Source organism: Mytilus galloprovincialis, chromosome 13, assembly GCF_965363235.1.
Source record: "Mytilus galloprovincialis chromosome 13, xbMytGall1.hap1.1, whole genome shotgun sequence".
Taxonomy (NCBI): Eukaryota; Metazoa; Mollusca; class Bivalvia; order Mytilida; family Mytilidae; genus Mytilus; species Mytilus galloprovincialis.
This window is the reverse complement of record NC_134850.1, coordinates 69638023-69782201: the sequence shown is the minus strand read 5'-3', so window position 1 is coordinate 69782201 and position 144179 is coordinate 69638023. Positions and strand designations below refer to the sequence as shown.

General features: G+C 33.1%; 3 protein-coding genes and 2 long non-coding RNA genes across 5 annotated transcripts; 4 read left to right on the top strand and 1 right to left on the bottom strand.

The window, feature by feature from the left end:
* The first annotated feature begins 3077 nt into the window (after positions 1-3077).
* Positions 3078-13521, top strand: LOC143057727 (uncharacterized). The gene is made up of 4 exons (XR_012972803.1): positions 3078-3157; positions 6486-6825; positions 12178-12477; positions 13207-13521. It is a non-coding gene; the product is annotated as an uncharacterized LOC143057727 (long non-coding RNA).
* Positions 4427-5813, bottom strand: LOC143057726 (uncharacterized). The gene is made up of 3 exons (XR_012972802.1): positions 5444-5813; positions 4873-4951; positions 4427-4616 (listed from the first exon to the last, which is right to left on the bottom strand). It is a non-coding gene; the product is annotated as an uncharacterized LOC143057726 (long non-coding RNA).
* A 5762-nt stretch (positions 13522-19283) lies between the features above and the next one.
* Positions 19284-56248, top strand: LOC143056193 (sushi, von Willebrand factor type A, EGF and pentraxin domain-containing protein 1-like). The gene is made up of 25 exons (XM_076229273.1): positions 19284-19410; positions 19742-19855; positions 20413-20589; positions 21108-21281; positions 21846-22247; positions 22619-22786; positions 23112-23285; positions 24523-24696; positions 25276-25446; positions 39037-39150; positions 39627-39740; positions 41243-41419; positions 42984-43166; positions 43877-43990; positions 44392-44562; positions 45083-45103; positions 45530-45748; positions 47620-48063; positions 49509-49682; positions 50504-50728; positions 53694-53807; positions 54044-54220; positions 54904-55086; positions 55603-55716; positions 56040-56248. Exons 1-25 carry the CDS (start codon positions 19284-19286, stop codon positions 56246-56248), a joined length of 4434 nt encoding a protein of 1477 aa, XP_076085388.1.
* Positions 56249-61774: 5526 nt separating this feature from the next.
* Positions 61775-122672, top strand: LOC143056192 (sushi, von Willebrand factor type A, EGF and pentraxin domain-containing protein 1-like). The gene is made up of 45 exons (XM_076229272.1): positions 61775-61808; positions 64100-64282; positions 67893-68075; positions 68846-69028; positions 69792-69974; positions 70779-70961; positions 72102-72284; positions 73212-73394; positions 81043-81225; positions 83579-83761; positions 84684-84866; positions 85625-85807; positions 89808-89990; positions 90404-90586; positions 91159-91341; positions 92424-92606; positions 93178-93360; positions 93843-94025; positions 94439-94621; positions 95104-95286; positions 95700-95882; positions 96455-96637; positions 97120-97302; positions 97716-97898; positions 98303-98485; positions 98898-99080; positions 99489-99671; positions 103877-104059; positions 104477-104590; positions 105483-105596; positions 106529-106702; positions 106958-107170; positions 108993-109106; positions 109940-110053; positions 110149-110262; positions 111325-111444; positions 112031-112201; positions 112492-112512; positions 112948-113136; positions 114599-114766; positions 115403-115624; positions 116010-116123; positions 118639-118761; positions 119922-119939; positions 121488-122672. Exons 1-45 carry the CDS (start codon positions 61775-61777, stop codon positions 121565-121567), a joined length of 7158 nt encoding a protein of 2385 aa, XP_076085387.1. The 3' UTR covers positions 121568-122672.
* A 3255-nt stretch (positions 122673-125927) lies between these two features.
* On the top strand, positions 125928-136351 carry LOC143057723 (uncharacterized). The gene is made up of 5 exons (XM_076231095.1): positions 125928-126454; positions 129318-129467; positions 131573-131711; positions 133266-133568; positions 135890-136351. The coding sequence occupies exons 1-5, from the start codon at positions 126021-126023 to the stop codon at positions 136106-136108; spliced, it is 1245 nt and encodes a 414-aa protein (XP_076087210.1). The 5' UTR covers positions 125928-126020; the 3' UTR covers positions 136109-136351.
* Positions 136352-144179: the final 7828 nt, after the last annotated feature.

Sequence of the window (144179 nt, the reverse complement as noted above, 5' to 3'; positions counted from 1 at the left end):
TGATGCGACTGCCATACAATTGAGATGTTACGCTAGCTATAAAACCAGGTTCATTCCGCCATTTTCTACATAAGAAAATGACGGTACCTAGTCAGAAATATGACATGCAGTTGTTGTCTATTCGTTTGGTGTGTTTCGGCTTTTGAATTTGCCACTTATTTGGGGACTTTTACCTTTTGAATTTTTCCTCGGAGTTCGGTGTTTTTGTAATTTTACTTTCTAGTGTGTGATGCATTGATTTAGGTTAACAAATAAGAAAGAAAAAACAGTTTTGAAAATGTATTTTAAATCTTAGTTTGACACGTCAATTTTACGAACAATTAGTATTTTTAATAAACAAGATATATATCTATATTTATTACTTGTCTTTAACCCTAACTTTAAAAAAAGGTTTGACAGACTAATTATAAGTATTGAGACATATGCAAAAAATCTTTTTTTTTTAAGTATCTTTAACTTGACTAGTCTTTCAACCAGGATTTCCTTCATACAAACATGTATATATCTTCTCTTCAACCGCGTCCCGTCTCTCGGTACAAAACGAAACATGCAAAGTTATTTCTTCTGGTTTACCTACATGTAATGGACGGCCGTGTCATCAACTCAAGACCCCCTTAACATACAATTGTCAATATTGTGGGTTAGATTTGATGAAGTTTTCTATAATTTTGATATAGCTTGTTCCAAAACTTGTACACCACACTGTGAATGCACATTGAATGCTCTTCACGGACCAGGGAATATTTTCTTACATAGTCACAGAAAGGGTGCTCTTAGCATAGCCTCACATAATGCTCTTCGCAGGGTCAAGGATTGCTCTTCATATAGACAATGAATGTTCTTCGCTTAACTAAGGTTTTCCCTTCACTTGACCAATGAATGCCCTTCGTATAGTCAATGAATGCCCTTCGCATAGTCAATGAATGCTTTTCACGGGGCCAAAGAATACTTTTCTCATAGTCAATAAATGCTTTTCACGAGGCCAAGGAATCCTCTTCATATATAGTTAAAAAAAACATGCTCCTCACGGGGACAAGAAATGCTCCTCATTGGCCAATGAATGCTATCACCATAGTCAACGAGTGTTTTTCACAGGTCAATGTATGTTCTTAGCGGGGTCAAAGAATCCCCATCACATAGTTGACCAATACCCTTCGCAGGGGGTCAAGGAATTCTGTTCACATATACACCGAATGTTCTTCACATAATCAATGAATGCTGTTCACGGGGTCATAGAATGTTTTTCACGGGATAAAAGAATGTTCTTCGCATAGCCAATGAATGCTCTTCACGGGACCAAGAAATGCTCTTCATATAGTCAAGGAATGCTCTTAACAAAGTCAGTCATAGCTCTTCACAGTGAAAATACATGCTCTCTTTTTAGTAAAGTAATGCTCTTCACAGATTCAATGTATGCTGTTTCCAAAAGGAGATACATTGTTATGTGATGTTCCTATCATCTACAACATATATCCTTTCGAGCGGCAATCATTGTGAAAAATCTGAGGAATTTGGACTATAATTTATAACGGTAGTTATTCTATATGTTCGTTTTCTCTTATTAAGTATTGAGATATTTTTTGTCTTCAATATACGCAATAACATTTTGTGTAATACAATTTTGACAAAATGTTCAATAATGTATAATAACACTTTGACATGTCAATCTGACAAGAAATAACAATCACTGTTTTTTAAATTATAAATACACGACATCTTTTATTTACTGGTTATTTTTTAAACCTTTTTAAAAGCTGATTATATATCAGTTGTTAACAATGAAAGTGCAATTTAACCGGGGTGTATAGGTTTCGAGCGAAATTCCGAATGAATTGAGGGTATTTTTTTTAATTTTTTTTTTTATCTTACCTGAATATTTTTTTCTTTCATTTTTATACCTGATATATTTAACCAGTTTTCGATTAGAAACGCAGTAAAAAAACTAGTTTCTCAAATCATATCTCAAAAGCTACAACAGTTGAAAGCAGGACTGTTAGGGTAAAAATAATAAGAAGGTCAAGGGTTATCTTCTATGAATTTCAGGGGGTGGGGTGGGGGTCGAAAGGACAGTCCATGTTTAGTTCCTTAAATGTCGCAATTTTTGTTTTATTATTAAAATATATTATAGATAGTGAGAAACTGTAAGGTAAAAATTACCATATAAGTCTTCATATAAGTCAAAAGACTGAAATCTGTAATTGACCCTTTATAAGAGTAATTGCTTTTGAATGATGAATTCCTAAATTTTGCATTTTTTGCAGAAACAAATCAGTAGATATAGATCGAGAGAACATCATTTCAACAAGAAAGGCCTGCAAATAAGTCAAATGACAAAATTGACAATTAACCACTTACATGAGTTATTGGACCTTGAAGGAGAGTTTTACACATTTTCTAAAATGTAAATTATTGCGGACAGAGATGATCGTTTAGCAGTATAACAAATCAAAACCTACAAAATCTACAAATAAGTCAAATGGCATAAATCGTCAATTGACTTCTTAATATTATCTAAATGCCTTACGTCTAATATCTAAAAAAAACTATAGTTGTAGTAGATAGAAACTGTAAACAACAAACCTTATCAGCAACACAAGATCTATAGTTGTAAAAATATAAGAATGTGCTATTTATACGGTTATTTTTCTCAAATTATGATTATTTTTTTTACTTATTTCATTTTTTGCCAACTATATAGAGAGATAAAATTTATAAATTAGAACGGGTTCAAGCCCTATGGCTTTTATAGTTGGAAAAAAAATACTTATGTTCCTATATATACTTTTTTTGTCATTGGTTTTATTTTTGTTATGTACAGTTACTGTAATTTAGATATGTAATGACCTTCGATATCAGTACTTAATTATATATAATTAAAAAAACAAATTTCAAAACACGTACAACTGTACCAGAGTAATATTAGTTTTAAACAACTAGAAACTGTGCCAAATTAGATTTTTAATTATTTTTGTGGTGTTTTTTTTCTTTTGTTATTTTTGTAATCAGATGAGTTGCCTCTTATTTGAAAAATGTAATTATTTTAATAAAGAAAAAACAAAAAGTTTAAACTATATATTGCTACAGGTACCGGCCGCGCGTTTAGAGTGGGTAATGTTCTAGATTGATAGAAGTCAGAGGCTTTTTTCAGCTAAACATGGTAGGTTAGATTCTTAAAAAAATATACATATTGCTGTCTAGTTTTAGTGTTCAAAGGAACTCTGATAATATGTTTTGCTTGATTTTCAATTATAATGTCAACTGTTTTCTATTTGTAAAATACGAAAGAAATACACAAAATAAAAATATGTATAAGAAAAAAGATGGGTCTTTTGAATGATACATAATTACTTTCAATGCTTTCATGTATATATATACTAGTCAACAAAAGAAACGATACAAGACTTTTTTTCAAATTAAAGATAAAGTTTTCCGTTCATTGGAACAATATTGAAGGTACATGTAGTAATACTTAATCATTATGGAAATATAAATCCGTTTAAAAAAAATATCTTTTTGCTTTCGTGACGTTTTTTCGCGATTTTTTTTTTTTTTTTTTAATTTACATAAAACGACAATTTTAAAAACAGAAGTTCCAATTAATGATGCCAACCTCTCATTTAAAAGTAAAGACAATGTTTGCCATCAATTTGTTTTTAAAAATCATACAGTTTCTTTGTTTATTTGTTAAGTAAAGTTCGGCCCCACGAGAAATCGTTAAAATGTATACATTATCAACTGATTTACCACACTCTAAAAATTGTGTTTAGAGCCTAAACACTTTCCTAAACACATTTGTGAAACCGATTTTTGACATGTTTTAAATCTAAACATGTTTAATATTTAATGTGCTAACAGCCTAAACGTGTCAAGCTATAAAGTGCTTAGACTGTAAACATGTTTAGATGTAAAGTGTTTAGACTAGAAACATGTTTTGCTAAAATGTGCTTAGACTGTAAACATGTTTAGTTGTAAAGTGTTGTATCTGGAAACATGTTAAGTTCTGAAGTGTTTTGTCAGGAAACATGTTTAGCTGTGAAGTGTTTTGAATGTAAACATGTTTAGACCATAAAGGGTCGTGAAGAAACATGTTTATCGTTTTAGTTACTTCATTAGACCCCAAATAAACTAATATTCCGGAAGACTAGACTGTAAAACGTATGATAGCTTTCAATACTACATGTGTTCATACCATCACAAAAGGAGCCAAACGCATCAAACTAAGAAACTTGAATTTCCAATTCAAATTGATTGTGACTAATACCTTTTCAATCTGAATGAGTATTTTCTTTAATTCAATTGTCAACATTCGACTATTGCATTTTTTCTTCATTTAAAATATTCATTAAACAGTCTAGAACTTTTGAAATGAAATTATTATTATACTAATTCTAGGATTAAAAACAAAATTACAAGATATGAAACAAAGGAATTTATGTAATTGTTTATTTCCAGTTAATCATTGAACACAATCAAATATAAACTCATAAAATCATAAATTCATAGCAACGTACATATACATAATATTGACAATCAAAACAATTTGAAAATGTCCTGTTTTCATTTTACAAGTCAATAAGAGCTTCTCCTTTCTTAGTACCCAACTGCTGGTCACTGGCCTATAAAAATAGAAAAATATTGATAAGCAACTAAGTAGAATTAATCTAAAAATATAAGTATACGAACTACAACACCAAATAGTAAATGCATGATTTAAGATCAAGATAACAACATTAGAACCGTGGTATAAAAGCATAAATGTACTGATGAGTAAATTGATATTTTTAATATAAAACTTCTTTTCATGCTTAATATCATTCATTTCATCAAATATATATTGACATTTTGAAAATCAAATACACTTCGGATTCTTACCTAGCAATATAGTTGCTACTGTGCATTATCTCCTCTTTTAGCATGTCAAGACAAATGATTTCCTCTGCACTTCTCTCATCTAGAATAAAACAATACATATCAATAAAAATATAAGAAAGCACAACGGCTTATAACTATTGAAGAAAAACAAGCATCTTTTTATTTATTTTGAGCAAATGTTGATTGTGCATTTAGGAAGTGTTTACTAAAACAATGAACTCGATATGACACTGGTTTTGCGAATGATGCACTCGGCAGATTCCGCTTCCCTTCATGTTCCATTATAATCTGTCGAGGAGTACCAAATGAAAATTGTCCTCACGAACACATATATATATATATATATAAAGTGCTAGCTTGCATGATAGAACATTAAACAACTCTTATCTTTACACAAGATAGTTTGAACACTAAAATCTCTTACAAGCACTTGTTTCGTGGGATGGTTCCCCCTTTTTCTTCTCCTGCATTGACTATACGGTAGTGTACTTGTACATAATACTTATAACTGTCAATAATCATTTAAAATTGGCAGTACAAAATAAAAATCAGTATAATTATAACTCCTTACCTTTCTGAAACAGTTAAGTTACGGTCAGTTATGGTCAGAAGTAAACAGCGTGGCCTTTGACTTCGGGTTCTTTGTTTCTTCTTCCCGCTCAAAAATTAGCACGTGGTATGCATGCCGTCTTCTGCCTAAATGTGTTGTAATTCTAAACGTGTTTAGGAAAGTGTCTAAATATTGAAAGTGTTTAGAATTTAAACACGTTTAGCTTCATATACTTGACGATGTAGCTAAACATGTTTAGCACAACAACATGTTTATTGCAAAGTGCTGAGAGCCAAAACATGTTTAGTGCGAAGTGCTGAGAGCCAAAACATGTTTAGTTTTTAATGCTTAGAAATTAAACACTTTCCTAAGCACATAAGTCTTGCAACATGTTTAAATTCTAAGCACTATTTTTACAGTGCATAGACAGTATGTGTAAAGTGATATTCAAAAAGCGGTAAAAATCTTAAAACTCATCCGAAAGGTTCCAAATTTACTGGGTGTTGTTTTCATATCTAAAACATTGATTTGAGATTTCAAAAAACACTTTTTTCCCAAAAATTTGAAAAAAAAACAATATTTCAACCCATTAATTACAACATGAACATAACTTGATTAGCATATTGAACATTTTTAAACAAACTAGAAATTTTATTTAGTACTTAGAAAAATTATCTGTCGATTTTTTATTCAACTTTCCGCAAAACTAATTTGCACCCTATGCTCGTTTACACGGAATTTAGATACTTTCCGACAAGTTTTGATTTTCATTATCACATGTGCATACATTGCAAATGAAAGCTTTTTAAAATAGTATATCTCATTTTGTTTTATATTTAATACTTTTTGATAAATTTTATTTCAAAGTCGTGTATCGTTTCTTTTCTTGACTAGTATACTAAGGAAGTTTTAAGCTCGTTTTCCTTTCAAATTATATCGATAATATCATACTGAGATTTGAGTCGAAATTGTTACAAGTCCAACTATGTGGTAAGAATCGAATTATAACAACATTTGAAAATATTGGATTAAAACTTTATAATTTTCTCGATTTTCTTTCTAGATCCTTCAAATAATATGTGGACTTTTGATGTTCCAAGTGGTGTGGTGCGGGGAGTGCACACTCAACAGCTTAAACTGGTACAAATGTAACTGCGAATTCGGGGACTGGTCGGCTTTTAGTCCATGTACAAAGCAGTGTAACGGCTACACATATCGAACACGTTCTATGTGGCTCTATGAGAACTATGCTCCCTGTCCTTTCGAGTTTACTACATGTGCCACGGAAGAATGTGGCTATGAAGTGTACTATTGTAATACTAACAAATGTCAAAATGGAGGCACATCTGATAACAAAAATTGTTTCTGTCCGACAGGATACTATGGCAGTTGTTGTGAACAAGGTAATTATTATTTTAGCTATTTCTCAACAAAAACGCATTGGGGGGACTTTTTTTTTATCAATGTGTGAATTAATGACTAATACAATAAGTTTTTGACTTGAAAAACAAACTGGCTTTGAAATCAATTTCTATTTGATGTCATGATTGCACTCCCTTTTCTCTCTCTTTTATTCTCGATTTTGCACTCCTTTTATTTTAATATTGAAATACTTCATCTGATGAATTTTAATCGTGAACTTTTTTCTCTAAATTGTAGGATCAATTTTAAGTCAATTTGTTTAACTAATAGTTGTTAGATTAACTGAACTTCGAGTTTTAGAGAGTAATTATAATACTTCCATCATTTTAAACAATTCAAACCTTTCCCTATAATTTATCAAATTTGTTCTCGAAGTCTTCAGTAAACGGGGGGCTATCATTGAAGAAACAGTTACAACTTAGTCACTGATAGTATTAGTAGAAATAAGAAATAATGTTGTTATTACTTCGAAGTACACAACTTAAGCTTTGATACTGTAATTTTAGTAAACTCAGAAAGCATTTTGAAAAATAGTCTTGCAGTACTGTCCTCATTTTAAAAATTATGTATTTGAACTACTTAGTACTTTTAAAGTTTATAAAAATCTGCACAATCATATGCTTTTAAAATATATTTTAATAATTTAGGAATTTGACTCATCTGCATTAAGTACAAGTAAGGACTTCCCCTTAAGCACCGACTCTTGGTGCTTTCTGCAGATAAGTCATATTAAATATCCTTTATCAAATATACTTGTTATTTGCAGTATACCTCATAGTCAAATGTGCGAGTGCTTAATTGCTTCTTTTTTTTTTTCTTTTTTTTTTTTTATATTTTTTGCATTTTTTATATTGAAATTTCTCCGCAAAAGCTACTAATGCCTCATGTTTGTCTTTTCAAAGTGAAAATACACTTACCGGGTGCACTTGAGTCAATGTCAACATAGTATTCATTGAATAATAATACATTGCTACTATTTTGTTGAGTGTATTTTCTGTGGGATTATTATTTTCTTTTATTATTTTTATAACACAATCTTACATATATTTTATTGTTTGTGTATTGCATATGTTATTGTTTATAACAATATTGTCTGTATGCTATATGCCCTCCTGGGGCCCTAATTTGGTGAATAAAAATATTCTATTCTATTCTATTCTATACTGCAAACGAAAACTTCGTGCATTATTTTAAGAGGCTGCCCAAAACAACACAGAAAATAAATAAAGATAATCCGCTCATGCACACGTGTAAAAATAAATAGGATTATTTTGTTGATATCAAGTCCGACGTTAAAATGGACTGCAGTTTAACCAATTATAACTTGTAGCTATGATGTCCTACGCGAATTATTACAAAAAAAACCTACATTTCCGTAAAAAAAACCCAGAATAAATGGAACCATTAAGATATTTGTATAGCCTGAATAATGTGCCGAAAAGCAAACAACTTCGGACGGACTGCATAACAATTTTCGTATTCAAAAAGGGGTGGAAAATAAAAGGTGAATTAGTAAATACATGCATGGGAGAGACATATCTTGAAGAATTAATACACTATAATTACACGAGTATGCAAACCTCATGCTCGGATAAACTTTTTAATCAACCTCACAGCACGAGAGATCAACTATGTTAATGCATAATTAATATGCTCATGAAACAAATATCCGGCAGTATACTTGACACTATAAAAGCCCCCCCCCCCCCAAAAAAAAAAAAAAAAAAAAAAATTAAATTAAATAGCCCCCCCCCCCAAAAAAAAAACAACAACAAAAAAAAACGCGAAGCGAATTGCAAACGCTTTTTCATTACGGTTCCTTATATAATTTATATTCATATACCTTTATACAAGCCCATAGCACTGGTTTGCCCGGAATCTTATTCTTCATGTGCCTATTCATGATACATTTGCGCATAAAGGAACACAAAGAAAAATAAGCAGGTACAATGTATATTCAAGTTGCACAAAAAAGACAAAAAGAATGCCGGTGACAAGATCATATTCTAACTTAATACTTATGATGTAATCTCTTACCAAAACGCGGATGATTGCTGATTTTTTTTTACTTTACTTACTTCTAAAATTACGGTTATTAAATTGTATTCCTTTTAACAGAGTCATAATTTGTTATATATATGTCTTTGCCTTCGCGCACACCCCAAAACTGGTCAAACTTATGATAAAAAATTAAACCCGCAGCCAAAAAAACCCAACCCCAAACCCAACAAATAAACAAAAACAACTGCTAACAAACAAGCAAATATCCCGATGAAAGAAAATAAGAAATAATATTAATGTGACTTTGTTTTGATACTAGAAAATCATTGATAACTAACTTTGATAAATATTAAAAGGTCTATATACAATAAATAAAAAGCTGTATAGATTGATGTTTTCTACGAGGATATAAACCGCCTTAAGACTACATGATTGTTGTCTGCTAGTCAGAATAATTGGACCTTAATTAAACATATATATATATACATACAGAAATACAAAAACCAAAAACTCATAGTAAAACTGATACGAAATAAACTAACTCTTTTTAGGCCGATTGATATTTGTCATACTTTTGCTTTTGGTTAAATCAATCTAAGATTACTATTGTATGTTATGTCTCTGGTTACACCTGGGACTATCAATAAGTCAACACCTATGCTTTATTAGCTAATATAGATAAGCAAGGCAGTAGAAAATCTAACTTCTAATTGCTTAATAGTGTAGTTTAGAAAGATTGGCCTTGCACTGAAGTACATATCGGGCACACATGGTCCCAGAATGAGTTGTTTTTGTATTCAAAGAACATTTTAGTTTTATTTCTATCAAAGTTTTTTCTAATGTTTTATTTTGTGTATGTAACATAAATTCTTGAGGTGGCGGAAAATTTTAATATATGAAGTGATGCGCGTTGTATTGTGTTATATTGCGTATTGACATTTTCCTCTGTGTGAATGGAGGTGTGCCTAGATTGGCAGAATTACGATTACAGATTACAGAGATTGCCCTGACCAGGTTACAGTACTATCAGTATCAACATTGTCACTGTGAGTGACATGGGCAGACTTAGCTTATTGTAGCCTGCCCTCCCCCTTTTTATTTTTAATAATCAATCTTAAATATCTCACAGCTTATGACTGGAGGTTGGTGCCAAAACAAATCAGATACAACTGACAATAGAAAAAGAGTAGATTAAATAATTTTCTAAGCCCAAATTTAATATGTGATTTTAGGTGTCATACCACCAATTACTCCCTCAAATTTAGAACGTGAAAGTAGGCCTACTCGGACAAAAAATAGTGCATTTGATGTCATTGTTCACCTAAACTAAACAACAAATTTGCAGAAATGAAAGTTTTGTTGAAAGAGAAATATATTAAGACCATTTTGAGCCAAAATTTATCTGTCTATGAGTTTGCATTAAAAATTGAGGATTAATGCGCTCCATAGTATACTAATTTAAGATTTCCAGAAAACCAGGGGTTATTTTTAGTGGTACCTCCTTTCGGAAGCTCTCTGCTTTCTTATATGATTTTGAATGTATGTTGAAAATTGGCATGCAGAAAGGTGACACCTGCACAATTCAGGATATACCTAGTTTCTATGAAGTTAAACTTAAGGTAAAATATTTAGAAAGCTGTGAAAATTGCAAAATTTGGTTGAACAGATAGGGACTTTTAATTGGTGGTATGACACCTAAAGAAAATTTCGCAGGTGTTGTAAGGGAGGCAACTGATACAAATTGGCGGGAGATGCAGATTATTTGATACAAAACGGCAGCAGCGTTTCTGGAATGAGTTTATGTAAATCAGACTCTAAGCTAAGCTTTCTTTCCCTTTACACATACACAATATCTTCTCCACAGAACACAACCGACAACTATAAACAGAAGTTCATATTTTAGGTACCTTTGTCTTTGACAGCCTTTGTTGGTTCACCGAAAAAAAGGGGGGACTGGTATCGGGTTCGTTCGCCCACTTGGTTTGTTCAAATACCGGTTGAATTATTAGATACTTTTTTAGATTTAAATATGAAAATATGTATATTTTTATTAATCAATATTCCTAAATCAATAATTTTTAATTCAATATATTTTTTTGGGGTAATTAGAAACTAAGAAGATTTTAAATTATTAATTTTGTGATATTTAAAAAGATTAAGCAATGGCAATTTTGACAGCATGCTTTTTTTTCTGTTTCTGATTAAAATGCCTTAATTCAAGCCGGCAAAATTGCTTACTTTTATATATATATATATATATTTTGTGGGCAGTAATATATTATCAAGGATTTGTATAGTAATCCTTGATATTATATAGTCAATTTTTTATTTTGAAGATTCTTTTTAAAGTGAAATTTCATCTCCTTCTCTTCTTCATTGAAAATTTTAGTTGGATTCTGTTGGCTTGTAGACTGTATTTTACAAGCCCAAGAGGGGGTTTCATTGGGGAGTTCCGAACCCAGATCCCGCTTATTGTTTTGTCAGATTCCCGTATCCCGCTTATACTATGTACGTAAGCAATTCTCATTTTTTTATCATTTCCCAGGTCCTGCTAGACCTCATTTCCCATTTTCATGACACAATAATTTGACTTTCACGTGTCACACTTACAAAAAATCGGCAGTCCCGCGTCACGCTTAGACCCCAATGAGACCCACCAAGAGCAATTTCACAAGCCAATGCCATAGAACTTGTGGTTAGGCATGAATACCAGTCATCCAGTTACTGAGTTAAATAAGAAAACAGATAATAATATTTGAGACACATATATATAATCGTTTAAAAACATTTATTTATCAGTCGAAGTGTGAATGTATTAAAAGAATTTATAACATGTATGCATAAGAATAAAACTCAGATTTTTAACTAAGTTAATTTTTGGAATAAATGAAATTAAAAAATCCTGTTGCATCATAAATTTGATAAAACATTATACAATAACAAAGTAAATCAGAATTGGGATGGAACCAGAAACATTTGTATTTGTAGTCCAATGCCCAGACCACTATACCACAGCATCTTGATATTCATTTTGTCAAATTTAATACAATTCACATAAGAAAATCTGTTTACCTGATTAAAATGTCACTTTATTTTAAAACAAGAAAAAAACCTTACATTTATTTTTATAGCAATACACTTTCTTAATCGTGATTAAAAACATATTCAAAACAAAACTTTTATAAAAGGGTGCGAATGTGTGTGGTGGGAACATGAAATGGAGTGAAAGAGAATGAGAACAAATATGATTTGGGCTAAGCAATTATCCATTGAATGATACAAGTTTGCGGTACGAGATTATTTTACTACTTTTTCACTTTTTGTTTCTGTAGTACCTCCTGGAAAGCCAGTCATCACTGTAACAAATACAATAGTTTTGGGAAACGCTGTAACTTTAACATGTACCTCCAATGGTGGTAATCCTGAACCAACAGTCAAATGGTTCAAAGATGGGGCGGAAATTAACACTGGTGTTTCATATAAGACAGTTTCACCCAGTACAAACAGTTATACTGTAACATCGACCTTGAACTTTGTTGCTAGCCTAGAACATCATTTGAAGGTCATCACCTGTCAGGCAGATAATGGTTTAACTAGTCCACTAAGTACCACAGAACAGCTCATAGTCAATTGTAAGTTACTCAAAAACTTTTTATATCAATGTTTTTCCATGTCTTTTTACAATTTTTTTTTTTAATTCAAGGTTACAATTTTGTCGAATAAAATTTTAGTTCCATCAATTATGTCCATAAGATCAAACAAATTTGAAATGTAGCATTGATTTTTAGATGAATGAAAATTGAAGAAAATTAGCTTCTACTAATAAGGGTTACATATCTATAGAAGTTATCATTTAAAAAAAGTTTTGATATTTAAAAGTTTGAAGAATGCAAACAAAAATGTATTTTTATTTCAATTGTTTTTATTTAATTGTCAAGTTTACTTTATTTTAGTGTGTACCAATTTTTGTGGGTTTAAGAATAATTATGCTTATGTTTTAAACAATTTTTACTATAGATGGGTTGAAAGGTTCTGTATTCAGCATACCTGCCAACTGTCACTATTTGTGGGGGATTTCCCCCATGGTGGCTCCCAAATGGAAATTTTGTATAAGCAATTTTGTCCTCAATTTTAAACAAAACAATTAATTTTGCAATGGCTATAGGCTTGTCAAATTATGATGAAGCCAAAAAAACAACATTAAAAGATACTTTAAGGCCCCTATGAAAGTTTTGTAGAACTACAAGAGCCATCTTGCATGTAAAACCCCCATGGACATTTTGAAAAGTTGGCAGGTATGATTCAGGTTTTATGACAAAGTAATCTTAGATGATGTAGATGAGATATTTTTGATTTTGTAGTTGCACCAGAGGCACCGACATTGGATGGCCCGACTGTTGTAACATCAGGAGTGTCTAGGGTATGGACCTGTCACTCAGCCAATGGCTACCCAGCAGGTGTAATGACCATGAGAAATCAAAACACCAATACACAATTTGGGACAGACAAGTTTTCAACAAGTACTGTTGACAATGAAGGTGGGAAATCTTATACTGTTACTGGTAGGTTAAACTGGGCACCAGTAGAAGCAAACAATGGACATTCCATTTGCTGTGATGTCCTCCATACGACCACACTAGGCAATACACCAAAGACTAAATGCTTACAATTATCAGTGAAGCGTAAGTATCTATTGGATAAATTTATGTTTTCACTAATGATGTAGAGTTAAATCAGTAAAATCATTTGACAATAGCTAAAATATAATTGTCATTTCTTTAGACATTATTTGGTTCAGTCACAGTTCAAAAATAATAAAGCTTTCCAGTCTAATTGCCTTGACAGTTGTAACGGAATATAAGTTCCTTTATAATATAAGTTCCAAAAGGAAAAAATATTCTGGAATATTATTTCCACAGGAATAAATATTACAGTATATGTTCCTAACGGAATAAATGGTATAGAATATTTGTTCCAACAGGTACAGGTATTATGACATTGTTTATAACAAAGTTTCCAGTGGAACGTCTGTTACATGTAGGTGGAACAAATATACGTTGACATGCTCATCCCCTCAGTCATACTTTTTCGACTTTTAAGAATATCCCATAGAATACTTTTTTTACCTGTTTTTATGCTGTACTATCATTTGATTTATTAAAATGTATTTTGGATGATTATTTGTTGTACTTTTCAGATTGATTCTTTATTTCGATCTTATTCTTTTTTTTAGCTCCTCTTATACTCAATGCTCCTACAACCCAGTACAAAGTTCATTTAAATGCAAAAGTTACTCTCTCTTGTGAAGTAACATCAGGAAAACCCTCTCAGGTCACATGGTTAAAAGATGGCAGTAAATTAGATATAGATAGTAATCCCAGATTGTCTGGTGGCACAGTGACGACTCCGTCTCTTGTTATTGCCGATGTGGAACAAGCAGATGAAGCTGGGTATGTCTGTCAGGGGACTGATTCAACAGATAAGGTTACTATAGCAACAACAGATAGTATTAAAGTCGGTATGTATTGTGTTTTTTATGTTTGAAGTATACTCTTTTTCTGATCTCAGTTTCAACATATTTTCTCTTAAGATATGTGATTATGTTTAATACTTTGTCAAAATATATAAATTATTAAGTCTTTAAAAACATGAATATTTTGTGAAGGATTTTTTTCTATCATAAATATAAAAAAGGATATAATCAGCAAAACTATTAGACTTAACTTTCTTAAACAAACCACAAAAAAGTTTTTGCAGAAAATTCTAATATTCAATTAAGATTAACCACTGTGCCTTAATATGGCCCAGAATTAGACCAGTAAAATATTTTGGAGTCAAAAAAAATAATTTTGAAAATAAGGCCTCATAACCCATATAAATTTTAAGATGTTTTATGAAAGAGTGATTTTCCAGCTAGTAGGTCTATTGCATTTAAGAAAAGGATAATTAACAGTAACTACTACAACTTCTGTATTTTTTCTGAATTTTGTAATTGCAGCTTTAATTTGTATTGAGCCTGCACCTGTTCCAAATGCAGAACTAAAAGTATCTGGTTTTGACCCCAGTAACACAGCTACCTATAGATGCAATGATTGCTATGAGAAAACAAGTGGTGACCTTGTATTGAATTGTATGCGTGGAGGAATATGGTCGGGTGTTATTCCTGTTTGTACTGGTAGGTTGTACAATTACAATAAGTGTCAACATTACCATAGTTCAATGTTAGTACTTAGCGTAGTTCTGACATTCAATCAGAAACATGACAAATGTACAGTTATGAACAAAGGAGGATAACTCCAATTCAGAATTAGAATTTACCAAAATGTGTTCAATTTCTAAACACAAATCATCAACAATTCCAATATTTTTAAAAATTCACATTGAAAATAGAAAGCAATATGTACCATTCAAAGCTCAACTGGCATTTTGAATAAAATAATCTTTTCTTAAAACAAGATTGCATGCAAATTCTGTTGATTGTAGAAGGTCATTCAAAAACTTTTTACATAAGTGAATAGAAAGTTTAAACATTTTAAAATAGAAATGCTGAATATTATTAAGGTTCATTTATTATGTTTTTTCTTCTTTCAGAAATAAACCATTGTTTGAGCCAGCCATGTATTTTTGGTACATGTACATCTGAACTATGTGGATATAAATGTGCTTGTTTAACTGGCTATAAAGGAACCAATTGTGACCAAGGTAGGTATGAGTGTTATGGGAAAAACTTTTAATATGTGTATTTATTTATCTTATATTTATCACCACACCTCCTCTTATTACAGCACTCTATAGTATTTGGAATGCCATTATGACTTTTTTGGTTTCCAAACCTTCAATTGGAGTAAAAAAAGGGAAATTCATTATTATAACAGATACATTAGAAAAAGAGGGTGGTAAAGGGGTAGCTTGCACGGAAAAAGGGTGAAATGAGACATAATTTCACTTTGAACATGAAATAATTTCTGTCATGAGCATTGCATGAAAAATAAAGACTCTGATGTGAACCTTTTGTGACTGAGTCACTGTCCTCTTGTATATAAATAAACTCTCAGTTTTACATGATATTCTTGATTTAGTAAACACATTTATGATAATGGTTTAAGGCTTTTAAAAATGTATATTACGATCTTCTTAACTTTAAAATGCAAATAAAGGAACATCATAGACCTTTCTGCCTTATCAAAAAACAAAATTCAATCAATTTTTTTCTTGACAATCTCTACCTAGTATTTGAAATTTATTTGAAAAATATTGAGCACGCAGATGAAGCATTTGAAAATCATGATGCAGGTAAAATTAGATCAGCAGAACACATTGAACGAGCCACCTGCCTTGCACGACTGAACGTCAAATAAAAAAGTAAAAACATGTTGAAACGTGAAATGAAAAACGGCGATCACCTTGCGCGAAAATAAACCTATACCACCCTCAAAATAGATAGATTATCATATATTGTTTATGTTAGCCTTTGATTGATATTAGTAAATTGCATAACTACTTCCATAAATGTACAAAATTAAAGTCATATTTTTAGCTCACCTAGCCGAAAGGCCAAGTGAGCTTTTCTCATCACTTGGCGTCCGGCGTCCACTGTTGTCGTCGTCCTGCGTTAACTTTTACAAAAATCTTCTCCTCTGAAACTACTAGGCCAAATTTAACCAAACTTGGCCATAATTATCATTAGGGTATCTAGTTTAAAAAATGTGTCCAGTGACCCGGCCAACCAACCAAGATGGCCGCCATGGCTAAAAATAGAACATAGGGGTAAAATGCAGTTTTTGGCTTAGTACTCAAAAACCAAAGCATTTAGAGCAAATCTGACATGGGGGTAAAATTGTTCATCAGGTCAAGATCTATCTGCCCTGAAATTTTCAGATGAATCGGACATTCTGTTGTTGGGTTGCTGCCCCTGAAATGGTAATTTTAAGGAATTTTTGCTGTTTTTGGTTATTATCTTGAGTATTATTATAGATAGAGATAAACTGTAAAAAGCAATAATGTTCAGCAAAGTAAGATCTACAAATAAGTCAACATGACCAAAATGGTCAGTTGACCACTTAAGGAGTTGTTGCCCTTTATAGTCAATTTTTAACCATTTTTCGTAAATCTATGTAATCTTTTAGAAAAATCTTCTCCTCTGAAACTACTTGGCCAAATTTAACCAAACTTAGCCATAATCATCATTGGGGTATCTAGTTAAAAAAATGTGTCCGGTAACTCAGCCAACAAACCAAGATGGCCGCCATGGCTAAAAATAGAACATAGGGGTAAAATGCAGTTTTTGGCTTATAACTCAAAAACCGCATTAAGAGCAAATCTGACAGGAAGTAAAATTGTTGATCAGGTCACGATCTATCTGCCCTGGAATTTTCAGATGAATCAGATAATTGTTTGTTAGGTTGCTGCCCCTGAATTGGTAATTTTGAGGAAATTTTGCTGTTTTTTTGTTATTATCTTGAATATTATTATAGATAGAGATAAACTGTAAACAGCAATAATGTACAACAAAGTAAGAACTAAATATACAGTCCGTGGACTTACTTAAACAAGTGATTTTCTAAATCACTGATTCGAGTAACATTATTTCCATAAAGGTTGGAAGTTAAGAGTTGTCTTTCTTTAATAATCACCTATTTAAGTAGTACAAATTAATCACTAGAAGAATTCAGTCACGTCTCAGTCATTACAGCTGAACGGACGTGCTGGGCCAGCTCTCCTTTACCCGCTATCTTCGATGAGGGTTTACAGTTAGATATCAACGACTTACTACTTAAGATGACAGAAACCGATCCATGCCGTACAGATAGACGTAGTAGTTGGCGTACCCGCGTTAACATGCACTCCAAAACCATTGTATTATGGGGAGTGTTATGCCGATTAACGTCCGAGGGCTGTATCCTAGGCTGTTGGGTGATACGACCTTCATTTCACTGCCTCACGGCTTTGGTCCTGATAATGCTTCCTGTCATCTTTCGAACTACGTCCGAGATCATCTACCAGTACTCCATCATCGAGGCTAGCGGGCTGCCAAGCTGACCAAACTGGCCCTGAAAGCAGCCGTTAGTGAAGAATAAACAACAAAATAGTCAAAAACCAAAAACAACTCACCAAAACCAAGATGGCGGCCTCCATATTGCGACCTCCACTACTTGTTCCTGACCCATGGCTCCAGAATATTTAAAGCTCACCAAACGCCTTCGGGCACCGAGCCGACCGTGCGAGGACTGAAAGGCCAGTCAAGGTCGTTAAACACCACCACATATATACTAGAAGAAGTGATTTAATATTAGTGTAGCTTTAAATATAGAATACTAATGATCCAGGGACTAATTATGTTTCTAAACTTATCAGAACCAACATCTGTGTTGTCTAGGATGACCAGGTCATTTCAGGTGATGACCTTGTACTGAATCTAGGATAATGACATAAGTATCAGACCTCAATTTCCTTCCCAAAAATCACTTCTTTAAGTATCATTCTTTTAATAACCCCCACTAATTTCAAAAACCCCGAACAGTGAAATTTTTATCGCGAACAGTAGAATTTTATTACATAATCTGAAAGATGAAACCTTGAACTTCACAGGAAAAATACTCCCACTGCTGTGAAAAATCTTTTAAGAAAGTATCAGTTCATTATGTAAAGCCATTATTATAGCATTTTTTCAACTAAAATAGAATTTTCAGGTAAATGATAGCATCAAAGGCATAAACCTTGCTACTTTAAAGAAGCAAAAAATTCATATTTTTAAATTTTACTAATTAAAAGATGTTATTTAAACCTATGTGTTTAAAATTTTGAAAAAACTACAAAATCCCAATTTGTGACAAACCTCGAATTTGCTACTCAAATAAGTGATTTAAAAATCACTTATTTCAGTAAGTCCCCTGACTGATATTAGTCAGTATGACCAAAATAGTCAATTGACCCCCTAAGGAGTTATTGCCCTTCATAGTCAATTTTTAACAATTTTCTTAAAATTTGAAGATTTCCAATAACATTTTCCACAGAAAGTACTGTTATAGATAGAGATAATTGTAAGCAGCAAGAATGTTTAGTAAAGTAAGATCTACAAACACATCACCATCACCAAAACACAATTTTGTCATGAATCCATCTGTGTCCATTGTTTAATATTCACATAGACCAAGGTGAGCGACACAGGCTCTTTAGAGCCTCTAGTTAAGAAACTTTAAACCTACGATAAATGTTGGCAGAATATTCAAATACAATCTATTCATTCTCTAGATAAAAATAAAAAAATGAGCATACACTTTTGATACTTAGTCAATAAGAGAATAAATAGAGTTTTATAATCATATATGTAATAAATTTTGTAGAAGTGAGTTGTCCAGTGGTAGCCCTGCAGAATGGAGCAATAATGGGCGGAGATAAACTTGATACAGAGTTAACACAGGATCATGTGCTGTATAATATGGATATATCCTATGGCTGTGATGATGGCTATGTACTGGTTGACCAGAAAGGTGGATTCCTTACAGAACTGGTCAGACATTGTGGTGAGACTGGTCAACTGACCGGAGATGCACCCATTTGTGCAGGTAAGAGTTATAATGTATTACTTTAAGATATGAAACACAAAATATCTCAGGTAGAAAAATTGAATGAAAGATTTACTGAATACCAGTAAAAATCTATGTTAGCATCTAATCATGATATGCTGCAATATATGGGTTAAAGTGTCAAATTTTGTATTTACATGTATAACGTCACAATATTCATTTGGCAAAAAAAAATAAATATGAAGAAATTGATATCAAAATTTAGATTTTGAACCATCATGCTGTTAATCAATTACAATCAGCAGCTCACATGTAACAACTTTGTGCTTACCAATAAAATTACTCATTTTGCTTTTCTTTTTAATTTCAGTATATAACCTTTGTGCCACTACTACACCTTGTGTACATGGTACATGTAAAGACTTACCAGGGAATTACCATTGTACATGTTCTATTGGATATAAAGGACAAAACTGTGATCAAGGTATGGTCAAAAGAGGAAAGTAAGGACACAGGGTTGACCTACAGAGGTCCTGCTTGAAATATAAGTCTTATGATACATGTACTTAAAATTCAAAGAGGACAAATTAATATAAGAAAATATGGTATGAGTGCCATCGAGACAACTCTCCATTCAAGTCACAATTTGTAAAATAAACAATTAATGGTCAAAGTACGGTCTTCGACACGGAGCCTTTGCTTACACCAAACAGCAAGCTATAATAGGCATAAAAAAAGACTAGTGTAAAATCATTCAGTCGGGAAGACCAACAGTCTAATCTATATAAAAAAACAAAAAACAAAAAGAAGGACAAATTCTGAATTAGTAATTTTATTTTTATTTTTATTTTTTTTCAAATTCTTTTGCATGTACTAAGCCTAAACTTTATAAACATTGTGTGATGAATCAGATTTTTTAATAAAAAATTTCCATTAAGTATCAGGTTACTACTGCAAGTGAAAACTCATTTTGTTTCCTATCTTATAAAGCTGTGTGTTGAATAAGCAACATCTGATTCAATGATTATTTTGAATTTCAAGATATCACCTGTGCAGAACTCACCCTTCATAACGGAGCTGTTATGTACAAGCCAGATAGAAAGATTGGTAGTGTTGCCACCTACTCCTGTAACCAGGGCTATAACCTAGCTAATGGAGATCTGTCTTCTACCTGTAACTCTGAAGGGGAATGGAGTGGGCCACTGCCAACATGTAAAGGTACTTAAACATGCTGGATTTCTTGTCCCTCACTCCATAACACATTGTGGGAGACATGGAAATACCATGTGTCTGGTCTTGTTAGTGCTCTGACAGGTACAATTTTTGCAAGATTTTTATAAAACTTATACTAGAGGTTAGTTATATCAGCAATATCTCACACTAGTTTTATTATTGTGGCTGGTTGACTTTTTAAAGAGTTATGCTCCTTGGAAATATTAAATTTATAATAGAAATGGCCTCATTAGAGGTGTTACAGTTAAATAAGATATGTGCAATGTGGGGACATTGGAACTCCATTTTTTGATACAATTTCAAATACCAAATCTGTTCATAAAGTTTTATTGAAGCAAATTGAGTGACAATCAAACTATTAAGACAACAGGAGTAACACTCAAATCCATGTTTAAATATTTGGTGGATTTCAGCAAAGGTTAGACTGTACCTTATTAGAATGATTGATATTATATGATAATAAATAATTCACAACTTTGCATTTTTTTTATTTATTTGAATAGGAGTGTCTTGTCCAGATCACACTCTTGAGAATGGTAAGGTGACCACAACAGGTTTGACCTTTGGACACACAGCTACCTACACATGTAACAGTGGATATATGGTAGCGAATGGAGACGTCAGCAGAACATGTGCTTCTGATGAATATTGGCTTGGTAAAATGCCTGTATGTGCTGGTAAGTCATTTAACAACATTATTACACTTCAAAATTGTGTTTATTTTAATTAATTGATTAATGGACATGTCTTTTAAATGGTAAAATGATAGAATTGTGATAGAATCTAAGGGAAGATTTTACCAGCTCTATCTTCCTTCTCATGGTAGCTTAGAAAAAGCAGTTTGTTTGTTTATACCCCTGCCTCAAGAAATGTGCACAATTACCCAAAATTATTTTTAAGAATTAACTATAATGGATATAGACAATGATAGAGAAATTGTAAACTGAAATATCTGAAAGTCAAATGTGATTTACAAATAAAATCATTGATGTTTAATTATTGTGATGATTGCTTATTGGTGGTTTATTTAAAGGGGTAAAGGGTGAGGGGATGGGGATGTGGGGTAGGTTTTGAAGATTTGTGATGATTTTGAAATCCAGATTTTTATGTTAATAATTAAGGTAATCCTGATACCAAAGTTGTATATAATTTTTGTTTCTTATATTTCACTTGAACACATTTTTACCTTCTGGTATTTAAATTTAACAAAAATGATTTCTTGAAACTTTTAAATTTTTTAGATTTTGGTTTGTGTTCGTCAAGCCCATGTAAAAATGGAGGAACATGTACAGATCTTCCCGGTGGATATTCTTGTGCCTGTGCAGAAGGGTGGAAGGGTAAAACATGTGAGGAGATAAAGAGTTGTAAGACACATCTATGGGACTATTGTGGGTGTTCTTTGGGAGAGTGGAAAGAATGGGTTGATTGTAGCGAGTCCTGTAACGGTTACACGTACAGATTAAGATCCATCTGGCTTTACCAAAACAAAGCAGGATGTCCATTTGTATTTGAAACTTGTGCACCTACAGAATGCGGATATGAGCTTGACTTTTGTAACACAGACTCTTGTCAGAATGGTGGACTGACAACGTACCAGCAATGTTTGTGTACAGGGGGACACACAGGCCAATGTTGTGATGAAGGTTAGTACAAACACTAAAGGAAATAACAATAAAATACTCAGAAATATTAGAATTAGGATAAATGAAAATACAGATATGAACTTGAGAACAAAACAGACAAGTCAAAAAAAAAAAAAAACAAAAAAAAAAAAAATAAAAGTAACAAAAATGAGCAAAAAACTCAACAAATGTTAACATAACAGAAACTTCCCAATCCCTCTAAAAGCAGAAATATTTGTATTTGCTCTGAAAGGGTAGGCATGTCTTGCTGTGCTAGTGGCACATATATGTTCTTTCAATAATATTAACTTTTATTTTAACTTAGTTGATGTTTCTAACGAGCAATAAATTCAATATCTTCTGACCTTATTGTATATACTTTCATTCTGTAGCGGTGACCTGCCCTGATCCTACTCCAGCTAATGGATTTGTGTCGGACAGTCTGACAGATTATGGTTCCTGTGTAGATTTTAGGTGTGACGAAGGGTTCAAACTAGATGGGTCATCTCATAGCTGTTGTCATGCGGATGGTAAATGGTCTGGTGAAAGGCAGTGTGTTGGTAAGACCAAATATTATTTCTGTAAACTATGTTTGTAGGATACAGGTACTAGATTAATTCCTGAACCAAAAAAAAAGATTAAAAAAAAAGAGAATGCATGTTAATTGTACTGTCTTTCCTTACATAATTGTCATTTTTTTTAACGTCCAAAGTGTGATTTTTTTTAATAAATTGTCATATTTGTATATTGTAGTTATATCATGCCTAGGTATCCCCTATATGCATGGCCTAGCTTGTGGACGATGCTGATCTTAAAATATATGAAGGCAGCCAAAATATTTAAATAATTCCCATTATCTAAACTTGTTTATCTTTGACACCTCAGGAATTGTATGTCCAGCTTTTGATGTGGTCAATGGATTAGTATCGGTCACTGATGGAGTCAATTATGGAAGTACAGCTACTGTATCATGTAACACAGGATTCATTTTAAATGGAAATAGTACAGCTACTTGTGGGGGTGGAGGCGTATGGTCTGCACCTAAACCTGAGTGTGAAAGTAGGTGATAAGATTGTTGTATATTAAATGAGTGCTAAATAAGAAATAGGGTTTAAAAAAAACAAACACATTTTAATCATTTGTAATTACAATTTATATGTAGATTGTACTCCTATTACTCTTAGAGTACTAATATGTGTGAGCTCCAAGTTTATAGATGAACAGAGAGGTTCAATGATGATGGTAACAGATTTACATTTGTCTGTGAATTGGATTCATGGAAATTGTACAAATGATGGCTTATATTATTTGATGTATTTTACATTAACAGATAGATTAACCTGTTCTGTTCAGATTTGAAGACTAAAGTACCCTCTGACATTGTCAAGAAAACTTGACGGCAAACATTAACAAATATGTTGAAATCAATTTTCTGGTATAACTTGCTGTGTATTCCTTTTACCCTTACCAGCTGGCAGGTTATTTAAATTATGATCAAGGCAACAACTGAAAAGTACACATGTCTGAGTTCTGTATCTCAATGTAAAATATCTGTCAAAATTGGTAGCCTTGCTTTATGTTTTTATGCCCCACCTACGATAGAAGAGGGGCATTATGTTTTCTGAATGGGGCATATCAAAATCAATGCAACATTCCATGATGACATAACTGCAAGGTTATAGAACTGGCAATTTGCTGAATTTTGATTAATAAGTATTTTTTTTTATACATTACATATTAAGCTAAAACTTCCTAACTGGCAAGTAAAATTGAGAATGGAAATGGGGAATGTGTCAAACAGACAACAACTGGACCAAAAAGTAGAAAACCGTCGAAATCCATCAAAGGGTCTTTAACACAGCAAGAATAGCCTGCAAACAGAGGCATGCTTCAGCTGGACCCTAAACAAAAATGTGTACTAGTTCACTGATCATGGATGTCATACTAAACTCCGAAATATATATATATATGAACTAATGTTTTAAATTACAAACAAGACTAATAAAGGACAGAGGCTCCTGACTATGGACCGCCAGGGGAAAATGTGGCGGGGTTAACATGTTTTGTGAGATCTCAACCCTCCCCTTATACCTCTAGCAATTTTTGAAAAAACACACACACAGTAATACACACATTTTAACAGCTTAAACTTGTACATCTCTGACTTTTTCAGCTGTTGTCCTGCTGATGGTAAATGATTTGGTGAAAGACAATGGGTTGGTAAGACCATACAGTATTCCTGTAAACATTTTACCAAATGCCCTTAAGTAAACTGGTTTATCCTTGACTTTTTCAGGAATTGTATGTCCAGCTTTTGATGTGGTCAATGGAGCAATATCGGTCACCGATGGAGTCAATTATGGAAGTACAGCTACTATATCATGTAACACAGGATACAATTTAAATGGAGCTAGTACAGCGACTTGTGGGGACGGAGGTGTATGGTCTGCTACAAAACCTGTCTGTGAAAGTAGGTGACAAGTAAAATGTATATCATAGCTGTTTTATGTTAAGTCCATGAAAAAACAAAGAATGCAAATTTCCTACAGTATTGTAGAAGTTGTAATCAAAAGTTGTTCAAACCAGGAAATCAGATACAAACAAAAATACAGTTTTTCCTAGATCCTGAAAAAAACCTGTAAAAATCATTTTTTCAGCAATACTCCTCATTTGATATTGCATGAGTATACATTGTAGTTGCTTAATATAACATAGTGTGTTTATAATTGACACAGTTGTAACCTAATATGTTTATCATACCATATAAAGCAGTTTATTTTCTCAGGTGTAAAAATCATGATTTTCATTGAATAAGGAATAATAAATAATATGGCCGTTATTATTTTGGCGGATTCAAAACTTTTTTCAAAACCTTTGTATGTGCACTTTTAAATTGGTGGAATTCATTTTGGCGATTTTGTTCTATCCTTGAAAATAAGCTAAAATTTACACCACACGAAAATTACTTGCTAAACGGTATATACACGTAGTAATATAGAGAAACTAGGATTGATACAGTTGTAAAGTTATATGTTTATTATTAACACAGTTGTGACCTGTCCAAAGCATACTATTGACCATGGAACTGTTACTGGGACTGCTGCCACATATGGACATGACATTAGTTATAAATGTGATGAGGGTTTCCAGCTGGTGGGGGATCACATAAGGAAGTGTGGAGCTGATGGTCTGTGGACTGGAGTAGAAGCTACCTGTCAAGGTACTATTACATTGTCTTAAGTTTATATAAAGCAGCAATAGGAATTTCATAAATGTGGATTCTTTTAATTTTCGTGGATATTTGACTTCAAGGTTTCACAAATTTCCACATACAAAGCCAATAGAAAGGAGTAGGGGCAATAAGGCCCTTATTTGGCCCAAAAATTACTGCAAAAATTTTGTCAACAGTTATGATAAAGCATCTGTTAAATTATTTTGTTGTTTCTTGGCTGCGCACGATGTTTCCACAACCAAAATAAAGATAGAAAACTGCATAAATTCTGTATTTTTCATCAGATTTGTTCAAACAGTACATATTATGGCGTAATTGTGACGTCATCACATAAAAATCTTAATGTTTTTCATTGATATTTCTTGACCCTATGCATTTCTAAACATTATGTGCCAATTTGAAAAAGTAATCAAAACCAGGCCTTTATGCCCCTACTCCTTTGTAATTCATCGAACAAATAAATTTGTGGTTTACTTACGAATAATGAGGAATCTAGAGTATCCATAATGTACATAACTTAAGGTGGTACCCAACACTTTCACTAAAATTAAATTTGTCTAGTTTAATTTAAATAAAATTTTGACAAAGTATTTACTTTAATCCTTTAACAAAAATATAAAAATTTCAAAAATTTTGAACCAACCGTTTTGTCAAAAAAATTACACTGGTTATATAGCAGTTTGACAAACACCAATTTTGATCATTGATAAGCTTAATACTCCCTTTACAACACAACTTAATTAAAACGTTCAGCTGACTTTAAAGAGTTATCTCCCTGTAGTGTTACAGTCCCTGTAACGTAAAAGTTAACACTTTTTTCGTTCGGGAATCGTACGTACAGCGTTCGGTAATCGTTCGTATAGAGTTCGGTCATCGTTCGTACATCATTCGTATAGCGTCCGTACAACGTTCGGTCAGCGTTCGTTCATCGTTCGTTCATCGTATGGTAAATGTCACCGTTGAGGGTTTTGTATAACGTATGGTTCATGGTATCGTTAATCGTTTCATTTGTCGTATGGTTTATGGTATGGTTTAGCGTTTCGTTTATCGTATGATATGTGATATCGTTTAGCGTTTCATCAATCGTATGGTATATCGTTTTGTTAAGCGTCTTATATACACGTATGTTAGGGTTTTATTTCAGAAAGTTATTTCAATTATTATAGTTTTGAGTTAAAATGATTTAATACAAAAAGATGCGGGATAAAAAACAACAATTATTAGTTTGGATTGGATTAAATTTCTAACTAATATCATTATGGAATATATATAAAACGAAGGGGAAACGTTTCCTCCCATCACATTTTGACATTAATAACATTAGACCAAATACCGCGATATAAGTCTCTCTATGTCTCTCTCTCTCCTCCGCCAAATATTTCTCTGATCCAAATATTTCCTTGACACAATAAATTATATATAATGTTCTATAAACGAGGCTTTATATGTAGTTCACGTTTTATATCTACATTTTAAATGTATTAAAAAAAAAAGACAACACATCCATGGTATTTGTTTTCCTCAATGTCAGAGTCTTATATAAACCGAAAACTGACAGGGATATATACAAATTCGTTGAAGATATCTATGGAACCAGAGTCGCTTGTGATTCCTGCTGTCGGTGTTAAAACTGACTGTTTTTCTTTTACTGTAAAAAGTGTTTAAGTCCATGTATGAGTAAAATACAAATTTAAAAAATAACTCTACCTTTTTTATATTTCTTTATTTTAGAGGTAAGCTTCTGGCCAAGTTTCACTTATTCTGTCGCAAATCATTTACCTTAAATAACCAATCAATTGTATTCTAAAAGAAGTTGATTTGTTCTTTGTACGAATACATGAAATATTTGTCACTGGACGTTATGTTTGCAATCGATGATCAAATACAAATCTATAGTATTTATATGAAAGAGACTAAATAATATTTTATTTTTTATTATCTTACACATATTTGAAGGATCGAAATATTCAGTTCTACAAATGGATGTTATTTAAAGACTTGAAATTTTACTATTATCACATGCATCTATGAATTTTTTTATCGACGCACCAAACTTTTCCCTTTCATCGTTGCTCATTTTCCGATTCACTCAAGGTTTCTAACGACCTTCTTACTTGTTCGTTACATTCTAAAATTAAAATCCTACACAAATTGCAAAAACTTTTATTCTCCGGCTAGACTGCGTAAAAGATGAATACTGTTTGATTTGTGTACACACAATGTTTTGATGGCCGATATCCAGTTTCGCTAAAAAAGAATTAATTTGCGTCACAACTTATTTACGCCAATTCTTTTTTTTTGCATAACTTTATTGTAAAAACTGCAGCATTCATTTGCGCCAATAAAACAATCATTTAATTGCGCAAATATTATAGACTTGTTTTCAAATGTTTGTTCTTAGTGCACCGAGGAGGTCCTTTCCGGTATTACAGGTACAAGTAGAAATACCGCAAAGGGCCTCCTTAGTGCACTTAGAACAAAATAGTGCACTAAGGACCTGAAGGAATGATAGAATTGACACTAAAAACATGGCATACGGAAGGAGACTTTCTTAAAGTACATAATTTCAAATTTTATAAATTTTAGTAATTATAAAGTTATTTAACAGTTGAAGTCAGTATTCTAATGTTACATGTACAAAATGTACGTGTAAATAGGCTAATCGTTTCGAGGTAAGTATGACACAATTAATAAAATCGAGAATGGAAATGGGGAATGTGTCAAGTTCCATTTATTGGCGCAATTCATATTATAAAAAAAAGATGAGATGAGCGCGATTCAAACCTTTACAATATGACAAATTACACCTAACCGTTTTGACAAACCAGTAAATTCTTCGCCCGGGGATATACGCCTGACATTAATATTCCTTCAGTAACTTTACAATACCCAGCCGTGTCATTTCCGTATATTGTACATGTAGATAGCACGTGTGATATACACCAGTATACCCATTCAAGTGATTTTTATTTTTAGAAGAACTCCATATCGGGTAACATTGAATATACATAAACATAAAATTACAATTGAAAAAAATGGTAATAATAAGTTCAAATGTTGTTTTATAAAATGCACCTAGGTATGTATTTGTAAACTTATGTTATTACGTTATTTCTTGTATCTTTTTTTTTTGTTTGGCTTCAATTACTTTTTTTATCATATTGACTTATTCGTAAATCGAAAAACGCACAAATCTGAATAGAATCATATGGCATTGAATGATTTATCTAACTCAAAACTAGTTATACATGTACATATAGATGTTTCTTAAAAAAAAATTCTCGTTGGGTTGCTTGTCCATTACTTGACGTTTACGCTATATTCTTTTGTTCGGTATTTGTAAAAAAAACGCTCATCTATCAATTTCACAAGAAATATAATACTCGTAAGTCATGAACATTGAAGTTTAACTTGCTATTAATTTTTCGTATATGCACAAACATAAAATAAAATGAAACACTTTAAAGCTGTTTAAATTATGCAATGCATTTTAAAAATATAGTTTTTAAAAACCGGTTATTTTTGTTTAATACTTTTTCTGTCCCTATTCCCCTATTCGTTAAAAATTAGGACACGTGTCATTGGTTAATATAGAACTAGTCAACCATGAATAATCCCAAACAATAAATTTTTGATTGGTTTGTCTCACTTGCTTATATTATCAATATTACGTATTGTTTTCGGCTGAGACTACTACATGTATAACAGTAACTGTTATAGTAGTGTCAGTTTTCGGCAATATTGAAACAATATCCTTAAGAATTTTAATTGCTTCAGTCATTTAATATATTAATATATATTTATTTTTTCATGATTAATATTTTTAGATTGATAACATAATTGCATCATTTTTTAAGCATTTATTTATTTATATGACATTTTTAATATTTATTTCACGTGCATACCGATTTGATAACTATTTAAACACTTGACGCCATATTAATATTATATAAGAAAAATAAGGTGGATATTTAATCATCGGCTCTCAGGAAGTTTTCTTGAAGGTTAAAAGAAGGGGGACAATATACCTCTTAGTAGTAAAACTTTAAGATTGGTATTCTTTAAATTGTATAACTTTCTTATTCATGCTTTCTCCTCAATTTTTAAATTATATTGAGAATCACGTTTTTATGTCAGATCTTTTATCATTTGTTCTGTTAAATCAAAGACATGTAGTACATGCATTCTATTTTCCGGGATAAATTATTTACAATGATAAAGAAATAAGGGATGATTTAGAAATGAGCATGTTGTGTATACACCTATCTACTGATGAACACTATAAATGTTGCCCACTAGCTGTCCTTATGTGTTTTTGTTGTTTGATTGCTGTCTTGTTGTCGTTAAACCCACTATGATCTCCTACAGTTTCAATATATATTTCCCTTAAGACTTTGCTCAGAGGAAAGTGATAGAATAGGTTTGTATATACATTTATCGTTTCACTTTTCAATTTTTAACTCCCCAAAATTTTATTTTAAACTATTAATTTTGAAGACGTGTGTTATCTAAACGAAATCTAAATGGTCACCAACTTACTAGTACATGTATATTGTTTCCCTATTTGGCACAAATATGAAAAAAAAATATATATTTTTTTTCATTTGAAACAAGGAAATAATACTTTAAATTACATTGTGCAAAATATGTCATAAAATCTTCCTAGGAATCAGAAACTCTTTTCTTCATAAGAATGTTTGAAATAGTTTACACTGGACATTAAACAACTGACACTCAATCAACTAAAATATATCTAAGGGATTATTATTATGCATGTAAATGTATATAAATGCCGTATACCATATACATATATTGAATAATCAATAAAATATAGTGATGTCAAAAAGAAACATTATCATTAGGATATCAAAAATCAAAATAATTTAGTTTTTCTTTTAAAATGATTTGCAAACAGTCCTTTTTCCGGAGCATTTTTCTGTCTGTGCTATCGCTCTGTGTGGGTTAATTATTTTAAGCATAAAGTTTATAAATCGATCTCTGATTATATATAGATCTAAGTCAAAGTAAAGATTATATATATTGTTTAAGAATTTAGTGTTTTCTTATTCATTCTGACATCTGTGTCCATGGATCTGAACAAGAAATTGCGAAGACGTTATGCTTATCTGTTTACCTTTAATTTTAAAAATGATTTTTCAACAGAATATGATATATATAAAATTGTTTAATTTTGTTTTTCTTTGCGAAAACAAAATGGCCCTTAAGCTAAATGTCATCGTTAGCATGTATAATGGAAGGCGATATACACTTTAGAATATACACCACCTGCTGGATCTTTTTACCTGGGCACAGATCTTGTGACGTAACAAGTATGAATGTAAAATTCTCGATATGGTATATTCAGTCGAATATACACGGTATCTCTGGACTGGGGTATTTAAGATATTTTGATCTCATAATGTAACATGATGTAAATTTATTTGCGCTTTATGTAAAACAAAAAAAATGCATTTAGCTATTTTATTTTCAAAACTTATTTAAAATGAGTTGACTTTGAGCATATATTTATTTTCGAAACCGGGTACAAATCACTGATTTCCAATTTTAGACCAATCTTATTATTATCAGCAGTGGGCAAAGTATTTGAAAAAAACTTGTATTTAAAAATGTATTTACTCACTTAATTAGTTATATTTCAAATATACAAAAGGCGTTTCTGTTTCAAGTTCATATTTGCCTTTTGAGAATACTAATGCAGGAGTTCCACAAGGCTCTGTATTAGGTTCCCTACTATTCCTTATTCATGTATATGACATAGCTGGTAATTTGATAAGTCTAACTCGATTGTGTGCTGATGAAACATCCATTTCTTATTCAAGTACTAGTCCTAACACAATAGCGAATGTCTTAAATAGCGATTTAGAACAAATTTTAGCATGGTCTAAGGATTGGGTTATTGATTTTAATCGGAACAAGACAATTACTATGCTATTCTCCTGTAATTCTTCTCCAGATGATATTAAAATAGAACTTCAAAATCAAGTAGTAGAATTGTCTCCTGTCATAAACATTTGTATTACTTTTGATTCCAATGGTAAACTCTATACAATATAGAAAACGTTTCAAAGCACAAGATTAAATTTCTAAAAAAAAATGAAATATGTATTGACTAGGAATTATCTTATTCGCATAAACTTAACACTTATAAGACCAATTATGTAATATGCACGTGAGTTATGGGATGACTGTACTCAACAAGATTCCAACAATCTGGAACATGTCGTTTAGTTGGACGCAGGAAGATTAGTAACTGGGTTGCCTGTGTTTGCTAGTCTGGAAGTTATATATATTTTCAGTGGACAGAAGAAAATCCAAAAAAGCTCAATATGTTCTATTCTTCACATAAAGTGGGACTGCCTCTACGATTTAATGCCATTTTTTTCAGTTATAGATAGAATATCAGAAAATCCTTTTTTTTCATCTACTACTATCGAATGAAATAGGCTTAACCCTGACATATGTACGTCCAGAAATATGAATATATTTATCTAACTTGACATAGACACAATTGCACGTCAATCTTTACAGTTGATTGGATAAAAGTGATGGATTGCCACGCCTATATTAGAACTGATATCCTATGAACAGACTTCAGATAGCGCCCAGTATTCGAATTTGATAAAAAAAAAAAAATATATCTTGTATTGTTGCAATATTAAAAGTGTTGGGTAACGTAGTTGAATTTTAGATTAAATTTGGGAAGTCGTGTATACATGTATCCCCATTTGTTAGGACAGTATGACTGAGGTTATTCAACATGAAGAAATAAAAAAATATCAGCTGGTTTTAAGAGTTGCAAATATTACGTGACAAAATAAATTTATGATACAGAATTATTTTTTTATTTGTGTTCCTTAGCAGTGTTTGCTAAATATTTTTTTCCTCGAATCCCGAAAAGTAAAGAGTTTTTAATACGTGTAAATCCCGAATTCACACAAACGACGTTCATTAATGGTCTGTTCAAGAGTTTAAATTCACTTTTCAAAATATTTCAGACACGTAAATAATATAGGTTATTCGTGCTAGCTTCACAAAGAAAATATCCACTGACATGCATAATATCTAATGCCATGGGTCACGCATGGACTGTCTTATTTTATAGGGATGCCCATGTGGCACATAAAAGATAAGATTGATTTAACCATTGTACTTTAGAATTGCAACAAATCTTAAATTCACTTGAATACAATAACCTGTTATCTTGTCGACTTTACAGCTAATTTCCTAATGCTTGTAGAGTAAAACTTTGATAGGCTTGCTTGCTCTGTTTGTATAAACATGAATTCAAGCTTTGTAAATAACATTGACATCTTCAAACAATATAGAGGCATATTTTAATCTGTATATATTATTTTTAAATTTGATTGGAAATTATCCCAATTACAATTGTAAAATATACAAACTAAGCAAGCAAGCTAACCAAAGTCTCGCTTTACATGCATTAGAAAATTAGCTGTAAAGCCAACATACAGATAGCCGCTATGTCCTGAGAAGAGACCACCGGCCACCGGCCCAGATAACATCAGTGGCCGCTTACTGAAAGAAATGAAGACAGAATTTGCACCAATACTATGCTTAATCTTTAACAAATCATACAACACTGGTATTACACCTAACGACTGGAAACACGCTAGAGTCGCACCAGCATATAAAAAAGGGGATAAGCATAAACCGGTCAATTATAGACCTATTTCATTAACTTGTATTTGCTGCAAGTTAATGGAACACATAGTAACATCACACATTATGAAACATCTCGAATCAAATAACATCTTGTACGACCTTCAACATGGCTTTCGGCACTCTCCTTCTTGTGAGACACAACTTCTCTCCTTCATTCAAGAACTTCAATCCACAAACAATTCAAATACACAAACAGACCTTGTAATAATGGACTTTGCGAAAGCCTTTGATAAAGTTCCGCATCGTCACTTACTATACAAATTACACTATTTTGGCATTAATGGAAACACTTTAAATTGGATCTCTGCATTTCTCTCTGATCGAACCCAGACAGTTGTTCTGGATGGAAGATCATCAAGCACAGTCCCAGTCACCTCTGGGGTTCCTCAAGGTACTGTCTTAGGTCCTGTCTTATTCTTGGCGTATATCAACGACCTTCCAGACTACCTTACACATAGCAAACTAAGACTATTTGCTGATGACAGTATCTTATACATGCCAGTTAAATCCCAGAGTGACTGCCTAAAACTGCAAGCTGACCTTGACGCAGCTGCAAAATGGGAAGAGGACTGGCTGATGGCCTTCCACCCAGACAAGTGTAATGTTCTCTCTGTAACAACTAAACGTCAACCTTTAAAACATAATTACACTCTCCACAATCATATACTAGAATCTGTTACATCTGCTAAGTACTTAGGCATCACATTACAATCAAACCTTAAATGGGACAAACACATAGATGACAATATATCAAAGGCCAACAAAACTCTCGGCTTCCTTCGAAGAAATCTGAAAACATCAAATCAAAACATCAAGAGCCAGGCATACCAAGCACTTGTCCGTCCCAAACTCGAATACTCTTGCTCAGTTTGGGACCCCCACACTTCAGAATCTATTTCAAAGATAGAGATGGTCCAAAGGCGAGCTGCTCGGTATGCCTGCAACAGGTATCATAATACTAGTAGTGTATCAAACATGCTGAACACACTAAACTGGCCTATTTTGACACAACACAGACTGCGTGCACGACTGGTTATGATGTACAAGATCACACATCAACTTGTTGCTATACCATCTAGCACAATTCTCATTCCATCAGACTCAAGAACCAGAAAACATCATTCTCACACCTTCAGACATATTTATACATCAAAAGACTCGTACAGATTTTCATTCTTCCCATACACAATAACTCAATGGAATCTTTTACCAACCACAGTAGTAAATACACAGACAGTCGACTCTTTCAGAGATCAGCTAACATATGCTGTTCTCTCCACTATTATTTAAAAAACTTCATCTCATGTACATAGTTTTAATCACTACATCTGTTCCTTGCACTGTTTGTAAATATAACTTAATTTTAATAAATAGGCCACGTATGCACCAGTTATTAATCATCTTTAGTCAGATGGAAAACTGGAAAACTTAAAGAAGAAGAAGAAGACCACGATGAATTTGAAAGTTAAACAAATCGTAGTTTTCACGGGAACGAATATTTTGTTAAAAAGTTGTAGTGATCAGATCATCAATGACGTAATTTAAAAAAACAAGACGACAAGGTCGAAAATAGTTCTAGACGTCTTATAGCAGGAAAGTCTCCCCACTCAGCTTGTGGTTATGTGTTGGTGGTGAATAGAGTCACACCGACTTACAATTGACTATTTCTATGCGGTTACAATTAAAGCTCGTTGTCGAAATCAACACTAGGGAGATACCATTAATTTTCACAGGGTAGGGGTGGGGGAGTTGTGGCTAGGATGAAAAATGTTGTCCTGCATTTTTCTTTCAATGTAAACTCAATGTCAATGTAGTCCTGCTTTTTTTTTTATTTTACACTCTATTCTGTCCAGCCTTTCTTTCAGTTATTAATGTATCCTGACTTGTTTTTCATAAAGTCATCATGACTTTTCTTTTTGGCAAGATGGCCATACTGTCTTTTTTCTCTTAACTCCTGTCATGCCTTTTTTCAATTTTTATACGTCAGACAAACTTCTTCGTGCATGTGACTTCATATTTTAAAAGGGATAAGAAATGTCTTAATTGATAAGTTCTACATTGCATTTAAAACATTCATTGAAAGAATATTGTATAATTAGAAATCAATGTCCGCTGTTGGAAGTTCAGTTTCGCCATTTTTCGTGCTTGTCATAAGACGATATTTCAGGGGTTTCGATTGTTAAACTCGTTAAATCAAATAACGAACATATTCCATCTCAACCCGAGAAAGAGTGGCTCATTTACATTAATTTTATCAATGATTATCGTTTATAAGATGTTGTACTTGCAATGCTATTTATAAACGCCGAGTAAAATTTTAAATGTTTGGTATACAAATTTTAAATTATTCATCTTAAAAAATATTCAGAAGACAATGGGACATATCGAAGAATTTTTAAATTATTCATCTTAAAAAATATTCAGAAGACAATGGGACATATCGAAGAATCTTTGAGTTCTGACGAAAATTATATATCTTTCCACAAAGTATATAAAAGTACCAAGCGTGTTTCTCAACTTTGACAACCTTATTCTGTAACAGATCTTGGCAGAATTTTTCAACGGAAATTTTCAAAGCGCTTAGACAATTCCAGTGCACCGTTACGATTCAAATATGATGTAATGGTATAGGAAAACCTTGCAGCTGAGTAACTATTGACAAAAACATGCTACATTTGAGAAAAATGGCTGTACAGATTTAACATATAACTACCGTCGCCATATTGGGATAGTCGTAATTCCAGTTACGGTTATCAGTTTAATACCAGTACAGTTGAGAAATATGGTCACGTGCAGTTATTCAAATGCAGATTTAAACCTTATCAATATTAAACCCAATTCCGCAGCTGTGTCATTCTGTTGAGGATAGTATTCACTATTTTTTAAGTGCCCTTTTATCAACGAAGCAAGAGAAATATTGTTTTCAAAATTAGAAAGATCTACTATATCCGTTTTGCTTTTATTGGCTGGTGACAGTGACCTTTCATTTCAGCAAAACAAAGACATTTTTGAGTCTGTACAATCATATATCAGAAATACACTAAGATTTAGAACATTCAATTAAAATTCGGAATTCCTACTTCCCAACTCTTCACTCTAGTTCAGTTTTATATATTACTCTTATACGTTTTGTTTTTGAAACAAGGCTATATTTTGTCAAAAGACAAGCACAATAACCGCAAAGCGAATTGCGAGAAGTGGTTACGTATTTCGTTTTCGTTAAAGAAAAAAAATTCTAATAGTTTATGTAAAATAACGACTCTCGTACGGTGTCGCGTTTATATCTTGTTAATGCATTGGTGCAATTGGATGCAAACAATAATGACCATAAAATGTCAGGTTTGCGAGATCAGACAGTAACCTAACAACTAAACAATTGAAAACCTAGAGATCAATGTTTAACATTCGCCAGCAATGAGCAATTTTCATAAAAACATGATTTAGATGAATTCTTTGCGAGTAAAGAAAAAGAGACTACCATAGATTTGTTATTAACCCCAGATGCTTAATGGGTACAAATCAGTATTCAGGAATTACCACTTTGCATTACACCACATTACAACAGAAATTAGAAAATACATGTAGGGCCTCGAAGGATTTCTAAGACATTGTTATTTTCCTGTTCTATTTCTTTCTGGCAAACACGGTTTTATAAATGTTGACAGGCACTGACCATTGAAAAACAATCGATCTGTTTGAAATAAGAAATGAAAATAATTGTTTTTTTTTTGTGGCAAATAAGAAAAATGACTGTTTGATTTGAAATTGTTTAAAATTATTTAGAATAGATTAAAACAGATGAAAATAACGTACATGTATTTTAATGTGAAAAGGCTAGACTTTAATTTGTGCCGTAGGGATGTGATTGAGTAGTTTTGTTTAAAATTATTTCCCATTATTTCCCTAGTGAAAATCTGCAATAGTTATTGTATCATCATGTTGTTTGATTTTCACATTATAACAAAACTAAGAATATGACGAATGAATTTATAGTTAGCTAGCTGTTTAATGTCCAGTGGCAACTATTAGATGTATCATTAGGAGGACATTTACAATGTTATAATAACATTAGATGTATGTTTCATTATAATACGTCATTCTGATTGGCTACACTGCAATCTTGCGTTATTCCTTAATCAATTTCATTACACAATAAAATGTATCATTCATGATGACACGAGGTCCAACAATAGAGTGCACAGGTAAATTAAATAAAAACTTGATAAAAATCGTGTTTTCATAGTCCTAGCTAAAAAATGTATTTATATAAGTATTGAATGCTTCTTTTTGTATCTTCATAGGGTTGTAAAAGCGTTGACCGTGAGCACGTTTTAAGAATAAAGCGCATACGCTTCTTACAAAATGTACTTCGGTCAACGCTTGTACACCCCAATGAAGTTACAAAAAGAAGCATTATGAACAAGGACATCCTGTGTTATGCAAACATGTGTATTTTGGCACAAGCGATGACCTATATACCGTGTGTATCATATGTATATTTAGGGTGGGTTGCTCCGAATTAAGGAGGTATAAATACAGGAAAATACAGAAAAAAAAATTCAAAATTAGAAAAGAGTATAACGGGCAAAATAAAGAACAGAGAAAAATGGTATTAGAATATTCAAGAATAGAGGGAAATGGTCTAGTTTTTTGCCGGACAATTGTTGATGATTGTTAAAAGTCAAGTGCATTTATAGGTAAAATAATTCAGAATCGTTTGTACATTGGTAGGGATTTATGTTTTGGGTTGATGAGGCACATAATGAGTAATTCTTTTTATTTGAAATTTCTCGAATATTTGTTTTTTTTCGTCTGATTTTAAAATGAATAAAAAAATCTATATAAAAAAAAAATGGTTTAATTACGACATATAGATAAAACTGCTATTCAATCGATTTTAAAATACATGCTATAAAAGAGAATACATAAAAAATATTCAAAAAGTCAACCTTAAGACCCCGAATATATTTTTGTAAGAACATTATATTAATTCCATCTAAAATAACTTGAATTGTTCATTTGGAAAAAAATGTTGATTGATCCAAATTTTACGCATATTATCACCTATATAAAAAGATTTAACAGAACACAATTCATGTTTTATATATTTTATAACATATACGCTAAACGAAACTTTGCACGCCAAGAAACTATGTACGCTAAACGATAGGATATACGCTAAACGAAACGATGTACGCTAAACGATAGGGTATACGCTAAATATAACGATTTACGCAAAACCATACGATATACGATAAAAGGGCGCTTATGTTATCGTTTATGGTATGGTTTATGGTACATGGTTTCGTTCGTACATCATTCGTTCAGCGTCCGTACAACGTTCGGTCAGCGTTTCGTTTGCATTCGTACACCGTTCGGGAAACGTACGTTCAACGTTCGGGCATCGTCCGTACATGGTTCGGGCATCGTTCGTATTGTTAACTTTTACGTTACACGGACTGTAGGTACCACCTTAATGAAGATTGTATAGTAATAATAAGTAGCATGATGATATATTCTCTTTATTTACCTAATTGTGACAGAAGGTCATTGAGATTATCGGAAAAGGCAACATTCACTGAAAAGACAAACTTATGATAAAGTTGAAAGTTGTATAGAAAAAGAGACAGCAACCTCTACCATAATTCATACAATGTATCAATTTTCTTTTTAATTAAGTTTAATGATTAAGAGAAATACTTCTAAAGCAAGTTGTCTTACTAAAGTGGAATTATTACTCATATTTGAAGCATAGATTAAAATTACTGCTTGAAATGAAGTGAAGTTCAAATTGAAAAAAAAACACCTGCAAACATTTTGTTAACAATTATTTTAGTTTAGCTAAAGTTGATGTTAATATTTTTTGTGTTATAGACATTGATGAGTGTGCCACTAAGCCATGTCAGAATGGAGCCCAGTGTAATGACCAAATCAATGCATATACTTGTACATGTGTTGATGGATTTGCAGGCGTACACTGTGAAGAAAGTAAGTGCATGTGAAAGCTTCTTGCAATGAATAGTAGCTTATACAATGGTAGTGTATCGATATACATAAAGTATCTGGTATACTAAACTGAGAAATATTTGCAATATTGAGCACTTTTATTTTTTATGCAACTTTTGCAGTAATAATCTCTTAAAAAATAAGAACTGTTGACTGGGCATTCTTTGCTAATATTTTGAGATTTAGATTTTTTTTTATGCATATATACATGAACAGATTATTTTATAACCAATAACAATTGTTTGTAGGAATGTCTGCAGAATAAGTTTAAGAACCAAAAAGCTAATGTAACTGAAAAAAGAAAAGAAAAATTGAATCTGTGAAAAGAGTGCTCACGGAAGAAATTTATTCACTATTTGTAAAACTAAATGCAAAGGGAAAAAGAGTCTATAAACTTGGAAAGGTGCATGTCTGAAATCTTTTTTACACTTTATACAGATAATTTATCTTTTTGGCAGATATCAATGAATGTGCCCCTGCACCCTGTAAGAATGGAGCTACCTGTAACGACCAGGTGAATGGATACACATGTACATGTGTTGGTGGTTATACAGGGATACTGTGTGAGGCGGGTTAGTATACTTCTTCTAGAAGAAGATATCATAATGCCAACAATATAGTTATGTTATTTGTACCAAAAAGCATGTCAAAAATAGGCAAAAGTAGGCACGATATGTTCATGATAAATGTTTTTGCTGACTAATATGTATACGAGACAAATATGTATCCAATTTCCTTCAATTTAAAGCACAATTCTGTTCCAATTATGAGGGCTTCCATTTATTTCAATAGTTCACTGCCTAGCAAATATTCAATGCATTGGCTGTTGTTTTTTTGGTAACAATATTTTTCCTTTAAAAGTTTAAAAGATCATCAATCCATCTGTCTGATCAATATCACCAATACAAGATTTTTATACCCCACGCACCGAAGTTGCGGAGGGTATAATGTTTTTGACCCGTCCGTCTGTCAGTCCGTCAGTCCGTCCGTCCGTCAGTCCTTCAGTCCTGTTTCTTGTCATCGCAACTCCTCTCAAACCACACAACAGAATTTCACGAAACCTTTTCAGATAATAAGGACATACTATGTAGTTGTGCATATCGACGGGAAATTGCGATTCAATTTTTTTTCTAGGAGTTACGCCCCTTTGAACTTATTTACTTTAATTTATTACTGCAACAGTTTGTCATCGCAACTCCTCTCAAACCACACAACAGAATTTCATGAAACCTTTTCAGATAATAAGGACATACTATGTAGTTGTGCATATCGACGGGAAATTGCAATTCAATTTTTTTTCTAGGAGTTACGCCCCTTTGAACTTATTTACTTTAATGTATTACTGCAACAGTTTGTCATCGCAACTCCTCTCAAACCACACAACAGAATTTCATGAAACCTTTTCAGATAATAAGGACATACTATGTAGTTGTGCATATCGACGGGAAATTGAGATTCAATTTTTTTTCTAGGAGTTAAGCCCCTTTGAACTTATTTACTTTAATGTATTACTGCAACAGTTTGTCATCGCAACTCCTCTCAAACCACACAACAGAATTTCACGAAACCTTTTCAGATAATAAGGACATACTATGTAGTTGTGCATATCGATGGGAAATTGCGATTCAATTTTTTTTCTAGGAGTTACGCCCCTTTGAACTTATTTACTTTAATGTACTACTGCAACAGTTTGTCATCGCAACTCCTCTCAAACCACACAACAGAATTTCACGAAACCTTTTCAGATAATAAGGACATACTATGTAGTTGTGCATATCGACGGGAAATTGCGATTCAATTTTTTTTCTAGGAGTTATGCCCCTTTGAACTTATTTGCTTCAATGTTCTTCTGCAACAGTTTGTCATCTCAACTCCTCTGAAAACACACAACAGAATTTCATGAAATTTTGTAGATAATAAGGAAATACTATGTATATTGACAGGAAATTATTATTCAATATTTTTTCTTATACAATTTTTTTTTCTTATACTTATTTAATTTCTCCAATGACAATGTGGGGACGTGGGGTATGTGAGCGTGCTCACTAAGGTTCTTTAATTGTTTTTTAACCAGAGATACCATGTAACAAACTGGACGTAGTACCTCATGTCACAGTCCTCACAAGCGGTGTAGAGGTTGGAGAGTCAGTAACATATGCCTGTGACCATGGTTACCAGTTGACAGCTGGAAACCTGTTGAGGACCTGTCAGCTAGCACCCTCCTGGAGTGGAATACCTCCAGTATGTTCTAGTAAGTAAATGTATTTGTACTTGTGGGTTATATGACTAAGTTAGTAAGTCAATTTATTTGAAATTCTGTGTAACCAAAAACAGATGGATCAAAAGTAGAGTGCTTAATCTTTTAAACTCACTTGATATGTTGTAATTAAATGGGCTTTTCTCATCATTCTCAATAAAAACTTGGCATATTCCTTTATTGACCCCAGCCAGCATTTGAAACAAGTGTACCATTCCGTGGAAAGACCTATTGCTTTTCTTCTGATTATTTTTTTTTTTTTTTTTTTTTTCTTCCGCCTAAATTTTTTCCTTCGCTGTTTTTTTGTTTTGCAAGATGTCGCTTAGATATGTGGAATATGATATCGAACAGTTTATACACTTTTGAAACTGACACCGCTTAACTGAATACTCTCCCATATAAGAGTTATCTCCTTAAACACTGTTTTTCTTGTCATCTCTAAGGCTTCGCAACTGTATAAGAAACCGACAAATTAATTTTTCCAAATTGCTCCTTATATCCTCAGGATGTTCTGTTTTATTTTGACCAAAGCCGTATAGAGATTCCATATGAGAGTTATTTCCCCTTTTGTATTTGAAATTTTGAAATGTATTTAAAACAGGAAAACCATAAGTGATAGAGGCCTAGGGTCTTTTTATTTGAGGTTCTTGGTTCCAAAAAAATAAAATGAGGTCAAGGTCATGTTCAATTTTTTTATTTTTTTTGGCTCGTTTATTCTGATTTTCAGAAATCTTATAAGATATTGACAAAATATTTTCACACAATTGTTAGTTGCCACATGTCGTAACACTTAAATTTTAGTTGAAAGGGATGTAGAAGTTTGAGGGGAGTTTTCCCCCTTTTATATCTAATATTCGTTGTATGGTAATATGACTCCTAGAGGCCAGAGTCTTATAATTTGAGGTCCTTGGCTGATGACCTTGAAATTCAGCTCAAGGTCATAGGTAAATTTAACATTCTAGATTTTGACCTTTGCTTTTACCTCATATGTATACATGATAAAGCCATGGGGCTTTTTGCATTAGGTTGCAAGCAATGTGATCTAGAAAAAAACAACCAGAAGTGACCTTTTGTAAACTGGAAGTAGCTATATTTTGTACTAAATTAATGTTAAAGTATATAGAACCATATATTTTTGGAATCAGCGTCAATTAAACTATAAAAAAATACCGGAAGTAACATCTTGTAAACTGGAAGTAAAAGATGTCTCCCTTATTTATATCTTTTTGTATAGAAACCATATATTTTTGGAACCAGCGTTCAAAAAGCTGTCATTTGATGCTAAAATTGACATTTAAAACCAAATTTTTTAATATTTTCATATAAAAAAAGATCTTTACTGGTGGAAAGACCATCAATGGTTCTCTGAACAATTGGTTTTTAATTGTGATATGAAACCCCTGTAAAAGATGAGTTGTCCTGAATTATAACAGGAAGGGAATAAAAGGTAATAAGAACTCATGAACAATTGGATTTTAGTCTGATAACAGATATGATAAACATTTTAGAATCTGTTATATTTAGAAATCTAATTGTCATTGTTGAACCTTTCTTTCAGTGATACCCTGTGCTGAGCCCACCACCATTGTCAATGGACAATTTGACAAGTTAGCCTCTCCAATAATGCCAGGAAGTCAAGTGACTTATACATGTGACATTGGTTATCAGCTTGAGAATGGTCATTCGACTATGAATTGTGATGTGGGAGGTCTCTACTCTGGTGCTCTGCCTGTTTGTACTGGTAAGAAGATAGATATGTATTATTTAACATATTGTATAAACTACTTTATTGTTATATCATTATATCATTTCAACTATTTTATCATACTAAATCAGAGAGTCCAGATCTTAGCCAGGGACGGATCCACCCATTTTAAAAAGGAGAGGGTTCCAAACCCAGGATAAAAGTGGGGGGGTTTCCAGCTACATGCTCTCATTCAAATGCATTGATCGTCCAAAAAAAAGGGGGGGTTCCGCCAATGTTAGCCCCTTATGCTAGTCAAGGCCATACAGTGGGCCTATAGTTAACTAATAAGTCATTTGGTTCTGGTGCAGAGTTGCCTCTTTGGCAATGATATCTCATCTTCTTATTTTAAACTCTTATAAAGCTATTTTAAATTTTTTGTCTTGTTAAGATTTGAATTCATGGATTATCTTTACTCGCGAAATCCAGAAAAATTGACATCCTACAATAATAATGAATACACAATACCAAGGGAAGTAACCAAGTAGAATGAATACACAATACCAAGGGAAGTAACCAAGTAGAATGAATACACAATACCAAGGGAAGTAACCAAGTAGAATGAATACACAATACCAAGGGAAGTAACCAAGAAGAACATGCTTTTATGAATTGTGACTTGGATGCATGGAGAGTTGTCTCATTGCCACTCATACCTAATCTTCTTATATCTATTTTAAGGATTATTTATTTTCTTTTTTCTACAGATATTGACTATTGTATTGGTGTTAGTTGTAAGAATGGAGGCACATGTCATGATCAGCTGACAGACTTCATTTGTGATTGCACTGGAAATTACTATGGCAAACTTTGCCAGAACTGTATGTACTAATGTTTTTTAATTTCTATAAATGTTTCCACTGGGAACAGTATATTTAAAGGGAAATGAAACTAATCAGCATAGAATTGATAAAATCTGAACGTCTTTTTTCTATGCCTTTTTACTAAAATCTTAACATAAGATAGATTGGTAATCCATATCAGTAGCAGGTGTTTCGAATCCCAGCGAGGGAAGAACAAAAAAATTGCAAAAGCAAATTTACAGATCTAACATTGTTGGGTTGATGCATATATGTTTAGACGAGTTGTATATATATATTTATATATATACGAATATATGATATATGAATATTCAAAGTTTTAGTATGATTAGACTTACATATAACAGTACAAAAGTGTGAACCTTTTTACCTAAATTATAAACATTATCTTTTAACTATAGTGGATGGTGGATGGACCGACTCTTCTGATTGGTCTGTATGTTCCACAACATGTGGAGAGGGGATACAGATTGCCACACGTACCTGCACTAATCCACAGCCAGAGGATGGTGGATTGGATTGTATTGGAGATGAGAAGTCAACAAAAGAATGTAAACTAACGGAATGTACACGTAAGTAGTTTGAACTGCTGACTTTCTTCCAAAGCTAATTGATTTCTATTCATGAAATTAGGAAACAAATAAAATTTAGTTTTATGTCATTGTCCTCAGAAATTTTATCGTTTCTCATATTTTGTATTAAAATTGCAAAGATTTTAGTCAGATTTTAAAAGGAATCATTAAAAAGATTTTAGTTTCCCAAATTATAAGCCAATCTGATGAATATGTACCTGCATGGTGTAACTAGCCATCTAAGTTGACACTGCTAAATTCTATTTTTATCTGACAGTAATTGGTGTTAATCCAAGAGTGTGATTGTTGAATAAGCCAAGTCATCATGCATTGAAATTTGTTGAAAGATATCTAAAAAAAATACACAGGGAAAAGTAAAAGGTTAAGAATAAGAAAATAATTTCTCAATATTTGATTTTAAATGAAAATTGATCATTTATTTCATGAAAATCTGGTATGAAGATACATATTATCTAGCTTACTTTGTTAAATATAATGAATATTTTCAAATTTTTTTCAGTGCCACCAAAGACTGATGAAGGTAATCTTATGTTGATCTTCAATTTTTCAATTTAGGAAATAAATTATGTGAAATTGTCTCCTTAGTTTAAACATATTTATTTATAGTGGATTGGGAAACAAGTTATTGCAACTTATATTAATCCCTTTCCACTTTGCCAGTTCCTTCTCTTTGAAATGTAAGATAAAAACTAAAGTTTTATAATAGTAGTACAATCTTTCTTTTAATTTAGCCTGTTGGCATTTTCTCAATTTTTGTTTTTATATTGTTCAACTGTAGCATATTTTGCCTAATCTATAATCTATGTATTCGGCTACAAATGAATCCTTTTGTAATAAATATGAAATTAAGAATGGAAATGGGGAATATGTCAGAGACAAAAATCCTACCAAAGAGCAGATACCAGCTAATGATTTGTATTTGAGATTAATTTTGTTCCTTTTGTAGATTTCTGTATTGGCAAAGTGAGTGGATTCTATGCCCACCCAACAGATTGTGCAGCCTATTACGTGTGTCACGATGATACTGAACGGACAGCACTGGAATACTGTGGAGTGGGAACATATTGGAGTCAGAGCTTCAAGGTCTGTGCAGATCCTACAATAACGGAGATTGAATGCTTTGGTGGAGTCGGAACTTATGGCAGTGAAGATACAATAGAGTCGGGTAAATTTATTTTCATGTTCTTTACCCTTTAAGTGGGTTCATTGTTATGACTTGCTAAAGTTAGGATTTTCAGTGAAAACCAACTATCAGGAACCCAGTACTACAACTCATATTCTAATGCAACACTCACTTTAAAATAAAAAGATTGAAATATCTTGGAATCATCAAATACTCTTACGCAGTATAGCTGCCAATGACTCTGACCCTCAACCCTGGAATTGACAACAGACCTAATAAAAATGGCATTTCAATATTTCATATCTGCAGTAGATCTATCAGCATGCATAAGATACATTCATCTACTTTAGAAGCCAAATCTTTAATAGTTTCTTCCAAGCAAAGACAGATTTCAGATTTTATGGCCCCGCAACGAAGTTGTCGGTGCCATATAGTTTTACCCTTGTCCGTCATTCCGACATTCTGTCATTCCGTCATTCCGCAACAAACCATTATACAGATTTTTTTTCTAATTGCTTTCAGATATTGGAATGATTTTTGGTATGTGAGTTAACCATGATGAGTTACAGATCAAGTTTAAATTTTGTTCCTCTCCACAAAAATTTCACAGGCTATGGACTTTGATAAATTGTTGAAAATCACTGTTATAAGGACTTTTTAGCTCACCTGGCCTAAAAGGCCATGTGAGCTTTTCTCATCACTTGGCGTCCGTCGTCGTCGTCGTCTGTCGTCGTTAACAATTTTTCAAACATCTTCTCCTCTGAAACTACTGAATGGATTTGAATGAAACTTAACATGATTGTTCCTTAGTATATCCTGCACAATATGTGCGCTTCGATTTTTGATCCGTGAAAAAACATGGCCGCCGTTACTTGAAATAGAACATAGGGGTCAAATGCAGTTTTTGGCTTATATCTCAAAAACGAAAGCATTTAGAGCAAATCTGACAGGGGTAAAAATGTTCATTAGGTCAAGATCTATCAGCCCTGAAATTTTCAGATGAATCAAACAAACCATTGTTGGGTTGCTGCCACTTAATTGGTAATTTTAAGGAAATTTTGCAGTTTTTGGTCATTATCTTGAATATTATTATAGATAAAGATAAACTGTAAACAGCAAAAAAGATCAGCAAAGTAAGACTTTTTTCACAATTTGTTCATCATGTTGACTTACTTTAAAAAATCTTCTCCTTTGAAACTGCTGTATCAATTTCAGCCAAACTTAGGCTAAATGAGTTTTAGAGTTTCAGAATATCTAGTATAAATTTTATATTTCATTTCCTTGTATGTCAAGAAACATAGCTCCTATGGCTAAAATAGAACATAGGAGAAAATGATTTTTTTTTTGCTTTTGAAGAAAATAGGAAGATTCAAAGAACATTTAAATAAATTGAAAAGCCAAAATAATCATTGATATGAGATTAAACCAAAAAAATTCAGGTGAGCGATTCAGGCTCTTGAGAGCCTCTTGTTTCTAAATGCTTTCAGATATTGGGCTGAAGTTTGGTATGTGAGCTAACCATGATGAGTTACAGATCAAGTTTAATTTCATTCTGCTCCACTCATTTTTTCCAAAATTAAGGGTTTTCAATTTTGAAAATTGTTGAAAATCAGTTATACAGACTTTTTTTTCTATACCCCTCCAGATTTTGAGCTGATTTTTTATATGTGAGACTACCATCATGTTTTTGTCCACATGTGTTATTGAAATTGCACATTTTTCAACATTTTGAGACGGGCCAATCTAGTTAACATCATATATTTTCTACATTTGAAAATGCCTGTACCAAGGCAGGAATAGGACAGTCCATTCGTTTTTGATGTGTTTTGATATTTGATTTTGCCATGTGATTATAGACTTTCCGATTAGATTTTCCTCTAAGTTCAGTATTTTTGTGATTTTACTTTTTACAGAATGTTGGACAAACAGTATTCACACAGAAAATGTATATAAATATCAGCTTTTGTCTGATCATGGCATTACTGTTGCCATCCCCAACCTTATTAAGTTCAAAGTTAAAGCAAACAATGATGCACATTTGGCTTTATTGTCATCAGCCAATGAGAATGATCCTTTGTACGAGATCGTAATCGGTGGATGGGGAAACACCAAATCTGTTATCCGTGATAAGAAACAAGGAGATCCCAAGGCCACTCATCTCGGTGAAGTTTTAAATCCAAATGAATATCAAACATTTTATGTGACATGGAAAGATGGGAATATAAGGGTAGAAGATGAGAACAATGTGAAGTTAATGGAATGGACTGACACTACAGACCCACTGAGAATTACAAATGTTGGAATATCTACGGGCTTTGGAGCTAGCGGAGACTGGCAGTTCCCATACGCATGTCAAGGTATTTTGAATTTTCCCAACAAATACAGTGCAAAATTGTAGTTAGATAGTATACTAATGAGTCCTAGCCCCTCCAATAAAATTCTTAGTCCAATGACAAAGTGTTTAGGCATAGCAATGCATTTCATATTGAAATATATTTATCAGATTGTAGTACGATTCAGAATGGTTACCTTCCTGATCCTGATGATTGCTCCAGTTTTATACAGTGTGCTAATGGTGTTAGTTACCCACAGAAGTGTCCTACTGGGTTACAATGGAGAAATAGTCTCCTGGTTTGTGACTTACCACAAAATGTAGGATGTACCATTGAACCGGGTAAGAAAAATTCTGTGGTCCAATGTTGAATGTTGTCTTATTCTCCAGGAAACAATTCCTACCCTATATCTCCTTTTGTTTATAAGAATTTCCAGTTAGAGAATCATTAATTTAAAGATTTCTTTTTCAAATTAAAATGTACGATTTAGACTGGTAAGGCATTGTCCAGTTAATTTTCCTAAAAAAGGAGTTTAACCACTACAGTACACTATTCAAAACCAGCGGATTATCAATCTGGAATTTGTTGCATTCGAATAAATGATGTAATTTCCTGTGTTTTATTAGTCTCTCAAAGGAATTAAGTATCTAATGTCAAAGATGGACTGAAAGGGTTTGTTTTTCAAATGTCATAATGTTGATCCACTCAGTAACATATCAGTCAAGGTTAATTCTAAACCTGGAACTGTCTGATTCCAGAGTAGACATAAAAAAGAACAAAGATAGAATGGATAACAATAAGAAGATCATGGTATGATTGCCAATGAGACAATTCTCAAAATTTAGACCAAATGACAAAGAAATTAACAAATACAGGTTGTCAGGTACATGTAAATGAGACAGCAACCCACCAAGAAAAATCAACATATATACTCAATCAATAAGGTTTGTATGAAAATGTCAAGTTTTTATTTCCCTTGATTTTAGAAAAGTAGTCAATATAGTAATAGGGACTCAAGTGTATTATTTCATGAGACAAAACCATCCTTACTACCACTTAACCAAACTCAAAACAACAGAACAGCTATTTCACTGCTGTTTTTCACCCTAGCATCACAGATAGACCATCAAAAGGAGAACAAGCTCACCACTTCACTGCAAGTTAGAGACCTGTAACAATGTTTTGATTGGTATACTTAAACATCTTTACTAGATGCCATAATGCTAAAACTATTTCAAACTATTATTTAAATAAAATTAAGGACATGTAGTATAACTGTCAATGAGACAGCCAGAAACCGAAGGACAAGTATATAAGCAATTGTAGGTCACACAATTATAAAATTTAAATCTAGTGAAACAATGAAAAATGATCTGTATAACTCATGTAATCTTATTGATTTGTTTTCTTCAGTTTCTTCAGAAAAATATTTGATTTTGAAGGTAAAATTATTTGTTATAACATTTTAGTTGATGGAGGATGGACAGACTGGTCTGATTGGAGTGATTGTTCTGTTTCATGTGGTCAAGGAGGAACAAAGTCTAAGTCTAGAACATGTACCAACCCTGCTAAAAAGGGGGCTGGTGCTGATTGTATTGGAGAGAATATTGAGACTGTAGCATGTGAAGGGTATCTTTGTCAAGGTAAGTTAGGGTATTATTCCTCCATCCATAAGGAGGAAATATTCCTATTACATCACTATATCATTTTGTTTGGCAATTTGGAAATGAACTATTAATCATTGTTAATGCATACTAGGAATGGCCCAATTTGATCAGGTTACTTCTGTAAGAAGTTTGACTTATATTTAGATTAGTAAACACTTGGGTATAAGATTGAGTTGTAAATTGGATTGCTAAATATGATATCAGTTAGAAGCTTGAGGTACAAAAAAAAAGTTTAATTTTTATTATGCCCCATTTATGGGCATTATGTTTTTGGTCATTGTGCCCATTCATAGTCTGTCTATTCGTCTGTTCCTCCATCCATTCATAGTCTGTCTATTTGTCTGTTCGTCCATCCATTTGTTGTCTGTCTGTCCCGCTTCAGGTTAAAGTTTTTGTTGGAGGTTGTTTTTGATGAAGTCAAATCATCTTGAAACTTATTACACATGTTCCTTATAATATGATCTTTCTAAATTTAATGCCAAATTTGAGATTACACCCCATTTTCAAGGTCCACTGAACATAGAAAATGATAGTGCGGACGGGGCATCCCTGTGCTATGGGGACATTCTTATAATAACCTATTATGTAGCAGTATTTTCAAAAATAAAAAACATCTGACAAAAGTTTCTGAATTTATAGTTATTGAAAAACATTAAAGTTAATGAGCTTTAATGACTATTTAGCAACTTGCTGCATAATGTGCAAGAGAGAATTTTGAGCTCTATCAGTTTTACTGTTCCTCTGGTATCTTTCGCCCCTCTCTTGAAATCAAAATTCATCCATATTTATACTTTCAGCGGGTAAATGTGTGATACAAGCGTGTGCAAGTTGGCAGTATTCCAAGAAGGAATGTACAGTGACCGGTATGATTGCTGATAGTATGATTTACTCCATGGAACCAGATAATTTACCTGTCTGGATGAAGTATTTGTGTTCTGCTGAACATTATGGTTTCACCCCTCGTCAAGGAATCTGGGTAACTCAGGGCTGCAGAGCTGATTTCAGTGTCTGCTTTATTGAAGGTAAAATGGCTTGGTTATATGGATTGTAAATTATAACAATGAGTAAGGAGTTACCTTGTTTGTATTGGATACCAAAGCTTCATAAAATTCCGTACAAACAACAGTATATTGCTGGCTCATCTTCATGTTCCACTAAAGAATTGTCCATAAGATTGACTAAAATTCTATCCGCAGTGAAAGAGGGTCTTCAGAAATACTGTGAAACTGTTTACTCGCGTAGGGGTATTAACCATATGTGGATTCTTAAAAATTCTAAAGAACTTCTAGATAATTTTAAATCTTAGTCTTTTTCTGAAGTTAGTTCTATCAAAACTTTTGATTTTTCAACCCTGTATACCACCATTCCCCATGTGAAATTGAAAAATCGCCTAAAAGAAATAATTCACAATGCCTTTCAACATAAAAATGGTAGCATATGCTATAAATTTATTACTTTGGGATTTCATAAGGCATATTTCGTTAATAGTAACAAACAAAAAGGTAAAACATGCTACACAGAAGAACAAGTGGTCAGTATGCTGGAGTTTCTTATCAACAACATATTTGTTGAGTTTGGAGGTAGACTTTTTCAACAAATTGTCGGCATTCCTATGGTAACGAACTGCGCCTCTCTCCTTGCTGATCTCTTCTTATTTTCATATGAATCGGAGTTCCTTCAGACACTTGTCAAAAACAAGAAGATCAAAGAAGCCAGGTTATTTAATTTCACTTTTAGATATATTGATGATATTCTTTCCATTAACAATCCGAACTTTTCTGATTGGGTTCCATATATATATCCACCAGAACTAGAAATTAAAGAGACAACAGACACGGCTTCCTCCGCCTCATTTTTAGACTTACATGTATACCTCAAATTTGACATACACAGTCATCTCAGTACCAGAATCTATGACAAACGAGACGATTTTGATTTTAAAATTATCAATTTCCCCCACCTTAGTAGCAATATACCAACTTCACCTGCATATGGAATATACATTTCCCAATTTATTCAGGATTCAAGAGCTTGCAGCTCCTACTCAGACTTTGTAAAACGTCACCAGTGTCTGAGCAGAAAGTTGATGAACCAGGGGTATGTCAAAGAACGTCTCGTCCTTTTTCTAAAAAAGTTCATCGAAAGGTACCAAGAACTTGTTGATAAATATTCCGTATCAACTTCACAAATAATACACGATGGTCTTGAAGTATAGATTTTGCGTACTGACGTTGTTTATCATCTTAATAACGTGTTATATTATTCTTTTATTTGTCTTTATTAATAATACTTTTACTGTTAAGTCTGTTTTTTTAGATATCCTTTTGACGTAACTCTGTGCTTATGTATCCCATCATACTTTGAAGGACAAAATTATTTTATGATGTGACTCTGTACCTATATATGTATCTTGTCATACTTTGAATGACAAAATTATTTTATTTATTAATATTACTTTTAATGTTAACTCCCCCTTTTTTTGTGATATACATTTCACGTGACTCTGTACTTATGTATCCCGTCATACTTTGAACCACACTATTATTTTATTTATTATTACTTTATACTGTTTAGTCAGTTTTTGTTATATCTATTTTGCGTGACTGTATTTATGCATCCCGTCATACTTTGAACGACAACATTATTTTATCTCTACCTGTGGGAATTTCAAACGCGCAATTTTACACTAGTACTCAAAACCCTTCATCCTTGATGAGTGCATTTTACATAGACAAATAAAATCGTATAATATAATCAAAATGAGAATGTTAATTTGATGTATGCCTTTTTGTGCTTCTTCGTTACATTTGTTGTTTTTATAGTGATTAAGATGACAATGTTGACTGCTGTACCCCTATTTTTGACATTTTTACCTATTGTGTCTGTTTGTTTTGTTCACGCATCGGTGACAATATAATGGAATTTGATGCGACTGTCATACAAGTGAGAGGTTTAGCTAGCTATAAAACCAGGTTCAATCCACCATTTTCTACATTTGAAAATGCCTGTACCAAGTCAGGAATATAACAGTTCTTGTCCATTCGTTTTTGATGCGTTTTGTTATTTGATTTTGCCATGTGATTATGGACTTTCCGAATTGATTTTTCTCTGAGTTCAGTATTTTTGTGATTTTACTTTTTTCTCATACTTTTTCTATAATGTAATGACAAAAATAAAACATGTATAATTAAAACTGATCATAGGGTATACAGATGAAACAGAAACACTATCATACTACAAAGCTTCAAGTAGGAAACATACATGTATTTCAACAATAGACAAAAATCTAAACAATATTTAAAGAGGTAAACTATTTTGACCTATTTAGAGGCTTACATTAAAAAAATATTCATATATACGAAATTCCTAAAATTACCAAAAAAACTTCAAGAAAAGACCACCTATATATTTTTCCTAAGTTTAGAAGCCAATTAATGATTGTGAAGGGGTAATTAATGTTTTAAAAGAATTCAATCCTTTTTTTTTTTTTTTTTTTTTTAATGTTAATGAATTTTTAAAATAACAAATGTTACACAGCATTTTGAAAATTTAAAATAAAGTTTAGCAAGAAGTAGTACTTCTGATGATTTCTGTGGTCATAGATGAACCTAGTATATTTTAAAAGTTTATAAGTGATCATTAATGTGTGAATTTTTATTTTAATTGTCTTAGTAGAATTTGTCATATCAAAAACATATTAACAGGCTATCCACACTGATCTGTGTCCACACTTGTATCAATGAAATAAAATATCCACAAATTATAATTTTTTAAATCACCTTATGTGAAGAACTACATGTTAAAACAAAATCAAATTAATGAATGGTGTAGGAATGTAATAACTCTTTGGTCACAGAAGGATCTTGTCATTGGTACAATTCTTGCTAAATTTTTATAAAACTTATGCTATAGGTTAATATCATTAATATCTTGGACTAAGTTCTATAATGGTGGAAATTCTTTTATGATGCATGTTTTTTTCTGCAGAGTACAATGATTGTACCTCTAGCCCCTGTCAGAATGGAGGAACATGCAATGATGGTGAAGCCAGCTACACATGTACCTGTCCTGGTCCATATGAGGGAACCAATTGTGAAAATAGTAAGTAATAGGGGTTAGCTACACATGTCATTTTACTGTCCTGGTCCATATGGGGACTAAACTGTGAAAATAGAAAGTAATAGGGGCCAGATTCACTTCAAACACAATTTTTACAAATTCATCATTCGTTATTTAAAAGTGAAAATAATGAAACAGTGTATTGATTGGTAAACTCAAGAAATGAAAACCAAACTTATTTCCAGTTTAATCTGACTTTATCCTCCATTCTATTTTAGAGGTTCCATGTTCTACTCCTGGAGATGTCTTGCATGCCTCAAAGACTGTTGCTGGACTAGCTGTTGGTCAGACGGTCAAATATCAATGTGAATTTGGTTATGCACTCACTACTGGAGATTCTGTGTTGACCTGTGCACTTGGACCTCGTTGGGAAGGAACTATGCCTTCATGTAAAAGTAGGTTGGAAAATTTAGCAAAGATGATTTTAGTTGCTTGCCCTGTAACTTTAATTGGAAGAGTTTCTAAATGAAAACATTTCTTCATATCCCAATTGATTTATATGCTTTTTGACAACTTTGGATTTTTATCTTAAGTTATATGTAACTCAATGTCATTAGAAAATAACACATCTCCAGTGTAAAATTAAATTCTCTTATTTTCATGCTATTTTTCTCATTTCTTGATTGATGGGAGAAAAATATTTTGTAGAGAAATACCAATACAATAGAATTAAAAAGTAAATTGAAACCTCTTGAAATTGTAAGGGTCATCTATTAACACTATTAAATTACATGTTAGTTTTATTGAGGACAAGTCAATTTAAAAAGAAGATTCCTAATTTCTCAATTGTACACCTCTTATTATCTCCTTATATGAGCTTTTTCTTGAAAATATATGTGCATACATTTGTGCATTTTAAGCGATGAGTAATGAAATCATCAGGAGAAATAACTCCTTTTAGATTGAGTGTTACCCTTGACTGTTTGTCTTTCTGTCCTTCAGTCATTCTGTTCATCCTCCCTATTTTTGTTTCAAAGCTGGAGCAGGCACATTCATGTCTTTAGACCCATTATTCTTTAATTCATGCAAGTATTAAATTTTATATGAAAGGAACCAAAAATCTGTATTTTTGTTACAGTTATTGAATGTACCGTGTCTGGTTACAATGAGTTTACTATACCATCAGCAACTGACACTATTGTACCAACCATTGAAGTCTCATTCAAGTGTAAGCCTGGGTACCAGCTTCCTGTTGGAGATACGGGAACCAGAACATGTCAGAAAGGTGGAACAATGTCTGCCAGCCCACCGGCTTGTGAAGGTAACTATATAGGGAAAGTTAAGTGGTTTAATGAGTATGATCCTGTCAAAACATTTTCTTCATAGTTTTACATTGATCTGCGACCACTAAATCTGATAAAATGTTTACAGGATTTCTGGACTTGTATTCTTAGTGTCTTTTTGTTCTTGGGATGTACAAGTACTCGTCCACATCAACTTTGTGTTTTTGTTAGATGAATATTTATTTGTATCCTTCTGATGAGTTAATTAAGCCTTTTTCAATTGATTTTTATAGTGTGTTCAAATGTTAAACTGTTACTCCACTTTCCCATGTTACAGGAGGGTTGAAGTCTTCAAACTATTTTAGTCCCGCCACATTCTGTCTCTACAGATTTGCATAATCGAAATGTCTTGAATTAAAAGAGTGTATAATACAAACTCAAGTATAGTAATTTAAATCTTACAACACTGCAACACTCTGAAATGAATCGTGTTTTAATATATATATTTAAACAAAAGAAGCTTGGAATCATACCTCTAAGTCATATACTTTCAGATATCAATGAATGCCTGTCAACTCCATGTCAAAACGGAGCTACATGTCATAATGAAGTGAATGCTTATAGTTGTACATGTATGCCTGGGTACCAAGGAACAAATTGTGAATCAGGTATATAAATATTTAAAGTTGTACATGTATGCATGGGTACCACCAAATTGTGAATCTTGGATGTAGATTCTTACACTTGTACATACATGTATATCCCTTGTTATCAGGGAACGAATTGTTTATCATGAATGTAAAGGGTATGCTAGGATATCTAGGAAAGAAAAAGTAAATCAGGTATGTGAAGCTTACAGTTGTACATAAACATGATAAATGCCAGGATATATAGGAAAGAAAAAGGTAAATTAGGTATGTGAAGTTTCCAGTTGTACTATTATGCCTTTGTTACTCTATATTTTCTAAAACATCAATTATTTTGTATTTAGAAATACCATGTACAACACCAGGAAGTCTCTTGCATGCCAGTGCAACTGTCTCTGGATTAGCTGTTGGTCAGACTGTTACATATACATGTGACTTTGGTTATGCTCATACCAGTGGAGATTCTGTGTGGACCTGTGAAGTGGGACCGTCCTGGAGAGGAATTATACCAGTATGTTCAAGTAAGTATTCTGTGTTGACCTGTGAAGTGTGACCGTCCTGGAGAGGAATTATACCAGTATGTTCAAGTAAGTATTCTGTGTTGACCTGTGAAGTGTGACTGTCCTGGAGAGGAATTATACCAGTATGTTCAAGTAAGTATTCTGTGTTGACCTGTGAAGTGTGACCGTCCTGGAGAGGAATTATACCAGTATGTTCAAGTAAGTATTCTGTGTTGACCTGTGAAGTGTGACCGTACTGGAGAGGAATTATACCAGTATGTTCAAGTAAGAATTCTGTGTTGACTTGTGAAGTGGGACCATCCTGGAGAGGAATTATACCAGTATGTTCAAGTAAGAATTCTGTAGTGACCTGTGAAGTTGGACCGTCCTGGAGAGGAATTATACCAGTATGTTCAAGTAAGTATTCTGTGTTGACCTGTGAAGTGTGACCGTCCTGGAGAGGAATTATACCAGTATGTTCAAGTAAGTATTCTGTGTTGACCTGTGAAGTGTGACCGTCCTGGAGAGGAATTATACCAGTATGTTCAAGTAAGTATTCTGTGTTGACCTGTGAAGTGTGACTGTCCTGGAGAGGAATTATACCAGTATGTTCAAGTAAGTATTCTGTGTTGACCTGTGAAGTGTGACCGTCCTGGAGAGGAATTATACCAGTATGTTCAAGTAAGTATTCTGTGTTGACCTGTGAAGTGTGACCGTACTGGAGAGGAATTATACCAGTATGTTCAAGTAAGAATTCTGTGTTGACTTGTGAAGTGGGACCATCCTGGAGAGGAATTATACCAGTATGTTCAAGTAAGAATTCTGTAGTGACCTGTGAAATGTGACCATCGTGGAGAGGAATTATACCAGTATGTTCAAGTAAGTATTCTGTGTTGACCTGTGAAGTGGGACCATCCTGGAGAGGAATTATACCAGTATGTTCAAGTAAGTATTCTGTGTTGACTTGTAAAGTGAGACCGTCCTGGAGAGGAATTATACCAGAATGTTCAAGTAAGTATTCTGTGTTGACCTGTGAAGTGTGACCGTCCTGGAGAGGAATTATACCAGAATGTTCAAGTAAGTATTCTGTGTTGACCTGTGAAGTGTGACCGTCCTGGAGAGGAATTATACCAGTATGTTCAAGTAAGTATTCTATGTTGACTTGTAAAGTGAGACCATCCTGGAGAGGAATTATACCAGAATGTTCAAGTAAGTATTCTGTGTTGACTTGTGAAGTGGGACCATCCTGGAGAGGAATTATACCAGTATGTTCAAGTAAGAATTCTGTGTTGACTTGTGAAGTGAGACCGTCCTGGAGAGGAATTATACCAGAATGTTCAAGTAAGTATTCTGTGTTGACTTGTGAAGTGGGACCATCCTGGAGAGGAATTATACCAGTATGTTCAAGTAAGAATTCTGTGTTGACTTGTGAAGTGTGACCGTCCTGGAGAGGAATTATACCAGTATGTTCAAGTAAGTATTCTGTGTTGACCTGTTAAGTGGGACCATCCTGGAGAGGAATTATACCAGTATGTTCAAGTAAGAATTCTGTGTTGACCTGTGAAGTGTGACCGTCCTGGAAAGGATTTATACCAGTATGTTCAAGTAAGTATTCTGTGTTGACTTGTGAAGTGGGACCCTCCATGAGACGAATTATACCAGTATGTTCAAGTAAGAATTCTGTAGTGACCTGTAAAGTGGGACCGTCCTGGAGAGGAATTATACCAGTATGTTCATGTAAGTATTCTGTGTTGACCTGTGAAGTGGGACCCTCCATGAGAAGAATTATACAAGTATGTTCAAGTAAGAATTCTGTAGTGACCTGTGAAGTGTGACCGTCCTGGAGAGGAATTATACCAGTATGTTCAAGTAAGTATTCTGTGTTGACCTGTGAAGTGGGACCCTCCATGAAACGAATTATACCAGTATGTTCAAGTAAGAATTCTGTAGTGACCTGTGAAGTGTGACCGTCCTGGAGAGGAATTATACCAGTATGTTCAAGTAAGTATTCTGTGTTGACCTGTGAAGTGGGACCCTCCATGAGAGGAATTATACCAGTATGTTCAAGTAAGTATTCTGTGTTGACTTGTGAAGTGGGACCATCCTGGAGAGGAATTATACCAGTATGTTCAAGTAAGTATTCTGTGTTGACTTGTGAAGTGGGACCATCCTGGAGAGGAATTATACCAGTATGTTCAAGTAAGAATTGTGTGTTGACCTGTGAAGTGTGACCGTCCTGGAGAGGAATTATACCAGTATGTTCAAGTATTCTGTGTTGACCTGTGAAGTGGGACCATCCTGGAGAGGAATTATACCAGAATGTTCAAGTAAGTATTCTGTGTTGACTTGTGAAGTGGGACCATCCTGGAGAGGAATTATACCAGAATGTTCAAGTAAGTATTCTGTGTTGACCTGTGAAGTGGGACCGTACTGGAGAGGAATTATACAAGTATGTTCAAGTAAGTATTCTGTGTTGACCTGTGAAGTGGGACCATCCTGGAGAGGAATTATACCAGTATGTTCAAGTAAGAATTCTGTGTTGACTTGTGAAGTGGGACCATCCTGGAGAGGAATTATACCAGTATGTTCAAGTAAGAATTCTGTAGTGACCTGTAAAGTGTGACCATCGTGGAGAGGAATTATACCAGTATGTTCAAGTAAGTATTCTGTGTTGACTTGTGAAGTGTGACCATGCTGAAGAGGAATTATACCAGTATGTTCAAGTAAGTTTTCTGTGTTGACCTGTGAAGTGGGACCATCCTGGAGAGGAATTATACCAGTATGTTCAAGTAAGTATTCTGTGTTGACCTGTGAAGTGGGACCATCCTGGAGAGGAATTATACCAGTATGTTCAAGTAAGTATTCTGTGTTGACTTGTGAAGTGGGACCATCCTGGAGAGGAATTATACCAGTATGTTCAAGTAAGAATTCTGTAGTGACCTGTGAAGTGGGACCATCCTGGAGAGGAATTATACCAGTATGTTCAAGTAAGTATTCTGTGTTGACCTGTGAAGTGGGACCATCCTGGAGAGGAATTATACCAGTATGTTCAAGTAAGTGTTCTGTGTTGACCTGTGAAGTGGGACCGTCCTGGAGAGGAATTATACCAGTATGTTCAAGTAGATATTCTATGTTGACCTGTGAAGTGTGACCATCCTGGAGAGGAATTATACCAGTATGTTCAAGTAAGTGTTCTGTGTTGACCTGTGAAGTGGGACCCTCCTGGAGAGGAATTATACCAGTATGTTCAAGTAAGTATTCTGTGTTGACCTGTGAAGTGGGACCGTCCTGGAGAGGAATTATACCAGTATATTCAAGTAAGTATTCTATGTTGACCTGTGAAGTGGGACCATCCTGGAGAGGAATTATACCAGTATGTTCAAGTAAGTATTCTGTGTTGACCTGTGAAGTGGGACCGTCCTGGAGAGGAATTATACCAGTATGTTTAAGTAAGTATTCTGTGTTGACCGGTGAAGTGGGACCATCCTGGAGAGGAATTATACCAGTATGTTCAAGTAAGTATTCTGTGTTGACCTGTGAAGTGGGACCGTCCTGGAGAGGAATTATACCAGTATGTTCAAGTAAGTATTCTGTGTTGACTTGTGAAGTGGGACCGTCCTGGAGAGGAATTATACCAGTATGTTCAAGTAAGTATTCTGTGTTGACCTGTGAAGTGGGACCGTCCTGGAGAGGAATTATACCAGTATGTTCAAGTAAGTATTCTCTGTTGACCTGTGAAGTGGGACCGTCCTGGAGAGGAATTATACCAGTATGTTCAAGTAAGTATTCTGTGTTGACTTGTGAAGTGGGACCGTCCTGGAGAGGAATTATACCAGTATGTTCAAGTAAGTATTCTGTGTTGACCTGTGAAGTGGGACCGTCCTGGAGAGGAATTATACCAGAATGTTCAAGTAAGTATTCTGTGTTGACCTGTGAAGTTGGACCGTCCTGGAGAGGAATAGTACCAGTATGTTCAAGTTAGTAGTAGAAATAAGAGTTTTATATTTTACCCCAAACTCACTGCCTTATTTATATATGTCAGTTCCTCGTCAGTAATTTCACAGCCCTTAAACAGTCTGATATTATACCCTTACTTACTCATGTTACTATATATTCAGAAATTATAAAAATGTTTTTATTATTGTAAAAAATGCGACATGGCTATATTTGCAATAATTTTAATTTTATATGACTTATTGCAAAAAAATTAAATCACATTTTAGTCTAAAATGAAAAAATTGCAATATTGAAGGCACGCAATAATTTCTGAATTTACAGTAGTAGAAATAAGAGTTTAATATTGCACCCAAACTCACTTTTCATTCGTCAGTTCCTAATCAGATATAACACAGCTTGATCTTGGACAGTTTGATAGTATACACCTGACTTAAGGAGTAGGGTTTTACTGAAATAATCATTCCATCAAAATCTCATGAAGGTTAGATACTATGAAAATATGGAGCTTTTGTCAATAGTAAAAATACTTCATATTAATTTTTATAGTCTGGAAAAATGTTCACTTAGTAGTATTTTTATTGAAAATTTCAAAAAAGATCTTTCTGAAATTTGTTATAAGGCTCAATCTAGGCATTCTTTACTAATACATGTAATATAGTACTGCAACTGACATCGAAAAAGACGCTAAGTTAACGAGTTTAATGGTCCAGAATAACACACGACTGCAAATTGTTTTAAATGATAGAATAATATCTATATTTTAATTTCGGTCTGGTCGTAAAAAATTTCTATGGTCACATTTTTGTATTTTATCCCTTTAATGGGGTACCCCTCAATTTACGGTTTTGGGTAGTTACCTTAAAATCCAAAAATATATTTTTTGGTTGAATTTCCCGCTATTTTCGTAAATATTTTCTATGCACATATCATCAAGGATCATCGAAATGATGAAGACATAAATATAATACCATCTCCAAGTAAAACTTTCAAACATAAAGTTGGCTGTTTTTTTAGATAGAAATTTAACGCATTTTTCTTTGAAAACGAGAAAACATATCATTCAAAAATAGTATTTGACGTTTGAGAGGACAAAACATATTATTGCGATACTGCATGCAAATTTTTTTGGGCAAATTCCAAACAATTTTGTCAAAAACTCAAAAATAAAAACATCATTTGTACCTTTTTTAATTACGGATATTTCCTATCCGTCAATCCACACCACCATTTATTTTTTCCTTCACAATGAATTTAATAGTTTCGATGTGATTATGTATATTTTGTAGGAAAAGTTAATTTATTTTTAGTGATTTGAATATATATAGTAGTTCTTTCGTGTATTTTTTTTAAATAAGTTATATTTTTGTTAATAAAATTTTGACTTTTTATAAAAGTTAACCAAATCCTTCGGATAAGAGGTTTTTCCGGATAATGACTATAGTTGATATTGTGTGAAAATACATTGTATGTCAATGTTTAACCTCAGAGCAATTAATATGCATGCAAGTTGTTCGGGAAAAAGTACTATTGAAGTTTCGCAGAGATTTGGTGTGTGACAAGGTGATGCTACAACCAACTTCTCTTGATATTCTGCTTTCCTTGGGCGAATCATCAGTGATGTTATGAGACTTGCACCAGAAGGCAAAATTGTTGCTTGTTGGTTGCTCAACGTCCAGTGGCAAATATTTCATGCATGTTCGGGACGAGAACAAGTTAACAATAAAAAAATAGGTAGGTCTGGTCATAATAAAGGCCATTCGGGATGATGGTCGGGAAAATTTGGACTGCTACTGGAAAATGATGGTATATTGGATTGGGACAGAAATTTTCAATTGCAACAGGCCACCTACAGACCCCTCGAAGAGTTGTTGAAAGGGTTCTTAACGTGCAAAGAACCTGGCACTCTCTTTACACGAGGCATTAGATTTAACGTCCCCATTCTGACAGGACGTGACTGCGAAGTTGATACATCCCGCACAGCCAAACGGACGCCCCACTTCGTTTAACTGCCGGTTGGGAGAAGACCAAGTGACCATATTTCGTTTCCCAAGTCACTCTTGGGGAACTTTAAATTAGAAACAACAGAAATCCATATATGTGATCAAACTGGTCGACATGTATCCTCACAACCTGGCACTTTTATACGATCTCGCGCTCAGTTTCTTCCTTGTAGTTTGGATATGAAAACAGGTTTTTTGTGTAAAAGAAAAACCTTAAAAAAAAAACCAGAAAACTACACAAAACTAAGTCCTGTAAACGTGTTGACAGTCTTTTAAGTTGTGCTAATTAATGTGAGTAATCATTTATCCATGCATTACCAAGTCACTTTTAGATTTACAAAATCAATCGTTTCTGTAGCAACATTCGCCCCATTACATTTGGGATTGGTCGTGCAGATATATCATGCATATGCATATGGAAATATGGGTCACGAACATAGATCGAAACTTTGTACTCACATTGCTTTTGTGTTTCCTATGCAAAGGTAAGACTATATCTGACGAGTTTGACCGAATCAAGACGGTATTTATGCTCCAGATGTCATTTGTACTCAAAAACTGTGTTTGCTTTGAACAATCTCTGTCTTGCGCCGAACTTGTTCTTGTATAAGAAAGGGAAGTGTGTTGTATTGCTAATACGCGTACGTCATCATATGATGACTAAGAGATTGATTCATGTCCCTATTTAATGAATACTTGAGCTATTGTGTGTCGCTTTTAAAAGTTATATAAGGATTATGACTGATTTTGAATTACAACATTAGAAAAATTGGCATTACATTGTATAGTTTTTCATCCTTTGCTAACAAAATTGATGAGTTAACTTTTTTACCAGGATTATCCCACTAAGACAATGTTCATGCACCAAACTGACTTTGTTTTACACTCAACCAAATCCCTAATCAAGGCAAGGAACACTTATGATTTTTTTTAAACCTCCCATTCGCCTCGGGTGACTATGGTATATTTTGTGTTAAAACTGATCTGTCCAGACTTTTCAAATACACAATATGTATTTATCTATAACTGTATACTAATTTTCACAAAATACACAACCTTTTAGATGCAAAATTAAAAACACTGTTTTCAGCTTGATAGATAGAAAAAATATTGAAATCATTTGAAAAACAGGTGTTTTATAGTTTAGAAAATAAATCTGTAATATACAGTAGTGAAACACTATACACAATATGAAAATTTATGGATGTGAAAAGGTCAAGGCCACTTCTTCTTTTGTTATGTCATAAATGGAAAAAAATCAGAAGGTTTCAAATCAACGCCATTTTGTAATGGCAGCTCTTCATATAAGTAGTCAAATTTGTTGTTTTAACATCGTTTATAGCATATGCTTATGATTGAATCGTTTTTGTAGCATTCTATTGAATAAATATCAGAAAAATTAACCTTTTTGTCCTTGTGGTTGAAATATTGATATTTTTAGGTCTGACCTTTGACCTCAATTTCACAAAAATGTGACCATTCTGGATTTTTACGACCCAACTTTTCTTATTGTACACGTTGTCCTCTTTCCATCGATATATAATTTAGGTGTGTGTTCTTCCGGACCATTAAAGTTTTAAAAACACTGGTTGCAGTACTAATAGGGGATGCATTTATTTTTTTTAAATTGCACATTCATTGTTTTTCAACAACAAATTTTAAATTCTAAGTAGAATCGTCCTACAATATAAAAGTAGAAAACAAACTTTGTAGAGCATGATAAATGTGTGATGCATTTTAACATCCCTAACTCTCAACTTTCTATTGAAAGATTGTAGGAATCACAAGTGTGCAGTGTCTGACAGTAAATCATTTAAGTGTTTTTGCCTTTGTGGAGTGTATAATTAAGGCAGATAAAAAATAAATCTGATATTGATTACGTAGTTTTAAAATACTTCAGTTGATAGAATATAAGATACAATGTTGCATGAAATATTTTTCTTTTAGTTGTAAAATGTTCAACTCCTGAAATAAACGAGTTTACAATTACATCCACTAATACTGATGTTGTGCCAAGTACAGAAGTGACATACACATGTGAATTTGGTTACCAGTTACCAGCTGGAGATTTGGGAACCAGAATGTGTCAGCTCGGTGGTACATGGCCAGCACCTCCACCAGCATGTGAAGGTAAGAACTATTTACCACTCGTCATCATTAGTCCCATCACTTGGCTTCTGTCGTCCATTGTCTGTAAACTTTTACAAAAATCTTCTCCTCTAAAACTACTGGGCCAAATTTAAAAACAAACTTTGCCACAATCATCCTTTGGGTATCTAGTTTAAAAATTGTGTCCGAGATCCTGCCATCCAACCAAGATGGCCGCCATGGCTAAAAATAGAACATAGGGGTAAAATGTAGATTTTTGCTAATATCTCTGAAACCAAAGCATTTAGAGCAAATTGTATTTCCGGTCAAGATTTATCTGCCTTGAAATTTTCAGACAAATATTATAAAAGATAGAGATAAACTGTATGTAAACAGCAATAATGTTTAGCACAGTAAGATTTACAAAAAGTCAACATGACCAAAATTGTCAGTTGACCCATTAAGGAGTTATTGCCCTTTGTAGTCTAATTTTAACCATTTTTCAAAAATTTAGTAATCTTTTTTAAAAATCTTCTGCTCTGAAACTACTAAGACAACCATCATCTTAAGGGTATGTTGTTTCAATAATGTGTCCAATAATGTGTCCAATGACCTAGTCCATGAATTAAAATGGCCAACATGGCAAAAAATAGTGCATAGGGGTACAAAGCAATATTTGGCTATTATCTCTAAATTCAAAGCATTTAGAGCAAATCTCATTCATTTAAATATGTTCATTAAGTTAAGATCTAACTGCCCTGAAATTTTTAGACAAATCAGACAACCTGTAGTTGGACTCCTGACCCTGAATTGGTAATTTTAAGAAAATTTTGCAGTTTTTGGTTATTATCTTCAATATTATCTTAGATAAAGATATACTGTAAACAATAATTATGTATAGCAAAGTAAGATCTACAAATAAGTCACTTGACCGAAACAGTCAATTGACACCTTAAGGAGTTATTGCTCATTAAAGTAAATTTTAAACAATTTTCATAAATTTATGTAAATTTTTGTAAAATTTTACAAAATATTTTCCTTTGAAACTACTGAGCCAAGTTCATTATAGACAGAGAAAATTGTAAACAGCAAGAATGTTCAGTAAAGTAAGATTGACAAACACATCATCACCAAAACACAATTTTATCATGAATTCTATATGTAAGTCCTTTGTTTAGTATGATCATAGACCAAGGTGAGCAACACTCTTTAGAGCCTCTAGTTTAGTTGTGCTCAAATATATTGATTTGATAATAGGTATATAGTTTTATCATGACAAGTTACAGATCAGATTCATATTTAGTTGAGGTCTGAACATTATGTGCATGGTTATGTTCCTTGGACTTAGAAATTTCACTCAAATAATCAGTTTTGACTCTTTTTAAGTCATGCCTGCTGATCTTTATTTCATAATTAGTATATAGTTTTATCATGACAAGTTACAGATTAAATTTGAATTTTGATGTGATGTGAAAAAATCACTAAAATAGTGAGCTTTCTGTACTGTTTTTCATCGTGCTTCAAGATATTGATTTAAGAAATAATTCATGGAAGCCATAGATTGTTGGAAATTTACACATGACCTGGGCCGTGATATTCGAATTTTATCCTGAGCGTTAGCGAGGGATAAAATTTACGAATATTACGGCCCAGGCCATGTGTAAATTTCCAACAATCTATGGCTTCCATGAATTATTTCGATTCTAATAGGACAAATACGATCATTAAAAAACTGAATCGAGCGTAGGTATGCTGTGTGTGTGGCTGTTCTTTTTTACTCCCTGTTAGATAAATATCAAATATCTTTATAAATAGGTAGCTTGCGTAGGTTATTTAGTGAATAACCGCTGGAACAAAAACTTTTTAATTCTTTAAATTCTCAAACCCAACATTTGCCATTTTTAATTTACATGATTTTCTCATAATCTTCCGTCAAATCCAAAGCTGACATTTTGTAACTAAGGAGCCGCCATGTTGACTTGCTGAAATGAGTAAATATGTGAATAATGCAATAGAATAGAAAATAAAACAAAACCTACCTCAAAAATCAGTTTTAATACAATATCATACCAATTCCGATGGTTCACATAACAGAAAACTTTCAACTTTAGCGGTTTCATTTGTATGACGTCATGTTTTGAAATGACTTAAATGCACCAAAAAGATTAATAGACTTTCGCGGAATTTTATTTAATTTTTATTTTGTTGATTTCTCCGAGCTCTTGTGCATTACTTCTTTTTATTATGCATACGAATAAGAATAAAAGTTATTTTGTCTTTTTTTAATTGCACTTTTTAAAACAATAAAATCGGCAAAGGGCTGCAAATAGGTTCCAATATATGTAGATTTACGTGGAAAGTATATTGTAACAGCCATTATTATGTATATCTCTGAGTCTGCGCTAAGTATGTTTTATCGAGAATTTTATCACAGTGTTGTTTACAAAGCTAAAGAAGCATGTCACATTAGAATTGATAATTAAAACATAGATTTAAAAGCACAAGTTACAGATCAAGTTTGAAATGTGTTTCTGGTCTGAATATTATGTGCAGAGTTATGGTCCTTGCACTTAACAAAAAAAATCACTTAAATAATCAATTTTCAAACCTTTTTTTTTCCGTCATGCACCTTAATTTGTTGGATTGTAAAATTTTAAGCACAAGTGATTACTTATTTATGAATTCAGTGCATTTCAAAATCCTTCTAATTAAGGATGCTAGTTTTGCTGCTTTATTGTAGAGATATAGTAAATGAGTAGTGACTCTCGGTTCACATATTTAATTTGTTTTTGCCTTAAAAAGAAGTGTGCCAAACGGGTCGAATTTAAGCTTTTTTGTGTACTGTCCAGCCGGACCAGTGGACTGAAAACTCTACTGGTCCGGCTCCAAATCTACTGGTCCTGCAAAAATGACATTAATTTGACAAACACTAATGTAAATGACAGATGTTTAATTTTATTTTGATGCTTTCGTTTACATAAGTTAGACAAAGCAATAGTCTTTATTCTGATGTTGATAAAGGCTTTGGTAATCTCAATGATTTTCTTTATCAAAATCAGGACCAAGGACAGAAAAAATATCAACATTGTCTTCCACGTCATCGCAATCCTCATGACGACCATAGGGTGCCTGACTAGGTCGTCTGGAGCGCTGTCCAGAAATATTCGATCTACTAAATAATGCAACCATTCACGATCTTTTTCCCATGATTTTTGGTATTTGCGTTTCCTTTTGTCACTATCGTATACTTTATTTCGATCTTCCTTTTGATTTTCAGTTATCTTAATTTTTTTGTCCGGCGGTTTAACTCCTTCCAAAAATTTCCACATTTTATATTGTTGTGAAGGACGCTCACCCGAGATATTAATTAACTTGATCATTTGTAATACCCTCCAGTACCGTGTAATAGATTTCAGAGGTAAATTGTTTTGTAAACAAACGGAGATTGCGATGCAATCAGTGATTTTTATCGACAAATTTCTACTGGTCCGCCGGACCACCAGCTGACAAAATCTACTGGTCCGACGCAAATTTTACTAGTCCTGGACTACCGGACTAGCGCTAATTTCGACCCCTGGTGGCAAATGACAAAAAACATCTTTGTTAAATATCTAAGTAATACAAATGTTGCATGACTTCTTTTTTCTTTCAGTTACGAAATGTTCAGCTCCTGGAATAAATGAGTTTACAATTACATCCACTAATACTGATGTTGTGCCAAGTACAGAAGTGACATACACATGTGAATTTGGTTACCAGTTACCAGCTGGAGATTTGGGAACCAGAGTATGTCAGCTAGGTGGTACATGGCCAGCACCTCCACCAGCATGTGAAGGTAAGAACTATTTACCACTCATCAACATAAGTACCCTACAGACCGAGTGGTAGGGGACTTTAGGTTTGCTGTCTGTCTGTCCATAGGTCAGTATGGCAAATCAGTTTTCCACATTTTTATGCCCCATCTTCGATAGTAGAGGTGCATTATGTTGTCTGGTCTGTGTGTCCCTTCATCTGTTTGTCGGTTCGTCCCACTTCAGGTTTGCGTTTTTGATCAAGGTAGTTTTATCATGACAAGCTACAGATTAAATTTGAATTTTTTTGCGATCTGATGATTTTGTGCAGAGTAATGTTCCTTGGACTTAAAAAATTCTCTTGAATAATCAATTTTCTGTACTTTTTTTTCGTCATGCTTGAAGATATTGATTTGATAATTAGTATAAAGTCTTATCATGACAAGTTACAGATCTGGTTGGAAGTTTGTTGCTTTCTGAATATTGTATGCAGAGTTATTGTCCTTGGACTTAGAAAATTCACTTAAATAATCAGTTTTCAAACCTTTTTTTTCGTCATGCACCTTAAATTGTTGGAAAGAAAATCTTAGGACAAGTGATTTTTTTATTTATGAATTCAGTGGATTTTAAAATCCTTCTAATTTAGGATGCTAGTTTTGCTGCTTTATTGTAGAGATATAGTAAATGAGTAGTGGCTCACAGTTCACAGATTTAATTTGTTTTTGCCTTAAAAAGGAGTGTGGCAAATGACAAAAAACAGCTTTGTTAAATATCTAAGTAATACAAATGTTGCATGACTTCTTTTTTCTTTCAGTTACGAAATGTTCAGCTCCTGGAATAAATGAGTTTACCATTACATCCACTAATACTGATGTTGTGCCAAGTACAGAAGTGACATACACATGTGATTTTGGTTACCAGTTACCAGCTGGAGATTTGGGAACCAGAGTATGTCAGCTCGGTGGAACATGGCCAGCACCTCCACCAGCATGTGAAGGTAAGAACTATTTACCACTCATCAACATAAGTACCCTGCAGACCGAATGGTAGGGGACTTTAGGTTTGCTGTCTGTCTGTCCATAGGTCAGTATGCAAAATCAGTTTTCCACATTTTTATGCCCCATCTTCGATAGTATAGGTGCATTTTGTTGTCTGGTCTGGGTGTCCGTTCGTCGGTTGGTCCCACTTCAGGTTAAAGATTTTGATCAAGGTAGTTTTATCATGACAAGTTATAGATTTTAATAAATTTGGAATTTTGTTGCGATCTGAATATTTTGTGCAGAGTAATGTTCCTTGCACTTAAAATATCACTTAAATTATCAGTTTTCTGTACTTTTTTTGGTCATGCTTGAAGATATTGATTTGATAATTAGTATAAAGTCTTATCATGACAAGTTACAGATCTGGTTGGAAGTTTGTTGATTTCTGAATATTATATGCAGAGTTATTGTCCTTGGACTTTGAAATTTCACTTAAATAATCAGTTTTCAAACCTTTTTTTCGTCATACACCTTAAATTGTTTGAAAGAAAATCTAAGGACAAGTGATTTTTTTTATTTATGAATTCAGTGCATTTTAAAATCCTTCTAATTTAGGATGCTAGTTTTTCTGCTTTTATGTAGAGATAAAGTAAATGAGTAGTGGCTCACGGTTTACAGATTTAATTTGTTTTTGCCTTAAAAGGGAGTGTGGCAAATGACAAAAAACAGCTTTTAATATCTAAGTAATACAAATGTTGCATGACTTCTTTTTTCTTTCAGTTACCAAATGTACAGCTCCTGGAATAAATGAGTTTACAATTACATCCACTAATACTGACGTTGTGCCAAGTACAGAAGTGACATACACATGTGAATTTGGTTACCAGTTACCAGCTGGAGATTTGGGAACCAGAGTATGTCAGCTCGGTGGAAAATGGCCAGCACCTCCACCAGCATGTGAAGGTAAGAACTATTTACCACTCATCAACATTAGTACCCTACAGACCAAGTGGTAGGGGACTTTAGGTTTGCTGTCTGTCTGTCCATAGGTCAGTATGGCAAATCAGTTTTCCCCATTTTTATGCCCCATCTTCGATAGTAGAGGGACATTATGTTGTCTGGTCTGTGTGTCCGTTCATCTGTTCGTCGGTTCATCCCACTTCAGGTTTATGTTTTTGATCAAGGTAGTTTTATCATGACAAGTTACAGATTAATTTGGAATTTTGTTGCGATTTGATAATTTTGTGCAGAGTAATGTTCCTTGGACTTAAAAATTCCCTTAAATAATCAGTTTTCTGTACTTTTTTTCGTCATGCTTGAAGATATTGATTTGATAATTAGTATAAAGTCTTATCATTACAAGTTACAGATCTGGTTGGAAGTTTGTTGATTTCTGAATATTATATGCAGAGTTATTGTCCTTGGACTTAGAAAATTCAATGTTATAATCAGTTTTCAAACCTTTTTTTTCGTCGTGCACCTTTAATGGTTGGGAGAAAATCTTAGAACAAGTGATTTTTAAAGGCAGTGCTTTAAGGCCTGACTTTCAAGTGATTTTTTTTATGTATCAATTCAGTGCATTTTAAAATCCTTCTAATTCAGGATGCTAGTTTTGCTGCTTTAAAGTACAGATATAGTAAAGGAGTAGTGGCTCATGGTTCACAGATTTAATTTGTTTTTGCCTTAAAATGGAGTGTGGCAAAAGACAAATAACAGCTTTTAATATCTAAGTAATACAAATGTTGCATGACTTCTTTTTTCTTTCAGTTACCAAATGTACAGCTCCTGGAATAAATGAGTTTACAATTACATCCACTAATACTGATGTTGTGCCAAGTACAGAAGTGACATACACATGTGAATTTGGTTACCAGTTACCAGCTGGAGATTTGGGAACCAGAATATGTCAGCTCGGTGGTACATGGCCAGCACCTCCACCAGCATGTGAAGGTAAGAACTATTTACCACTCATCAACATAAGTACCCTACAGACCTAGTGGTAGGGGACTTTAGGTTTGCTGTCTGTCTGTCCATAGGTCAGTATGGCAAATCAGTTTTCACCATTTTTATGCCCCATCTTCAATAGTTGAAGGGCATTATGTTGTCTGGTCTGTGTCTGTTCATCTGTTCGTCGGTTCGTCCCACTTAAGGTTTTTAAAAGTTTTTGATCAAGGTAGTTTTATCATGACAAGTTACAGATTAAATTTGAATTTTGTTGCGATCTGATGATTTTGTGCAGAGTAATGTTCCTTGGACTTAAATAATTCCCTTAAATAATCAGTTTTCTGTACTTTTTTTCGTCATGCTTGAAGATATTGATTTGATAATTAGTATAAAGTCTTATCATGACAAGTTACAGATCTGGTTGGAAGTTTGTTGATTTTTGAATATTATATGCAGAGCTATTGTCCTTGGACTTAGAAAATTTACTTAAATAATTAGTTTTCAAACCTTTTTTTTCGTCATGCACCTTAATTTGTTGGAAAGAAAATCTTAGGACAAGTGATTTTTGTCTCGCCTTGACGGAGTCAAAAAGCGAGACATAGGTATGCTGATCCCTGTAGTAGTGAACATTTATCTGATTTGTGTCTCATAACTTTTGTACTATATAACACAAACTCAGTTTTCTTTCTAGGGAAACCAGTCCATTCATACTATTACATGTTCATACTAAGTCAACTTGTACTACTAAAGGTCAACTAAAACCAACGTTAACTACCAACTAGAACAACTGCAATCATTGCGAACTTGTACCACTGCAGGCTCACCATAAACAATATACATTGATATATGCATTGCTTTTGAAACCTTGAAGCAACATTGCCATAATTTTCATAATTATGTTTGCCTTGGTTTGTGGATAACTGCCTTAAGCGCTTTGATTTATTTATGAATTCAGTGCATTTTAAAATCCTTCTAATTTAGGATGCTAGTTTTGCTGCTTTATTGTAGAGATATAGTAAATGAGGAGTGGCTCATGGTTCACAGATTTAATTTGTTTTTGCCTTAAAAAGGAGTGTGGCAAATGACAAAAAACAGCTTTTAATATCTAAGTAATACAAATGTTGCATGACTTCTTTTTTCTTTCAGTTACCAAATGTACAGCTCCTGGAATAAATGAGTTTACAATTACATCCACTAATACTGATGTTGTGCCAAGTACAGAAGTGACATACACATGTGAATTTGGTTACCAGTTACCAGCTGGAGATTTGGGAACCAGAATATGTCAGCTCGGTGGTATATGGCCAGCACCTCCACCAGCATGTGAAGGTAAGAACTATTTACCACTCATCAACATAAGTACCTTACAGACCAAGTGGTAGGGGACTTTAGGTTTGCTGACTGTCTGTCCATAGGTCAGTATGGCAAATCAGTTTTCCACATTTTTATGCCCCATCTTCGATAGTAGAGGTGCATTATGTTGTCTGGTCTGTGTGTCCCTTCATCTGTTTGTCGGTTCGTCCCACTTCAGGTTTGCGTTTTTGATCAAGGTAGTTTTATCATGACAAGTTACAGATTAAATTTGAATTTTGTTGCGATCTGATGATTTTGTGCAGAGTAATGTTCCTTGGACTTAAAAAAATCCCTAGAATAATCAGTTTTCTGTACTTTTTTTTCGTCATGCTTGAAGATATTGATTTAATAATTAGTATAATTCTTATCATGACAAGTTACAGATCTGGTTGGAAGTTTGTTGATTTCTGAATATTATATGCAGAGTTATTGTCCTTGGACTTAGAAAATTCCCTTAAATAATCAGTTTTCAACCCTTTTTTTTTTCGTCATGCTTGAAGATATTGATTTGATAATTAGTATAAAGTCTTATCATGACAAGATCTGGTTGGAAGTTTGTTGATTTCTGAATATTATATGCAGAGTTATTGTCCTGGGACTTAGAAAATTCACTTAAATAATTAGTTTTCAAACCTTTTTTTTCGTCATGCACCTTAAATTGTTTGAAAGAAAATCTTAGGACAAGTGATTTTTTTATTTATGAATTCAGTGCATTTTAAAATCCTTCTATTTTAGGATGCTAGTTTTGCTGCTTTAAAGTACAGATATAGTAAATGAGCAGTGGCTCACGGTTCACAGATTTAATTTGTTTTTGCCTTAAAAAGGAGTGTGGCAAATGACAAAAAACAGCTTTGTTAAATATCTAAGTAATACAAATGTTGCATGACTTCTTTTTTCTTTCAGTTACTAAATGTTCAGCTCCTGGAATAAATGAGTTTACAATTGCATCCACTAATACTGATGTTGTGCCAAGTACAGAAGTGACATACACATGTGAATTTGGTTACCAGTTACCAGCTGGAGATTTGGGAACCAGAATATGTCAGCTCGGTGGTATATGGCCAGCACCTCCACCAGCATGTGAAGGTAAGAACTATTTACCACTCATCAACATAAGTACCTTACAGACCAAGTGGTAGGGGACTTTAGGTTTGCTGACTGTCTGTCCATAGGTCAGTGTGGCAAATCAGTTTTCCACATTTTTATGCCCCATCTTCGAACGTAGAGGGGCATTATGTTGTCTGGTCTGTGTGTACGTTCATCTGTTCGTCGGTTCATCCCACTTCAGGTTTAAGTTTTTGATCAAGGTAGTTTTATCATGACAAGCTACAGATTAAATTTGAATTTTGTTGTGATCTAATGATTTTGTGCAGAGTAATGTTCCTTGGACTTAAAAAATTCCCTTAAATAATCAGTTTTCTGTACTTTTTTTCGTCATGCTTGAAGATATTTATTTGATAATTAGTATAAAGTCTTATCATGACAAGTTATGAATATTATACGCAGAGTTATTGTCCTTGGACTTAGAAAATTCACTTAAATAGTCAGTTTTCAAACCTTTTTTTTCGTCATGCACCTTAAATTATTGGAAAGAAAATCTTAGGACAAGTGATTTTTTAGGCAGATAAGCTGCCTTATGCGAACACCCTTGATTTGTGTTCTACCCAATAAATGCTGAAATATGTGCCATTGTTATTATCTTGCTGGAAGTTATGTTATTTATAACTAATTGGACAGTTTTTTCATACTTTTAATTCTTGATTACAAAAAATATGATCAGAAAAAAAAATGATCGTCGATTTATCCAAAAGTTTTGAAGTTGCACATACTGTACATAGAAGTAGGGCACATTAGGAATCTTTATGTAGTTTATTATCCCCTGAGATTTTGGCTAAGCTGTCAAAGAACAAATGGTTGAAATGTTTAATCGCCAAAAATTTCTAAAGACAAGTAGTTTAGATTTCCCAAATGGCAAAAGTCGTAGGAATATTGTTTGTCATCAATAGGTAGTCAACTACATCAGTAGTCTTAAAATAAGTTCCACCATTGTCCACTGTTCATGCTGTTGGCGGCAATTTTAAATTATAAGACCAAATTTTTGTATCTTTTCAATTTGGAGGCAGGGGTTAAAATTAGCGGTTGTCCGAGGTCTGCGAACTTCCACTTTTGCAGTCGGACTTTCGACTTGGTTACTAGCTACGCTCGACATGCCCGACTTGAGAAGAAATAAAAAAATAATTTTGCAAACCTTTTTACCAAAGTCTCCTAATAAACGATCTCAAAACTTGTTTTTAGCATTATTATTCATGACAGCGATGTTCATTTTGTTCAACCGCTAGCTTTATACAGAAAATTGCCGACAAATGATGTGTAAATTCAAGTAAAATCGTATCTGACAAAAACAACATTGAAAACAAAATGGCTGACATGAGAAGAAAATTACAATATCGGATCTGATTCCGGAAGCGGATATGGGTAATTCCGGGTTTTGGTGATCTTTGAACTTTTAAAAAAATCAGACAGATGACAAAATACATCTTTGCATGGTAAATAAATATAAACACTAGAATTGAAAACCAAAAGATATATGTAAAAGAATGAAAAAAAACAGAAAATATTTTGTACTGAAAATGTGAGAAACGTACAATTAAATACAACGATGATGAAGTAGAGCAGAATATAATGGTGCAACATTGCCAGCGTTCTGAAGATCAATAGGTATCCATAGGAAACTCAAAATTACTTTTTGACAAATTTTGATGTCAAAATCCAATACAATGTGAGTCTTTGTGACAGCTGGGAACAGTATATTATATGATACCTGAATGTAAGCAAATCATACGATATGTATGTGGAGTCCTTTGGGGCACTCTACCCCCTCCTGCTTGATAACTTTGAAACGGATGAGATCCCCACCTCTCAACCATATACATACATGTATGGGACAATATAACTAATCAAATGAAGTATAGGTGAAGTCCCTAGGGTCACCCACCACCTCCTGCTTCAGAGCTTGGAAACAGTTGAGATCCTCACCCTTCAACCATATTTATTCATGTATGGGACAGTATAACCAATCAAATGAAATACAGGGGGAGTCCCTGTGGGTCATCCCACCCCTCCTGTTTGAGAACTTGGAAACAGTCGAGATCCCCACCCCTAAACAGTATATATTCATGTATGGGACAATATAGCAAATCATATGAAATATAAGTGGAGTTCTTGGGGCCACTCTACCCCTTCCTGTTTGAGAATTTGAAAATGGTTAAGATCCCCACCCATAAATCATATAAATTCATGTATTGGACAATATAACAAATCAAATGAATTATAGGGCGAGTCCTTAGGGTCACTGCACCCTCATGTTTGAGAACTTGGAAACAGTCGAGATCCTCACCCCTTAACCATATATACTCATGTATGGGACTAAATAACAAATCAAATAAAATATAGGGGAAGTCCCTGCGGTCACCCCAACCCTCCTGTTGTTTGAGAACTTGGAAACAGTCAAGATCCTAACCTTTAAATTAAACCATATATTTTCATGTATGGGACAAAAGAACTAATCAAATGAAATATAGGGATAGTCCTAAGGGTCACCCTACCCAATCCTGTTTGATAACTTGGAAACAGATGAGATCCCCACCCCTCAACCATATATATTCATGTATTGGACAATATAACAAATCAAATCAGGGATGATTCCACTATATAGTTTAGGGCCGCTTAGCGGCCTTTAAACTGGGCAGCGGCCCCAAAAAAATGTACATTAAAATGAATTCCCAATTCAGGAAAATAAAATAAAAATCGATATTTCCGAAAAAGTTTCTGTCACCGATTAAGGCAACTATAATTTTTCATAGTTTGTGTCAAAACGTTTTAAAATCCGAATAAGAATGCTGTTTACGATCGCATCTTCGTAATGTTCGATTTAATTATGTCAACATGTGGGAAACAATTTTAGCAGCCGAATACAATTGATTAATATGTTATGGGAGTATTGGATCTTGTAAAAGCAGATCGCCTAGCAGGTTGATAAAAATGGTTGTCAAAGGAGACCTCGGCAGAGAGCAAATTCAAATTTTGATATAACATTGATGGATAAGGTTTAATGGACGCCGATCTCGTAAAAGCAGATCGCCCAGCAGAGCCAGTTATATAATATGATGAAAACTTGTTTTGTAAATGAAATTATTTCCTCAAAAGACAAAAGTTTGAGCGTTTTTTGAAAATAATGTTGATAATAGACCATTCATGAAATACGATGTCATCATTATTGAACTATTTCAAAAGTTTTGAAGATGATCCAAATAATTTTAAAGAACACTGGTTCAATGCTTTAAATATCTTATCAATTAAGTATATGAACTTTTGTAATTGCTTTTCTGAATTCGACAATTGACCAGTTCAATTTGAAATCCATTTGAATTAAGGTAAATTTATAGAGATGACCTGCTGTTGAAAAAATACCCGATGAATGATTTTTTTCAGTGGTTTATGTTAGCTGAAATATATGTTTTTGTAATAGGAATAGGTAACTATAGCTAAGATGATAGACTAGCTCATCATGTTCAATGATATTCATGTAATAACAGTAGCCCATCCAGAATTATTCAAAATGTTACAACTTACATGAACATCAGTGTACATGTTAAAATTAATAATATACATTTTCCGTTTTTCAGGAAAATAATGTTATTTCGTTTTAGATTTTATGCTTAAAAAATTCCCAATTAGAATAAAAATTCCCAATTTGATGTTCAAGGAACCCATTTGAAAACACCTGGAATCATCCCTGCAAATGAAATATAGGGGCAGTCACTGGGGTCCCCCACCCCCTCCTGTTTGAAAACTTGATAACGGTCGAGATCCCCACCCCTAAACCATATAAATTCATGTATGGGACAATATAAAAAATCAAATGAAAAATAGGGGTAGTCCCTAGGGTCACTCTCTTGTGTGTGTTTTGAGAACTTGTAAAAGGTTGAAATACCAACTCCTAAACCATATTCATTCCTGTTTGTCATTTCAAAAAGATTGAATGACATACAAGGTCAATCTCATAGGCGTCACATATGCATATCACTTTGCTAGACCTAACACCTGTCCTTTTATTCCAAACTTAGACATCATGGACTTGGGGTGAAGGTGGGAGTCATTTACATTTACTATGGACAGGTCAGTCAGACCTCACCATTGATCCCTGTAGTAGTAAACATTTGTCTGATTTGTGTCTCATAACTTTTGTACTGTAGAACACAAACTCAGTTTTCTTTCCAGGGAAGCAAGTCCATTCATACTTTTACAAGCTCGTACTAAAGCAGGGCTCGACATTACCGTTTGTCCGATTGTCCGGGACAAATGGACACAGGCGTCGGGCAAGTAGATTCACCATAATACTTGTCCGATGGGACAAGTGAAAAATCGAGGTCAAATGTTAAATAGATCAAATTCAAGACTTATACATTCCCAAAAATATGAATGATTGTTAACTTTTATAGATCATAGAAAATGAAATAAATATTCATCGGTTGAACCACAGACATATAATACTTGTATAATATGTCTCTGATCGAACGTATTTGATCATGCTGGCAGCCATTGACCAGGGAAATATAAGTAAGGGGGGAAAACAATGTTAATGCTTCTTAATACATGTATGAGCCTCTTTGAATTAGGAGCACCTCCATATGAAGTTTGACCTCAACTTTTAAATTTTAAATTAAAGTATGTTTTATTTGATATGTTTTCATGCACAACAATCAATTAAAAGAGGTTTTATTTAATAAGATCAACATGTATATATAAAAATAATAAGTTAAGATGTAAAAATTAAATAAAATCTAAAAAGGCAGATTTTTTTTAGTGAAATGTTTTATGTACTTCATGATCATATAATATCAATGTGATGTATATACAAATCAAAATAAATTGTAAAAGCTTGTTTTGACACCATCAATGAATTGAAAAGGTTTAATTATAAACAAGGTGGCCATGTGCATTTACATCCATGGTTTAACCCATACCACTACTACAGAATGAATACATGTAGGTCCATAGGAGAACCTAGTGGTTTGGGAAGAAATGATGATTTAATGATCGACACATGACTGTGACATTGTAGTCAGAGAACTCAGTCTTGCAAATAATCTTTCAGTCTGAAATAATAAAATGATTTTTGATGTGGTATTCATATAACATAACAAAATGCTCCCTTTATTAGGTACAATCAAAGCGCAAGTGTTATTATTGCATATCATCAATATGTCAGATTTTTAACGACCGCAAAAAATTTTAGTTGTCATACATTGGTATGACGTCGTCGTCGTCCGAAGACACATAAGTTTTCGCACTGTAACTTTAGTTTAAGTCAATGGATCTCTATGAAATTTTACCATAAGGTTCGATACCACAAAAGGAAGGTTGGGATTGATTTTGAGGGTTATGGTACCAACAGTTAAGAAATAAGGGGCCAAAAATAAGCATTTTTGTAACTTCTAGACAATAACTTGTGTGTTAGTGTATGGATCTCTCTGACATTGTACCACAAGGTTCCATATCACAAAGGAAAGTCTGAGATTGATTTTGGGGGTAATTGCCTCAAAATTTTAGGAACTAGTGTCCAAAAAAAAAACAAACATTTTTCTAGTTTCATAACAATAACGTGTATGTAAGTGTATGAATCTTTCTGAAATTGTGCTACAAGGTTCCATATCACAAAGGGAAAGTTGGGTTTGAGTTTGGGGGTAATTGCCCTAAACATTTAGGAATTTGGGGCCAAAAAGCGGCCAAAAAACAAACATTTTTCTAGTTTCCAGACAATAACTTGTGTTCAGGTGAACGGATCTCTCTGAAATTGTACTGCAAGTTACCATACCACAAAGGGAAGGCTGGGATTGATTATTGGGTAATTGTCTCAATATTTTAGGAATTAGAGGCCAAAAAGAGACAAAAAAACAAGCATTTTTCTAGTTTCAGGACAATAACTTGTGTGTAAGTGTATGGATCTTTCTGAAATTGTACTACAAGTTTCAATATCACAAAGGGAAAGCTGGGTTTGAGTTTTGGGATAATTGCAATAAACGTTTAGGAATTTGGGGCCAAAAAGTTACCAAAAAGGGCCAACAAACAAACATTTTTCTAGTTTCCAGACAATAACTTGTGTTGAAGTGTATGGATCTCTCTGAAATTGTACCGCAAGTTACCATACCACAAAGGGAAGGCTGGGATTAAGTTTGGGTGATGAATCATAAGGGGGTTCAAAAAATTGGGGAGGGGAATTTTTTCTTTTTTTCCTTTTTTTTTCTTTAAAATTTTCGTGGTTTATTTTTGATTTATATTTAAAAGTAAATAATAATGATCATGATGATATGGTAGGAGTTACACACCAAACAGGATGTGAAAATTATTATATTAAGTATTGTGCAATAGCAAGAAATTTTTAATTGCCTAGTATTGCGTAATAGTATGAAATATTCAATTGCACAGTATTGTGCAATAGCAAGAAATATCAAATTGCACAGTATTGCGCAAAAGCAAGAAATTTTCAATTTCACAGTATTGCGCAATAGCAAAAAATATTCAATTGCACAGTATTGTCCCATTTTCAAATTGGTCTACATTAAGGTCCAAAGGGTCCAAAATTAAACTTAGTTTGATTTTAACAAAAATTGAATATATGGGGTTCTTTGATATGCTGAATCTAACCATGTATTTAGATTTTTTATTTTTGGGCCCCGTTATCAAATTTGTCCACATTGATGTCAAAAGGGTTCAAAATTAAATTTGTTTGATTTCATCAAAATTTGAATTCTTGGGGTTCTTTGATATGCGGAATCTAACCATGTATTCAGATTTTGGATATTGGACCATAATACTAGTAGGTAAATGTCCAATTTAAAAATTTTAAGTTCTTAGACCACATTCATTCTGTGTCAGAAACATATGCTGTGTCAAATATTTAATCACAATCCAAATTCAGAGATGTATCAAACTTGAATGTTGTGTCCATACTTACCCCAACTGTTCAGGGTTCGACCTCTGTGGTCGTATCAAGCTGGGCCCTGCGGAGCATTTTATTAATTATGAATTCGGACAAGTGAGTTGAGAGTTCGGACAAGTTGATTTTCTTGCAACTTGTCCGAAGGGACAAGTTAGAAAAAATGATAATGTAGAGGCCTGTAAAGTCAACTTGAACTACTAACAATCAACTAATACGAACAATTACGATCAACTAGAAGAACTGCAATCATTGCGAATTTGTACCACTGCTGACTCAAGACTCATGACCATAAAAAAAATATACTTCATATATATGTTGCTATTGAAAACCTTGATAAAATATGAATTATTTGCCTTAATGATTAATTCATTAAATGAACATAAATGTACAATTATATATGAATGTTTAATGTTTGTTTTTTTAAATCTTTAAAAAAAATTTGAAGCAACATTGCCACAGTTTTCATAATTACGTTTGCCTTGGTTTTTGGTTAACTGCCTACAGTGCTTACAGCGCTTTGATTTATTTATGAGTTCAGTGCATTTTAAAATCCTTCTAATTTAGGATGCTAGTTTTGCTGCTTTATTGTAGAGATATAGTAAATGAGTAGTGGCTCTTGGTTTATAGATTTAATTTGTTTTTGCCTTACAAAGGAGTGTGGCAAATGACAAAAAACAGCTTTGTTAAATATCAAAGTAATACAAATGTTGCATGACTTCTTTTTTCTTTCAGTTACAAAATGTTCAGCTCCTGGAATAAATGAGTTTACAATTACATCCACTAATACTGATGTTGTGCCAAGTACAGAAGTGACATACACATGTGAATTTGGTTACCAGTTACCAGCTGGAGATTTGGGAACCAGAATATGTCAGCTTGGTGGTACATGGCCAGCACCTCCACCAGCATGTGAAGGTAAGAACTATTTACCACTCGTCATCATTAGTCCCATCACTTGGCTTCTGTCGTCCATTGTCTGTAAACTTTTACAAAAATCTTCTCCCTCTGAAACTCCTGGGCCAAGTTTAGCCAAACTTTGCCACAATCATCCTTGGGGGTATTGTTTAAAAATGTGTCTGAGACCCTGCCATCCAACCAAGATGGCTGCCATGTCTAAAAATGGAACATAGGGGTAAAATGTAGATTTTGGCTAATATCTCTGAAACCAAAGCATTTAGAGCAAATTTTATATTTGGTAAAACTTTTTATCAGGTCAAGATTTATCTGCTAGGAAATTTTCAGACAAATCGGAATTAGTAATTTTTAGAAAATTTTGCAGTTTTTGGTTTTTATCTTGAATATTATAAAAGATAAAGATAAACTGTAAACAGCAATAATGTTCATCAAAGTAAGATCTACAAATAAGTCAACATGACCAAAATTGTCAGTTTACCCTTTAACGAGTTATTGCCCTTTATAGTCAATTATTAACCATGTTACTAAAATTTTAGTAATCTTTTTAAAAAATCTTCTCTGAAACTACTTGACCAAATTTAACGAAAATTGGCCACAATCATCCTTGGGGTACCTAGTTTAACGTGTCCAATGTTCTGGCCAATTAACCAAGATGGCCACCATGGCTAAAAATAGAACATAGGGGTAAAATGTAGATTTTGGCTTATGTCTGTGAAACGTCTGTGAAACCAAAGCATTCAAATCTGACAGGGTAAAATTTTTAACCAGGTCAAATTCTATCTGCCCTGAAATTTTTAGACAAATCGAACAACACGATATTGGGATGCTGCCCCCGAATTAGTAATTTTAAGGAAAATTTGCAGTTTTTGGTTATTATCTTGAATATTATAAAAGATAGAGATAAACTGTATGTAAACAGCAGTAATTTACAGCACAGTAAGATTTACAAATAAGTCAACATGACCAAAATGGTCAGTTTACCCATTATGGAGTTATTGCCCTTTGTAGTTTATTTTTAACCATTTAAAAAAAATTTAGTAATCTTTTTTAAAAATCTTCTCCTCTGAAACTACAAAGACAAATTTAACCAAACTTGGCAACCATCATCTTAAGGGTATGTAGTTTCAATAATGTGTCCAATGACCTAGTCCATGAACCAAAATGGCCAACATGGCTAAAAATAGTGCATAGGGGTAAAATGCAATTTTTGGCTATTATCTCTGAATTCAAAGCATTTAGAGCAAATCTCATTCATTTAAATATGTTCATTAAGTTAAGATCTAACTGCCCTGAAATTTTTAGACAAATCAGGCAACCCGTAGTTGGGTTCCTGCCCCTGAATTGGTTATTTTAAGAAAATTTTGCAGTTTTTGGTTATTATCTTCAATATTATCTAAGATAAAGAAGATATACTGTAAACAATAATTATGTATAGCAAAGTAAGATCTACAAATAAGTCAACTTGACCAAAACGGTCAATTGACACCTTAAGGAGTTATTGCTCATTAAAGTAAATTTTATAAACAATTTTCATAAATTTATGTAAATTTTTGTAAACTTTTACAAAATATTTTTCTTTGAAACTACTGAGCCAAGTTCATTATAGACAGAGGAAATTGTAAACAGCAAGAATGTTCAGTAAAGTTAAATTGACAAACACATCATCATCACCAAAACATAATTTTCTTATGAGTTCTATATGTACATGTATGTCTTTTGTTTAGTATGATCATAGACCAAGGTGAGCAACACAGGCTCTAAAGAGCCTCTAGTTTAGTTGTGCTCCAAGATATTGATTTGATAATAGGTACATAGTTTTATCATGACAAGTTACAGATCAGATTCATATTTAGTTGAGGTCTGAACATTATGTGCATGGTTATGTTCCTTGGACTTAGAAATTTCACTCAAATAATCAGTTTAAACACTTTTTAAGTCGTGCCTGCTGATCTTTATTTCATAATTAGTATATAGTTTTATAAGGACAAGTTACAGATCAAGTTTGAAATGTGTTTCTGGTCTGAATATTATGTGCAGAGTTATGGTCCTTGCACTTAGAAAAAATTCGTTTTTAAAACCTTTTTTTTCGTCATGCACCTTAATTTGTTGGAATGTAAAATTTCTAGCACAAGTGATATTTATTTATGAATTCAGTGCATTTTAAAATCCTTCTAATTTAGGATGCTATTTTTGCTGCTTTATTGTAGAGATATAGTAAATGAGAAGTGGCTCTTGGTTCACAGATTTAATTTGTTTTTGCCTTAAAAAGGAGTGTGGCAAAAGACAAAAAACATCTTTTAATATCTACATTATATACATTATATAAATGCTGCATTATATTATTTTCTTTCAGTTATAAAATGTACAGCTCCTGGAATAAATGAGTTTACAATTACATCCACTAATACTGATGTTGTGCCAAGTACAGAAGTGACATACACATGTGAATTTGGTTACCAGTTACCAGATGGAGATTTGGGAACCAGAATATGTCAGCTCGGTGGTACATGGCCAGCACCTCCACCATCATGTGAAGGTAAGAACTATATATCACTCTAGTAGTACCCTACTGACCGAGTGGTAGGGGACTTTAAGTTTGCTGTCTGTTCATAGATCAGTATGGAAAATCAGTTTTCAACATTTTTATGCCCCATCTTTGATAGTAGAGGGACATTATGTTGTCTGGTCTGTGTGTCCGTTCATCTGTTCGTCGGTTCGTCCCACTTCAGGTTTAAGTTTTTGATCAAGGTAGTTTTATCATGACAAGTTACAGATTAAATTTGAATTTTGTTGCTATCTGATGATTTTGTGCAGAGTAATGTTCCTTGGACTTAAAAAATTCCCTCAAATAATCAGTTTTCTGTACTTTTTTTCGTCATGCTTGAAGATATTGATTTGATAATATGTATAAAGTCTTATCATTACAAGTTACAGATCTGGTTGGAAGTTTGTTGATTTCTGATTATTATACGCAGAGTTATTGTCCTTGGTCTTAGAAAATTCCCTAAAATAATCAGTTTTCAAACCTTTTTTTTCGTCATGCTTGAAGATATTGATTTGATAATTAGTATAAAGTCTAATCATGACAAGTTACAGATCTGGTTGGAAGTTTGTTGATTTCTGAATATTATACGCAGAGTTATTGTCCTTGGACTTTAGAAAATTCACTTAAATAATCAGTTTTTAACCCTTTTTTTCGTCATGCACCTTAAATTGTTTGAAAGAAAATCTTAGGACAAGTGATTTTTTTATTTATGAATTCAGTGCATTTTAAAATCCTTCTAATTTAGGATGCTAGTCTTGCTGCTTTATTGTAGAGATATAGTAAATGAGCAGTGGCTCACGGTTCACAGATTTAATTTGTTTTTGCCTTAAAAAGGAGTGTGGCAAATGACAAAAAACAGCTTTGTTAAATATCTAAGTAATACAAATGTTGCACGACTTTTTTTTTCTTTCAGTTACGAAATGTTCAGCTCCTGGAATAAATGAGTTTACAATTACATCCACTAATACTGATGTCGTGCCAAGTACAGAAGTGACATACACATGTAAATTTGGTTACCAGTTACCAGCTGGAGAATTGGGAACCAGAATATGTCAGCTCGGTGGAACATGGCCAGCACCTCCACCAGCATGTGAAGGTAAGAACTATTTTCCTCTCATCAACAGTAGTGCCCTACAGACCAAGTGGTAGGGGACTTTAGGTTTGCTGTCTGTCTGTCCATATGTTAGTATGGCAAATCAAGTTCCCCACATTTTAATGCCCCATCTTCGATAGTAGAGGGGCATTATGTTGTCAGGTCTGTGCGTTCGTTCGTCAGTTTGTCACACTTCAGGTTTAAGTTTTTGATCAAGGTAGTTTTATCATGACAAGTTACAGATTAATTTGGAATTTTGTTGCGATTTGATAATTTTGTGCAGAGTAATGTTCCTTAGACTTAAAAAATTCACTTAAATAATCAGTTTTCTGTACTTTTTTTCGTCAAGATTGAAGATATTGATTTGATAATTAGTATAAATTCTTATCATGACAAGTTACAGATCTGGTTGGAAGTTTGTTGATTTCTAAATATAATATGCAGAGTTTTTGTCCTTGGACTTAGAAAATTCACTTAAATAATCAGTTTTCAACCCTTTTTTTCGTCATGCACCTTAAATTGTTGGAAAGAAAATCTTAGGACAAGTGATTTTTTAATTTATGAATTCAGTGCATTTTAAAATCCTAATTTAGGATGCTAGTTTTGCTGCTTTATTGTAGAGATTTAGTAAATAGGTAGTGGCTCACGGTTCACAGATTTAATTTGTTTTTGCCTTAAAAAGTAGTGTGTGGCAAATGACAAAAAACAGCTTTTAATATCTTAAGTAATACAAATGTTGCATGACTTCTTTTTTCTTTCAGTTACGAAATGTACAGCTCCTGGAATAAATGAGTTTACAATTACATCCACTAATACTGATGTTGTGCCAAGTACAGAAGTGACATACACATGTGCATTTGGTTACCAGTTACCAGCTGGAGATTTGGGAACCAGAATATGTCAGCTCGGTGGTACATGGCCAGCACCTCCACCAGCATGTGAAGGTAAGAACTATTTACCAATCATCATCATTTGAAGGTAGGCATCATTAGTTTTTGCCTTTTTTTAAATTGCCTATTGTGCTAAACACTTTCCTAGCTGATTGAACTGGTCTATGCATTTCTATGACATTATCAAACCTCTCGTACCAATGCCACAGTACCCATCTATCAAACTACTGGCAATTTGACGTGAGAACTGGAAATATGTCATTGCAGGTGAGTTTCCAACAGTTTGATGACTTAAACTCAATAAGAAGAGCCTGTATGCATTGTATTACAAAATTTAAAGAAATTTAAAGAACACCTGTTTATACCACTTCTGTTTTTTCTGGTTAAAACAGTAGTACTGTATATACTGGTCAGCATTGTAGACATTTCCCATGTATTTAATGTAGTGAACTATGATTTTTGGACATGGTATATCTAGATCTGCTTTATCAAGTTGCAGATCTATTTGTACCAAACACTACTTCAGACCTAGAATGATCCTAAATTGTTGAAATTGCTGTTACATTATTTTGTCCTTCCATAAGATACCAGCTATGACTACATTTGAAAGAACTTCATGTCCCCCCTAGTATTGATACCAACAGGATTTTACTGTGGATTCATTTCTTTTAGTGGGTACCAATTTTCGTGGATTGGGAAAAACTAGTATATTCGTGGATATTTAAATTCATGGTTTTGGTAAAGTCTGCATATGAACCTTATGATAATTTGTTATTAGTTGAACATTTAAATTTGTGGTTCCCTTGTACCCATGAAATCCACGAAAATTTGTATCCAACGAATATTAATGAATCCACAGTAACATAAAATCAGCTGGTAAACAGCTACTGTTTTTGCAGACCTTTCCACATGCTGCAGTTTGATAGTTATCAAACAGGTTTTGAAACAGTTTTGGTGAAGAAAAGAAATTGTCAACATATAAATAGTAAATCTGCCTAACAATATCAACCCTCCTTTATACATTGTTTTACAACATGTTGCCCAAACTGGCCTTGTGGTCTTTCAGGTTTTTTGTATAAACATCTGTATAGCAGACTACTTTTCAAGTTAATAAAGTTCTTATTTTCCAAACACATGTACATCTATGGTCACAATAAATCAAGAGAACAATCAAACTAATATACAATACAAATAGGGAGTGTTATCCACAATACAAATAACCCCATAACTGGTTAAGGAGAGACAACTTTCTTAAAAGGTAAGTTAACTTAACCAAACGTCTTGACCATATACCAAACTGACATATAACATTTTAATCTGCTAATGCCCATATCTTTATACCCCTTTTAGTTGTTTTGGCTAGCATATATTGTTTGAATTCGACCCTTCCTTTGAATGGGAACATACTTTCTACTATTGAGACCTGCCGTGAAGGGACCTACTCTGTTTTCATTGATGTGTTGAACATATTCAAGTATGGTTGTCATGGAAATGAAGGTACCTCATGACGTGCATAAATCTATTCTGGGGCATGGTTTTACAGAATATTGGAAATTCTGGTTTAACATCAATTCCCATCAAAAAGCAAAGACCAATACAAGCTTTCATTTCTGGCAGAATTGGTTTTGACCAGGCAGATTTATTACTGTCTGTGTTTTCAGCATTTTGTTTGTTGTCATATCTTTCAGTTTATTATACCCCCCGTCCGTCAGTCCGTCAGTCCCATGAATATTTTCCAGGATTTCTGAAATTTGGTTTCAGGCTTTATATAAGTCAACTATACCGTGTGATGTGTTTTCAGATTCATCACTCGACAACTTCCTGTTTACTGAACTTACATATTTTTACACTATTAACATTATCCACTTGCGACGGAGGTATCATCAGTGAGCAGTAGCTCCCAGTTTCACTTGTTAATTATATGTTTTAAAATGTTGTTGAAGAAATCTATTGGACTCTTTATCAGCAGCTAAAATGGTAGCATGACCTGTTGCATTCCATCTGGATCTCAAGATTCAAATAAATGAGGTAAACCCATTCATGAATGTTAAAATTGTTATACCAGTGTTTTGCAACATTGTCTTTATCTGGGACTACTTGGTCATAACATTATAAATACACAATATTAGGTGAATGTAAAAAAAGTATAAAACTGGGGAGGGTGAGGTTCTACTGAGCCATTCCCCAGTTTTTAACCTAATACAAAAAAAAATTTTTTTGTGACATTGACCTTATATTGTTTTTATACTGCAATTTAAATTAATATATTGATAGCTTTTTAAATTGTTACACAAATGTTAAACTTATTTTCATCCCTTGATGAACCCCTGATTGTGGAGAAAGTGTACTATGATGTAAGGCCATGGTTTTTTAATTTGTTGGTTTACAGATCCGCCAACCAAATTTTGCTGATTTTCAGAATAAAAATAAAATTGACTTTTTATTCTTTTTATTCCCGCCGACCCTAGCAAATACATTGTCCCAGAAAAATAAATAAAATAATCTTTTCTATGAAATGAAATGCATTAAACACTAATAGAATTGATAACACTTTCTGTTGTGAAAAAATAATACTTCCAATTTACGTATCTAAAAATAGACAAATCAATCATAACTGACCTTGAAATGTCGTTTGGGCAAATAATTTTGCGGAACGAAACCTATGTTTAAAACCCATTACACAGTAAGTTCGTTTCCCATATTTGTCATCATTCTGTAAGATGCCTCATCTCATAGAAAAATGGAAAATGAACTTGTCCAAACGTGGAGACTTCAAGTTAAAGTACTAAATATAAACAAATCATTTGGAATTTTCTTGTGTCATTGATAATAAAAACAATTTGTCCATTTGTATATAAAATGGGAATGCATGACAACTGATGAACCTGATATCCACATTTTTCCAGTGGACAAGTCTATTACGTTTTTTGACACGTCTGTTGAAACTTATAATATTTCGTACAAGGTTTTTGCAATTTTTTCTTTACTAGTTTGCATGCTTGAAGATCACAAAATTTCCAGAAATTGATTAAGAGCTACACAGATCTGTTTTTTTTTTCTTATTGGTGAAATGATTTAATTTCGTCTTTGTTCGTGGAACCCCCCCCTTTTCACAGGAAATTTTCTGTCTTGAAAGATATTTTTTTTTTAATTTTTTTTCCGACCGACCCGGTTGACATAGCACAAAATATAGCTGTGTTACTATACTTAGGAAATAAGCATAACTAGTTGCAGTATAAATAGGAATGGTTGGTTTTGTTTCTTAGCCCTCAGACTTGTTTCGTGAAGTATTGAATTCAAAATCATCCCCAATGCCTTGATGTGGTAATATTTGTTCATACTGTTGAATTTGATCGACCAAAGAACTTCCTCATCTGAAGAATTGGACATTTCAATTTTGTTCTTTGTTTACATGATCACATGAAATATCACATGTATAAAGAAAGGAACCCTGAGTTTTAATTGGATGATATAAGGTCAGAGTTATAATTAAAATAAAATGTGAATAAACAATCCAAACTTCAATGCAAGTTAATAAGAAAACAATTGTTGAGTATTTATATATTAGAAAAGTTGAAGAAAATATCAAGATGTATGTCTGTTGTAATATAAACACATATACGTGTTATTAGTTATCATTGGTGAAAATAAAAAAATCCTAACAATATGCAAATGAGTTCCAAGAATCCTATATGTGACTTCAGTGCACCAGGAAAGTATGTGGTAGATTGAAAACCTTGAAATTTATTTTTAATTTTGACTGATTAAACTTCGAGACAGGATATTATTTTCACACCGGCTACGGTATTTCAAACACCTCATACACGTTTCAAACAGCATCTTTGCACTTATCAAGTAGATATTAGGAAAGTTTGAACATGCAACATCGTTTATTCGATCCAACATGCATTTACATCACATTTTATGGTTCATGCAGTCCATTTATTGCCGAAGTAATTTTACAATGCTTTCACGCATCATTGGGCACGCGACAGGCCATGCCTTGAGGCATCATTGGTGATTGAAAGGATTACAGGGATTTAATTTCTTTTAGTTATAAAATGTGCAGCTCCAGGATTAAACGAGTTTACAATTACATCAACTAATACTGATGTTGTGCCAAGTACAGAAGTGACATACACATGTGAATTTGGTTACCAGTTACCAGCTGGAGATTTGGGAACCAGAATATGTCAGCTTGGTGGTACATGGCCAGCACCTCCACCACCATGTGAAGGTAAGAACTAGTTACCATTTATTATATATCGTTTGAAGGTAAGCAGTCATTACCAGGGTTCTGTGTTCCAGCATCTCGTTAACAAATCCAACCAGCATGTAGAAATATTCACTAGTCAACATTGTTTAATGCATCAGCCAATTTTAAAACAGATTTGATATTCAATCATCGTAAGATACATATTTCAGTGTAAATGTAATACAATTGATAAACATTTGAAAACCAATGGTATCTGGTTTAAGAAAAGTGTGTAGAATTGTGGAAATCAGTGCAGAACATGTAGAATATGATACATTAGATATAAAAAGCTCTGATCACAATTAAAGCACCAGTGCTACAGTTTTCCATCATTACTTTTGCCTTAGTGTTTTATCAACTGTCTAAAGCTCTTACATTGCTTTGATTTTTTTTAGTAATAAAATGTAAAGCTCCTGGAATAAACGAGTTTACAATTACATCCACTAATACTGATGTTGTGCCAAGTACAGAAGTAACATACACATGTGAATTTGGTTACCAGTTACCAGCTGGAGATTTGGGAACCAGAAGATGTCAGCTCGGTGGTACATGGCCAGCACCTCCACCAGCATGTGAAGGTAAGAACTATTTACCACTCATTATCATTTGAAGGTAAGCAGTCATTTCCAGGCTTCTGTGTTCCAGCATCTCGTTAACAAATCCAACCAGCATGTAGAGATATTCACTGGTCAGCATTGTTTAATGCATAAGCCAATTTTAAAACAGCTTGACTTTCAATCATCAAAAGGATATATACATTTTAAGTAAATGTTATACAATTAATAATCATATAAAAACTAATGGTATCTGGTTAAAGAAAAGTATGTAGAATTGTGTAAATCAGTGCAGTACAAGTAGAATATGATACATTAGATATAAAAAGCTCTGATACACAATTAAAGCAACAGTGCTACAGGTTTGACATCATTACTTTTGCCTTGGTGTTTTATCAACTGCCTATAGCGCTTACATTGCTTTGATTTCTTTTAGTTGTGAAATGTACAGCTCCTGAAATAAATGAGTTTACAATTACATCCACTAATACTGATGTTGTGCCAAGTGCAGAAGTTCTTCAGGTTTGACATCATTACTTTTGCCTTGGTGTTTTATCAACTGCCTATAGCGCTTACATTGCTTTGATTTCTTTTAGTTGTGAAATGTACAGCTCCTGAAATAAATGAGTTTACAATTACATCCACTAATACTGATGTTGTGCCCAGTGCAGAAGTGACATACACATGTGAATTTGGTTACCAGTTACCAGCTGGAGATTTGGGAACCAGAATATGTCAGCTCGGTGGTACATGGCCAGCACCTCCACCAGCATGTGAAGGTAAGAACTATTTACCACTCATTATCATTTGAAGGTTAGGAGTCATTACAAGGGTTTTGTGTTCCAGCATCTTGTTAAATCCCACCAGCATGTGAAAATCTTCACTGGTCAAGTGTTCTGTGTTCCGGCATGTAATAAACACAACCATCCAGCATGTTAGAATTATTCACTGATCCCAGCATTATTTAATGCATCAGCCAATTTCAAAACAGATTTGCCTTTCAATCATTGAAAGGATAAATATTTTAAAGTGAGTGAAATATTATTGATAGATGTTTGAAAATAAATAGTATATGGGTAAAGAAAAGTGTGTAGAATTGTGGAAATCAGTGTACAATGAACAATATGTACAATATAGGATACATTAGATATAAAAAGCTGTGATAAACAATTTAAGCAACAGTGCTAGTTTTCCATCATTACTTTTGCCTTGGTATTTTATCAACTGCCTGAAGCGCTTACATTGCTTTGATTTCTTTTAGTTATAAAATGTACAGCTCCTGGAATAAACCAGTTTACAATTACATCCACTAATACTGATGTTGTGCCCAGTACAGAAGTGACATACACATGTGAATTTGGATATCAGTTACCAGCTGGAGATTTGGGAACCAGAATATGTCAGCTCGGTGGTACATGGCCAGCACTGCCACCAGCATGTGAAGGTAAATCTATTTTCCATTTATTATCGTTTGAAAGTAAGCAGTCATTACCAGGGCACTGTGTTCTGGCTTCTGGTTTAAAAAACCCACAAGCATTTAAAAATATTCACTGCTCAGCATTGTTGAAGGCATCAGCCAATTTCAAAACAGATTTGACATTCAATCATCGAAAGGATATACATTTTAAGTAAATCAAATATGTCATTTTGATAAATGTGTGAAAACAAATTGTATATGGTTGTAGAAAAGTGTATAGGATTGTGGAAATCAGTGCAGTACATGCACAATATGATACATTAGATATATCAAGTTGTGATTAACAATTAAAGCAACACAACCATAGTTTTCAATCATTTTTTTTTTTTGCCTTGGTATTTTATCAACTGCCTATAGCGCTTACATTGCTTTGATTTCTTTTAGTCATGAAATGTACAGCTCCTGGATTAAATGAGTTTACAATTACATCCACTAATACTGATGTTGTGCCAAGTACAGAAGTGACATACACATGTGAATTTGGTTACCAGTTACCAGCTGGAGATTTGGGAACCAGAATATGTCAGCTTGGTGGTACATGGCCAGCACCTCCACCAGCATGTGAAGGTAAGAACTATTTACCACTCATTATCATTTGAAGGTAAGCAGTCATTACTAGGGTTCTGTGTTCCAGCATCTGGTTAACAAATCCAACCAGCATGTAAAAATATTCACTGGTCAGCATATTTTAATGTATAAGCCAGTTTTAATACAGCTTCGATATTCAATCTTCAAAAGAGTACATATTTTTAAGTGAATGTATTCTTATTGATGAATGTTTGAGAATAAATGGTATATGGTTAAAGAAAAGTATGTAGAATTGTGTAAATCAGTGCAGTACAAGTAGAATATGATACATTAGATATAAAAAGCTCTGATACACAATTAAAGCAACAGTTCTACAGGTTTGACATCATTACTTTTGCCTTGGTGTTTTATCAACTGCCTATAGCGCTTACATTGCTTTGATTTCTTTTAGTTGTGAAATGTACAGCTCCTGAAATAAATGAGTTTACAATTACATCCACTAATACTGATGTTGTGCCCAGTGCAGAAGTTCTACAGGTTTGACATCATTACTTTTGCCTTGGTGTTTATCAACTGCCTATAGCGCTTACATTGCTTTGATTTCTTTTAGTTGTGAAATGTACAGCTCCTGAAATAAATGAGTTTACAATTACATCCACTAATACTGATGTTGTGCCCAGTGCAGAAGTGACATACACATGTGAATTTGGTTACCAGTTACCAGCTGGAGATTTGGGAACCAGAATATGTCAGCTCGGTGGTACATGGCCAGCACCTCCACCAGCATGTGAAGGTAAGAACTATTTACCACTCATTATCATTTGAAGGTAAGCAGTCATTACCAGGGTTTTGTGTTCCAGCATCTTGTTAAATCCCACCAGCATGTGAAAATTTTCACTGGTCAAGTGTTCTGTGTTCCAGCATGTAATAAATATAACCATCCAGCATGTTAGAATTATTCACTGATCCCAGCATTATTTAATGCATAAGCCAATTTCAAAACAGATTTGCCTTTCAATCATTGAAAGGATAAATATTTTAAAGTGAGTGAAATATTATTGATAGATGTTTGAAAATAAATAGTATATGGGTAAAGAAAAGTGTGTAGAATTGTGAAAATCAGTGTACAATGTACAATATGTACAATATAGGATACATTAGATATAAAAAGCTGTGATAAACAATTTAAGCAACAGTTCTAATTTTCCATCATTACTTTTGCCTTGGTATTTTATCAACTGCCTGAAGCGCTTACATTGCTTTGATTTCTTTTAGTTATAAAATGTACAGCTCCTGGAATAAACCAGTTTACAATTACATCCACTAATACTGATGTTGTGCCCAGTACAGAAGTGACATACACATGTGAATTCGGATACCAGTTACCAGCTGGAGATTTGGGAACCAGAATATGTCAGCTCGGTGGTACATGGCCAGCACTTCCACCAGCATGTGAAGGTAAATCTATTTTCCATTTATTATCGTTTGAAAGTAAGCAGTCATTACCAGGGCACTGTGTTCTGGCTTCTGGTTTAAAAAACCCACAAGCATTTAAAAATATTCACTGCTCAGCATTGTTGAAGGCATCAGCCAATTTCAAAACAGATTTGACATTCAATCATCGAAAGGATATACATTTTAAGTAAATCAAATATGTCATTTTGATAAATGTGTGAAAAGAAATTGTATATGGTTGTAGAAAAGTGTATAGGATTGTGGAAATCAGTGCAGTACATGCACAATATGATACATTAGATATATCAAGTTGTGATTAACAATTAAAGCAACACAACCATAGTTTTCAATCATTTTTTTTGCCTTGGTATTTTATCAACTGCCTATAGCGCTTACATTGCTTTGATTTCTTTTAGTCATGAAATGTACAGCTCCTGGATTAAATGAGTTTACAATTACATCCACTAATACTGATGTTGTGCCAAGTACAGAAGTGACATACACATGTGAATTTGGTTACCAGTTACCAGCTGGAGATTTGGGAACCAGAATATGTCACCTTGGTGGTACATGGCCAGCACCTCCACCAGCATGTGAAGGTAAGAACTATTTACCACTCATTATCATTTGAAGGTTAGCAGTCATTACCAGGGTTTTGTGTTCCAGCATCTTGTTAAATCCCACCAGCATGTGAAAATCTTCACTGGTCAAGTGTTCTGTGTTCCAGCATGTAATAAACATAACCATCCAGCATGTTAGAATTATTCACTGATCCCAGCATTATTTAATGCATAAGCCAATTTCAAAACAGATTTGCCTTTCAATCATTGAAAGGATAAATATTTTAAAGTGAGTGTAATATTATTGATAGATGTTTGAAAATAAATAGTATATGGGTAAAGAAAAGTGTGTAGAATTGTGGAAATCAGTGTACAATGTACAATATGTACAATATAGGATACATTAGATATAAAAAGCTGTGATAAACAATTTAAGCAACAGTGCTTATTTTCCATCACTACTTTTGCCTTGGTATTTTATCAACTGCCTGAAGCGCTTACATTGCTTTGATTTCTTTTAGTTATAAAATGTACAGCTCCTGGAATAAACCAGTTTACAATTACATCCACTAATACTGATGTTGTGCCCAGTACAGAAGTGACATACACATGTGAATTCGGATACCAGTTACCAGCTGGAGATTTGGGAACCAGAATATGTCAGCTCGGTGGTACATGGCCAGCACTTCCACCAGCATGTGAAGGTAAATCTATTTTCCATTTATTATCGTTTGAAAGTAAGCAGTCATTACCAGGGCACTGTGTTCTGGCTTCTGGTTTAAAAAACCCACAAGCATTTAAAAATATTCACTGCTCAGCATTGTTGAAGGCATCAGCCAATTTCAAAACAGATTTGACATTCAATCATCGAAAGGATATACATTTTAAGTAAATCAAATATGTCATTTTGATAAATGTGTGAAAAGAAATTGTATATGGTTGTAGAAAAGTGTATAGGATTGTGGAAATCAGTGCAGTACATGCACAATATGATACATTAGATATATCAAGTTGTGATTAACAATTAAAGCAACACAACCATAGTTTTCAATCATTTTTTTTGCCTTGGTATTTTATCAACTGCCTATAGCGCTTACATTGCTTTGATTTCTTTTAGTCATGAAATGTACAGCTCCTGGATTAAATGAGTTTACAATTACATCCACTAATACTGATGTTGTGCCAAGTACAGAAGTGACATACACATGTGAATTTGGTTACCAGTTACCAGCTGGAGATTTGGGAACCAGAATATGTCAGCTTGGTGGTACATGGCCAGCACCTCCACCAGCATGTGAAGGTAAGAACTATTTACCACTCATTATCATTTGAAGGTAAGCAGTCATTACCAGGGTTCTGTGTTCCAGCATCTCGTTAACAAATCCAACCAGCATGTAAAAATATTCACTGGTCAGCATATTTTAATGTATAAGCCAGTTTTAATACAGCTTCGATATTCAATCTTCAAAAGAGTACATATTTTTAAGTGAATGTATTCTTATTGATGAATGTTTGAGAATAAATGGTATATGGTTAAAGAAAAGTATGTAGAATTGTGTAAATCAGTGCAGTACAAGTAGAATATGATACATTAGATATAAAAAGCTCTGATACACAATTAAAGCAACAGTTCTACAGGTTTGACATCATTACTTTTGCCTTGGTGTTTTATCAACTGCCTATAGCGCTTACATTGCTTTGATTTCTTTTAGTTGTGAAATGTACAGATCCTGAAATAAATGAGTTTACAATTACATCCACTAATACTGATGTTGTGCCCAGTGCAGAAGTTCTACAGGTTTGACATCATTACTTTTGCCTTGGTGTTTTATCAACTGCCTATAGCGCTTACATTGCTTTGATTTCTTTTAGTTGTGAAATGTACAGCTCCTGAAATAAATGAGTTTACAATTACATCCACTAATACTGATGTTGTGCCCAGTGCAGAAGTGACATACACATGTGAATTTGGTTACCAGTTACCAGCTGGAGATTTGGGAACCAGAATATGTCAGCTCGGTGGTACATGGCCAGCACCTCCACCAGCATGTGAAGGTAAGAACTATTTACCACTCATTATCATTTGAAGGTAAGCAGTCATTACCAGGGTTTTGTGTTCCAGCATCTTGTTAAATCCCACCAGCATGTGAAAATCTTCACTGGTCAAGTTTTCTGTGTTCCAGCATGTAATAAACATAACCATCCAGCATGTCAGAATTATTCACTGATCCCAGCATTATTTAATGCATAAGCCAATTTCAAAACAGATTTGCCTTTCAATCATTGAAAGGATAAATATTTTAAAGTGAGTGAAATATTATTGATAGATGTTTGAAAATAAATAGTATATGGGTAAAGAAAAGTGTGTAGAATTGTGGAAATCAGTGTACAATGTACAATATGTACAATATAGGATACATTAGATATAAAAAGCTGTGATAAACAATTTAAGCTACAGTGCTAATTTTCCATCATTACTTTTGCCTTGGTATTTTATCAACTGCCTGAAGCGCTTACATTGCTTTGATTTCTTTTAGTTATAAAATGTACAGCTCCTGGAATAAACCAGTTTACAATTACATCCACTAATACTGATGTTGTGCCCAGTACAGAAGTGACATACACATGTGAATTTGGATACCAGTTACCAGCTGGAGATTTGGGAACCAGAATATGTCAGCTCGGTGGTACATGGCCAGCACTTCCACCAGCATGTGAAGGTAAATCTATTTTCCATTTATTATCGTTTGAAAGTAAACAGTCATTACCAGGGCACTGTGTTCTGGCTTCTGGTTTAAAAAACCCACAAGCATTTAAAAATATTCACTGCTCAGCATTGTTGAAGGCATCAGCCAATTTCAAAACAGATTTGACATTCAATCATCGAAAGGATATACATTTTAAGTAAATCAAATATGTCATTTTGATAAATGTGTGAAAAGAAATTGTATATGGTTGTAGAAAAGTGTATAGGATTGTGGAAATCAGTGCAGTACATGCACAATATGATACATTAGATATATCAAGTTGTGATTAACAATTAAAGCAACACAACCATAGTTTTCAATCATTTTTTTTGCCTTGGTATTTTATCAACTGCCTATAGCGCTTACATTGCTTTGATTTCTTTTAGTCATGAAATGTACAGCTCCTGGATTAAATGAGTTTACAATTACATCCACTAATACTGATGTTGTGCCAAGTACAGAAGTGACATACACATGTGAATTTGGTTACCAGTTACCAGCTGGAGATTTGGGAACCAGAATATGTCAGCTTGGTGGTACATGGCCAGCACCTCCACCAGCATGTGAAGGTAAGAACTATTTACCACTCATTATCATTTGAAGGTAAGCAGTCACTACCAGGGTTCTGTGTTCCAGCATCTTGTTAAATCTTCTAGCATGTAAAAATATTCACTGGTCAGCATATTCTTAAGCATAAGCCAATTTTAAAACAGATTTGATATTCAGTCATCATTAGATACATATTTAGTAAATTAAATATGATTGAATAAATGTTTGAAAACAAATTGTATATAGTTAAAGGAAAGTGTGTAGGATTGTCGAAATTTGTGCAGTACATGTACAATATGATATATTAGATATAATCAGCTGAGTTAAACAAGTAAAGCAACACTGCCACAGTTTTCTTTCCCTACTTTTACCTTGGTTTATTATTTCCTGCGTATAACACTTAATGTACTTTGATTTCTTTTAGTCATAAAATGTGCAGCCCCAGGATTAAACGAGTTTACAATTACATCAACTAATACTGATGTTGTGCCCAGTACAGAAGTGACATACACATGTAAATTTGGATACCATTTACCAGCTGGAGATTTGGGAACCAGAATATGTCAGCTCGGTGGTACATGGCCAGCACTTCCACCAGCATGTGAAGGTAAGAATTATTTACCATTTATCATCATTTGAAGGTAAGTAGTCGTTACCAGGGCACTGTGTTCTGGCTTCTGGTTTACAAAACCCACCAGCATGTAAAAATATTCACTGCTCAGCATTGTTAAATGCATCACACAATTTCAAAACAGATTTGACATTCAATTATCGAAAAGATACATATTTTAAGTAGTTCAAATATGTCATATTGATAAATGTGTGAAAACAATTTGTATATTGTTAAAAAAAAGTATGTAGAATTGTGGAAATCAGTGCAGTACAAGTAAAATATGATACATTAGATATAAAAAGCTCCGATACACAATCAAAGCAACAGTGCTACAGTTTTCCATCATTACTTTTGATTTGGTGTTTCATCAACTGTATAGCGCTTACATTGCTTTGATTTATTTTAGTTGTGAAATGTACAGCTCCTGAAATAAATGAGTTTACAATTACATCCACTAATACTGATGTTGTGCCCAGTACAGAAGTGACATACACATGTGAATTTGGTTACCAGTTTCCAACTGCAGATTTGGGAACCAGAGTATGTCAGCTCGGTGGTACATGGCCAACACCTCCACCAGCATGTGAAGGTAAGAACTAATTACCACTCATTATCATTTGAAGGTAAGCAGTCATTACCAGGGTAACTGTGTTCCTGTATTCTGTTTAATCCCACTAGCATGTAAAAATATTCACTGGTCAGCATATTTTAATGCATAAGCCAATTTCAAAGCAGATTTGACATTCAATCATCAAAAGCATATGTATTTTAAATCAAATATGTATTATTGATAAATGATGACAACAAAAGTTATATGGTTTTAGAAAAGCATATAGGATTGTGGAAAATAGTGCAGTACATGCACAATATTATACATTAGATATATCAAGTTGTGATTAACAATTAAAGCAACACTACCACAGTTTTCAATCATTACTTTTTGCCTTGGTATTTTATCAACTGCCTAAAGCGCTTACATTGCTTTGATTTCTTTTAGTCATGAAATGTACAGCTCCTGGATTAAATGAGTTTACAATTACATCCACTAATACTGATGTTGTGCCCAGTACAGAAGTGACATACACATGTGAATTTGGTTACCAGTTACCAGCTGGAGATTTGGGAACCAGAATATGTCAGCTCGGTGGTACATGGCCAACACCTCCACCAGCATGTGAAGGTAAGAACTATTTACCACTCATCTAGGTGAATTTACCAATTTTGATATTTTGTAAGAAAACAAGTCTTTGGACCTTATTTTTTAGTTTTTTTTAATCTGAAAGCATGTTATATGAGCTATATTCTCACATTTTATTTGAAAACTCTATGATGTAGTTTTATTTTTATCCCTCAAAATTGGATTTTCAATGCATAATCTATGCAAAATCGTACAATTTGGCACAACCTGTAGCTTATAAAAAAGTATGAGCAACCATAACCAAAGTTGTCGGTGCCATATAGTTTTACCCTATTCTGTAATTCTGTCATTCCGCAACAAACCATTATACAGATTTTTTCTAAACGCCTTCAGATATTTGGATGATTTTTAATATGTGAATTAACCATGATGAGTTACAGATCAAGTTTAAGTTTCGTTCTGCTCTACTAATTTCTGCTGAAATAAGGGGCTTTGGACATTGATAAATTGTTGAAAATCACAGTTATACAGGTTTTTTTTCTAAAGGCGATATTGGGATAATTTTTGGCATGTGAGTTGACCAAGATGAGTTACAGATCAAGTACAAGTTTTGTTCCATTCCACTAATTTTTGCCGAAATTACGGGCTTTGGACTTTGATAAATTTTAGAAAATCACAGTTATTACAGACCTTTTTTCAATAATAATTAAAAACTTCTATGGATTTTTATTAAGACCCCAAGCCACCTTAACAGAGCTTTCTTTATACCTGAATTTTTATAATCTACAGTTGAAAGTTGCATTTCTGTAAATATTGAAAATGCAATTTCCCATAGGAACTCCTTTTACGGCTAAAACTGTACCACTTTTACTATGAAGTTTTGAAAAAAATCTTATCCTAGAAATGAAAGTTCATTTGCACCACAATTTTTTTCAAAGGTCAAAATATAGGGCCGTGCGGCATATTTTCAACATTTATATGCCCTGAACTTCTCAGAGTTTAAACTTACACTAATTTTCTTAACTACCCCTACCTCGAATGAAAGGTTACCACAGATTTCAATGTAAACAATATGCACGTGTTTATTTACTGGTAACATTCCCAAGTTCTGTCTCTGCAATATGGAACACAGAGAGCATAACTGGGAACCAGTATGTAAACAAAATTAATTTTCTATGAATATTCAATTTCTCCCCAAAAGAGGCGTGTTGTCAGAAACAGCTGTATTTACAAAGTGCAACCTGAAGGGTGCAATAGAAAATATAAAAATTTTATATGACAAGCATATTAAAAAAGATGTTTTTTGATAATTGCTGATGAGACAATGATTTAGTTTAAAACATCAAAGCTGTGATTAAGTACATATTTGAAATAATTCGCATCTACAGTTGCAAACTTTCCATAGGTGCTATCCAACACTTTGATTTTTTATAACCAATCTGATACATGTTTAACCCTGCCATATTATGTACGCATGTGCCTGTCCCGAGTTAGGATTCTGTAATTCAGTGGTGGTTGTTTTGTTGATGTGTTACCTGTTTGTTTTTCTTTCATTTTTTTCAAAATTAGGCTATAAGCTTTTTCTTTTTTTTAGTTGTTTACATTTGTTATTTAGGGGCCTTTTATAGCTGAGGTATGTGTTTTGCACATTGTAGAAGGCCGTACAGTGACATATAGTTGTTAATTTGTCATTTGGTCTCTTGTGGAGAGGTGTCATATTTGCAATCATACCATATCTCCTTTTTAGCTCACCTGGCCCTTAGTGAGCTTTTCCCATCACTTTGCGTCCATCGTCTGTCGTCTGTCTTCCGTTGTCGTTAACTTTTACAAAAATCTTCTCCTCTTGAAACTACTGTGCCAAATTAAACCAAACTTGGCCACAATCATCATTGGGGTATCTAGATTTAAAAATTTGTCCTAGACCCGGCCAACCAACCAAGATGGCCGCCATGGCTAAAAATAGAACATAGGGTTAAAATGCAGTTTTTGGCTTATAACTCAAAAACCAAAGCATTTAGAGCAAATCTGACATGGGTAAAATTGTTTATCAGGTCAAGATCTATCTGCTCTAAAATTTTCAGATGATACGGACATTCCGTTGTTGGGTTGCTGCCCCTGAATTGGTAATTTTAAGGAAATTTTGCTGTTTTTGGTTATTATCTTGAATATTGTTATAGATAAAGATAAACTGTAAACAGCAATAATGTTCAGCAAAGTAAGATTTACAAATAAGTCAACATGATTGAAATGGTCAGTTGACCCTTTTAGGAGTTATTGCCCTTTATAGTCAATTTTTAACCATTTTTCGTAAATCTTAGTTATCTTTTACAAAAATCTTCTCCTCTGAAACTACTGGGCCAAATTAATCCAATCTTGGCCACAATCATCTTTGGGGTATCTTGTTTAAAAAATGTGTCCGATGACCTGGCCATCAAATCAAAATCACAAATCAAATCTGAAACTACTGAATGGATTTGAATGAAACTTAGCATGATTGTTCCTTAGAGTATCCTGCACAAAGTGTGTGCTTCGATTTTTGATCCGTCAAAAAACATGGCCGCCGTTACTTAAAATAGAACATAAGGGTAAAATGCAGTTTTTGGCTTATAACTCAAAAACCAAAGCATTTAGAGCAAATCTTACTGGGTAAAATTGTTTATTAGGTCAAGATCTATCTGCCCTAAAATTTTCAGATGAATTGGACAACCCGTTGTTGGGTTGCTGCCCCTGAATAGGTAATTTTAAGGAAATTTTGCTGTTTTTGATTATTATCTTGAATATTATTATAGATAGAGATAAACTGTAAACAGCAATAATGTTCAGCAAATTAAGATTTACAAATAAGTCGACATGAATGAAATGGTCAATTGACCCCCTAAGGAGTTATTGTCCTTTATAGTCAATTTTTAACAATTTTCATAAAATTTGTAAATTTTTTTTAACATTTTGTGCTGAAACTACTGGGCCAAGTTCATTATAGATAGAGATAATTGTAAGCAGCCAGACTGTTTAGTAAAGTAAGATGTACAAACACATCACCATCACCAAAACACAATTTTGTCATGAATCCATCTGCTTCCTTTGTTTAGTATTTACATAGACCAAGGTGAGCGACACAGGCTCTTTAGAACCTCTAGTTTCTAATAGGACTTAATCATTTAATTTTTAACCGGACTTTTGTGACAAAAATGTCGGTTATTGATTTGGGGATGTACGGCGGGCGGGCGGTTGGGCTGTCGGGCGGGCGGCAATCAAATGTTGTCCGTGCATTAACTCATGAACCGTTCAACCAAAGCTTTTAAAATTTTAATATGTTATTACTGACAACTATACGAAGGTCAAGTTCAATAATGGCGATTTTGACTTTTACCGTTCAGGAGTTATGGTTCTTGAAAGATTGAAAAATGGAGTTTCCAGTCGTGTTCGTGCATTTACGCATGAACTGTTCTACCAAAGCTTCCCAAATTTTAATATGTTGTTACTGATGACAGAATGGAGGTCAAGTTCAATAATGACGATTTTGACTTTTACCGTTCAGGAGTTATGGTTCTTGAAAGATTGAAAAATGGAGTTTCCAGTCGTGTCCGTGCATTTATGCATGAACTGTTCTACCAAAGCTTCCGAAATTTTAATATGCTGTTACTGATGACAAAATGGAGGTCAAGTTCAATAATGACGATTTTGACTTTTACCGTTCAGGAGTTATGGTTCTTGAAAGATTGAAAAATGGTGTTTCCCGTCGTGTCTGTGCATTTTCTCATAAACCATTCAACCAAAGCTTTTGAAATTTTAATATGTTGTTACTGATGATAAAATAGAGGTCAAGTTCAATAATGACGATTTTGACATTTACCGTTCAGGAGTTATGGTTCTTGAAAGATCGTAAAATGTCGTTTCCATTCGCGTTGTTGCATTTACTCATGAATGAACCATTCAATCTAAGCTTTTCAAATTTTAATATGTTGATACTGATGACAAAATGGAGGTCAAATTTGATATTGACGATTTTCACTTTCACCATTCATCAGTAATGGTTCTTGTGATATTGCCAGGACACAAATAAATGGTAATACATCCGGTTTGCTGTCGTTGTGACAGCCTCTTGTTTTTAAATGATGGAGAGTTGTCTCATTGGCACTCATACCACATCTATCTCTGTCTATTTAAAAATAATTCTGAATGAATGTCTGATTACTGCATAGGTTGCACATTGTAATGATTTTTTTCATTTTAACTTTTTTCTACAGTGATTAAATGTGACATATCAGGATATAATCAATTCACAATTCCATCATCCACTGATACTGTAGTACCAGAAACAGAGGTGTCATACACATGTCTACCTGGTTACCAGTTACCAGCTGGAGATTTGGGGACCAGAATATGTCAGCTTGGTGGTACATGGCCAACACCTCCACCAGCATGTGAAGGTAAGAACTATTTACCACTCATCATGTTTAAAGATAAACAGTAGGCTGGGTACCAGTGTTGAGTGTACAAGGATGAGCCAGAATATCCCAGCTAGGTAGTAGATTGTCAACATGATTACCTTAAAATGTCAGTTTAAAATCTTATTTACACATAATAATGCTTTAATTAAAGATTCTTACCTATTTTCATATTTTCACCAATCATCACAGACAGATAGAAATCAATAATCAGAAGTTTCTATACATCCAACAGTTTATTCCTGTATCATGGAAGTAGATGTCATCAAGTTCAACTGAACTAAAAAATTAAAGTTCCTTTCTACTGACAAATTTACAAGAATAAAAGAATAACAAAATACTTCAATATAAAAAAGGAATTAATTTCTTTTAAATTGAAATGCATATATATAATTTTAGACATTGACGAGTGCCTGACAACTCCATGTCAAAACGGAGCTACATGTCATAATGAAGTGAATGCTTACAGTTGTACATGCATGCCTGGATACGAAGGAACCGACTGTGAAATAAGTAAGATATGTTTCTATTGATATTTTTGTGTGATAATTTTCCATTTCAAACAACTCGACTTATAGTGATTTTTTATGCCCCACCTACCATAGAAGAGGGGCATTATGTTTTCTGGTCTGTGTGTCTGTTCGTTCTTCTTTCCGTCCATGCGTCTGTTAGTTTGTCTGTCCCGCTACAGATTCAAGTTTTGGGTCAAGGTAGTTTATTAGGCTGAAGTCAAATCAACTAGAAACTTAGTACACTTGTTGCTTATGATATGATCTTTCATTAAGCCAAATTAGATTTTTGCCCCAATTTCATGGTCCACTAAACATATAAAATGAAAGCATGAAAAATATAGCCCTGGAAAATAATGCTATGACAAATATAGCCCTGGAAAATAGTGGTATGACAAATATAGCCCTGGAAAATAGTGATATGTAGGTTATCTATGCTCTCAACTCAAAGGAAGTTCTTGACTACATCTTGTCTCTAGACTCGCTCTAATCTTTTATTACACCACGGGTAAATTATCACATTGTGATTGGTTTAAGGATTAAAAAAGCAAGATTCAGACATGCTGTATAAGTTATGCGATTAAGTCATTTTATTGAATAATTCTATTGGCTAATAAAAGATAACACGATGTGGGTTAATTCAGATATATTTGTCCAAATTAGCTGGGCTAGTAAAACTTTTTTAGATTTAGATCTATTAATTATAAACCATCAAATGTGACTCTTTATAGAATTATATTGCCAATGAAAGACTTGTTCAGATTTTACCATACATCCTGAAAACTATGAAAGATTAAGATTGGATACTACTAAGAATCCTATTAATAGCAGAAGAATCTATCAAAATATGATCTATAATAGCAGTAACGACAGTAAATGTAATGTTTTTATTTTAGATATTGATGAATGTGCCACTGCTGTTTGTCAGAATGGAGCCACCTGTAATGATCTAGTTAATGGGTACACATGTACTTGTGCCACAGGGTATACAGACACACACTGTGAAACTGGTGAAGTTTTATATTTTGTCTGCTACATATTTGTTAAATGCATGTTATTTATGAGAACTCTGATAAACCAAAAGAAAATTGTATTTTGTTGTCATTTTTATGCCCCATTTATGGACATTATGTTTACTGGTCTGTGTGACCGTTCGTTCATCCGTCTGTCTGTCACCCTTCAGGTTAAAGTTTTTGGTCATGGAAGTTTTTGATGAAGTTAAAGTGCAATCAACTTGACACTTAGTACACATGTCCCCTAAAATATGATCTTTCTAATTTTAATGTCAAAATTCCTTCTCTGACAGGGAAAATAATCCTTATGTTGTGCGGTCAAAATTGTAACAAGACCATTCCTTTTGTTCCAGGGAAAATAATTGTTAGGTTGTGCAGTCAAAATTGTAACAAAACCATTCCTTTTGTTCCAGGGAAAATAATCGTTAGGTTGTATATTTGAAGTAACTTGTACCCAATTCCTCTATTTTCCTGGGAAGATATTTTTGTTTGTGTTTTATCAGCCACATTTCACACCATATCTCCTATATTTTTGTTGACAAATTTGTGTGTATTTTAATTGAGGTGAATTTAAACATATATGGGGCGGGGGGCGGTGTTGGAGTGGTCCTGATCCTGACATTCCAGTCTTTAAAATATGAAATCCTTAGGTCATGAATTAAAAGCAATTAAATCCTGACATCCCGAAATTAAAAAAAAAGAATTCCCGGAACCCAAAAGGATCAATCCCAGAAACCGAGCCTAAAAAACCCGATCCTGGAGTCCTGATAAAGGTCCTACCCCTTTCCATATTTTTCATACAAGAGATTTCTTACGCTAATGTTTATAAATAATTGTTTGTATACCATTGATGAAAACTCTAAATAAAATTTACATACTCACATACTTTCAAAAATATTTTTATAATGACAACTTTTATTTTGTTCCAGAAATCCCATGTGAGGACCCCCAGACTATTACACATGCCAGTGCTACAATTACAGGACTTGAGGTTGGTGATACAGTGGAATATGAGTGCAATTTTGGTTATTTGCTGAATGGAAATTCTCTCCTGACCTGTGTTGTTGGACCATCCTGGGATGGAACTTTGCCAACTTGTTCAAGTAGGTACCAGTTATGGTAACTAGTCGTTGCATGTTGACATTGACCTTTAAGAATTAGTATAAATATGAAAATGGGGCATAAATGTCTGAAGCACTTATCTGTATAACCTTCATCAGAAATGCTCAGACCCCAAAAGTGTGTACTATGTTAAACATTTAAATTAGTTGTTAACTTTGCCATGAACCTTAATGTTTACAAAAATTGGTACCCCATGAATCATAATCAATTCAAAGAATATGTATCTTTATTTTCAGTAATTGAATGTGTGAAGCCATCTGCCCCTGTTCATACTAGTACTGGTGGGTCTGGTAAGCTGGGAGGCTTTGGTTTCAATACCAATACCAACTCTGTACCTGGTCAGTCCATCACATACACCTGTAATGCTGGCTATGAATTGACCGGTGGAGATCTGACCAGGAACTGTGAGTTAGGAGGTGGATGGGATGGACAGGAGCCTGTGTGTACAGGTTTGTTATATAGTTGATGTTCTGTTCTATGTTTTGGTACTGATCAATTTCACAAAATATCTGGTCAGTTTAAAAGTTCTGTAGGTCCTTTAAAATATACCATTTAACTGGCACCAAAGATGTTTTTTGTGGGAAGTCATAAGGAGATATATTTGTATGGTCCATCTAACCGTTTACTTTTTAGGACTACAGGAGAATATTTGTATAACAGGCATAGAAAAGAATAAACTAGTAGTTTTGAGTTTTATTTATTATTAAGGTGGATCATTAGTATATCTTTTCTCTGATACAGTTTTGTAATACTTTGTCAAAATGAAGATTTGCCATGCATTTTTCAAAAAAAAATGATAAAATGCATGGTAATCTGTGGAACATATTTTGTATGCCCCACCTATGATAGTAATACACATGTTTCCTATGATATGATATGATCTGATCTTTCTAATTTTAATGCAAAATTAGAGTTTTGACCCCAATTTCACCATCAATTGAGCATAGAAAATGATAGTGTGGCATCCATATGCCTGTACTATGAATACACTTTAGTTGCAGAAAGCTTGACAAAGGGATAGTGATCTAGCGGCGGAGGCTATGGCTGTGGCAGCTTTATCTAACTTCTTAAAAGCTTTATATTTTGGAAGATGGAAGACCTGGATACTCCATACTTTGTATATAGCTGCCTCAGGTCATGAAGTTTCCGTCAGTCACATGTCCAATGTCCTTGACCTCATTTTCATTGTTCAGTGACTATTTGAAAAAAAAGTTTTTGTAATGTTAAATTCTCTCTTATTATAAGTAATAGGATAACTATGTTTGGTATGTGCGTACCTTGCAAGGTCCTTATGCCCGTCAGACGGTTTTCACTTGACCTCAACCTCATTTCATGGATCAGTGAACAAGGTTAAGTTTTGATGGTCAAGTCCATATCTCAGATACTATAAGCAATAGGTCTAGTATATTTGTTGTATGGAAGGACTATAAGGTGTACATGTCCAACTGGCAGGTGTCATCTGACCTTGACCTCATTTTCATGGTCCAGTGGTTATAGTTAAGTTTTGTGTTTTGGTCTCTTTTTCTTATACTTTATGCAATAGGTCTACTATATTTGGTGTATGGAATGATTGTAAGGTGTACATGTCTGGCTGACAGGTGTCATCTGACCTTGACCTCATTTTCATGTTTCAATGGTCAAAATTAAGTTTTTGAGTTTTGGTCAATTTTTCTAATACTATATGCAATAGGTCAACTATATTTGGTGTGTGGAAATATCTTATGATCTTTATGTCAGTCGCACAGGTTTTATTTGACCTTAACCTCATTTTCACGGTGCATTGCTAAGTGTTAAGTATTTGTGTTTTGGCCTGTTTTTCATAATTTTTAAGCAATAGGTCAACTATATTTGTTGTATGGAAGAATTGTTAGCTGTACATGTCTGCCTGGCATGATTCATCTGACCTTGACCTCATTTTAATGGTTCATTGACAAGGAAAAACAGAAAATGGTGTTGCCAAATATGATTCTTGCTACAAGTAAAAAACATTTCATATCAGAGTTATCTCCCCTTAAATGTTATAAGGTTTTATTTGAAACCTCAATTAGGCTTATTTCTTGACTGATCATACTCAGATTGACCGATGAAATTTTTCATGTGCATCTCTACACGCCAATTTTGTAGGGCAAAGATTGTAAAACTATTGTCATAAAAATATTGCAAACAAGCCCATGGAATTTTATATTTCATCTGCATTTGTGGGTCACTTGGATATGGGCAGACTGGTTCACACATAGTCTTTTATATGTATGATTTCTTTTCTTTTTATAGAAATAGATGAATGTGAAGGTATAGTTTGTGAGAATGGTGGTACCTGTGTTGATGGGTTCCTGTCCTACAGTTGTGAATGTATAGAACATTTTGAAGGAACACATTGTGAAACTAGTAAGTATTTTTCATCATTTAATGCTTATTTTTCAAGTTTGTATTCCTGTCAAGAAAATAAACAGCATTCCTCTTTAAAAAAAATAGTTTACAGCTATCCTACTTTTAACCACCTTTTTTACCGTTATTTCAAGTTAATAGATAATAGAAAAGAAAGATTGTGAAATTCAGATATTGTATGCATTTATTATTGTGATTTTTGAAAAATGGACAAAAGTGAGAGATTAATTATTGCGATTTCAAGAAAATCTGCAAACAATAATTAATTGTTTGCACCTGTCCTAAGTCAGGAACCTGATGTTCAGTGGTTGTCATCTATTAATATAATGTGGTTCATAAGTGTTTTTTGTTTCTTGTTTTTATATAGATTAGACCATTGGTTTACCCGTTTGAATGCATGGTTTTACACTGGTAATTTTGGGGCCCTTTATAGCTTGTTGTTGGGTGTGAACCAAGGCTCTGTGTTGAAGACCTTACCTTGACACATAATGGTTTACTTTTATAAATTGTGACTTAAATGGATAGTTGTCTCATTGGCACTCATACCACATCTTCCTTTATCTATATCTACCAAATAACAGAAATCCAGTTCTTATTATTACGATGCTCACCCAGTCACAATAATAAAAAGCTCAAAATAATTATCTTAATTTACAGTAATGTATGTGAAATTTGTTAATTCCACTTTTTCAGTGACAAGAAATAGATGACATCTCCTTTTCTTTTACCATAGAACATACTATTAACATAACATAACTGTTTTCTTAACTGTGTAACCTTCTAGATATGAAATACAATCCTGTCTATTGAATAATTCTCATTTTGATTTTTAGACACAGATAACTGTGTTGGTAATGACTGTGAGAATGGTGCTACATGTGTGGACGGTCTGTCTTCATATACCTGTAACTGTGCTGAGGACTTTGAAGGAGATTTCTGTGAAACTCGTAAGTTCAGTTTTTACGCTAGGAATATTGACATTAGTTGTATTTGACAAAAAATGTCAGAATTTTGGGTCCTTAATGCTCTTGTTCTTTTTCAGGTATTGATGATTGTGAAAACAACCCATGTTTGAATGGTGCTACATGTGTAGATGGTATAAACAGTTACACGTGTACCTGTCCTGATTCACATACCGGGGAACACTGTGAAATAGGTAAGATAAATAATATGAGACTTGTGGTATGATTACCAAAGGGAGACAACTATCCACCATATGACATAGATATAAGCAATAATAAGGTTACTGTATCATCTTCAACAATCAGAAAAACTGATGTCTAGTAATTAACACACTTAAGAATATTAAGTCATAGATATGACATGTAAATAGCTTTAATTGTACTACCTGATCATAATGTCATTAATGGTGAAAAAGGTTTGAGATATATTTTGTATGTAGATACACATGTAAATTCATACTAAGGATCCATTTAAAAAGAGGTATTTCATATGATATATGAGGTGACTTAGTCAGGAAGCAGCTTTTGTTCCTGGTAAATTACATCAGTAGTAGTTTCAACATTCAAAACAGTATCATTCCCATAATACAATAGATATTCTGAATAAGTCAATTCTCATCAAATAGGTATAAAATGTGAATTGTTTTTTTTTACCAGCTAAGATTATTAACACATGAAAGAGATAAAACTTATTATTGCTTCATCAGATATTTATCTTATATACTTCATAGCAACTTAAGGGCAAACGATACAGTGTCAGGGGAAGAAGTGGCATTGCCAACATAAAATTATATTTTTTGTAACATATTGGCAAAAATGCATTTATGTAGATATAAGTCTATATGGTATGAGTGCTAATGAGACAACTCTCCATCCAAACCACAATTTATAAAAGTAAACCATTATAGATTACGGTCTTCAACACGGAGCCTTTGCTCACACCAAACTGCAAGCTATAAAGATCTATAAAGGGCCCCAAAAAACTACTAGCGTAAAACCATTCAAACGGGAAAACCAATGGTCTATCTATATAGAAAAACAAGAAACACTTATAAACCACAACAACAAACAACAAGTACTGAACATCAGGAAAATGACTTAGGACAGATGCAAATAATTGCAGCGGGTTTATACTATTTAATAGTCTGATTTTAAGCATTAGCTCAAAAATCAGCCCATTACAGCTTATTAGATTCCTATCTACGCCCCTATAAGTTATTGAAATGTAAGCATATATACTTTTACTTCTATTTTAGATATAGATTTTTGTGATGGAGTAAACTGTCTTAATGGAGGTTCATGTCAAGATGGACTGTTAACCTTCACATGTAATTGTGACCAAAGTACTGCATATTATGGACAATTCTGTCAAAATCGTAAGTGTCTGATTGGCATTGTCTTTTGTGAGTCACTTGGAAAGGTAATTTAAATGCTGATTTCACCAATTCTCTCAAAAGTTCCACAATTTTTATTCTTTCAGTCATGCTGGATTAAAATCAGGGTAAACAAGTTTGCTAAAAAAATTTCATCCATGATTATCAGCAAGACTTCTTATGTTTTAATTTAAACATATTTATTTATTTATAGTTTTTGTTTGTGTTTTACTATGGGAATAGAATTTACTCTGAACTATATCAATTTGAGTAATAAACAAATGCAGTTTTATGAAAAAAAAAGAAAAAGAAAATAACACTTTATGAATCTGATGTTCTTGAATCTGTTTTCTGGAGAATAGATGACTCAAAGCATTAAGCATTTGAGAGCCAAGGGTGTCTAAGTACCATATCACATCAAGACCTATCAATGTCCTATAAATTCATAAATTCTGAGATCTTGCTAATATCAGGATAAAAGATCGTAACAAATTAGAGTGAACTGAGATTTATATATATGTTTGGTAGATCTAACGTGTATATAGTAACAGTCATTTTCCTAGATTTTAACATTTTGTCAATTTTATAGTTGATGGAGCCTGGGGTGAATGGAATGACTGGTCTCCATGTTCAGCTACCTGTGGTGATGGAATAGAGACAAGTACTAGAACCTGTACCAGTCCACCACCAGAGGGTGAGGGAAGCATTTGCCAAGGAGAAGGCGCAAAAACGCAGTCATGCAATTTGATGGACTGTAAATGTAAGTGCTGAAAATAATAATAATTAATTCTATAATCGATTATTGACAGTGATTGATGGTATATTCAGAAAAAGGTGAAAATTCAAAAATGCCATTCAGGCCAGCAAGTTATTTTAATGAAAAAGGAGTTCTTAATTTGAATAAAACTGTATTTGTATTTGTCTTTTGTCCCTAGCTGTCGCGCAAAATCTTAAAAAAACAAAACAATAAAAGAACAGAAAAAAATAGTATGAATCAAATTGTTGTAAATTAAACATGAAATTAAAGATCTAGTTTGTAATTCACTACAGGGCCATCTAATGCAAATACAGGTAAGTCATTGTATTGATTTGTAGTCAAAATGAAAATGGAGGTGGTATACATAATTGAAATAGATTTACCAATACTAACAATAGAAGTTATTATTAGAATTTAAATCCTTATAGTCCAATGTGGACATTAACTCTAAAGATAGGAGGATGTAAACAATTGTGTGAAAGATAAAAACAAACATGAAAAAGAAGATGTCAGTTTAGGAAAAAAAATGTTTGAATCAGATTGATGTTTTTTTCAAAAGTTTGATTTATTATGCTAATTCTATGAGTTAATATTCTTAAGGTGGTATGGGAGTCTAAATTGAAAATTATAAACTTTGCCAAAATGAAGTATATATTCATGATGTTGTGTTATGTTAAAAAAAATAAACAAAAACGATAGGTGTCTGATTAGAAGTCATTCTCTGAAATATATGTAATATTATTTAACAGAATTCTGTACTAGCAAGGCTGCTGGTTCCTATGCTAATCCAGATGATTGCACCAGTTACTATATATGTAGAGATGATTTCACTGGTGCCCTGTTGGAATACTGCATGGAGGGAGAGAACTGGGATGATACCAGTAAACAATGTGATTCTAATGCACCATGTGACAGTGAAGATGTTGGAGATGCAGATGGTAAGACTATAAATATATTTTTACAAGTGCAAAGATTAAAACATTTGTATGTTCAGAATTTTTTTTATAATGAATTGTTAAAACAAACACAACAGCAGAAAAACGAAACAAAAACATAAATAAAAACATTAAACAAAAAAATGAACAATCGTCTGGTAAATATATTCTGTCAGTAGATTACATAAAGTGGATACCTTGGGATGCAGGGTCTTTAAGATAAAAACATAAAATGTGGAAGATCAGGTAACAATCACACTTGAAGGAATGCTCCTGTAATTTATAGAGATCGACATGATGGTGGCCAAGCCACCAAAACATGATGATCTCAATAAATTACTGGAGCATTCCTTAAAAAGTTGTTGTTATAGGACCTTCTACATTTAATAAAAATTAATAAATGCACAGTGTAACAATATATGATAAACAATCTACACCTAAATCATTACTATGGTGTGTCTCCTGTATACATTAATAGTTATGAATTTAGGTCTTTGTAAAACAGATGCCAATTGAGCAATACAAGAACATAAGGGGATTAGAGGTACATGTATATGATACAATATACAAAAACACCAATTAAAACAGATGTCTAGAGGTAAACATATCCAGATGTTGTCAGACAGAAACATTCAGTTTTAAACTAAATGTGTGACTAGCATTCAGAAACACTAAATCATTCCACTTCTTATTTTTTTATGCCCCACCTACGATAATAGAGGGGCATTATGTTTTCTGGTCTGTGCGTCCGTTCGTCCGTCCGTCTGTCTGTCCGTTCGTTCGTCTGTTCGTTCGTTCGTCCGTCTGTCCCGCTTCAGGTTAAAGTTTTTGGTCAAGGTAGTTTTTGATGAAGCTGAAGTCCAATCAACTTGAAACTTAGTACATATGTTCCTTATGATATGATCTTTCTAATTTTAAAGACAAATTAAACTTTTGACCCCAATTTCACGGTCCACTGAACATAGAAATGAAAGTGCGAGTTTCAGGTTAAAGTTTTTGGTCAAGGTAATTTTTGATGAAGTTGAAGTCCAATCAACTTGAAACTTAGTACAAATGTTCCCTATGATATAATCTTTCTAATTTTAATGCCTAATTATATTTTTTACCTAATTTCACGGTCCATTGAACATGGAAAATGATAGTGCGAGTGGGGCATCCGTGTACTTTGGACACATTCTTGTTTTTAGCTGCATCATATTGTAGGAAAACAAGTATGTAGATAAAAGATGTTTGTAAAAATATTATCATTACTTTAAAATGTGTATAATACAATCTTAACTCAACTTGTTAAGATTGTATTAACGCACCATGTGACATTAGGGACTTTTATCTATGTGTACAGCAGTATCTATTGTTGCCGGAAATTGCTCACATCAGCTTTTTCAACTTGAGTGGACAATTGTTTCATTGGCAATCATACCACTTCTTTATATTTTGATATCATATATTGTTTTTATTTAATCAGTGGATGGAGGATGGTCAGACTGGTCAGCTGGACCTTGCTCAGAATCATGTGGTACTGGAACCAAAGTACTAACAAGGACTTGTACAAACCCCACCCCACAGAACAATGGAGCTGAGTGTGTCGGAGAAGGTTCAAAGACTGAACCATGTGAAAGGAGTCTTTGTCAAGGTACAGGTTTATTTTTTATCGACATGTTTCAAATTTCAGATTGAGGTGTCAACTGAAATATTTGTCGATGACATTGCAAATTTAGACATTTTTTTTTTTTAATGCTGTATTAGAGGCAACATGTATTTGAAAGAGGAAAAAAATGGTTGCTAAACAAGCCAATTTAAGAGGAACATTCTAAAAGTGTTGCTACTAAAAAAGTGTTTAACAACCTTGACTGGCTATTGACCCTTGCATGGTAATTTAATCTGTTTACTCGCACAGGATTGATTTATTTTCGTGGGCACCAATTCTGGTGGATTCCAGAAAACTTACATGTTTTTGGATATCTGATTTGGTGAGTTTGTGAAAGTCTACATAAAGGCCTTAGAAAATTTATCATTTGTTGAACATTTAATTTCGTAGTTCACCTGTACCCATGAAATCCACGAAAATTGGTATCCAACGAATAATAATGAAGCCACAGTATGTTAATTTGGTTTCTACTTAAGTTTATTTATCATTCTTTTGTACATTTTGCCTTCAAAAAGCATTTTAATCAACTTTTAGATAAATTGAGCATCTAATAAATTTAAAACTTTGCAATCACAGAATTTAACCTTGAGTCTACCAATGATTTGTATTGTATTTTCCTAGCTGGAGGTTGTCAAGAGGTTCGATGTGAGAGCTGGCAGTATGACCAGGAGAATTGTAATGTGACTGGTATGGTACCTGACAGTCTGATCTACTCGATGGAAATCATCAAACGTTTAACTGGAGCACCATGTGTAAAGAATGAGACATTTGGTTACAATGAACGTAAAGATATCTGGGTAGATAGTGGATGTCAGGGAGACTTCCAAGTATGCTTCATTAGAGGTAAGAAAGGAGACTTAATTGTCTTTTATAAATATGCCTGCAAAGTTCTTCATTTTGTTCTGTATAAGACAGCAATCAAAACAAAACACCTATTTATTTTTATAAGCCATGTAACAGTGTGTTTTCAATGACTGTCATTTTCTATGAAATATAGAAATTATTTGTTTCCAAAATATAATTATGTTGAGGGCAGTATGGGGAAAGATCTTTGTCATTTGAAAATTAATAAATTTCTAAGGGCAACATGTAGTCATTGATTAACCAAAAGGAGATTTTTAAGCCAAAGGGGAGGTAATCCTCAGATGTTTGAGATTCCATTTGACATGACTTACCAAAGTTGAGTCGTCAGTTTTAATTCCTGACCACTTATAATTGTGTTTTACAGAATATGACGATTGCTCACCCGCACCTTGTCTAAATGGTGGTACCTGTACGGATGGTATTGCTGACTATGAATGTACATGTGCGTCAGGTTTTTATGGAGACAATTGTGAGCAAGGTGAGTAACTTGTTAATATTACAAATGTTCTTATATAGATATTAGATAGACTAGCTAGAAGATGTGGTATGAGTTCCAATGAGACAACTCTCAATCCATTGAGTTACAATTTGTAGAATTAAACTATTATAGGTCAAAGTACTGGTCTGTAAAATAGACCAGTTTACCTATATACTTGAATTAATGATAGTAACATTTGATTGTAGACAAACACATCAATAACATAGACGAAATATGTGTTTGGTTTTAGAAATTCCTAAATAAATTTACTGAATGGAAGTGTTCAGCTAAAATTATTTAAAAATCTTTAAGATCCCATTATAAATACTACTAGAAATGATGTAAACAAAGAGAGACAGTTAAGGTCATTTTGTTTTATATGTCAATGAGACAGCAGCCTATCAAAACAGAAGTCATCTGGGATTCAAAGTCTTCATTACTAAACAGATGTCCAACTCAAATTGATTAATACAAGAAAAGTAAATGTTTATGTAAAAACAAATTTCCAGTGTGCCTAAAAAATCATCATATATGGCCCCAGACCACAATTGTCGTCCCTTGATTTTCTTAGTCCACGAATATAGTCCCTAGTGTGGACAGTGTGTTACTTGCCAATGTTTTTTCTACCCCTTCCAAATGTATTACTCTATGTTTTATGCCTCGAATAGCAAGTCAGGGATGAAATGACACTGTCAAAAAATTTGTGTCATGAATTTTAAAGTAAAGTAGTGATTTGGTCCAGTTGAAAAAGGTTAAAAATTAGCATTTCGGAAGCTGTGAAAAGATTTCAAGACCCCCTTAACATAAAATTGTCCATATTTTGAGTTAGTGCTAGTGAAGTTTACTATAATTTTAATATAATTTGTCCCAAAAGTAGTACAACACACTGTAAAAATATTATTGAGAAAGCGCAAGTGGGATTTTTATAATTTTTGATTGTCTAATAGAAATACACTACGAAATAATAATGGTCTCGGACCATATGGAGGGATGGATATTTAGATATGGTCATGAACAAGTTTCCACTTTTGTTTACTATTTCTTTTATCAATATTAATGTAATAGATTTAGGAGATAACTGTATTGTATTTTAAGATTGACCTTTATAAAACGTAGATTTTACTGTCGCAAATTCAGTTTACATAGTAACACAAAGCGGAGATAGGTAAACAGATATTTGCCACAGTAAAATCAAGTTTTACGAAGGTTAAGCTTAAAATACAATACAGTTAATATCTCCATTTTAATGCCACAAATTAAAATACATTGTAAAAGTCTTTTAATAATATTTTGGCCTAAAAAATGGCATAAATGAAAAAGTCTGTGAAACTGTTGCATTGTCTTTAGCATCTTAACCCTTTCCTCCATAATGACGCTTTTTGACGCCACCCCCTTTACTCCATAATGACGCCTTTTGACGCCTGTGTAGTACCTCAGTTGAAACACTTTGACTACAAAATGTCTGCATCAGACTTAAAAAGTTTGTATCCAATATGAAAAGGATATTCATGAGAATATCTGACTTGAATTTCAAAGATGAAATATTCGTTTTTCACAATGCATTATAACTTTAAACCTGATAAAAAAAAATTATTGAAAAAATCCTATGCGAATCAAGTATGCCAGAAAAAAAAATCCATGGAGGAAAGGGTTAACAATGTGACGTCATATGTATACTCTAGATGTCAAACATGATTACTAAAAATGTATTTTTACTTTTCATGCGCCTTAGAATGGTTTAAATATAAACAAAAAGAAAATTTTGAGGCTCAAAATGTTATTATCTTATAAAAAGAAGATGTGGTATGATTGCCAATAAGACAACTGTCCACAAGAGACCAAAATGACACATACATTAACAACTATAGGTCACTGTACTGCCTTCAATAATGAGCAAAGCCGATACTGTATAGTCAGCTATAAAAGGCCCCAAAATGACAATGTAAAACAATTCAAACGAGAAAACTAACTGCCTTATTTATATAAAAAAATGAACGAAAAACAAATATGTAACACATAACCCAATGACAACCACTGAATTACAGGCTCCTGACTTTGGACAGGCACATTCATAAATAATGTGGCGGGGTTAAACATGTTAGCGGGATCCCAACCCTCCCCCTAACATGGGACAGTGGTATAACAGTACAACATAAGAATGAACTATAAAAATCAGTTGAAAAAGACTTAACATATCAGATAGACAAAAATACAGGTAGACGTGGCCAGGTACTTATACATCCCGACAACAAAAAGACAGTAGGTACATTTCTGAGAGTACTCACAGTTATATGACAGCTAGTTCAAAGCCACTAACAACTTATAAAAAAAATCATGCATCTAAGACTTGTTTATTTTTTGTAAAATTACATACCCCAAAAAAATCTCAATTCAAAATGGTGGCTTTCTTAGTTACGGACTGGTAGAAAGTGGAATCTAACCCCTCACAATATTTGTCAACGTCCAGTGAAAATTATCGTTACAAACTAATTGCATAAGAATTAATATTTACCAGTGCGGAACAGCTGTTATGGTGTGGATTGTAATGGTGGAACTTGTGTTGTGGATTCACAGGATGCCACCCAGTATACTTGTCAATGTGCCGATGGTGCCACAGGTGACCACTGTGAAGACATGGGTATGTCTGTTATCTCTTTATATATTAAGATAAACAGTTGGGTTGACATTTGACAATTGAGTAGTTTACTAATGCTTATAGGATTAATTACATAGTATTATCTACATACTTGTGGCAAATATAAACAACGCAAACATAATCTTAGTTTGTGGACAGCCCGTCATGCTCGATGGACGCCAGATTGTATTATAAATTATCACAAATAATAATATTATCATTATTACAATTACAAAGCATATTCAAACATCATTGTTTCCTATGTACGTATTATCCTAAATACACATAAAACCAAATTTCCGACTGAATGCACCCCTTCATAAACAGTCGGGCCGGCCAGGAACAACTAGAGATAAAAAAACAATGTAATCGACCAAAAAGCTCTAGAAAGCTTTGTCAGTGGATGCCAAGTGTGCAATCCCATCTCCAGGGCCAGGTGCTCTAACCTACACCTTAAACAAGTGTGTATTGGCAAATTGAATGCAATAAAAATATCAACTTATATACATGTACATCAAAAATGAAAGTTGAGTGTTCACTTGTTGCACGACAGCTAGAAAGTGACCCTATGCTTTACTACCAGAAAGTATACCCATTGGTCACTATGTGTGACCCTATTATATATTCATACGACCCGTACCCGTCAATTCAACATTTTCCCGCTATACCTAAACAAAACGTGGGAAACACAATAAGTAACTTAAACAAATGTTATTCTTTTATTAAATTGTTCCTAAAGTAGTGCTCTTTTAGTAAAGTTTCCAATGTTCCTGCCACAATATTGCATAAGAATTGAAAAAAAGATACATATACATTTACAAATATTCATGAGGATCAAATGCACATACTTTAGAAATTGATGATGTAATGCAAGTTAAGTGAATGAAGTTTTAGTAAAATGAAAATTTATAAGAAGCATATCAACAAACCTGCTGGCCTACCAAGATTACCAACATTGTTAAAAAGATATGTTATGTTAAAAAAAATATGACATGGACAACAGCTGATTTTTCCTGAAATAGCATGTTTACTGAAAATGCAGAGCTTTTTGAAAATTTAAAATTTAACTATTGCACATGTTTCAGTTATGGAATCAGTTGACTGTATATGTATATATTAATGTTGTATGTACTTAATCATATCCTGTGTTTTTATGTTTTCAGATACCGGTGGAATGCAGTGTAAGTAGGAAATAGAAGTATTTTGTTCGGCTTACTTATTCAATCAGGATTTAAAGAAATATTCACCTAGAATTATTGATATATTGATTATGACTTAAAAAAAACAATTAAAAGAAACTTTGAGTAATATTAAAACTATAACCTGTAATTATAAATAAGAAGATGTGGTATGATTGTCAATGAGACAACTCTCCAAAAGAGACCAAACAACACAGAAATTAAAAACTATAGATCATTTATGACCTTCAACAATAGGCTAATCCCATTCCACATAGTCAGCTATATATAGCCTTGAAATGACAAATGGAAAACAAATCAAATGGAAAACTTAGACCTAATTTATGTACAAATAAATAATGAAAAACAAACATGTAGCTCAACAACAAACGACAAGCACTGAATAACAGGCTGTCCGACTTTGAACGGGTACAAACAGAATGTGGCAGGGTAATTTAGTTTGTTGATGCCAACTCTCCCCTAACAATGTGACATTGAAAGCCATTGTCTTAAAAGGTACACAAGGAAGAAATCTTTTGAGAAACTTGGAGATATCAATACATAAAAAAGATTTTATTGCACTTCTAGTAGTTTATGTATAAGGTCTTCAGAAAAGAACTAAAGAGGAACATTACAATTAAAAATCAAAAGATTCTTCAATACATAAAAAATAAGGTTTGATTGCCAATGAGACAGATATTCAAATATTAGGTCTTTAACATTTTTACAGCATATTTATCTGGAGAAATACATTTAAGAACAATCTGCTTGAAAAGTATTTTTGAACCAATGATTACTAAAACACTTTTTAAGCTTAATAGTTGTAAAAAGTTATTCTAGCATTCAGAAAGCAGGTCTGGTTTAGAAAGAAAATGACGGCCAAGCTCCCACCTATAAAAATAAATTATTAGGTTTTTCAAAGGGGGTCTCATTGGGGGTTCTGATCCTGGATCCCGCTTACTGTTTTGTCAGATTCCTGTATCCCGATTACACTATGTACGTAAGCAATTCTCATTTTTTTTTTTTATTTCCCGTGTCCCGCTAATTTCATTTCCCATTTTCATGGCACAATAATTTTACCTTCACGTGTCACGCTTACAAAAAATCAGCAATGCCGCATCACCCTCAGACCCCAACGAGACCCACTTCAAAGAAAAAGAACTTAAAAGAAATTGTTGATAATATTCCTGGCAATGTACCATATTTGTGGGATATGCAGATTGTAATTAAAACTATAGATAGGTGACAAAAAACATAATAAATATATAGTAGATATAGGAAGATGTGGTGTGAGTGCCAATGAGACAACTCTCCATCCAAATCACAATTTATAAAAGTAAACCATTATAGGTCAATATACGGCTTCAACACGGAGCCTTGGCTTGATTCACGTTTTTCAAAATGTTTATATGTTTGGTACCATCTTAAAACTTGTTTTTAACCAATTGGAATACAGAATTTGTGCTTTTGCCTAATTTTAAGCATGGTTACAAAGCTAAATCAACTATAGAAGATAATTTATAACTGCTGGGTTTTTTTTTTAATATACAGCTGCTGCTAGCAACGTACAGATCAGTCTGTTTGGAACCTTCCTAGCTGTTACCATGGCAATGATATGGAACTTAATCTAATATGGACAATGTAATTGAGATTTTAAAAATGAAGCCACATTCACAGATTTGTCTTCAAATAACATCTACATTGTAATCCTATATGTATACCTACATTGTAATCGTACATGTACATTGTAATTGTATATGTATATTGTAATCATATACCTACATTGTAATCATATATGTACATTGAGCAAATTGATATCATTTATTAATAACAGATTCATGTTATTCTTATTTTTAATATTAATAACATTTTTTTTCCATATCAAATGGGAATATGATATTTATTTTTATTATAATAGCTTACCTTTTCTAAACTAATCTTTGTTGACTTATAACAAGTTCCAAATTAAACCTTTTAGTGATCAACATCTTTCCTTTCGAAGAATTTCTAGAAAGCTGTTTTTAAAACAATTTAAGGTTTATATGTTTTCCCTACATGCAAGTGAAATTTGCACAATTTGTTATTTCCCTTTTGTCCCCATCTTGGAGGGGAAAGTGCAAAAAAATCAATTATAAATAAGCTAAATTCAACTAGATATACTGACAACCTGAGTTTTAATCAAGTTGTTTTCTGAACAAGTTTAATTTCTTCAAGCCTCACATAAATCACTATAATCTAGTAAGGACTCTTAGACTTTTTTGATCCAGATGTTTCAATTTGGTTTGTCAAATAAGAAAATAAACCAGTCTACACCTACAATAATTGTGCTTCCAAAGGAAATAATTTAAACTGAAAATTACTTCATATCAAAACAGATCTATAATTGAAAGTAAATATTTCGCTCTTTCATTAACTGATACTATGATATCTTACTAACAATTAGTGTTTAATCATAATTAATCATGTTTGTTAATATAAAATAATGTTTATTGTAATTTCATCTTTAAGACAATAATTGATATATGAATAGTTTATTACTAATGTGGTTTGTTTAATTTTGTACTGTATTATTTATTGACAAGGGTATTTGTCTGTGATTATCTATTTTGAATTCTTGTGATTTATGTGTTGTTTATGAAATATTGAATACCCAATCATTTTAGATAGAATACTGTTGTTATTTGTGGATTTATAGGGGTTTTGATCAATGAGTAAATAATAAATTATAGAATCATATTTAATGCTTTTGCTTTAAAACTTACTGTTTTGGTCCTTGAATAATTATAATATTTACCTGCTACATATAATAAAACAATATGTGTGGCATGATTGCCAATGAGACAACTCCCTACCAGATTCAAATATCTTAGAAGTTAACAGAAGAGGTCACCATGCAGCCTTCAATAATAAAAAAACCCATACTTTAAAGTCAGTTTTTGGTCCAAACATGAAAAATGTTATACGTAACTAATGGCATCATTTATAACAACAAATTTACAAATAGTTTGACAGACATAAACCAAAAACAACCACTGAATTACATGTAGTGACTTAGAAAAGGCTTGTTTATGAAATATTTTATGCTGTTTTGATCATTGAATTATAACAAATCTAGATGCTATAAATTTGAGAATGAAATGTCCATTAAAACTGATTTAAGGAAGCACCTTATACACTCTACATGCTCATGCTAACTACTATGTTCTTCAGAGAATGGATTTTTCCCTGAAAATTTTGGGGTGAGAGAGCATTTTATTTTAAAACAAAAATTTAGATATTGCATGATTGCCAATATAAGACAAATATCCATTGAACAAGAAAACAAGGATGGTAACAACCTCAAGCTCATGTCACTGTACAGGCTTCAATACAATTTCTATACCATTCGGTAAGCAAAGGCATATTACCATATTTCCCTAATTTAGTGCAATCATTTCTGATCATGGAAAATTTGAATGTCTTATTTGCTTAACAGAGACATGCACAAGTATGAAAGGAGAAGTTGATGGCTGTTGAACAATTTCATACCTAGTCTGAACATGGACCAAAGGGTCAAGTACTCTGACATCAAATTGCGTTCATTGTAGTCATTCTATCATTTTTAGTCCCCTACCGATGAAGTCTAAGGGGATATTAGGTTTGAACTCCATCAGTCCAACAAATAATTATTTCACACATTTTGTCTTCAGCATGTTTGAAGATATGGATTTGATATTTGATGTATTGTTTTATCGTGACAAATTACAGATCAAGTTTCTGTTAGAAGATTTTGAGTAATAGTCGTTGCTTAAATAATTAGTTTGTACACTTGTTTTAAGCTCCTGCCGAAGCGATGGGGCATTAAGTTTTACCCTTGTCCGTCTGTATGTTCCAAGTTGGTGTCCATTCTATATCTTAAGTTTGCTTCATCCAAATGTTATGAAATTTACAAAATAATTATTACCAGAAAACATAGATGAAGTTTTAATTTTGATGGCATCACTTTAACATTTCTAGAGTTATACCCCTTTACAAATGGAATAATTGCTGATTTTTTTGTTTCCATTCTTAAACTTTTGTTTGCCTCACCCATATTGTATGAAACTTATACACAAATCGTATTACCACAAAACACAGACCAGTTGGAACCTTTGAAACATTTGTCTGCTGACCCTATCTGCCAACTTAAATGACTCACATTGCTTAAAATAAGAAAAAAAGGATAAAATTTGTTTAATTACCTTGAAAACAGCTATTATACAGAAAATCTGACAGGCTCAAAAATGTGCATTATTCTATAAAGATTTACCTCATACACATGAAACATTAAAACTGTTTTTGTTGAGCCTGCAACAAAAGTCGCAGAAAGCTTGACAAAGGGATAGTGATCTGGCGGCGGTGTTAGCTAACTTCTTTAAAAAGCTTTATATTTCAGAAGGTGGAAGATCTGGATGCATCATACTTTGTATATATATGCCCCATGTTACGAATTGTTCGTCAGTCACATGTCCAATGCCCTTGACCTCATTTTCATGGTTCACTGACTACTTGAAAAAAAAGTTAAATTTTTTTGTAATGTTAAATTCTCTCTTATAAGTAATAGGATAACTATATTTGATATGTGCATACCTTGCAAGGTCCTCATGCCCGTCAGACAGTTTTCACTTGACCTCAATCTCATTTCATGGATCAGTGAGCAAGGTTAAGTTTTGCTGGTCAAGTCCATATCTCAGATATTATTAGCAATAGGTCTAGTATATTCTGTGTATGGAACGACTGAAAGGTATACATGTCCAACTGGCAGGTGTCATTTGACCTTGACCTCATTTTCATGGTTCATTGGTTAGAGTTAAGTTTTTGTGTTTTTGTCTGTTTTTCTTATACTGTATGCGATAGTTCTATTATATTAGGTGTATGGAATGATTGTAAGGTGTACATGTCTAACTGGTAGGTGTCATCTGACCTTGACCTCCTTTTCATTGTTCAGTGGTCAAAGTAAAGTTTTTGAGTTTTTGTCTTTTTTTAGCTCACCTGTCCCAAAGGGAGATTTTGGCTCATAACTCTGAAACAAAAGCATTTAGAGCAAATCTGACTGGGTGAAATTGTAAATCAAGTTAAGATCTATCTGCTCTGAAATTTTCAGATAAATCGGACAACTGGGTGTTGGGTTGCTGCCCCTGAATTGGTAGTTTTTAAGAAATTTTGTTGTTTTTGGTTATTATCGTGAATACTATTATAGAAAGAGATATATAAACTGTAAACAGCAATGATGTTCAGCAAAGTCAGATCTACAAATAAGTCAACAAGACCAAAATGGTCAGTTGACCCCTGAAGGAGTAATTGCCCTTTATAGCCATTTTTTACACATTTTTCATAAATTTTTGTAATCTTTTACAAAAATCTTCTCCTCTGAAACTACTGGGCCAAATTTAACCAAACTTGGCCCCAATAATCATTCAGGTATATAGCTATAGTTTTAAAAAAAATCTGAAAAAAATGAAACATTTTTTTTTCTTTCCAAATTTTATTTATTTCACTATAAATTGTTACTGTATAATATGGTACAAAAATCAACTAAAAAATCAAATTGTTTAGACCTAAAATGACTTTTATATAAAATGTTTATATATCATTGAAAAAGCTCCAAATAATCTCCCTTTGTGAAAAATGACTTTTTTTGCATTTAAATTGAAATAACTTTTTTAACTCATTTGTGACCTATATTTTTCTATTATTTTTTTTCAAATAAAATGTTTTTAAACTAATCATAACCTAAACAATATCAAACTAGTACAGGCTGAGTGCAGATCAAACTTTTGCATATTTTTTCAGAGGGGATTTATTACTGGCAAAGATGTTTGGTATGCAGTTGTGTGAGAATTGGCAGTGAACAATATATTTACCTTTCCAGTGAAATGGTCAATAATCAACATCCTTGGGACGGATGGTGCTCCACTATTATGGAGGAAAGTACAAGATTACTTAACAAAACTAATTATGCTAATTTCACTCCCCTTACTTATATTCCCCTTGTTTATTTTTGTTCAAAAAAGTAAAAAGACACAGACCAGCACCAGATGTAATTTTCCAACAATCGAATAAAATATGCCCAAAGAATCGGTCAAAGAGTTAGATACAGACTCGTCTTCTTCTAATGCCGCTCAACACTTTCGGACGATTAGGAGGTACACGAGAAACAGACAAAAATGTTTGCCAGATTCTGTCTCCGAGTGGAAATTAAAACACAGCAATAAATTGAACATTTACTATCAGAAAAAATATCTTTCCACTCCAGTTGATGTTATATTAAAGACAGGAAACGTAAAAGAGCTCTCATACTTACAAAAAAAATATATCAAAGTGTTGCAATCATATCTTCATTTTGATGCAGTTCATAAACGAAATGCTGATAAAGTTCCAATTCATCTTTTTTATGATGACTATATGAAACCAGAGTTGGAAAAGATACTAAGAACTGTATTGGCAAAACCACCAGATGGAGATAAAATTCATGAAGAATCAAAAGAAAATACCAGCATGTAGGTACTCTGTAAAAGTATGCATAAATACAGCAAGTGGGTCTCATTGGGGTCTAAGCGTGTAGCGGGATTGGTGAACTTTTTTAAAGCGTGACACGTGAAAGTCCAATAATTTAGCGTGAAAATGGGAAATGAAGTCTGGCGGGACACAGGAAATTTACATGTGCTATAATGGCAATAATAAGCGGGAAATAAGGTTCTCACTAAACAATAAGTGGGATCTTGGAATGAGACCCCCAGCCAGTACTCCCTTTAGTGGCAAGTTTAAGGTACAATAATTAGTAGACTTCTTTCTTTTTTCAAATACTAGCTGCATGCATGATCAACATGATGAATATTTTGGAAAGTTACGCATGATTTAAAACAGGATAAAAACAAATTGTTCTGTTGATTTACTCATGGACTGGACACAATATAGCTTAAATTATGAATATTTTTATATTTCACTCGATTAATTCAGTTGTAAGGCTGTTAGGCAGCAACCATTTGATTTTCTGGGGGGGGGCTATGGTTTTTTTTCTGTACAAACGGCGAAAAACAATCTATTTTTTTCGCGACAAGTCGAAAACAATTTTTTTCTTTCAATTTTAGCATTACATATAGTGGCAGCTGGGGGTGAAACAAACAATTTTTTTTTCTCAGAATCAAAAACAAATTATTTTTATTCTCCAAAAACTGGAAACAAACTTTTTTTTCAAAAAAAAACCATAGCCCCCCCCCCCCAGAAAATCAAATGGTTGCTGCCTTATTTGATATCATGAATTGTTTTAAAGGAGCTGGCTTCTCAGTTTCAAAGTAATTAACTTTTCAAAACACTAGCATATATATTGAAAGGGGATTAATAAAGGAATCAAAAGAGCAAAAAAAATATATAGGTCACCGAGCTTGTTTTCGAGATATTAGCCATTGAAATTTTGGCGGGAAAATGTTCTCTCTTGACTTTTCATAGCTTTATCATTGACAAGTTTAAGTCTTCAAAAACTATTAAAAAGTAATTAAAATTTTATAAGACTTTAACAGGCAGCTTATCATTGTACATGTAAAAGAATTATAAAAAGAAAAATGGGGTCACCGGGCAAATTTTGTTAAAGCATTCAAATAGATAAAACCAGAGGATTCCGAAAATCTGACCAAATTTCCAAAACATTACAAGTGAGCTTCCTTAAAATGTAAGACTCAAATGATACAAGCTGTTAATTCGCATTGTCATTGTGTAGACACAACCATCTACATGTACATGTAGAACACCTAGACACAACCACCTACATTACATGTAGGACACCTAGACACAACCACCTACATGTACATGTAGGACACCTAGATACAACCACCTACATGTAAAAATATAGAACACCTAGACACAACCACCTACATGTACATGTAGGACACCTAGACACAACCACCTACATGTAAAAATGTAGAACACCTAGACACAATTACCTACATGTACATGTAGAGCACCTAGACACAACCACCTACATGTACATGTAGGACACCTAGACACAACCACCTACATGTAAAAATGTAGACCACCTAGACACAACCACCTACACTTACATGTAGGACACCTAGACACAACCACCTACACTTACATGTAGAACACCTAGACACAACCACCTACATGTACATGTAGGACACCTAGACACAACCACCTACATGTAAAAATGTAGAACACCTAGACACAACCACCATCATGTACATGCGGTTCATGTAGGACACATAGACACAAGGACGTCACATTTTTAACCAGAAATTGTTTTCCAAGTTTATTTATTTGTTATGTGTGCATCTTGCATGTCTTGTAAAGGTTTTATCCTGCAAAAGCTTAAAAACATGAAAACAGATGATATAAAATTAAAACGTTACAAAAATAAGAACTACAAATAAGTCAATATAGTTAAATAGTCTTTGACCTTTAACAGGAGTTATTGTCCTTGGACATTGTTGGAAGAAGGGTCTTTTCATTTTTGATTTTTTTTTTTCACTTACATTTGCATTTACTACTACAAAAATGTATGTTAATCTACAAATCTGTCATTATAGCCTAAATTGTCAACTAATGCCTTTAAAATATGTCCATGCCTGTAATATAATATAATATACATGATATTAGCATTGTATAAAATTTAAATTATTTCCCGAAATGAAGATTTTTTGCATTTTGTAAAACTATTAAAGTTGGAGAGAAACTTCATGAACTTATCAATGCTTGTAAAGTTTATATAACAAAAAAGGACATCAAAATGAAATCTAAATGTGCATGAGTATGTAAACATGATACAGGGCCAAATTGTCAGGATTGTTTATCATAAATCCAATCCTGATAAACATTAAAAAATGGTGTTTTTTATCTCCATAACTATAACAGGCATACATACATACAAAGGACAAAAGCAAACACATTTGATTGCAATATTAAAACGGAAACAATAAATATCAAAATGGCTCTTACGAACCTTTTGTTGTTCATGTTCAAAGTCAAAAAGTTGCAATAAATATTCTTGCACTAATTTCCTAATTTATAGGATATATCATAAAATACAGTGGCGGATCCAGAGGGGGGTTCCGGGGGTCCGCACCCCCCCCTTTATTTTGGCCGATCAATGTATTTGAATCGGGACATATGTTTTGCACCCCCCTTGCACCCCCCCTTTGCCCTGGGCTAGCACCCCCCCTTTCGAAAATTCCTGCATCCGCCACTGAAATATATACATATACATTTATTTGTACCATGGCCATGTATACAATATCACATGTATCAACATAGTCAAAGATAGTATTACCTTGGTTATTAACAAAATCATGCAAAATGTTATGTATAAATATATTCTAAAACCATAAAAAAAGTCTGTTTTTTTTTCAGAGTTGAAAGGGTAAAATTTTGTGTAGAAGATTTTATCTATGAATTGTTGATTTTCCTGAGGACAACTCTACATCCCCATTCTAATGTCACTGAAGGGATGTATTCATCATTATTCAGATCATTTGCTGCTATGTGTCATCTGAGACCTAGGTAAGTTACTTGAATGAATATAATCAACACAAGTTACCCATGCAGATATGCCATATGGGCTCATTGTTGAAGGCTGTACTTTAATCTATAGTTGTTTATTTCTGAGTCATTTGTTCTTTTGTGAAGTGTTGTCTCATTTGCATTCATATCACATCTTTCTTATGTGAATATACATGTAACAACACCTTGGCTCTAGAGTATAAAAATTTCAGAAAAAAAAATAACATTTTTTTTACATTATAAATTTTATTCATTACCTTTTGAAGTTGTAACTTTACTATATGGTACAAAAATAATTTTAAAAAATCAATTAGTATTTACCCTAGATGACTTTTAAAATGTAGAAATCATTGAAAAAAACTTCAAATTATCTCCCTTTTGTGCAAAAATGCCATTTTTTGGCATGAAAATTGAAATACCTTTTTTACTCATTGGTGACCTATATTTTTTTATCATAATTTTCAAATAAGCTGTACTTGAACTCGAATATAGTAAAATTTGAGCGATTTCTGTAATTAAGTTCTTTTTGTATTGTGATATAAACGCTATTTCTGTAATTAGCAAACACTTTTAGGAATTTTGGATCTCAATGCTCTTCAACTTTGTACTTTATTTGGCTTTTTTAAACTTTTTTGGATTATAAGAGCGTCACTGATGAGTCTTTTTTAGACGAAACGCGCGTCTGGCGTATATATAAAATTTAGTCCTGGTATCTATGATGAGTTTATCTTCTATTAGTTCAACAGAAAAAAGGTACCTTTACAAAAATGTATGCTTCTTTCAAAGGCAGATGTGAGCGTAAATGAATGGTGACTCCATTCTTTTATTTTATTTTTCTATTAAGTATAAGATAAAGTTCATTTGTAGAAAAATATAGCGAAATCCTATATTAAATAAAATATTTGATTTAGACCCACGAGCCCCCTTAAGGTGTAAAAACATAATAGGCAAAGAATAAAGAAAGTTCTGCATACTGTTGTTTAGACTTAAAATATGATGTAATACTTTTCTGTGTTAATTTTGCATAGTCATGTATGTCAGTCAGGGGTATCACTTGTACAAGTATTTTTTTTATTTACTTGAAGAAGTAACTTCAAGTAAAAAAAAATAAACACATATAAGTTAATTATAATGTTTAAATAATCTCCCCTTAATTTTCTCAAAAATTTACTTGTTTAAGTGAATTTTTCTTACAATCCCACAAAAATTCTCAAGTTTTAAGATGTACAATCATGCCTTTAATTTTTTATGAGAGTTCAATATTTCATCTCATTAATTTAACAAAGAAACTGATTGCGCAAAGGACTTAAGTGTTTGCTGTTTGTGGGTTTGTAAATGAGCAGTGTTCTGAAGATAACAGACAAATGGGATTTTCATTGTCCATGAAATTACACTTAAATGATTAGTAAAGAAATCTACAGGGCATACAATTTACAAGTTTATTAGAGCATAAAAATCCTAACAATCGAAGAAAAGAAGATAGGATGACTTTTTTACTGATATAAATCAAAAAATCTGAATGTATAAGGGACATGACTCAGCTAATTTTTTTACCTATACACATGATACAAGTAAATAAAATTCACTTGTATAAGTATATTTATATTACTTCTTGAAGTAAATAAATATTACTTGTACAAGTATGTATGTTAGTATGAGCTATAAATAGCACCACCAATACTTTATCTGGACCTGCATCGCTGCATGCAATTAATTAGGTGTGTTATACTAACTGCAAACAGGAAATGGCTACACAGCAGATGTTAAAACTGCTTGTAAACTCTTTACAATTCAACATTATCAAGGTGATGACCAAATGAGTAGATTGGTCTCAAAATAACCTCCTTATGTCATGCAACAATTAATTTCAAATTATGCATATATTTCAGTGGCGGATCCAGAAATTTCATAAGAGGGGCCACTCCAGTCCTGCTTCAGTGATTCCCTACATAAATAACCAAATTTTTCCCTGAAAGGGGGAGGCCTCCTGAAAACCCCTCTAAATCTGCCTCTGGGTGTAGATATCTAGTGAGTAATATAGATGAAAAAAATTCTAGAAACAAGATCAAGTAACCATGGTAACTGTAAATCTACTTTTATTTCAGGAATGGTGATGAATATCCGTCATGTTTTAAAGGTTTAATGGGTGCAGATGTTAGCTCTAAGCCCAATTACCGTTTATGTACAAGACATATGTCTAATGTAGAAGATAAAGATCCCTATACTGTAGTATCAGTTGTTAAGGTATGTTTATATGGAATATTAATGGGCAAAAGCCAGAGAATACCAAGAGGATATTGATCAAGATCTATATTCAAAATAATAAGTAAAAGGAAATTTAACAACACCATGACAAAAAAAGACAATTAACTTAAAATTGAGAACCAAGAACCCCATGACAAACCAGGTTTATCTTGGGCGTTATGGTTTGAAATGATAAGCAGATCCTGCTCCACATCATAGTGACAGTATTCACAGTGTTTTTTAAGATAAAAAAAATTTCAGTAGCCATTTTTCAGTCAGTCTCTCCTCAATAGCTATTAGACCAAAGTACATTTTACAAATAATTCTACGGTCCACTTGTTTTTTTAATTTAAAAAAAAACATCATCAATGAGGGAAAAAAAACCTACTATATAGTGGTCTACAATTGCCTTAACATAAAACATGTTTAACAATTCAATTGAGAAAACAAATATCCTGATGTATAAAAATTTTTGTTATTTAGAACAAATATGACAGACAAAAACCAGCTACATGTAAAACCACTTAACTTAATGCAATTTTAATATGACAACCTATTATCATCATCCAGTATAATCATAATATATCTATATATATATAGCTACCTTTAGCGCAAACGCAGTAATACACAAAAACTACTGTTACACTTTACAACCAACTTATTTATATTTCCAGATATTCTCAATTTTCAACATAAAAATCCCCAGTTTATAAAGGCCAAGATTCAGATACAAAATATTTATCTCTATTCTACAGCAAAATAAACAAATCAGTCCATTTCAATTTATTATTCATGGTAAAATTTCATAAAACGAAAATTCCATGAAATGATGTTATTGTCTTGGCATGGCAACAAAACAAGGTCATGTCACAAGTTGGTTTTCGTAAACAAATAATCAAATTCAAATATTTAATACGGGGCGTTTTAAAGCTTTTTGTACAAATAAGATTACATTGGAAGAAAATATATAAGTGAAAAATGCAATTAAAAAAAATTATCATTGAATTATATAATATTACTAATATTATCAAAATTGGGTAAAATGAAACAGGCAAAACAGTATCGTACGATAGGGCTTTCATGGTTAACAAAATTACGGAATTTGTCCTATTAGAATCGAAATAATTCATGGCAGCCGTAGATTTGTTTTCATTTAACCATAGGTCTGGCATTTATATTCGTAAAAAAAATGGAATATAAATGCCCAACCCATGGTTAAATGAAATCAAATCTCTGGCTGCCATGAATTATTTCTTCAATATTAAACTAGGGACATGCACATAAAGAATGTGATGGGATTAAACATGTTTGCTGTTGCCAAACCCTCCCCTAACCTGGGACAGAAGTGGAACAGTACAAACTATAAACTCACTAAAAAGGACTGAACTCAGCAGATTGATACAAAGCTGAAAAACAACTTAACAAAAATATAGAACAGACTGTCATGACTGTCTAATAGTCTAACTCCTTTGATTTTACAAGATGTTTGTATGTTCATATCAAAGATTTGCATATATATAGGTGAAATATTCAATATTAAAGTTATATTTTCAGTTGGAAAAATCAGATATGGATGATGAAAATGAGCTATTCAGAAAAAGGCACAAACAATCTTGTAACAGGTGTAGCTCTAGTTCAGAAGATGAACCATTAAGAAAAAAAACCAAAAGATCTGTCAAAATGGAAAGCTCCAGTTCTATGAGTTCTGAAGATGAAAGTAGAAGTTTGAAGTCTGCACTTGAACTTGATTTAGGTTCTGCTGTTTTAGGACAACATGCTGGTGAACTTCTTTTGGATATACCAAAAATGCAATACACAACAATTAAAATACCTGGAATGATAGTCAAAGATACAAAGGTAAAAATAGCATGTAGAGCACTATTTTGCTCATTGTATGTGATTACTTATGAACAAATTATCAATTGACATTACTAATTAAACACTTTGGACAAGTGAAGGATATCTACATTACTGTACAAGAATAAGTCCTCTCTATAGTGGCTAATCCAGACCGGGGGGTTCCGAAGGTTGGAACCACATTTTTATTGAAAATCAATGTATTTGAATGTGGACATGTGATTGGAACATGTACACCCTTTATCCGTAATTGGAACCCCTCCCCCTCTCCCTTTTTAATGGCTGGATCCGCCTCTGCTCTGTGCGTATTGTAGTCCATTTACATCTCTTATCTAAAAAAGAGGCAAAAGATATAAATAATGTGATATTTAAACTCATTATTAACTGACATTCTAACAACACCATTAAAAAAATAAATTGCTTTGCTGAGCCCAGAGGGATACGACTGCAGAGGTCAAGCCCTGAACAGTTGGGTCAGAAATGGAGACAATACTTGTGCTTCATAGACGTCTGAATTTGGATTGTATTTAAATATTTGACACACAATAGTTTGGTGACACAGAATAAGTGTAGTCAATGAACTTAGAATGGGGTATATGGTTTGAATTCATATATTCTTTTGTCTAATACACTATGCTGTTGCAAATTGACCCGACCCCCCCCCAAAAGGTTAACCCCCTTTTTTTGCTTTTGTGCAATTCAGTATTCTGTTGCTAATTTACCACCATCACTTGGGCCCATAATGTGCGGTTGTATCAAAACCAGCAGTATGATCCCGACCAACAAGCAGGGGTGATCTATGGTGTACCTGAAGGTTAGCAGATCCAGCTTTACATTTGGCACCCATCATGTTGGTCATAACAATATTGGTAAACACTATATCTAATAAACTACTTATCTTGTTTAATATGGCTTATGGAAGTGTTTTCCTCAACCATGAACTATGTTTTGCTCACCATGCTTCAAAAAAAAAGGTGTAATACATTTTTTATCTTTAAAAAATGTATTTTCCAAGATTTTTTATTAGATTTTAAAGCCAACCAATCTGCCTGCTAAATAATTCTTCAGAACATTTGTAGGGAAAATATCTTCAAGATATATTTTTGAGTAGAATTACATATACTAGAAAGTACTCTGATTTTTTTTAATTTTTGATTTGGGTTTCCCAAACCTAAGCATGGACTTTGTGTCATTTCTACTAATCTGCTCTTGACATCGAAGTGAAACAAAAGTTGAGAGAATTATTTTATATTTTTAAACATAATCTGTGCACTCCTAAGGTTGTGTCAATCTGTTAAACTTTGTTACTAAGATCAGAAGCAAGGGAGGTAATCATGGTTTTGTATTAAAAAAACTTTATTGTTGCACAATGACTGAATCTTATAAAAAAGAAGATGTAGTATGATTGCCAATGAGACAAATATCCACAAAAGACCAAAATGACACAGACATTAACAACTATAGGTCACCGTCCAGCTTATTTAAGATGTACTCATATAATAGTTCTTGAAAAACTGGTCATTATCGTGATATATGGACTGCCCACAGGACAGTGGTATTGACTAAGATAGTGATAATGACTGAGCCGCTGTCACAGTCAATACCACTGCCCTACGGGCAGTCCATGTATCATGATAATGACCAGTTGTTCAAGAACTATTATGTTTATTTCATTGAGAAACCTTGTTTTGGAAAATTCTCATAAATTCAAAATGCCTAAAGCGAACTCGAGTAGTTGTACAATTTCTATGGCAAAGAGTGAAGACCAGTCGTAGTAATACTGCCATTCATTTTAGTGCAATTTTTCAGTATATTAATACTTATTAATCAAGTTATCTTTAACTTTATAATTAACGAAAACATATAATAAACAATTCAACAACTTAAATATAATCATATATTAAAAACAGGAACATGTTTTATAAAAGGTACATCTCTCTAAAAAGAGAAACCTTGCCCCACCGGTCATTAACAGAGATATCACGCCCCAACGGTTATTATCAGACAGAAACCACGCCCCAACTGTCATTATCAGACGGAAACCATGCCCCATCGGTCATTATCACGTAAAAGTTCGTTAACGACCGGTTTTCTGGTCCGTTTTTTTCTGTTAATGACCAATGGAATTTATTACTGAAGAATAATGAATGTCATGTGACCCCTTTTAATCCAATAAGAGAATCTTATTCTCAACCGATATTAAATAAATATAAATAATTATGTAATTTTGTGTCAGAAATGATTTATCTTATTCTTTTTCAGCTTTACTTTCCATTGCTGGATATGTCCGGTGACCATTATTACAATTATTTCTTTTTCAGGTTTATTTTACCTTGCTGGATATGTCCGGTGACCATTATTACAAACTATGTAAACGAATGACATTAGATAAAGATAGAGATGTGGCAACAATCTATTATTCCAAACCATTAGATATTCTTATTGAAGAGGAACGGAACATTTTGGTTGAAAGTTTTATGAGGCTTAACAACATTGATACTGAACTACCCCATGTGATTGACAAAAGTGAAATATTTTGATATGAGACAATTTGCTCGGTGACGGTTGTCAGACTTCAAAGATATACCAACATTGAAGACACCAAATTATCTGAACATAGGGCTAGTGGTTGCCATGGAAACTATATTAGCTTGATTTGATGTTTACATTTTTACTTTGTTGAATGAAGATTAAATGAAAAATAACCCATGATGCAAACTTTTAATATATCCTCCACCACATAAAATCCATTGTGAATATATAATTACAAAATTAACATTTAACAGTTGTAGATAGGTTTTTTTTTGCATCCACTGTCCATCATAAATTTTTATCTTCTTTTGAAACCATTTGACCAATTTCAACCAAATTTTAACTGCATGATCTTTATGGTATCTTATATTTAATTTGTGTTTTTTACATGTATATAAGATGTGGTATGAGTGCCAATTAGACAAATCTCCATCCAAGTCACAATGTACAAAAAGTTATAATTATAGTTCAAAGTATGGCCTTCAACACAGACTCTTGGCTAACACCAAACAGCAAGCTATACAGGGTCCCATAATGACCAGTGTAAAACAATTCAAACTGAAAAAATAAAGGTCTAATCTGTATAAAAAATCAAAAACACCTATGAACCATACCAACGAACGACAACAGCTGAAAAAAGGCTCTTGGCTTAGGACAGATGAATTAAAATGCAGCAGGTTAAAACATTCAACCAGACAAAACCTTCAACTTACCCTGAAACAGTAGTGTAACATTACAACATAAAGAAACCCAATACAAAATATCAATTGAAATGCCAATTTACCAATAGCTTAAGTTATACTGAAGGAAATATACAGTCAAGCAGTTCAGCTATACATGTAAACCTTTCTGCTGTTTAAAGTTGTTTCTCTAATGAGCACATACATACATATATAGATATAGGAAGATGTGGTATGAGTGCCAATGAGACAACTCTCCATCCAAATAACAATTTATAAAAGTAAACCATTATATGTCAATGTACAGCCTTCAATTTGGAGCCTTGGCTCACACCGAACAAAAAGCTATAAAGGACCCCACAATTAATAGTGTAAAACCATTCAAACGAGAAAACCAACGGTTGAATCTATATAAAAAACGAGAAACGAGAAACACATATAAATTACATAAACAATATATATATATATATATATACATATTATACGTCTAAACATCTGACAACTTTAGGACAGACATTCCCCATCTGCTATGTGTGGTTATACAAGGCTAACTAACACCATGATAATTGGCCAAATAATATATAATGCCTGCATGAGACTACTTTAACACTGAGTAATCTCAGATGCAACAGAGGGTTAAAAAGTACCTTGTCAACTTCCTTCACTTATCCATATTGTGTCTGTAATGTTCTTTGACATTGAACTTTTTCTACATCTTTTCCAACCAATGATATACATATGTAAGTATGAAATTTGTTGTTTTTGCGCTACTTGTAAGAAGGCAAGACATTGGGATTTCTATTCTGTCAACAATGACAGTGATGTTTCGTCAACAATGGTAAAGTTTTCTGCTGAAGTTAGTTTATTATAAGAAAATACTTGTGAAAAATCAATGATAATTTGTATAAAGTTGCATTTCCATCATCACATGTTAGTTTTACAACTTATTTTCAGGCCCTGTCTCCTAGGTCATGGTCCAGTGATTGAATTAATTAGCAATTTCAGTGTTAATTTTTCTGATTAAGTTAGTTTGATAGGAGTTGCATTGCCAATCAGTTTGGCGACTATTTTGAGGACCTGTCCACTAGCTCATGGTCTATGGCCTAAATTGATTAGCAATAATGCTATCCATCAGATTGTCTTTTTCTGAATTTTATGCAGACAGACAAGACATTTCTCTGTGTCAACAATTTACTTTCTCTCACTCGAAGTGCTCTAACCTAATGAAGTCAAACTGCCTAACTATTTCTGCAACAGAAGCATAACTTTAAGTGTCATACAAACTATTCAAACTCACTATAGTCTTGTATCCATTCCACATTATGCATTTTTTTCTCAAATATAACAGATGGTACATTAGATATATACACAAACAAAGAACATATGACATTGAATACATTATGTATCATACTAGTTTTGTTGCATCAACCTCTATGATTTTGCATCGTTATTTCAAATAAAAATCTAAATATATTGAGTGTATATTGCTTATCCAGTCCTACATTTATTCTCAAACTTAACTGATATACTTTGAGAAAGACAGTATTAAATGTCACCACAGAAGAACTCGTTAAATGTAATCTACTATAATCATTCTGAACATGCAAGAAATATTTAACACTGAACGTTAAGCCATCAATGCTCAATCAAACATTCAACCATAAATATAAAAAAGAAGATCTAGATGTGGTATGAGTGCCAATGAGACAACTGTCCACAAGAGACCAAAATGACACATACATTAACAACTATAGGTCACTGTACGGCCTTCAACAATGAGCAAAGCCCATACGGCATAGTCAGCTATAAAAGGCCCCGATAAGACAATGTAAAACAATTCAAACGAGAAAACTAACGGCCTTATTTATATAAAAAAAAATGAAAGAAAAACAAATATGTAACACATAAACAAACGACAACCACTGAATTACAGGCTCCTGACTTAGGACAGGCACATACATAAATAATGTTGCGGGGTTAAACATGTTAGCGGGATCCCAACCCCCTAACCTTGGACAGTGGTATAACAGTACAACATAAGAACGAACTATAAAAATCAGTTGAAAAGGCTTAACTCATCAGATGGACAAAAATACAAGTGGACGTGGCCGGGTACTTATACATTCCGACACAAAAAGACACAATGAACAGACCTGAGAGTACTCGCAGTTACCTGACAGCTAGTTCAAAGCCACTAACAACTAATAAAAAAATCATGCAACTAAGACTAAACTATCAGATATCGTTGAGTCTCGCTTGGTTTGTCAAAGCACTTAACATTTTTGCTGCTAAATTTGACAACACCAAAACTTAATAAAGTATTATCAAGCTGCTGATCATCTGACTAAGTAAACGTTTACGAATTTAATAGAAACAGCATTTGGACTATCATGGGCATTTGTAACCAGGAAATAGATGGCGGTATAAAAATATTTCATCATAAGGATATGAAAGTTATGTAATTATGAACTAGTTTCACCAGAGTTTCAGTTCTGTTCATGTCTTTGTTTCACATTTAGGTCTGAGTTTGACTTGAACAATGTGTTTAAATTATATATTGAACTTAACTTTAAAAAAATTCAAACTCGAAAAAAAAAAAATATTTTAACAAATATCATTTAAACCAAAAAAGTAATTGCAATTCGAATACATCGTAATGTGCATATTCAGTTTTTGTTAGGTCCACGTTCAGGTCTGTAAAGTGAGTTAACCCGGTTCTTTCAGATTCAGTTACTGCAAACATACTACGATACGGACGCATAGTATTTGAAATTTTGAATTGAGATAAAATAGTCTTTTCTGACAAGGATATGAAAAATCTTGACATCACTTGTATTTCTTCATCGAATAATCGACAATAAACACTTTTAAGAGACAGTATAATAATGAAACAGATACATTAATATTTCCTATGTGTTTCTTCTTAATGTTTTAAAGCAATACGTAATAATCTATTTTTAAACATATTAATTAAAACACAAATTACAAAGTGGAAAGTCATTGGAAGTTAATTAAGAAGAAAAATAGTCAAAGTTGTAATTTCCATTCGTATAATCTGTTTGTCTTTACATATCCGTCAAAGACATAATTATTTTAATTTCTTTCCACTTTTTAAAGTTATTTTTTACCGCTTTTAACGGCAAGCAATAGATATGTGGTTAAACAATGGTTATATCGATATGTGGTCTACTATATATTATGATATCTTATTTGAATATTTTAGTTTAAAAGATAATTAAAACAAAAATTGCTTCATAAAATTTGGTAGCTCCACATGCAGTGAGCCAGAATTAAGGTAGGCTAGATATTTGATGAATCCTATAAACGTTACATCCTTTTTTTTCGCCGTTAAAGCTTACTTATCCGTACCGATCGATTCGGCCGGAACTCCAACATGGAAAGTCATCTGGCAAATTATATCTGCATTTGTTTCAAAACTATAATTAATTATTTTTCAAAAATTGATGTTTTATCTTAATTTTTTTTATAGATCAGAATCGCTTTATTGTTATGCAGTTTAATATTTTTCACTTGTATAGTCCCCAATGCTCATCAACTTTATACTTGTTTGACTTTATAACTATTTTGATATGAGCGTCACTAATGAGTCTTATGTAGAAAGAAAAATCACAAAAAATACTGAACTCCGAGGAAAATTCAAAACGGAAAGTCCCTAACAAAATAGCCAAAATCAAAGGATAAAACACATCAAACGAATGGACAACAACTGTAATATTCCTAACTTGGTACAGGCATTTTCAAATGTATAAAATGTTGGATTCAATCTGGTTTTATAGCGCTAAACCCCTCACTAATATGACAGTCGCATCAAATTCCGTTATTTTTACAACGATATGCGTGAATTTCACTTAATTTTTTCAAATATTCAATATTTCCTTTATATAGTTCGTCGATTTTGAACCGATAACTTCATGAAATTATAGAATTTATCATCTGTTAAGGAAGCACAATACGAAAATTTATACATCCAATTCCCCAGTTTTAAAAAGCTGCAACTTTCTTTAAAATGCTTGAAAATTTATAAAAGTGTTATTTATGGATAGCTAACAAATAACTCTTTCAAATTAATGTAATGCCAGTATTATACAACAATTATGTAATCAATTGTGCCGTAAATTAGTTCAGAGAACGAACTGCGTATTTTTGAAAAATAATTTAGAACTTATTCGAATAATACCTATAGGATCCAAATACTCATATGGTCCAGATACATTGATACATGTACTAAATACTCTATGCATTCAGTTAATAATTTTCATGTTGTTTGAATGTTGTGCTGGCTTTCTTCTTTGTATATTATTAAACTACCTAAGATAACAATAGAATTATAATCCTTTCAACTGTAAATTAAGAAGTATGCATTGTGCTACCCATATTACTATAATGTAACATATTCATGTAAAATATGTATAACTGAATTTTTTAATGGTTTAAGATACAATGTTAATTGCATGTTATAAATAAAAAGTAAAATCACAAAAATACTGAACTCCGAGGAAAATTAATTCGGAAATTCCCTAAACACATGACAAAATCAAATGACAAAACACATTAAAAACGAATGGACAACAACTGTCATATTCCTGACTTGGTACAGGCATTTTCAAATGTTGAAAATGGTGGATTGATACTGGTTTTATAGCGCTAAACCTCTCACTTGTACGACAGTCTCATCAAATTTCATAATATTGATAATGATGCGTGAACAAAACAAACAGACACATAGGTAAAAATGTCACCAATAAAGGTAAAAAGTCTAATAAGGTAGCTATAGGTCACATTCGTGAAAAGGGAACGGGATTGTAGTTACGACATAAGGAACATATATCCGATATCATGTATATAACAGATAACAGTTGGACCAATTCGTGATGGCGTCCGTAAAATTTACGACTTGATTTGTAAATTAGTAAAAGAAAAGACCACATAGAAAAAATGAGCCTCGCATATATGCACATATACGTGGAACACATTTTTTATCCTAAAATATATAAATAAGAAGATTAAGTATGAATTCAAATGAGCGAGACAAGTATACACCTGACACCGAAATGAAGTAGGTTAAACTATGGGTCATCGTACGGCCTTTAGCAATATATAAAGCCCATACCACATAGTACGCTATATAAGATAAAGAAATAAGAAACAATCCAAACAAGAAAATTAACGACTAGTTTAATAAAGAACAAAACAATAAACAAAAACAAATATGGTATGCAGCAACAAAGACAATTCAATAAAAGGCTTCTGACTAAATTTCTTTTGGAAAAGCAAATTTTCACTGTAACATTATTGTATTTTGAATATTCTACTATAAATACGTAAACAACGTGGTATATCGCCGTTCAATATTCATAATTCGATTAAGCAGGACAAAACCCCAGTAACAAACTAACACCGAGGAAAACAAATCTACAATAGGAACACGATGGAATAACAAAAAAAAAAAAACACTGAACTACAAGAAAAACAAACGTCAAATGTTTCATCACCATTACTTTTAGAATACGTCATATTATGGTCCTATGACTTAAGGATGTATTCTTCTGACTTTTCAGTCTCGTTCAGTCTCGTTGAAATCTCATTCTTGAATTATTTCCAAACATGTGATAAAAGTGGAAAATATCAAGGAGTTAAATATATTATAATCAAACATAACTCTGTGAAATTTTTTGTGTATTTACAATGAACGGTTTTTGAGTAATCCAGTTTTCAAATTTTACTACCAATCAAGTCAGTATTTTTAGCCAAAATTTTGAGAAAATAGGTGAGGGATACAAAAAATGATTTTACAAGAATCAAGTACATCCCATATTTTTTTTTTTTTTTTTTTAAATTTCTTAGATATGTATTATTTCAATCTATTATAACAAAAAAGTTGAAATAATATGCATTGTGTTCTTAAAACTGAGAAAAATCACAAAAATAGAAAATTGACAGGATGGTCAATTTTACACAAAAAAGCGTCAAAATTTGATAAAATTTTCTTATATTAACACCTACCTATAGTTTTTTTTAAAGTAAAATTTATTCAGATTGGTCCACTTCATCTTTATAGAAAGTATGAATAAAAGTTTATTTGTGGAACTGTGATTTTTTTCACGATAATAGCCCAAAAGTAGGTAAAAATCGATGAAAAAATGGAAAATCATCAAAATCGGGCATTTTCAAAGGGCTGTAGCAAAAAAAGAAGTGCACCACCATATGATTTTTTCTTCACTAATTATTTTGTTACAGTCTTATAAACCCAAAATTCAGGTTAAGAAAAAAAGTTTAATTCTAGAAATTTTTGGCTCCTCAGAGGTGTACATCCTTAATAAAGATACCATAAGATATATGTTTAAATCTATCTCACGATACCTTTGAAAACAAGGCCACAGATCATGACGCGGTTGTTCTCATTTCCAATTTGATAAAGAAAAGAATTTCTTTTATTTAGTTCATGTCTCTTCTTTCAAATTTGTTAAAGACTAGCATTTCATATGAATTTTTGAAGTCAAATTTCAAATAAATGTTTATAAGTAGAATAAGTAGTGCTGATATAATTGGTACAAATTCAGAATAGCAATTAACTTTTATTTTTAAATGTACTTACTGCTTGTAATGTAATAAGGTCTGCAGAACCTTGACATAAAAACAGAATTAATTTAAAAAAAAACTGACATTCTTGTGTCACAAGTTATAATCATTTGTTTCAAGTTCTTTTGGATTGATGCCATCAAAAAGGTCACAGAACTCATGATCTCACCTTAAAAATATTTTGTTCTTTTAATGGGACTGTCAAATACGATATATGAAAAAAATATCAATTGTAAAATGTTTTGGAACATGCAAGAACCTATTCCAGAGGATGATTAAATTCTGGAATACTATTGGAAACAGTACCACTGTAAAATATTCTGGCCAAATCTAATTGATTGATCCATAAAAAACATTTTTTAAGCGAAATCAACTTAAAATGGATAAATATTCACATGATAATACAACGAAGATAAAGTATATGAACATAAGAAGATATTATATGGTATAATTGTGAATAAGTTATATCTCCACCTTATACCAAATGACGTAGAAGTTATCAGATCCCATAGGTCTATAGGTCACTGTAAGGACCACAACAATCACAAACACACAACAAACACCGAATTACAGATACCTTACTTGGGACAGACACATACCGTGGGTTTAAACATGTTTACTTGAGTGAACCCCAATCAGCAAAACGACTAGCTGACATGCAGAAATGAGAAAGCATGCAAGAACAATTCATAGAATAGTAAATGTAGCGGATATAGACTCCCGATTGCCTCTAAATAATAATGTATTATACTAGATCAGAACAATAGACGCCACACATAACTCGGAAACAAACAAATGA

Excerpts from the sequence above, each read along its gene's own strand:
- LOC143057723 (XM_076231095.1), top strand. The coding sequence starts at position 126,021 with ATGCCCAAAGAATCGGTCAAAGAGTTAGATACAGACTCGTCTTCTTCT. Across the intron at positions 131,712-133,265 it reads CTGTAGTATCAGTTGTTAAG|TTGGAAAAATCAGATATGGA; the intron begins GTATGTTTATAT and ends TTATATTTTCAG. Across the intron at positions 133,569-135,889 it reads TGATAGTCAAAGATACAAAG|GTTTATTTTACCTTGCTGGA; the intron begins GTAAAAATAGCA and ends TTTCTTTTTCAG.
- LOC143056192 (XM_076229272.1), top strand. The coding sequence starts at position 61,775 with ATGAGACTTGCACCAGAAGGCAAAATTGTTGCTT. Across the intron at positions 83,762-84,683 it reads ACCTCCACCATCATGTGAAG|TTACGAAATGTTCAGCTCCT; the intron begins GTAAGAACTATA and ends TTTTTCTTTCAG. Across the intron at positions 112,513-112,947 it reads GCCATCTAATGCAAATACAG|AATTCTGTACTAGCAAGGCT; the intron begins GTAAGTCATTGT and ends ATTATTTAACAG.
- LOC143056193 (XM_076229273.1), top strand. The coding sequence starts at position 19,284 with ATGGATATATCCTATGGCTGTGATGATGGCTATGTACTGGTTGACCAG. Across the intron at positions 23,286-24,522 it reads ACCTAAACCTGAGTGTGAAA|GAATTGTATGTCCAGCTTTT; the intron begins GTAGGTGATAAG and ends TGACTTTTTCAG. Across the intron at positions 39,151-39,626 it reads AGGCGTACACTGTGAAGAAA|ATATCAATGAATGTGCCCCT; the intron begins GTAAGTGCATGT and ends TCTTTTTGGCAG.